The 144,179-nt window shown below is 41.7% G+C and overlaps 1 long non-coding RNA gene across 1 annotated transcript; it reads right to left on the bottom strand.

Annotated features, from left to right (window-relative positions):
* Positions 1–86,348: 86,348 nt before the first annotated feature.
* Positions 86,349–121,904, bottom strand: LOC123766630 (uncharacterized). The gene is made up of 3 exons (XR_011223458.1): positions 121,803–121,904; positions 86,808–86,937; positions 86,349–86,714 (listed from the first exon to the last, which is right to left on the bottom strand). It is a non-coding gene; the product is annotated as an uncharacterized lncRNA (long non-coding RNA).
* Between the last annotated feature and the right edge of the window lie 22,275 nt (positions 121,905–144,179).

The raw sequence follows: 144,179 nt of genomic DNA, 5'->3' as shown, positions 1-144,179 counted from the left end.
GAACATCCTCCCTGGTAACTGCTAAACTCGTCAACCTGTCCTCGTCCCCACCCACATAGACTTGTTCGGCTGAAGGCATATTGTTAAGTTCCTCTTTAGTAAATACAGATACAAAATATTTATTAAAAATACTACTCATCTCTTCATCACTATCTGTTATTTGACCTGTCTCAGTTTTTAATGGACCTATCCTTTCCCTAGTCTTAGTACGATATAACTGAAAAAACCCTTTAGGATTTGTCTTTGCTTGCCCTGCTATGCGAACTTCATAGTTTCTTTTTGCTTTCCTTATCTCTTTTTTAACATTTCTAACCAGTTGTACGAATTCCTGTTCTAAAGTGACCTCCCCATTTTTAATCCTTTTGTACCAAGCTCTCTTTTTACCTATAAGGTTCTTCAAATTCATCTTCTAATCCAGCTTAATATAGCACCCCCAATACCATGAGACTCTATCTTTTTAATCAGTCTTTCATGTGGCACTGTATCAAAAGCTTTGCTAAAGTCAAGGTACACAACATCGCAATCCTTACCACTATCAACTGCCTCAACAATGCTAGAATAAAAAGATAACAAATTTGTTAAACATGAACGGCCATTTATAAAACCATGTTGCGACTCAATTATTAATTTATGTTTTTCAAGATGAAGACGAATTTTATTTGCTATTATAGATTCCAGTAACTTTCCCACAATAGACGTTAGGCTAATTGGTCGATAGTTAGACGCAGACGCAAGTGATCTATCTCCTTTCTTAAAAACTGGTATCACATTAGCAACTTTCCAAAACTCTGGCACTCTGCCTGACTTTATTGATTTATTAAATATGGTTGACAGTGGGTCACAAAGCTCCTCTTTGCATTCTTTAAGCACCCTGGCAAACACTTCATCCGGCCCTGGGGATTTGTTTGGTTTGAGTTTTACTATTTGTTTAAGAACATCCTCCCTGGTAACTGCTAAACTCGTCAACCTGTCCTCGTCCCCACCCACATAGACTTGTTCGGCTGAAGGCATATTGTTAAGTTCCTCTTTAGTAAATACAGATACAAAATATTTATTAAAAATACTACTCATCTCTTCATCACTATCTGTTATTTGACCTGTCTCAGTTTTTAATGGACCTATCCTTTCCCTAGTCTTAGTACGATATAACTGAAAAAACCCTTTAGGATTTGTCTTTGCTTGCCCTGCTATGCGAACTTCATAGTTTCTTTTTGCTTTCCTTATCTCTTTTTTAACATTTCTAACCAGTTGTACGAATTCCTGTTCTAAAGTGACCTCCCCATTTTTAATCCTTTTGTACCAAGCTCTCTTTTTACCTATAAGGTTCTTCAAATTCATCTTCTAATCCAGCTTAATATAGCACCCCCAATACCATGAGACTCTATCTTTTTAATCAGTCTTTCATGTGGCACTGTATCAAAAGCTTTGCTAAAGTCAAGGTACACAACATCGCAATCCTTACCACTATCAACTGCCTCAACAATGCTAGAATAAAAAGATAACAAATTTGTTAAACATGAACGGCCATTTATAAAACCATGTTGCGACTCAATTATTAATTTATGTTTTTCAAGATGAAGACGAATTTTATTTGCTATTATAGATTCCAGTAACTTTCCCACAATAGACGTTAGGCTAATTGGTCGATAGTTAGACGCAGACGCAAGTGATCTATCTCCTTTCTTAAAAACTGGTATCACATTAGCAACTTTCCAAAACTCTGGCACTCTGCCTGACTTTATTGATTTATTAAATATGGTTGACAGTGGGTCACAAAGCTCCTCTTTGCATTCTTTAAGCACCCTGGCAAACACTTCATCCGGCCCTGGGGATTTGTTTGGTTTGAGTTTTACTATTTGTTTAAGAACATCCTCCCTGGTAACTGCTAAACTCGTCAACCTGTCCTCGTCCCCACCCACATAGACTTGTTCGGCTGAAGGCATATTGTTAAGTTCCTCTTTAGTAAATACATATACAAAATATTTATTAAAAATACTACTCATCTCTTCATCACTATCTGTTATTTGACCTGACTCAGTTTTTAATGGACCTATCCTTTCCCTTGTCTTAGTACGATATAACTAAGAACATAAGAACAAAGGCAACTGCAGAAGGCCTATTGGCCCATACGAGGCAGCTCCTATTTATAACCACCCAATCCCACTCATATACTTGTCCAACCCGCGCTTGAAACAATCGAGGGACCCCACCTCCAGCACGTTACGCGGTAATTGGTTCCACAAATCAACAACCCTGTTACTGAACCAGTATTTACCCAAGTCTTTCCTAAATCTAAACTTATCCAATTTATACCCATTGTTTCGTGTTCTGTCTTGTGTTGATACTTTTGATACCCTATTAATATCCCCTTTGTTATGTCCATTCACCCACTTGTAAACCTCTATCATGTCACCCCTAACTCTTCTAACCTAACTAACAGGAAAAACCCTTTAGGATTTGTCTTTGCTTGCCCTGCTATGCGAACTTCATAGTTTCTTTTTGCTTTCCTTATCTCTTTTTTAACATTTCTAACCAGTTGTACGAATTCCTGTTCTAAAGTGACCTCCCCATTTTTAATCCTTTTCTACCAAGCTCTCTTTTTACCTATAAGGTTCTTCAAATTCTTTGTTATCCACTTTGGGTCATTAGTATTCGATCTATTCAATTTGTATGGTATACTACGTTCCTGTGCTTTGTTTAGAATATTCTTAAATAAGTTATATATTGAATCCACATCGAAATCCCCATTTACGTCACCTATCGCTGGGTTCATGTCTCGCTCCAAGACCGGCCCCCCACCCCATACCCAAGACTTTCCAATCAATTTGACCAAAAAAATTTCTTAGGCTATTAAAATCAGCTTTTCGAAAATCTGGCACTTTAACAGAATTTTCTCCTGCAGGTCTATTCTATTCTATGCTAAATCTGATTTCTTTGTGATCACTGTTCCCTAGCTCACTCCCTATTTCGATGTTATTAATTTGTGTTTCCCTGTTAGTTAACACTAAATCTAAAAGATTATTTTCCCGTGTTGGTTCCTTAATGTGTTGCGTAAGAAAGCAATCGTCAATTAATTCTAGAAAATCTTCTGCTTCACTATTCCCTGTTTTGTTCAACCAGTTTATTCCACTAAAATTAAAGTCACCTATGAAGTAAATACTGTTAGATCTAGATGCCCTAGATATTTCATCCCATAGATGCTTTGCTTCCATTCTGTCTAAATTTGGTGGCCTATATATAACTCCTATTATAATATTATTTGCTTTTTCGTATAATTCTATCCAAATAATTTCTGTGTGAGTGGCTCAGTTTTGATTCTCTCTTTGAGACTACATTTCAAATTGTCCCTAACATATATGGCTACTCCCCCTCATCGTCTAATATATCTATCTGTGTGAAATAGTTTAAATCCATTTATTTGATATTCAGCTAATAGTTCTCTATTTTCTACATTCATCCACGTTTCGGTAAGTGCAATAATATCTATTTTTTCTGTGCAGACAAGAGCATTTAATTCGTTAATTTTATTTCTTAGACTTCTACTGTTAGTGTAATATACCCTAAGTGAATTGTTATTTTGAGGCCCTTCTCTTTCCCTGATCATTTTGCCAATTCCTTTCTCCCACAAACACATACTTTTATTACCTCCTTCTTCCAAATCAATTCCCATACCTCTATCTACTAACAGTTTAAACCCAAACAAACACCTCTAACCACTTCTTCCAACGAGTTCGCAACAGCAACAACCCCAGCTCTCGATAGATGCACCCCATCACGAGCATACATTTCATTTCTTCCATAGAAGTGTTCCCAGTTGTCTATGAAAGATATTGCATTTGATTTGCAATATCTTTCCAGCCGGCAATTGACACCAAGTGCCCTTGACATCCATTCATTTCCCACTCCCTTTCTTGGAAGAATGTCACATATGATCGGGATTCCTCCCTTGCTCCTAACTAATTCAATGGCTGTCCTGAATCTCAGTATTAGTTCCTCACTTCTAACTCGTCCAACATCATTACCTCCTGCACTAATACAAATAATGGGTTTGTTTCCATTTCCCGTCATAATATCATTCATGTTTCCAACAATATCACCAATTCCAGCTCCCGGATAGCAAACCCTTAATCTGTTTCCCCTATCTCTGGCACAAAACGTTCTGTCTAAATACCTTACCTGGGAATCTCCCACAACCAAAATTCGCTTCGATTCTCCCTTTTCCTTTCGAGCAGTTTGAGGGACCTGCGCTTCAATGCTCCTCGTTACTTTGTCTTTGCCACCTTGTTGAACAACAGGTTCAACACAGCACTCGTTCTCTAATACGTCAAATGCGTTAAAAGTCCTTAGGTGTAGGCTATTAGTTGTCGGTTTTGCCAAGGTCTTCTTAAGACCCCTGTCTTTCACAACTTGCCAAGACGAGGTCTTCTTATTATTGGTCCCGTCAGTCCTTCTTAATGAGGTCCCGTCAACAGTGGCCTCCTCCTTCGTTTCCTCCCGAAGTCGCAGCCGTCGTACCTCCTCCCGCAGGGAATCCATCTCTGCTCTCAAAGCTCCAACCAGACTCACCAAATCTTTCACTAATCCTTCCCAGTCAGTCATGGATGTCATGGATTATCAGTCATGGATTAGTCATGGATGACTAATTTTAGTGGAATAAACTGGTTTAACTGAACCAGTTTATAACATATAGAATGCCGAAGCGGTAGATTTTTAGAATTAGTTTTCGATTGCTTCCTTAAATAACACATAAAGGAACCAATACAGGGAAATAATATTTTAGACTTAGGTCCAGTCATTAGTCCAATTAAGAACATAAGAACAAAGGTAACTGCAGAAGGCCTATTGGCCCATACGAGGCAGCTCCAATCTATAACCACCCAATCCCACTCATATACTTGTCCAACCCGCGCTTTTGTCCAATTTGACAATAAATTTTGATCGTTTTGTAGCAATAAGATCTATGATGATCAAACAACACATCAGAAAGTCAAGAAACAACGAGGGCTTGATCCGTGTGAACCTCTAACATGCCGTGTCTACCATTATCAAGACGTCGTCGTTTGCACTTCCTGATTTGTGGTTTTGTCATTATATCTTCATCCACGTTATTGTGACTCATCGTCTGCAAGACGATCTAGTTTTGTTTCTTCTTCTTTATATATTTACTGATATTTTTGTTCATATTCTTTTATCACAGAGCAGTGTAGTGAACTTCCTCCGATATATGAGAAGGCGACGGTTCACAGGGGCTGCACCTCATCTCTGTCCGCCCTACATATACCCGTGACCAGTTTTGTCGGCATTACGGGCTCACCATAGCCCGTGCTACATGGACACTTCGTCCTGAGTAGCTAAATCTTTAACAACAATATTTTGTCGGCTGGCATGTCATCTACGTCCTCACACCTGTAATATATACGAAAGAGAGCTCCCCTAATATTAGATTCGAACCAGCACTAGAACAGTTCTCATCTCGACTCTTCTGAAAGCTCATTCACTTTTCGCTTGAACTCTGCCTACACAATAGCGGACCTTGCTGCTACAGGTTACAAGATCGCCAATTCCCATTATTTTTTGTTGGGGGCGCGCCGTGGTAATGTTCATAGAGTTCCTGTCTTGTATTCTTGATTCGTAAGTTCGAGCCCTCCGCAAACTATCACAAACTGTATTCAACGTCTAGTGTTCATATCACGCTCCAAAACCTGCACCTCCGTACCCAATAGCGAAAGGGTCGCTATTGAAGTTTGAGGCTTGGCACACCCCAGTTGCGTCCTCTGATTACCCACCCATTCAGAATGCACAAAAAGCATATTCCTAAGGATATAAAGCAAGCTAAAGAGTTTTTGTGCAAACTCCATTCAACACCAGTCTCTCTTTCTGGAATGAACAGTGTTTCTTCCAGCGACTTCACTCGCGATACTTATGCCCTAGACATCAAGATAATGAAGAGGATTGAGGCTAAGTACTCCCCAGTCGACGCCCAGCGTATTCTGGTTGGCCGCGCGCTCAGGATATTCGGGAAGCAAGTCGTTCAGGACGAGAAGCGAACTAACCAGTACTTGCTCCGAAAAAGGAATGAGATAGGGGCTCACCTCGGGAGTATGGCGCCTCCACCCCATTTAACACCTCCTTCCCGCTCCATCTACTCCCATTAAAAAAAAGTTGTTTCATTTTCATTACGGTGTACCGAAAAATAACAAGCTCTGGTTCATACGCCTGTAAGCAGCTTCCACCGACAGTCTGGTTGGTTGCGACTGGGTGTGGTAAACGGTCCAATCAACTTGGAAATATGAAGAAACACAGACTTCACGTGAGCTCTGTGTGCAAGATTAAAATATTGTAAAATGTAATGAAGCACATTGTTGTGCACCAGATGATATATTGATCTTTTTAATTTTTATCTAATAAAGTTAATTTTATCCAAAAAGGAAATATAATTTGTCTACCCACACAATTGATCTATTTTTGTATTATTTTAAATTTATATTTTGACTATTAACTACGGATCATAGTAGTTTTTGTGACTATTGGGTTTATTACCTTCCAGCAGCACTTGTAACCAAGTCTGTGTCATAAACTTGAAAAACAAATCAAAACATAAGTCGCGACATGTTGTTTTCATGGGCTGTTTTTGATAAGGAGTTCGAAAGTCTTCTTGGTTTTGTAGAATATTATCAGGTTTATGTTTTGGTTAGGAGTAATGGTTTTTACTGTGCACTGTGCATGTTGATTTGTAATATAATTTTATTGGAGGTATTGTGGTTTCTGTTCTAGGTTCAGGATTATACCAACGGTCGAAGTGTCTTCTTATAGCAGCGTTTATTTCCGCGTTGCTATATCCGTTGTTCACCAATACCTGAGTTACTCTTTCAAACTCTCTACTCACGTTGCTCCATTCGGAGCAGTGGGTAAGCGCTCGACGAATATAACGGCAATATACAGTTGATTTTTGTCTGCTACTGAAGACTCTGTCTTCGATGGTTCCCATATAAAAATTAGCAAATAAAACTAAGAGGGAGCCCATTGCTACTCCGTCTATTTGTAAATACATGATGAAAGGGGCTTCCTTTGTACATGCTTCGAGAAGACTTTTCAAGTGTGGCTCAGGTATGTCTAATTTGGGGGTGCTCTCGTCTCTGTATACTCTGTCCAGTATCATTCCTATGGTTGTGTCGACTGGGACGTTGGTAAATAGGGATTCGACGTCCAGGGAAGCAATGACAGCCACGTTATGTTGTCACGTTATGTCCAGACCAAGTGAGATGGCCCGGAAAGCGGAATTGGAGATCCTGTTGGACGACATATTCGACCGCGAGACACAAAGGTCACCACCAAGGACACCTATTATATTATAATATTATAAATATATTAAATTTTTATTATAAACTATTATATAAACTATAAACTGTTATAAACTATAAATATTATAAATTATTATAAACAATATTATAAATATTAAATATATAAATATATACATATAATTCTATAAAGAGTTAAAAGGACTGACATCAATAAGTGATCCATACAGTGAACCTCAAATACAATACAATACATCAGACAATGGAGAGGTGTGGCGAGTGTTCGGGAGTGGAGTACTGGGAAAACGTAATGCAGGCGTCCAGTGCTGCATCTGTAACATAAGATTTCACCTGGGCTGTTCAGAATTAGCTCCAGGATGCACAAAAAGGCAAGGAATTTACTGGGTTTGCAAAGATGACAGATTAATGTTAGAGAACATAACTAAACTGATGAAAAACATTCCCGAGTCACAGAGATTATCATTCACAGACAAGCTACCAGTGATATATGCGGACTGGGAAAAGACAACATTGTATGACGTTGTATCTATTCCAAAACTCAGGAATAGATAGTTTAGAGAACCGCAGCAGTAGTGTGGAGGAGACTATTGTGGTACAAAATAACAGCAATATTGCAGAGCCAGATAATATAAACGATGAAGGCAACAGTGAAACAGAGTGCATAGATGAAGGAATTGGGACGAAAAACGGAGATGGCTCCAATAAAGAGGTAGACAAGACAGTCACAGATATAAATACCTTGAAAAACGCAAAACCAGAACACATTTGCAAATTCTACGCTAAAGGAATATGCAAATATGGAAAATTAGGAGCAAAATGTCATTTTCTGCATCCTGGAAAATGCAGGAACATGTTGGCGAGGGGTACATGCCGTTTTGGAACAGGGTGTAGATACTTCCACCCTAAATTATGTCAATTTTCAATTAGGGACAAAAAATGCTACAATCTTCAGTGTCCGGAATTCCACGTGAGAGGTACAGAGCGTTATAGACGGGAAGATCAATATGACACTACTGGAAATTTTTTAGAGGAAGGCAGAAACAGAGTAGTAAATATAAGAGAGGAACAGTCAGATGGAACCACTACAGGATTACAGAGGGGAACGGAGATACCCACAAGACTGGAATTCAAATTATCAACAAGCACACAGGTACTACACCAGACAACACCCGTCTTACTACCAAAACTGGACGAATCACTTCCAAAACGACACACCCTGGACGCAAACACAGTGGCCTCCTTACCAGAGCCTCAGATATTAACACCAAGTAAGGCTTCCAGCACTACCACTAACACGATAACATCATTTATATTTGCCAACATCCAGGGTATATGTATATGTACACGCAAATTCAACAAAGTTCACTTTATAGATGGTCTCCTTCATGAGGCAAATGCAGTGTTTGCAGCCCTAACAGAAACCCACACAAAGGACTACCATGATGGTGAAATATGGATCTCAGAGTACAATCTTTTCAGATGTGATAGGAAACACCGGCTTCAGGGTGGGGTCAGCCTCTACATCAAAGACACACTCATCTGTACTGAGCTGCTAAACACCTCAAATGATATGGTGGAAGTGCTGATAATCAAAATAGAGATTTTAAATGTAGTTATTGTCCTTGTATATAAGTCACCGGAGGCAAACCCTCAGCAGTTTAAAGACCAACTAATGAAAATAGAACATTGATTGGAAAACCTCACAAATCCAGCTCCGAACATCATCCTGCTTGGGGACTTCAACCTACGGCACCTGAAATGGAAGCACCTGGCTAATACAGTAATATCAGAAAGAATACCAGGAAGTAGCCTAAATGAACAGGCACATGCAAATGACCTGCTACGGATGTGCGACAGGTTTGCCTTATACCAGCAAATAGTAGAACCAACTAGGAAGAAGAACACGCTGGACCTCATTTTCACTAATAATGATGAATTGATCAGGAACATAATGATTACAAATACCTGTTACTCAGATCACAACTTAATTGAAGTTATGACAACCATAGGGAGTAGACCTTCAAAACCAGTTCAGATTCCCGGTGGAGGAGATTTCAGCAAATTCAACTTCAATAATAAACAGATAAACTGGGAGCAAATAAACCAGGACTTCACATAAACTGGGAAGAACAGCTAGAAAATGAAAACCTGAACCAGTGCCTGGAAAAAATAAGCTCAGTAGCACTAGAAATATGTTCAAACCGCATACCATACATATAAGAAAAAAGAGGAAGAGATGCAGATTGGAACAGGAACGTCGTTACCTATATAGGCGAAGAAAATGAATCGCGGAACAACTTGAGAGTCACACCCTATCTCAAGAACGGCAAACAAGGTTAGGTAGAGAAATAGAAACAATTGAACGGAAGCTACAAGAATCATACAAAACCCAGGAGAGGCAAAGAGAGCAAAAGGCCATCAGTGAAATAGAGAGAAATCCGAAATATTTTTTCTCCTATGCAAAATCAAGATAAAAAAACACATCTAGTATCGGACACTGGAAAAGTTCTGACAAAAGCATCGATAGTACGCACACATACCGATAAATCTTTGAACGTCCTTTTTAGACTTTAGCACTGGATACTCCAGAATGGCACCGATTTTATCTTGCCGAGGTAACACTTTTCCTTGGCCCACTTCATAACCACTGTGCCTCAGTGGCACTGAGGCATGTCACTGTGCCTTGGCCAAAATGACACTTTGCATTTAAGGTAAGATTTGCCTTTTTCAAGATTGCGAACAACTGGCGTAACCTAGCTATGGTCAGCCCAATTACTGTCAAAGAGCATGATATCATCTAAATACGCCCGACAATTTAGCACCTTAGCAAGCAAAGAGTTCATTAGCCTCTGGAACGTGGCAGGGGCATTACGCAAGCCGAACGGTAACACTTGATACTCAAAAACACCATCGGGTGTCACGAATGCAGTTAGTTGTTTAGCACGTTCAGTGAGTGGGATTTGATAATACCCCCTCGAGAGGTCGAATCTCGAGACGTACTTGGCATTTCCCAGCTCGTCGATGCAGTCCTCGAGGGGGGGGCAGCGGATAGGCATCCACAATGGTCACCTTGCTGAGCTGCCGATAGTTAGTGCATAATCGCCAGGAGCCGTCTGGTTTGGGGACCAAAAGGCAGGGCGAGCACCAAGAGCCCTGGCTCGGCCGGATGAGGCCGTGCTGGAGCAAGAAGTCGACCTTCTTCCGTACGATGGCCTTCTTTTCTGGACTCATCCGATAGGGTTGAAGGCGAATGGGAGTGTAGTCCGTCAACTCGACATCATGGCAAATGGCATCAGTCTGGGTCGGGACCTCCCCGAACAGACTGGAGAATTCATCAACCAACGACAGCACCTCTTCACGTTGGGCCATCTGCAAATGGGACAGTCCCTCCTCCACAGCATTCACAGAACTAGAATTATTGAGAATGAGATTAGTTGGGTCCCCAGAACAATCATCCCCTCCCTCACTGGAAATGGAAACACTGGTTAGTGCAATGGGCCTGGGGCCCTGGAACTTCTTCAGCCGATTTACATGTACGAGCATTACCTGGTTACGTTTGTCAGAGTGCCTCACTTTGTACGTGAGGTCCCCAGTCTTTTCTGTCACAATGTAGGGGCCTTCGTACTTGTGGGACATAGTATTCCCTAGTCGAGGCTTTAATACCAGGACAGGGTCGCCAGGCTGAAATACCCGCAACTTAGATTTAGCATCGTTACGTTCTTTCATCTTTTCTTGGGCCTTCCCAAGATATTTTAGTGCCGCCACCTTGCAGTCCTTGAGTCTCTGGTGGTGTTGCGCAAAGAAAGCCGAACCTTCGGTTAACGTTACGTTCCCTAACAGATTGTTCTGTAACATTTGCAAGGGTCCACGAACTTTATGGCCAAAGACTAACTCAAAAGGAGAACAACCCAGTGAACTTTGTAATCCCTCTCTAGCCGCAAACAAAACATATGGTAAATTCTCATCCCAGAAGGTGTGGGAACTCTCGCACGATGTCTTCAACATCTGCTTCAGAGTTAGATGGGAACGTTCAATTACCCCCCTGACTCTGTGGATGGTATGGGCTGGAAACCTTATGAGTTATTCCATGTTCCTTACAAAATTGCTCAAAAATATCAGACTTAAAGTTAGTACCATTGTCAGTTTGCACGACCCGAGGTAGTCCAAAAGTGGAAAAAAATTGCAACATACGAGCAACAACAGTTTTTGCTCGGATGTTCGTTACAGCAAAAGCCTTGGTGTAACGGGTAGTGATACACATCATCGTGATTAGGTAAATATTACCAGACTTAGTTCTAGGTAATGGTCCAACACAGTCCATTACCACATGAGAAAATGGTTCCTCTGGCACGACAATAGGCCTTAGAGGAGCTGTAGGTGCAGTCTGGTTTGGTTTCCCAACCAGTTGACAAACAATACACGCATTACAAAATTTTGCCACGTCGCTTTTCAGCTTGGGCCAGAAAAAATACTTTAAAATTTTGTGATACGTAATATTAATACCTTGATGTCCCCCCATTGGATCATCATGAGCAGCTGCCAAAACTCTTTCTCTATAGCAGGTCGACAACATAACCTGGTGGACTACCTCCCACTCATTTGACAAGGGAGCACTCTGTGGTCTCCATTTTCTCATCAAAATCCGATCATTGTAGTAGTACCCAGTTGCTGCGTCTACAATTTCCTCCATAGAGACGGCTGTCTCATGACAATCTGCAAGAGTGGGGTCAGCTTTCTGTAACTCACTCAAGGCGGCATCTAGGCCTTGGTCAGATGCTATTGGCCGAGGCTCAACAGTGTTCTCCTCCACCTCCCCACTACTCTCGGTAGATGGCGGTGGCAGGCGCTCCACAATGTCCTCGGCCACGAAGATGTCCACGTCATCGAGTCGAGCCATGAATGTGTCCGCGAGGTCCACTTGGTTTTCACCACTCGGAAAGTTCCTTGTGTCCTCGGGATTTACCACCTTGGCAAGCACAGGGCTGCCCTTACATTTAAGTCCCATAGACCTAGTCACAACGCACGCAGGGTACACAACATTATCCTCTGCGGCGGGTGGATCCAGGTAAACCTTAGGGGTAGGCAACATAATTGGCAGACTGGAGTCCCCTACCTTATCCCCTGCTAAATCATTACCAACTATTACATGAACATTAGGGAAAGGTAGGTATGAAGTGACTCCAACTGTACAAACACCCTTGTGGAAATCAGATTCCAGGGTAACTTTATGGAGGGGTACTGCTCGAGTATCACTAGTGACACCCTCGACCAGTACCACCTCTCCAGTGTCGAGAGTGTTGGCATCTTGCAACGCACTCTCTAAAATTAAAGTCTGGATGGCACCGGTGTCATCATGCCAAGATCACCACGTCCTTCCAGGAAGAACCCTCAGACAAAAGTAGTCTCCCTTTCGATAAGAACGGGGTAAGCAAGTCCAACCACTGTGGGTTAGAGGTCTTACTCCCTAACCCTTCCGAAGGCCTCAAGCCCTGTGTCACAACTAGAGCATTGGGTCTTTTTTCCGGGTACAGTTGCCAACAACGGCTAATAGTGTGGTTTGGACGTTTACAGTGACCACAAAAATGTCGGGGAGAAAAGACATTACTAACAGAATTACCCTTCGGTTCACCCTTAGGTACCGTGGGGCTAGACACTTTAACAGGGTTAGTTATGTCTGAAACAGAAGGTGCATTAGTTAAAGGGTTAGAAAGAGCTGGTCTGGACTGGCTGTGGGTATAATTTTGTTACTCTGTAGTGTATAATTATTTTTATTGGGCCTTTTGCCCGTCAATTGGTAGTTTTCTGTCAACTTGGCCAAATCCCCTATTTTAGAATTTACCTCTACCCTTCCCCTTATATACTGAGCTACAATGTCTGGCATACTATCTATAAACTGTTCTATTAACATACTATTCTTGAGTGCCACGTATGTTTCGGCTTTAGCCGAGCGAATCCATTTATCAAATAATCTAATTTGATCATTAGCAAATTCAGTGAGCGGTTGGTTGTAGGTAGGCCTAAGGTTGCGATAAGCTTGGAGGTGAGCTTCAGGAGTAATTTCATATGCCCGCAAAATTTGTTCCCTGACTTTATCATATTCAAAACACTCTTCATCAGGCATATTTATAAAAATATCTTGGGCCTTACCCCTAAGTCTTCCCTGTAGGATTTTCACCCACTCTTCCTTTGGCCAGGTCATGGACATGGCCAATCTCTGAAAATGATTGAAAAACTCGGAAAATTCAGGCAAATTATGCTTTTTCTCATAATGCCTGGGGTTTGAATCCCCGGCAGGTGGAGGTCCAGTGGCATTCGCTCTAATTCTAGCCTCCTCGGTTTTGAGTCTTTGCTTCTCAAATTTTATTTTTGCTAACTCTAGAGCTAATTCGCTATCCCTATGAGCTGCACTTTCTGCTTGGCTAGGCTGGCATAAAGGTGTATCACTTGCCAATAGTTCTTGATCAATACAATGTTGTAATATTTCATTCACCAAAGTCCACTTTTTATCTGCGTCATTTAATTCTAGGTCAAATTCCTTGCCTAACAATACTAAATTAGACTTGGTAAGTTTCTTTATCTCTACCACTGAAGGCTCCCTTGCCAGTCTCTGCATTTCAGATGACATTGCTAATAATTTTAGCTCCCAGCCAAAGAAAAAATTAAAAAATAAAAATTGGAAAAAAAAAAAAATTGCACGGCCCCTAACACAAGGCCACACTAACCTTAATCGTGAAGGGATTCAGCTGGGTGTCCAGTCAGTGCAAGAATGTCCTTTGCTAGATGAGCTGGACCCTAGGCTAGCACACAACCGTTCTGCGGAAAACAAAAAATTTTAGTTTTGGCACTCAAGAATCTAATTTTTTACGATTATAAAGTTCCTCCCGGACTGGCCAACCACTTGTTATAATATAAATGGTGGGCTTGCTATGGGGGACTAGTGCTATTCAGGGGTAAGGTCAGTTAGAATAAAGATGTATCTATTTGGGGAGATCAGTAAGGCCCGGCCCCGATGGAAACTAGAAGTAGTGCTGACTACTTGGCCACACAACAAGGTCAGTCTAGGGAATGATCAAGATCTCCTACACAGGAAGAACGATACTCTTATAACTCATGTACTTATTTATTAACCCCTTAACAGCCCCACTATATTCATTCGCACCAATAACAATAATAATAATACTTTACCACACTACCTTACGTTAAAAACCTTGGTCCACATAGGCAGGATACAAGGTTTTACACTGAACACAAGCTTGGGTAAAGCTCTACTATTGTATAACTTGAAGTTAGAGTCAGCTTAGGGTAGGGGACCACGTGGTTCCAATGGGACCCCCTTTAGAATAACTTGTAATATAAACCCTAAAAACACCTACTACACACAAAATATACTACTCTACACATAGAACATGGGTATGCCAGATATTGCATAATAACTCAGTTGGTACTTATTTTGAGCAAGACACAGAAATAAGGAAACGAAGAGGAAGGATAGGACGTTCCTTTCACCACAGCCAGCAACCAGCCAAGATGGAGTCTCTCTCTCCTTCCCCCCAGCTGGCTGCTGCCGGCAGACTGCTCAACTAATCGTACTGCAGCCCTATACCAAGTTTACTCAGGTTTACTTTACAAATGATTAGAGTATTAGTAAACATAGTTGGTGCCTATGTTATTATTTAATAATCAACCCCCAGCTCAGTCTTTAAATGCTCTTTGAGAAACAAGAATAGTCTTACATCTGGCAGAGAAGATACAAACAAAGACACATCGAGTTGCGATTTACTACTCTAATGTAGCTTATTTAGTTAAATTTTGACCTCTTGTTTTCACTGAAGAATCCAGGGTCGTAACAACATACCAGAAAACATTCTAAGGAAACTACTCCAAGCTTGTACTAAAGAGGCACCCTTCTTGAGCCCGGATGGGCACATGAACGTAAGAACATAAGAACATAAGAACAAAGGTAACTGCAGAAGGCCTATTGGCCCATACGAGGCAGCTCCTATTCTATAACCACCCAATCCCACTCATATACTTGTCCAACCCGTGCTTGAAACAATCGAGGGACCCCACCTCCACAATGTTACGCGGCAATTGGTTCCACAAATCAACAACCCTGTTACTGAACCAGTATTTACCCAAGTCTTTCCTAAATCTAAACTTATCCAATTTATATCCATTGTATAAGCAAGTAGATGGGGTTGGCGTGGGTTCTCTCCTAGGTGTCCTGTTTGCGAACTTCTACATGGGTACCATCGAACAAAAGGTCTTAGTCGACATGAACTTGAAACCAAGTTACTGCAGGTATTTTGACAACATTTTTACACAGGTACCTGATGTCAGACATCTGCAGGAGCTGAAGGAGGCCGCTGTTGACTAGGACCTGCCTTTCCTTACAGAGTTCTTCATCGACTTGCTTCCATCCTGAGCTGTGGCTGAGAGCACGGTCGACATAAGCATTAATGACACTCCTCTTGTACCTGTCTGGGCAGTCACTGTTGGCATTGAGACACATTCCTATGTTTGTTTCCTTAGTGTAGACTGCAGTGTGAAAACCTCCCCTCCTTTCCATGACTGTTACATCTAGAAAGGGCAGCTTCCCATCCTTCTCCATCTCGTAAGTGAAACGCAACTCAGAATTCTGCTTAAATGCCTCTTTCAGCTCCTGCAGATGTCTGACATCAGGTACTTGTGTAAAAATGTCGTCAACATACCTGCAGTATATGGCCAGTTTCAAGTTCATGTCGACTAAGACCTTTTGTTCGATGGTACCCATGTAGAAGTTCGCAAACAGGACACCTAGGGGAGACCCCATGGCGACCCAATCTACTTGCTTATACATGTGCCCATCCGGGCTCAAGAAGGGTGCCTCTTTAGTACAAGCTTGGAGTAATTTCCTTAGAATGTTTTCTGGTATGTTTTACACTGTCAAGAGGAGTACAGGCCGGATCACGATACACTCTGTCCGCTATCATCCCGATTGTTTCATCCACAGGTACATTGGTAAAAAGTGATTATACGTCCAACGAGGCTCTTATCCCTGTGGCCCTTGTTCCCCGCAGTAAGTCAACAAATTCCTTTGGAGACTTCAGGCTGAAGGTGCAAGGGACATAAGGAGTCAGCAAGCCGTTGAGTCCCTTCGCCAGTCTGTACGCGGGTGTGGGTATCTGGCTGATGATTGGCCGAAGTGGGTTTCCAGGCTTATGTGTCTATTAGACAATTTTACAGGAACTTCTTTTCTATAGCTCATAAAACGGAGGAAAGGGTCCTGAAAGATATTGTTAAAAGAAACGTTATCCCTACAGACAAAAATCAGAAGATACAATTGACGATCTACTATAAAACCAAGAAAACGGCCAACCTACTCATGAGAAACTCTCCAGACACAAAGCAGAACGCTTTAAAAGAGACCAATGTCGTCTATGCCTTCAAATGCCCACTTGGGGACTGTAAGCCACAAAGAATTCAGTATATAGGCAAGACAACAACATCTCTTTCCAGGCGATTAACGATGCATAAGCAACAGGGCTCCATTAAGGAACATATAGCCTCTTCCCACAACCAAACCATCACCAGAGAAATCTTAGCAAAAACACAGAAATTATCGATAGATACAGCGATAGCAGGCGGCTCGACGTCTGCGAGGCACTACACATCAAGAAGTAAACACCAGCAATCAACAGCCAATTAATGCACAACTATATTCTAACCACTTCAAGACTCCACACCAATATAGAAGCATCAAGAAATATGGGCCAATAGGCCCTTTGCAGTTACTTCCATTCTTCCCTTTAACTTACAAAATATTATACCCATTGTTTCGTGTTCTGTCTTGTGTTGAAAGTTTGTTTTCACCTCATCCGAAACTGTTGTATGTATATGGCCGGTGTATATGGTGAGATGTAGCATATCACCTCACCCAAATGCAGGTATAACATCGAAGCTGTTTAAACTATATATATATTATATATATATATATTATATATATATATATATATATATATATATATATATATATATATATATATATATATATATATATATATATATATATATATATATATATATATATATATATATTAGTATATTTTGGTAGCAGTCTTTCCTGTAGACATATATTATTAAATATGACCGAAAAAGTAAGATTAATAATTCTAACACGAATTTTCTCAATCTTTCGTACATTTCTTTTCACTGTTGGAGGTAAATCAAAAATCAATTCTCCAAAATTCATTTTTATTTCTAGTCTGACGCGACACGAGCGCGTTTCGTAAAACTTATTACATTTTCAAAGACTTTAGTTTACAAGTACACAACTGAATAGAACTTACGCATCTCCGATTTTATATCTACATTTGAGTGAGGTGGATGGGGTGAGGTGGCATTAATAGGGAATTAATTTTATCAACACAAGACAGAACAAGAGGTGGCATTAATAGGGTATTAATTTCATCAACACAAGACAGAAAAAGAGGTGGCATTAATAGGGTACTAATTTCATCAACACAAGACAGAACACGAAACAATGGGTATTGAATAGAAGTGTTTGTAGAAAGCCTATTGGTCCATATTTTTTGATGCTTCTATTTTGGAGCGGAGTCTTGAGGTGGGTAGAATATAGTTGTGCAATAATTGGCTGTTGATTGCTGGTGTTGACTTCTTGATGTGTAGTGCCTCGCAAACGTCAAGCCGCCTGCTATCGCTGTATCTATCGATGATTTCTGTGTTGTTTACTAGGATTTCTCTGGCGATGGTTTGGTTGTGGGAAGAGATTATATGTTCCTTAATGGAGCCCTGTTGCTTATGCATCGTTAAACGCCTAGAAAGAGATGTTGTTGTCTTGCCTATATACTGGGTTTTTTGGAGCTTACAGTCCCCAAGTGGGCATTTGAAGGCATAGACGACGTTAGTCTCTTTTAAAGCGTTCTGTTTTGTGTCTGGAGAGTTTCTCATGAGTAGGCTGGCCGTTTTTCTGGTTTTATAGTAAATCGTCAGTTGTATCCTCTGATTTTTGTCTGTAGGGATAACGTTTCTATTAACAATATCTTTCAGGACCCTTTCCTCCGTTTTATGAGCTGTGGAAAAGAAGTTCCTGTAAAATAGTCTAATAGGGGGTATAGGTGTTGTGTTAGCTGTCTCTTCAGAGGTTGCATGGCTTTTCACTTTCCTTCTTATGATGTCTTCCACGAACCATTGGAGTAGCCGTTGTTAACAAGCCTGGAAACCCACTTCGGCCAATCATTAGCCAGATACCCACACCCACGTACAGACTGGCGAAGCGACTCAACGGCCTGCTGACTCCTTATGTACCTTGCGCCTTCAGCCTGAAGTCTCCAAAGGAATTTGTTGACTTACTGCGGGGCACACGGGCCACAGGGATAAGAGCCTCGTTGGACGTAGAATCGCTGTTTACCAACGTACCTGTGGACGAGACAATCGGAATGATAGCCGACAGAGTGTATCGTGATCCAGCCTGTACTCCTCTTGACATACCAGAAAATATTCTGAGGAAACTACTCCAAGCTTGTACTAAAGAGGCACCCTTCTTGAGCCCGGATGGGCACATGTATAAGCAAGTAGATGGGGTCGCCATGGGTTCTCCCCTAGGTGTTCTGTTTGCAAACTTCTACATGGGTACCATCGAGCAAAAAGTCTTAGTCGACATGAACTTGAAACCGGCCATATACTGCAGGTATGTTGACGACATTTTTACACAGGTACCTGATGTCAGACATCTGCAGGAGCTGAAGGAGGCATTTGAGCAGAGTTCCGTGCTGTGTTTCACTTACGAGATGGAAAAGGATGGGAAGCTGCCCTTTCTAGATGTAACAGTCATGGAAAAGGGCGGAGGTTTCCACACTGCAGTCTACACTAAGGAAACAAACATAGGAATGTGCCTAAATGCCAACAGCGACTGCCCAGACAGGTACAAGAGGAGTGTTGTTAACGCATATGTCGACCGTGCTCTCAGCCACAGCTCAGAATGGAAGCAAGTCGACGAAGAACTCTGTAGGGTAAGGCAGGTCCTAGTCAATAACGGCTTCTCCAATGGTTTCGTCGAAGACATCATAAGAAGGAAAGTGAAAAGCCATGCAACCTCTGAAGAGACAACTAACACAACACCTATACCCCCTATTAGACTATTTTACAGGAACTTCTTTTCCACAGCTCATAAAACGGAGGAAAGGGTCCTGAAAGATATTGTTAATAGAAACGTTATCCCTACAGACAAAAATCAGAGGATACAACTGACGATTTACTATAAAACCAGAAAAACGGCCAGCCTACTCATGAGAAACTCTCCAGACACAAAACAGAACGCTTTAAAAGAGACTAACGTCGTCTATGCCTTCAAATGCCCACTTGGGGACTGTAAGCTCCAAAAAACCCAGTATATAGGCAAGACAACAACATCTCTTTCTAGGCGTTTAACGATGCATAAGCAACAGGGCTCCATTAAGGAACATATAATCTCTTCCCACAACCAAACCATCGCCAGAGAAATCCTAGTAAACAACACAGAAATCATCGATAGATACAGCGATAGCAGGCGGCTTGACGTTTGCGAGGCACTACACATCAAGAAGTCAACACCAGCAATCAACAGCCAATTATTGCACAACTATATTCTACCCACCTCAAGACTCCGCTCCAATATAGAAGCATCAAGAAATATGGACCAATAGGCTTTCTACAAACACTTCTATTCAATATCCATTGTTTCGTGTTCTGTCTTGTGTTGATGAAATTAATACCCTATTAATACCCTTGTTCTGTCTTGTGTTGATGAAATTAATACCCTATTAATACCACATTTTGTTCTGTCTTGTGTTAATGCCACATCACCCCTTCCACCTCACTCAAATGTAGATATAAAATCGGAGATACGTAAGTTCTATTTAGTTGTGTATTTGTGAACTAAAGTCTTTGAAAATGTAATAAGTTTTACGAAACGCGCCCGTGTCGCGTCAGACTAGAAATAAAAATGAATTTTGGAGAATTGATTTTTAATTTACCTCCAACAGTGAAGCGTAATGTACGAAAGATTGAGAAAATTCGTGTTAGAATTATTAATCTTACTTTTTCGGTCATATTTAATAATATATGTCTACAGGAAAGACTGCTACCAAAATATACTAATATATATATATATATATATATATATATATATATATATATATATATATATATATATATATATATATATATATATATATATATATATATATATATATATATATATATATATATGCAATTGACGATCACAAAACACTGATCATTTTATGCGGAAAATCCACAGAGAAATATGAAATGAGGTGAACGTTTCGGCTTTGTTAAAGCCGAAACGTTCGGCTTTAAAGTTCGTCAGTCTGGTGTTGACAAAGGCTTTAACAAAGCCGAAACGTTCACCTCATTTCATATTTCTCTGTGGATTTTCCGCATATATATATATATATATATATATATATATATATATATATACACACACACACATATATGATATGGAATAATACATTCCTTAGATAATAATAATATTAATATGAGTGATGTTTTCCACAATAATGGGGTAACAAGAAAATCTAGCATAAGCCACAGGGTAAGTTAGGTTACAAGGGGCAGAACCACTTCTGCGGATAGGTGGAAAGGGAACAATGAAGGTGAATAATAATACTGCAAAAAAAAGGAAGGTAAAATATATATGCATGGTAAACTACCGCCTATCACCGATGAGTAACTAAAAATGTGGAATTCCAACATAGCAGTTGAATGAGATATAATATAATTACTAATAGTACTGCAGTCGAATGAGCGGAATTTCCATTCAACATAAACTGCAGTTACTGAAGGGGGGTTTAGGTTGGTTTTGGAAAAGTTGTTCAATGTCAACCCATTTTTTTTGACTAGTTGAATATGAAAAGGGCTGCAATTGTCCCAAGTTTCAGTACTGCAGCGTAAATAGAAAGGGATAGTTTTTTTTGTTTTTTTTTCCAACTACTTTTAAACATTTTCAAGTCTGAATAAATAAACACACGTTTCAGATATAATTATATGTTGATAGATAATATCCAAAACATCTTTAGTTTTCCTAATACAAATTTTCAAAGTTCCACCCAAAAATTATGCAAATATGTCAAGTTTATTGCTATTATAAAATCAATAAATGGACTTAGATAAAAAAGCTATCAACAACGTTTAGAGACATGCACTCTGCATATCCTGTGTAAGTTTCATGTAAATTGAATAAAAAATGAAAAAGTTATTTGAACGTTTATGTTAATTGACAAAAAAGCAAGCAAATAATAAAGTCTAAGGTTCTAAAATCTGTGGCTGAGATTGACATCAACCAGTTTTCTCCAAAATTGGCACCCTTATAGATAGGCTTACGTGCAGTCAGGTGTATAAGTTTCATGCAAATCGTCCGATAAAAAAACAAAAACAAAATTTTGTTGAAAAAAAAAATCCATTTTTTTACCTTAAATATTTTTCCAATTAAACTAATTATAATATTTGTTTAATATATGCTATTGTGATAGCAAAGAGATGAAATCTCTGAAATCATAGCTATGATTTCAGTTGACACTTTTGTTTGATAATGGTTTTTGACCATTTTGGAATAATTTTGACACCTTTTGGGAGCCGGTCGGCCGAGCGGACAGCACGCTGGACTTGTGATCCTGTGGTCCCGGGTTCGATCCCGGGCGCCGGCGCGAAACAATGGGCAGAGCTTCTTTCACCCTATGCCCCTGTTACCTAGCAGTAAAAATAGGTACCTAGGTGTTAGTCAGCTGTCACCTGCTGCTTCCTAGGGGTGGAGGCCTGGTCGAGGACCGGGCCGCGAGGACACTAAAGCCCCGAAATCATCTCAAGATAACCTCAAGATACTTCAATATTTTTTTCTCTCTTCCTATTTATGCTACGATGCTGAAACTTGGACCAGATGAAACACTTTTCATATACAACTTGTCAAAAAAGTTTGATTGAAATCGAACGAGTTTTCATTTATTGCATATTTGGACAAATTGGAACCTAATGCCCCCTGAAGGCACATTCACAGGTGGGGGGAGTGATACTGCAGATAATAAAAAAGAGGATAATAGATTCAGAGCTAAGCCTTTACTAAGTGACTAGAAGGAGTGCAGGAAAGAGAAGCGTTAATACCATGAGAAGTAATTTATCAGATTTTTTTTAAGAACTGATTAGAGTTTAAATAATAACATTGCATATGCATATAGGATATGCATATGCATACTCCTTTACATAGGAGGCTAGTGTTTCCCTAGAAGAGCAATACATGGTAAATAAGATTGCAACAAGAGCTAGATACCATTCAACGTATAAAATTGCATAACAATACTTTAAAAAGAAATTCCAATCGCCAAAAACAAAGATAATGAATAAATAAATAATATGTATCTAAGATAACATGTAGCGCACAATTCATAACATCGATGAATCGAATAATAAAGAAAAGGTATCAAGAAAATTTCCATAAAGTAGGGCATTAATAGCATCAATGATAACTGGAAGCAATTTCATGGAAGAAGTTCACTAATAAATTGTAAATTTTTTGCAAGAAACAGTTCCAATAATAAGGCTGTAGTAAATTTATGAGGACTGAAAGAAGCGCCCTTGTAATCTGGTCCTAATAATTCTGGTAAAATGAAATTGCCGTCTGTGGAGAAGGGAGTAACCTTAAAAATGCTGGATATTAATACTGCAGTGTCGGTAAAAATCAAGTAATATTAGACAAAACAGATAACAATGCTGCAGCTAATAAAATGGCAACAAGAATTCTTCATGATATGTAACATGTAGAGTAACATTACTGGAGCTGAATGAGTTGAAATAATGAAATGTAGAAACTTTCTCCAGTGAGAAGAGGGAAATGAAATTGCAGGAAACTGGGGGAATGAGATGTAACAAAATGTATATAATATACCTCAGCTAACTGTGAGGGAAATCGACCAGCAGATTCACTGCAGGTCGTGTAAATACTGCAGATACACGAGGTAAAATAGGATCCAGAAAAAAACGTCTGCAATTAAATAGGTGGTTAATAATGTGCATAGTAAATATACTGCAGATAATTTGAGGAAAGGATAAATTCTGGATAAAACTTCAGTGAGATGAAGGGTAATAATTTGTCTTAGCTGCTTGTGTTGTTGGAACTGGACATGAGAGGGCTGGCACTGGCGAGCGCCTCCATGCCGTCCGGCTTCACTGTCGTACCGGGATCATCTGTGTTTATCGCGGCTGTCGAAGCAGATGAGGCCATCGAAGCACCGTGCAGACGAGGACGTCTTGTTTAAACCAGTGGCTCTCCGAACACCAGGCGGATGTTGTGCATCTTGAAAGACGCAGCTTTTCCGGGCTTCAGAGGGCAGACGAGTACGTCTGGATAAACCAGAGGTCTGTGAAACCGCGGTTTTTCTGGGCTTCACTGGGCAGACGAGTACATCTGGTTTAATTCTACGGCTCTCCAGGCTACACGGGCAGGTCCCTGGAATACGATCTCCGCCGCGAAGAATCGTTGTTACAACCAAGTACACATTTTACTGTTGCGTTAAACAGAGGCTACAGTTAAGGATTTGCGCCCAGTAAATCCTCCCCGGCCAGGATACGAACCCATGACAAAGCGCTCGCGGAACGCCAGGCGAGTGTCTTATCACTACACCACGGAGACTGTGAAGCACGGAGATGTGAAGCATCAGGAAAGATGCAGCTCTTCAGGGCTATACTGGGCAAACAAGTGCGTCTGGATAAACCAGCGATGTGTGAAACCACAGCTATTTCGGTCTACGCCAAGCAGACGTTTGGATAAGCCAGCAGTCTGTGATGCCGCAGCTCTTCCGGGCTACACTGGGAAGATGAGGGATGTCTGGATAAGCCAGCGGTCTGAGAAGCTGTATCTCTCCTGAGCAAACGTCACTCCAGCCAGCGGTAAAACAGAATGAATATAGTGAAATAATATTAAATTTAATAAGCATTAAAATGTGACCCTCACGGATGAGTGGCCCCATTGAGGCTGCAACAAAGTCACATGGGCAGAGAGGAGGGTGGGGGGGGTGGGGTTGCAGCGGGGGCGACCTCGCCTCTGAGCACGTCCTGGTTGGTGGGACAAGGCTCGCCAACCAGAGTGGGTTAGGTGTTGGTAGGATTGATGGGAGGTGGGATGGGTTAGCAGTAGGTTGTATTTGTGGAGGCAGTAAAGATTCAGGTGTGGGTTGGAAGGGTGGGGGCGGGAGTGGGTGATGTGTGGGAAGGATGGATGGGGGGTGGTAAAATGAAAGTAAAGGTAAAGGGTGAAGTGTATGTAGGATGGGTGGGGGTGGGTTGGGGCAGGAAAGGGTGAGGTGTAGGTAGGATGGGTGGGGGTGGGTGAGGTTGAGGTGTGGGTTAGATGGGTGAGGCGTGAGTGAGTAATGTGTAGATAGCGCAGGGTGGGTGAGGTTATACCCCCAGAATGGGGGTATAACCTCAGTTATACCCCCATTCTGAGGGTATATATATACTGAGATTAAATAACCTCAGAATGGGACACACACTAGTGAACATTCTGCATCTACATCCGCGACCATGATAATGTTATTTAAACAAGACTAAATCCAGTGCACTAAAAAAATACCCCAGAATGGGTGGGGGTACTAAAGGGTTAAGTGTAGGTAGGATGAGTGAGGGCTTGATAGGATGGGTACGGGCTGGAATGGGTTGGGGTGTAGGTAGGATGGGTGGGAGTAGGGGTGGGTGAGGTGTTTTTACTATTGATGGGGGTGGGAGAGGTTGAGGTGAAGGATAGGTGGGTAGGGGCGGGGGTTGATGAGGTGTATGTTGGATGGGTTTGTCATGAGTAGATACGATTGGTGGGGCAGGATTGGGTTAGATGTAGGTAAGATGGGTGGGTGACGTTTAGGTAGGAAGAATGGGGGTGGGGGTGAGTGAGGTGCAGGTTGGATGGGTGGGGGGGCGGAAGTGGGCGACGTTTAGGTAGGATGGGTGGGGGCGGGAGTGAGTGAAGTGTAGGAAGAATGGGGGGAATGGGTGAAGTGTAGGTAGGATTGGGGTGAGGTGAAAATAGGATGGGTGAGGGGTAGGCAGGATTGGTAGGGGTGTGAGTGGGTGAGGTGTAGGTAGGTAGGATGAGTGGGGGTGTGAGTGGGTGAGGTGTAGGTAGGTAGGATGGGTGGGGTGTGAGTGGGTGAGGTGTAGGTAGGATAAAATAAAGGTGACCTTAAAAGAAATGTGACACACCAGCAGCTCATATATCAAGTTGCAGCCCGCTCCTGTACCAGGTAAGTGTATTACGGGCTCACCATAGCCCGTGCTACTTGGAACTTTTGGTTCCTAGATGCTGAATCTTAAACAACAACCAGTAGCTTATACTAATAACCAAGCTTACTGAAGCCTGAATAGTGGGTGCTCAACATTGCAAACAGAGTTATATGCCCTGAAGGAGGCCATAAATTATACAATTGAGAATAATTTACATGATGGCATCATTCATACCGACACTAAATCTTCGTTCCAGGCATTGTTATACAGCCAGCACAGTGATAATATAAACCTCATCACAAAAATCCTACACATAGGAAAAGAAGCACACAATGTAGGGCTGTCAATCACCATATATTGGATACCAAGTCACATTGGCATAGATGGTAATGAAAAGTCAGACTCACTAGAAAAAACTGCCACTGCATTACCTGTTTTACAGGTTCAAATACCTCCTAGCTTTTCACAGAATAATGAGCAAATTTAGAAGAAAATACTCCCAGCTATCACAGAAGCCACAGAGCCAAAGGAGCAGAAGGAAGATCCACTACTATATGGTAAGAAGAAGCCACTAGGTACTACTCTTTCAAGCCTGCCAAAAAGATATCCAGAGACATTGCAGTAGTCATACAGAGACTCAAACTTGGTTACAAGTGCTGCTGGGAGATAATAAACCCAATAGTTAAAGAGTGTCATATCTGTGGAACAGATGCAGAGGCGCCACTATTGCACTACTTCGTGGAATGTGAAGCCTTGCGCTTCAAACTCAACATTAATCCAACGACAGCAGCTGCATTAGATTCAAATTCCACAGCGACTACAATAATTAGAAAAGAAGTTGAAGAATGGGACACACCAGTGAACATTCTGCATCTACATCCGCGACCATGATAATGTTATTTAAACAAGACTAAAACCAGTGCACTAAAACAAAAACGAAAAAAGAAACAGGGGAAAAGGAGCAAACCCCACCTTCAATTAAAACTTTAACCCAAATATGGGTTAAAGGGTATGGGTAACAATGTTATCGCAAGTAACCGAACTCAATTATGGGCTCACTATAGCTCGTGCTACATGGACATTTCGTTTTACAGGAACCTCTTTTCCATTACTTATAAAACGGAGGAAAGAGTTCTGAAAGATATTATTGATAGGAACATTATCCCCACAGACACCATTCAGAAGATACAACTAACAATTTACCACAAAAGCAAAAATTTTAGCATTTAAAAAAAAATTGCATTTTAAACGCAGTACAATCACCTTCTGTGGTTGATTGTTCAATATATTACTGAACTATATATTTAACAGATCTCTATCTCAGTTCATGGAGGACAGAAGATGTATAAATGGCGGATAACATTGTAAATGTGTGACCACGTCTGTGGTAGAAAATAGTAAATGACATTTATTATTGTCACGACACAAATGACGTTTTAAAATATCATTTCTTCGTTTTAATCACGATTTTTATTACGTTTTGAATATTTTTTTGAGAATTCGTAAAAAAGAAAATATTGAACATGAGTGTGGAAACGTTTCTGAAAACCTTTGTTAATGTTACTATATAATGTTTAAAAATGTAATGGTAACAGAAACATAGAGAGAGAGAGTGAGAAATATAGACAGAAACAAAAACATAGAAAGACACAGAGGCAGACAGAGAGAGAGAGAGAGAGAGAGAGAGAGAGAGAGAGAGAGAGAGAGAGAGAGAGAGAGAGAGAGAGAGAGAAAGATATCCTCAGCTCTTGCCCCACCCTTTATACATCCTAGCCCCACCCTTTATACATCCTAGCCCCACCCTCTCTTCCAAGCTCCCCTAACCCACATCTGAGCTTCCCACATCACGGCCCATCACCTCCACTCCTTCGCCCTCCAGCCCCAATTACCATTCCAACCCCCAGTCCCAACTAACAGCCCAACACCCAGTCGCAACATCTAGCCGCAACCCCCAGCCCTGAACAACAGCCCAAGATTCAGCCCCAACCCCAACCAACAGCCCAACCCCCCAGCCCCAACCCCCCATCCCCAACCAACAGCCCAACACCCAGTCCCAACCCTCAGCCCCAACCAACAGCCCAACCCCCAGCCCCAACCAACAGCCCAACCCCCAGCCCCAACCAACAACCCAACCCCCAACCAACAACCCAAACCCCAGCCCAACCCCCAGCCCCAACCAACAGCCCAACACCCAGTCCCAACCCACAGCCCAACCCCGAGCCTCACATCGCAGCCCCCAAACCTTTCCTCACCACAAAGTTTACAAATTAAATTGCGAAGATTGTGTAGGGAGGCTTGGGACCTTTACAACGGTGACGGCGCCCATCATTACCACCCAACACTGCACCAACTTCTTACTAAGAGTGACACAACCTGCTCTTATCACAGTACAAAGAAACTAAGTGTGAAAAAGTGCCAGTATTCTCACTATGATTTAAACCTTTTTCAGCAACAAATATATTTTTATGTTGGTTCCGAGAAATCGATACTAGCTGGAGTGAGCTGACGTTCCCAGCCACGACCCATAACAAACTTCGTTACTACTTATAAAAAATTTAGATATATTTAAGCAACACAAATTGTGCAAATTTTAACTTTATTATTTAATAAATTTCTTTGTGATATGAAAACTAAGCCAGTTGTCGTTCACATGATAAAATAAACTAGTCCATCATCTCATCTTCTGGTGTGTGGTTTAGTCTACAAACTATTCCAAATTAAATACAAATATAAATAGTAAAAATAGTTATAATATTAATGTTTATTTTGATAATACTAAACATATATATAACAAATAACAAATAAATCTAAGCAATAATTAAAACAAATATGTAAATTATATTTAGAATGTTTACAATATTATTTATTAACTCTAAATAAAAGCAATAAATTTTATACATCAAATAATTGTAATTATTTGTTAAAATTATATTAACGCACTTAATACGCAGTTGTCATCATGTATTAAAAGTGAGGCCAGAGTACCAATATGTCTACAACAAATTAAAGCCAGCTGTTAAGTGGCTCTCTTTATGATCACCTGCTGATGGGTGTGGCTCCCTTAATGATCACCTGCTGATGGGTGTGGCTCCCTTAATGATCACCTGCTGATGGGTGTGGCTCCCTTAATGATCACCTGCTGATGGGTGTGGCTCTCTTTATGATCACCTGCTGATGGGTGTGGCTCCCTTAATGATCACCTGCTGATGGGTGTGGCTCCCTTAATGATCACCTGCTGATGGGTGTGGCTCCCTTAATGATCACCTGCTGATGGGTGTGGCTCCCTTAATGATCACCTGCTGATGGGTGTGGCTCCCTTAATGATCACCTGCTGATGGGTGTGGCTCCCTTAATGATCACCTGCTGATGGGTGTGGCTCCCTTAATGATCACCTGCTGATGGGTGTGGCTCCCTTAATGATCACCTGCTGATGGGTGTGGCTCCCTTAATGATCACCTGCTGATGGGTGTGGCTCCCTTAATGATCACCTGCTGATGGGTGTGGCTCCCTTAATGATCACCTGCTGATGGGTGTGGCTCCCTTTATATTGGTGTTCAATTTGAAGTGTGTTAAATTCATTTTGGTATTCAAGTTGAAGTGTGTTAAATGCATTTTGGTATTAAAGTTGAAGTGTATTAAATGCATTTTGGTATTGAAGTTGAAGTGTGTTTATTGCTATTACGGCCTGCTTTAGCCAGTAACCGGGTTCTTTCTTTGAGCCTCTTCTTGTATGATCCCACCCCTAGTTATCAATGGTAAGTTGTCAAGAATTGGCGCTAGCAAGTAATTGCGCAAGCAATAAAGGGGAGTATACAAGATGCTATAACACCCTCACCAATATATTATCTATTAAAGAATAACTACACTTATGTACACATTGTCTCTTTCACACAGGACACTTAATATATCTGCAGTGTTCTTCAAATCCCGGTGAGTCCACTATCATCAAGTACACGTCGTCCACGCTCAATGGTAATCACTGGCGAGTTCACCTTACTCAACATGGGCCAGTCCACACACCCTATCCAAATGAAATTCTTATACCTCTTATTTGCTCTAAAGAAACACTGGCAGAGGGCTTCAGAAACACGCTGACAGGGGTCACAAATAATAACTTCCAGGGGTCTCTAACACCCTGGCAGAAGTCTCTAGCAAGACACTAGCAGCACTTCTCAGCAGACGGCCACTACTGTCGTCTAGTAACTCTTCATGGGCCAAATAAAGGGTACGTCGGTCCACACAATATCACTGCTCAAGTACAATAGCTAACACACCGTCTACTACCGACGACGGCCACTTGTCCTGTCATAGGAACAAGTCAGGGGTTCGGGACTGCCCGAGCTAAACTGCCTTCCACAGCGCAATGGACTTTCCACGTCTGATCTGTGGGCATAAAAATCATTAGTCCAACTGAAAGTATACAAGGAGAACATAGGATGTCAATGTTTTACCAGGAAACTGTGAAATGTAACCATATGCATAATTTAGATGGCATTGATATCGTTACTTCACTCACCAGAGGTCATCATCATCGACCTTACCTCCTAATTGAGGCTCGAGCCTTTTACAGATGCCACCCTTTCCCGAACAGATGGCATTGTCTTCATCTTAATGAGTTGGAGTGAAGATCCCTAGATAGCATTGATATCATCACAAATCACTCCATAGAGAGTGTTGATATTGTCTCAATTGCATTTTGGTATTCAAGTTGATGTGTGTTTTTTTCATTTTGGCATTCATCTTGTAGTGTTTTTACTAAATTTCGGTATTCAAATTTAAGTGTGCTTGTTGCATTTTCATATTGAAGCTGATTTTTTGTTACTACATTTTGGTAATCAGGTATTATTCTGTTTACTTCATTTTGGTATTCAAGTTGAAGTGTGTTTACTGCATCTTAGCATTCAAGTTGAAGTGTGTTTACTGCATCTTAGCATTCAAGTTGAAGTGTGTTTACTGCATCTTAGCATTCAAGTTGAAGTGTGTTTACTGCATTTTGGTATTTCAGAAGAAGTATTTTTACTGCATTCTGGTCTTTTAGAAGTAGTGTGTGTACTATATTTTGGTATTCAGCTTATAGTGTGTTTACTGCGTCTTGGATTTCAAGTTAAAGTGTGTTAACTGCATTTTGAAATTTTTGTTGAGGTGTTTTTATTGCATTTTGGTTTTCAAATTAAAAAGTGTTTACTGCATTTGGTATTCATGCTGAAGTGTGTCAATTGCATTTTGGTATTAAAGTTCAAGTGTGTTTACTATATTTTGGTATTCATATTGAAATGTGTTTACTGCATATGGAAGTGAAGCAGAAATGTGTTACTGCATTTTGGCAATCAATTTTAAGTGTGTTTACTGAGTTTACTGTATTTTTGTATATGAAGCAGAAATGTGTTTACTGCATTCTGCTGTTCATGCTGAAATGTTTTTACTGAATTTTGGATTTCAAGTTAAAATGTGTTTATTGCATTTTGGTGTTATAGTTGAAATGTATTTTCTGCATTTAGATACTGAAACATATATGTATTTTCTGTATTTAGATACTGAAACATATATGTATTTTCTGCATTTGTGTATTCAAATAGAAGTGTGTTTACTGTATTTTAGTATTCAAGTTGAAGCGCGTTTATTGCATTTTGTTATTCAAGTTGAAGTGTGTTTACTGCATCTTGATATTCTAGCAAAAGTGTGTTTACTACATTTATGTATTCAAGTTCAAGTGTGTTTACTGCATCTTGGTGAACAGGCATAAGTGTGTTTACTGCCGTTTGGTATAAAAAATTTAGTGTATTTACTGCATTATAGTATTCATGTAAGGGTATGTTTATTGAATTTTTGTATTCAAGTTGAAGTGTTTTTGTGCATTTTGATATTGAAACAGAAATGTCTTTTGAGCGTTTAGGTATTCAAGTTAAAGTGTGTTTATTGCATTTTGTTATTCAATTTGAAGTGTGTTTTCTGGGTTTAGGTGTTCAGTTTAAAGTGAATTAATGACATTTTTGTATTCAAGTTGAAGTGTGTTTACTGCATCATAGTATTTAAGTTGAAGTGAGTTTATTGCATTTTGGCGATCAAGTTGAAGTGGGATTACTTTATCTTGGTATCCAAGCAGAAGATTATTAACTGCATTTTGGTATTTAAGTTGAAGTGTGTTTAGTGTATTTTGGTATTGAAGCAGAAATGTGTTTGCTGAACAAATCCACAAGTTCCGTGATGAGGGCTCGAATCTATGTCCGAGACGATCCCAGACGCTGTCTTAATCGACTGAGCTACGACATGGACAAAAATTGCAATCGGGAAACAATCCTGACCTACTGCGGGTCCTGCAGCATAAACATGGGTTTCACGCAATTCCCCCAATCACACGAGCTCTCCAATAGGCTGTTCTACCTTTTCGCCCTTACTTCATTACACACAGTAATCACTTTCTGCGATTTGATGCATCACGCTATAGTGATTTCTGTGTGTAATGGGTTTACTGCTCAGTGGTGTTCAAGTAAAAGAGTCTTTACTTCGTATAGGTGTTGACGCAGAAATATGTTTTCTGAGTTTTGGTATTAAGAAAGAAATGTGTTTACTGCATTTCAGTATTCAAATTGAAGTGTGTTTACTGCATTTGGTATTCATGTCGAAGTGTGGTAAATGCATTTTGGTAATCAGTTCAAGTGTGTTTTCTGCATATTGGTATTGAAGCAGAAATGTGTTACTGCATTTTAGTTTTAAAGTTGAAGTGCATTTAATGAAATTTAACATTGAAGCATAAATGAGTATACTGAACTTTGGAATTCAAGTTGAAGTGTGTTGTCTGCATTTGCTTACCGAAGCGGATTTTTTGATACTTCATTTTGGAAATCAAGTAGAAGTGTGTTTGCTGCATTTTGGTATTCATGTTGATGTACGTTTACTGCGTTTTGATATTTATGTTGAAGGGTGCGTATTGGATTTTGGTATTCAATTTAAAGTGTGTTTATCGCCTTTTAGTATTCAAGTTGAAGAGTATTTACTGCCTTTTGGTATTCGAAATGTGTTTACTACTTTTTGGTATTCAAGTTGAAATGTGTTAACTGAATTTTGGTATAGAAACAAAAATGTCTTTACTGTATTTTGGTATTTAAGTTGAAAAGTTTTTATTGCATTTTGATATTCAAGTTGATGTGTGTTAACTGAGGTTTAGTATTCAAGGTAAAGGGTGTTAATGGCAATTTTGTACACAAAAATAACGGTGTTTACTGTATTTTGGTATTCGGGTTTAAATGTGTTTATTGCACCTTAGTATCCAAGTTAATGTGTGTTTACTGCCTTTTTGGTATTCAATTTGAAGTGTGTTTATTGCATTTTGGAATCGAAATACGAATGTTTTTGCTGCATTTTTGTATTCAAGTAAAAGTGCGATAACTGCATTTTGGTTTTTGAATTGAAGTGTTTTAATGCAATTTTATTATTCAATTTGAAGTGTTTTAATGCAATTTTATTATTCAATTTGAAGTTTGTTTACTGCTCATCAGCATTCAAGTTTAAGTGTGTTTACTGCATTTTGGTATTCAAGTTAAAGAGTGCTTATTGCATCTTGGTAAATGCAGTAAACACATTTCTGTTACAATAACAAAATGCAGTACACTTATTTATGCTTTAATACCAAAATGCATTAGTATAAACATATAATATAAAATAAACACTCTTCAACTTAAGTTGAAAGTTGAAGGATGCACTCTTCAACTTAAGTTGAAAGTTGAAGAGTGTTTATTACATTTTGGAGGTCAAGTTGAAGTGGGTTTAATGCATCTAGGTATTGAAGCAGAAGTTTGTTTACTGCATTTTAGTGTTGAATTTGAAGTGGTTTTAATGCATTTTGGTATTGAAGCAGAAATGTGTTTACTGCATTTTGTTATTGTAACAGAAATGTGTTTACTGCATTTTGTTATTGTAACAGAAATGTGTTTACTGCATTTTGTTATTGTTGCAAAAATATGTTTACTGCATTTTGTTATTGTTGCAAAAATATGTTTACTGCATTTTGTTATTGTTGCAAAAATATGTTTACTGCATTTTGGTGTTCAAGTTAAGTAATGTTTACTGTATTTAAGTGTTGGAGCAGAAATATGTTTTCTGCATTTTGGAATTATTGTAAAAGTGCATTTACTGCATTTTTATTCACGATGTTGAAATGTTGTAATTACATTTTGGTATTGAAGTTCAAAGTGTTTACTGCATTTTGGGATTCATATTGAAGTGAGTTCACTGCTTATTGGCATTGAAGCAGTAATGTGTTAATGCATTATGGTTTTAAAGTTGGAGTGTTTTTTTCAGCATTTTCGTATTGAAGAGGATTTTTTGTTACTGCATTTTTTAAATCAAGTAGAAGTGTGTTTACTAAATTTTGTTATTCAAGTTGATGTTCGTTTTCTGCCTTTTGGAATTCAAGTTAAAGTGTGTTTATTGCATTTTGGTATTAAAGGTGAAGTGTATTTACATGACACTCTATAGATTTGTTGAACAGTAGTGCTATGGGTGGGGCAAGGGCATGGGAGGCTCTCTTGTACACAATGGACGGAATTGCACTGGTTTTCCTTGCCTTGATTCATTTTATGTTCAAGTTGAAGTGAGTTTACTGGAGTATTCTGAGTAACTTAGGAATTCAAGTTCAAGAGTGTTTACTGCGTCTTGAAATTTAGGCAGAAGTGTGTTTCCTGCCTTTTGGTATTAAATTTTAAGTGTATTTATTGCATTTTGGTATTCAAGTAAAGGAGTGTTTATTCCATTTTGGTATTCAAGTTAAAGTGTGTTTATTGCATTTTGGTATTAAAACAGCAATTTCTTTATTGCGTTTAGGTATTCAAGTTAAAGTGTTTGTATTGCATTGTGGTATTCAATTTGAAGTGTGTTTACTGGGTTTAGGTATTCAATTTAAAGTGAATTAATGGCATTTTTCTATTCTTGTTGAAGTGTGTTTGCTGCAGCATAGTATTCAACATGAAGTGTGCATGAAGTGAAGTTGTGAAATGAAGTGAAGTTGCATTTTGACGATCAAGGTGAAGTGGGTTTACTTCATCTTGGTATCCAAACAGAAGATTGTTTACAACATTATGGTATTTAAGTTGAAGTGTGTTTAGTGTTTCTGGTATTGAAGCAGAAATGTTTTTACTGTTTTAGTAAGTCTCTGTTTTACTGAGTCTCAACTTAAGGCCTTAAGCCTTAAAAGTCAAATTCAGACTGCTGAATTGAAGACAGAGGTAGTTGTAAGGCGTAAATTACCAAGGGAAACTTTAGACAAATTGTGTACTTTGTACAATAAAGCCTCTCTGACCATGAACGAGATCACAGAAGGTTTACGCTCCTTAGTCGAAAGACAAAGAGCCAATCAAGATGAAAAAACTGTTTCACACTCCTCTGCTAACCCTCATCTTAAACCACAATGTACTGCAACTACTGCAGTAAAACCAAATTCCAACAAATCCCCTCCTAAATGGAAATCTGGAAATGTAGGTACATACACAGTGAACCCATCATCCTCAGTAGTGAGTGCAACTCCTACCACTTCTCCTACAATGAAGAAGTGTTTATTCTGCAATAATGAACGTCTTACTTACAAGTGTAGTACTTACCCAGACCGTAATTCCCGAACACATCGTTTGCAAGAATTACACCGATGCACAAAGTACATTGGTCCTCATGACCCTAGTAACTGTACTGTCTCCTTACATATGTGCAACAAGTGAACAAAGGTAAAGACCATTACTCTTTGTGTGGTATTGATCAATCAAGATCAACTAATCCTCATAAGAATTCTACAAAATTTACATCTGTACAGCACTGCAAGGTGCATCAAGACATAAGTGTACTTGCAACAGTCATGTAACACAACAACATTACCTACGGCTCAATTAAAATTAATCACCAAGGGATCTAGGATTTCCACTTGTGGTCTTTTTGACCAAGGTTCGCAGAAAATCTTTATTTTTCAACAGTTAGTTGATCAGTTGAAACTGAAGCCTACTACACGAGTGATTTTTAAATATTTCTGGATTACTAACCAACAGTGGACCTTGTGACTATCAAGTTGTTAAAGTCTTAGTACGTTTAGGAGGCTGCATCAGCCCAATGCAAGCCATAGTTGTTGACAAGATCCCCTCTGATTTACATGTTACAGGTCTTGGTCAAACAGTCAAATTTCTTAAACGCAGCGGTATTAGGCTAGCGGATCATAAAATAAATGCAGACTGTCTCAACGACGTAGGTATTCTTATTGGAGCTGACTACTACTATAAATTTATTACCGGATGCACCAGACAACGAGGTGTAAACTAGTTGTTGTCAGCTGGGGGGGGGGGGGGAGGGGGTAAACTACTCACAGGACCGGTGTTGATCCAACCAAAATCTAAATCTATTAGTAATCAACAAATTAATTCAATAGTGGCGTGATTAGGCCTAGAGCAGTCACTACTACATGTTAGAGACGAAAGGATGATGAGTCTAATCCCCCATGTATACAAATTATTGGATTTGGACACCTTGGGCATAGTCCCTGATCAACCCAGTCCAGATGACACATAGATGTATCAACAATATCTTGATACTGTTATTTTTCAAGATAATCAGTCCTGGGTGAGACTCCCATAGAAGCTGAACCACCCACAACTTCCAGTAAATTATTTCATGGCCTCAACCCAATTAAATTCACAATTAACTAGGCTACGGAAGTAACCAGATAAATTACAACTGTATCATGATTTGATCCAGCAGCAGCTTATTAATAAGTTTATAGAAGTTGTTGAATAAGACAACCATAAATCAGGCCATTACTTGGCACATTATATTGTCATGATAGATTCAGTTACAACACCAATTAGGATTATTTTCAACTGCAATGACGAATTAAAGGCAGACAGTGTGGCATTAAATGATTGTCTACAAACTGGTCCTAGTCTAACTCAAAGACTACAAGATGTCTTATTACGATTTCGTTCTGGCATTTTCGCCTATACGGCTGATATCAGTAAAGCCTCTTTAAGAGTAGGCTTGCAAGAGACGGATCGTACTTAACTAAATTTCTCTGGGTGAAAGATCCACAGGATCCCAATAGCGACGTCATTACTTATAGGTTTGCCTCAGTACTGTTCGGAGCGACATCTTCAGCATTCTTACTCCAGGCTACTCTGGATACACATCTCAAGAAGTGCAGGCAATGAGTCACAATAACGTGGCTGAAGTATGTTGACCAATCCACACACTAGGAAATGAAGGGACGACGACGTTTCGGTCCGTCCTGGACCATTCTCAAGACAATCGACTTGAGAATAGTCCAGGACGGACTGAAACGTCGTCGTCCCTTCATTTTCTAGTGTGTGGATTGGTCCACATATCTCAAGAAATCTAATAGCTCTTACAAGGCTGAGATTAGCAACAATCTGTACGTCGAAAATTTTCAAGGAACCACTAATTATGAAATTAAACTTGGGAAGTTTACCATGAGGCTAACTGTGAACTGTTAGGAGCCAATATGCCCTTACAGTCGTGGGCCTCAAATAACAAACAACTGAATCGGATAATCGAGGAAAAATTTCCTGATATAAGGTTCTTCACAAATTGAAAGTCTTAGGCATGGAGTAGAATACGTCAACGGACGAATTAAATATCAAGACAGTGGAAATCAACAATTCACCCCTATGAGAAAACTACTTTCCTATGTCAGCAAGCTATTTGACCCTTTAGGCCTACTGAATCCTATTCTAATAAAAGGCAAACTCTTCATGTAGGAGTGCTGGCAAAATAATATGGGGTGGGTTGAACTGTTGCCGGAGGAACTCTAAGAAAAATGGCAACAGCTAATTCCAGATTAGAGCAAACTTAGTATTCTACAGTTTCCTCGCAATTCCTTATGGCTGAATTTACCCACAAATTTACATGTGTTCTGCGATGCTTCAGGCAAAGCGTATGGCTCAGTAGCCTATCTAGTTAATACTCAACAATCATTTTTGCTTACATCTAAGGCAAGGGTAGCTCCGATTAAGAGGAGGTCATTACCCAAATGGAATTAACTGCCTTATTAGTAGGTGTAAGACTGGCTCATTGCCTGATCAAAACACTCAGTGATATTCACTTTGGTGAAGTAGTAGTGTTGTTGTTGTTGAGTTAGGGGCGACGACGATCGTGGGATCGGATGCGCCCCGGCGTACCCGTGAAGGGTGAAACACAAAGCCAGGAAAGGCGAAATGCCAAGCCAAAACGCGAAACGAGTGACGCCAAGCACTAGAAACTAATATGCCACACGGCAAAGAAACGCACAAAGGGAGAGGCAGAAGCACATAATATAACAGGGCAAACAAACAGCCAGAAGGGCACACAGCATGTCATAGAGCAAATACACAGGAAATCAGAACACATACTTGCCCAGGAACCTGGCCCGCTGGAACCGTACATTGAACGCCTCCCAGAACACCCATCCTTGCAATGTTCGTTCGCCTCCCAGCATACCGCCCCGAGGAGAGGGTGTTCACCCGCACGCTGACAACAGTACCAAACCTCCCGAAGTAACGCCGGAGGAGGTCATCAGGGAACTCCAGGGGCGCACCATGGACACTGACATAAGTCAGGGCACCACTGCGGTCCGAAATCGCCACAGAGCCGGCATCATCTGGCAACGACAACGTACGCCCCCCATACCGATGGAGGAAGTCCCGGTACTCCTCCTCCCTCACGAACTTAATAACAACCTGGTGGCCCGTAACTAGCTCCACGCCGTAAACAGCTTCCACTGGGATATGAAGCATGTCACACATCACCATCTCGATGGTCGGATAACCAGCCTTACAAGTGAACTCAAGGCCCACGGAGTTCACACGCATAACAGGAGGAAGATGGCCCCCCATGTCAGAACCGCCACGTCAACGCAGCAAGGCAGGCAACAAAACTGGGAGGGCAGAGACGCCCACACCACTTGGCGACCAAAACAGCAAACAACCCCAACAGCCACGGAGGGTCGGTAAACGTCCTCACTCCACGGCTGCTAGCAGTCGACTCGTCGAAGTTTTTTTTTTTTTTTTTTTTTTTTTTTTATTTTTATAAAAGAATACACAATGTATAAAACAGACACCCACCGAAAGAACAAGTTAAGAACATACACAGGACAATATAACAAAGGAAGTAAACCACGGATACACTAAACATACCCAACAAAAACCAAGAAATAAAACACATGACATAAGGCACAAAAAAAAAAGAGAACCCAGAAACGGGGACAGTATGTACCACAAAAAACAGAACATGACATAAATAGCACACAATAGAAATAACATAAAACATAGGCACATCCACACAACCTTAAGTACAGAAATACAAAAGGAGAACGCACATACAAGCCCAGCCCAACAACCCAAACACAGGTGCATAAAAGTACAGAACAACAGGCCTCCGAAACCCCTAAGAGGCAAAATTACAAAACTACATTAAACAAAAAACATGGAAATACAGAACATTGAAAGTCAAACAGAAATAACTGAGCACAATTCTTGTTTCTTACTCCGTTTCCTCATGCATAATTAAAAAGACATAATACAAAGGCAGAACACAAAACACAAATCAAGAAAGAACAGATAAATAATACATAAATAGCCCAAGGCAAAGTACATGGCACATAAAAAGAGAAATAACAATCAGTAATGGCAAAAAAAACTCATAACACAGGAACAGTAGTACATGAAAAGGGGGGGGGGGGACAAAACATAACCCGGGCACCCCAACCCCCACACAGAAAATCACAAAAGACAGAAGAGGCACGCTCCAAAGACATAGGAGCATATAAGCATACATACCATAAAGAACAAAAATGCACAAACTATAAAACCCATACAAGGCAAACAAAAAGGCCCACGCAGGAGCCAGGGAAAACATAAAAACCACACCCACACACAAGCACACCCAAACGAACACACCCACGGGAGCAACCACAACAGAAACAAAACAACCACACACACACACACACACACCATCCAACAGGCCCAACTGGACCCCAAGATCATTTAAACCACGAACATGCAAAGACGCACAGACAACAGAGGGCGCCATCGGGAGAACCTCAGGACACCCCCAACCCAACGCGTCCCCCAGGGGACACAACCGCACCCGCAGCGGGAGCCACATCCACACCACCAGGCTCAACCCCCTGCCGCACCCTGGAAGACGACCGGCCAGGAACCGCCTTCAAAATCACAGGGGAGACACCATGCGAAGAGGGCGCCCCAGGCGTCGAGGACACAATCCACAGTTTTTCCCCTGCCTCCGCCGCCCCGAGCCCGACACCACGCTCAATGCCCCGCTCATCCCCAGAACCCGCCTCCGAAGGGGGAGGAGGAACCACTGGAGAAGCGGAGGGAGGAGCACCAGCCAAAGGCACACCACCCGAAGCCTCGATCCTCTTCCCAGGGGGGCCCCTGCTGTGCGACCGATCCCTCGGAGCGCGCTTTCGTCGAGGAACAGAAGAGCCCAATGCAACCACAGGAGGCACAGCACAAGCGACAGCAGGCGGCTGCGCCACGGCACCAGCATCAGGAACACCGCTAGGCTGGCCGTCAGGAGACACGGTAACAACACCGCCCCTGGCCTCGGGAAGCACACTGGCCACTGCACACGGGTCGCCCGCCGGCACCACACCACACACGTCGGATTTCAAGGAGACACTTGGGTCGCGATGTACCTCCGCCGCCACCAGCAGAGGCGCACCCGAAGCAGGAGCCGCGAGAGCATCAGAGTCAACAGACAGAGCAGAGGACCCAGCAGCAGACGGAGAGGTAGGGACAGCTGGGGACGACGCCTCCAGAGGCACACCCACAGAGCCCGGGCCCACTGGGGGCGCCCCAGCCTCCGGCAGAAGTGGAAAATCATCCGCATGGAAAACTGATGGGTCCTCCGGGCGAGGGGCACGGCAAGCTGCAGCGAAATGGCCTACCTCACCACACCGGAAACAGGAGCGAGTCTGCCCCTGGTAGAACACACGCACATAAAACCCACACACAGCCACCCGAGAGGGAATAGCCCCAGAGAGCCGCATGCGCAAAGTACGGGCACCCATACGGAGCCCCTTCAGGCGCCCACTAAGCAGACAGGCATGACGCTGCCCCACCACCTCACCATACCGACGGAACGCGGCGGACAGCTCCTCCTCAGGAAACTGCACCGGCGCACCATGAACGCTCACATACGTCAGGGGGCCCCACGGATCGGAGACCTCCACCGTCACAGCAGAACCTGGAAGTACATGCGTCCGTGTACCCCATCGACGCACAAACAGCTGATACACCTGCGCCGAGGAGAACGTCACCGCCACCCGGGTAGGGGAAAGTTTCTCAACACCGTAGAGATCTTGGTACTCCACACGCATGACGTCCATAAGGGCAACCTCCACCAAGGGCCAGTCAACGGGGGCCGAGAAATCAAGTCGGGCGGTGTCGACCCGGCGAACACGGCCACCACTAGTCGACGCCATGACACCCGCCAGGCCCCGGCCAATGGCCGCACCACACCGTCAACAAGACGACCACCACGCAGCAGTTACAGGTCAACACTGACAGCCCGGGCCGAACGTCAGCGCCCTCCGGTAGCAGAGCGGCGACCTCTCCTCGAAGTAGTAGTGTGGTCAGACAATTAGCCAGTATTACAGTGGGTAAAAAACAACAACAACAAAACTCCCTACGTCAGCAACAGTCAGAGAAATTCGAGAACTGTCTGCTGGTTACAAAATGAGACATGTCCCCACCAAGGACAATCCAGCTGACTACTTATCCAGAGGTTTAACTTTAAAACAATTAGTTAAAACCGAGATGTGGTTTACTGGACCCCAATGGCTAGTCAGTGGTCAGTGCCCCCAACAAAAGTCACAGGTCATTGTGACCAATATCACTACTCCTGTTGAAGATACAGAACCCCCTCGAACCTTAGCTATTAATCCTCATGATTATTCCAATTTAGATAAATTTCTAAGAGTAACCGAAATTGTATTTTACTTTTTCGACATGATAGGAATCAAACATAGATTTTCCAGTCTTATCATATATTGGATCAAACGAGCTCAACAAGAGACTTATGGGAGTGAATATGATCATCTTCCAGATAAGCTAAGTAAGTCTCTGGGCATTTAGTATGATGAAAATAATTATAATATACTAAGGTGTGGAGGACGTCTGCTTCATGCAGAGATTGAGATGGAAACAAAAAATCCTATACATTTACCACGTCACCACATCATAACTAAACTTATAGTTTTACATCACCATCAATATGGCACTTTACATGGTGGAGTGTTAGACACTCTCGCTGATCTCAGACAGAAATTCTGGCTTCCCCAAGGTTGCCAAACTGTCAAATCACTTATTAAATCATGTGTAGTTTGCAGGAGGTATGATGCTCGAGTGTGTCCTTATCCAGGACCTCGACCCCTACCTAAGGAGCGAGTTGTCCATCTTCGTCCTTTAGAGACCACAGGTGTTGACTACACGGGAGCTATAATTTTAACAGGCACTCCAGATAAAATTCCGGTGAAAACGTATATTTGCCTCTTCACGTGTGCTACCACACGAGGCGTACACTTGGAGGTAACTTCTGACATAAGTGCAGAAGCCTTTCTCCAAGCCTTTCGCAGGTTTGTTGCACGCAGATCTTGCCCAAAATTAATGATTTCAGACAATGGATCTAACTTCGTAGCAGGAGAAGCCTGCTTACGAGAAATATGGAACCATCCAGAAGTACACTCTGTGCTCAAACAGGGAGAGTGCCACTGGAAATTCATTCCTCCACGAGCCCTATAGCAAGGCGGTTTTTATGAACGAATGGTGGGAACTGTCAAGAAATGCCTAAGCAAATGCTTAAATGCCTTTTGCCTTACACCGGCAGAAATTTAATCTTTGTATCCTGCAGAAATTTTATATCTTTATAATTTAGTTATAATTATGTTCTTAAGTATTACTCTCTGATAGCAGAGTATCTAGAGGTTTCATGTGGGTTTTAGTTAGTAACTTGTAGACACCATGCCATGCATGCTCCAGCAACGCCAGTCGCTTGGGTGGAGCTGGCTGGCATGGACATGTTGTGAGATAAGTCTGTGGTACTTGTTTATTGTTTAGTAACAGCTAATTTTCTGGTTAGACCATTATGTGCATACCCATCTATCCATTTAAAGTTTAAATTAGTGATTAGTGCTTACATAATGATATTGTGTTATTGCATTTTGGTGCATTAATACTTCTGGCTGCCTGTATTTTCATTTATATGTTTGTATGTTCTTTGTTACCCTTACTTTAAGTATATTGCTTTGTTGAGTAAACAGTTGAATTATTTACCATAGACACTTTTAGTAGGCAAGGCCGTATTATTATATATTTTTTACAACTGCAAAAGCAGAGGAACCATACCCAGAGGTCAAGGGTCATAACACGTGTTTATTGCATTTTGGTATTCCAGTTAAAGTGTTTTTATTGAATTTTGGTATTGAAGCAAAAATATGTTTACTGCATTTAGGTATTCAAGTTATAACGATTTTATTGCATTTTGGTGTTCAAATTGAAGTGTGTTTACTTCATCATTGTTTTTAATGTGACGTATGTTTAATACACTTTTGTATTCCTAAAGAAGTGTGTTTACTGCATTTTGGGTTTCAAGATTTATTCTTTTTACTGCATTTTTTTTTATCCAAGTTGAAGTGTGTTTACTGCTTCTTGGATTTCAACCAGAAGTGTGTTTACTGCGTTTTGGCATTCAAGGACAAGTTTGTTTACTGCATTTTGTTATTCAAGTTGAATTGTTTGTACTGCATTTTTCTTTTAAAGTTAAAGTGTGTTTTCTGCATTTTGGTATTCATGTTGAAGTGTGTTTACTGAATTTCGGTATTCAAATTGAAGCGTTTTTGTTGCATTTTGGTATTGAATCTTATTTTTTTTACTGCTGTTTGATAATCAAGTAATATTGTTTTTAATGCATTTTGATAATCAAGTAATATTGTTTTTAATGCATTTTGATAATCAAGTAATATTGTTTTTACTGCATTTTGGTATTCTAGTTGAAGTGTCTTTACTGCATCTCAGTATTCAAGCAGAAGTGTGTTTACTGCATTTTGTTATTTAATTGAAATGTGTCTGCTGCATCTTGGTATTCAAGAAGAAATTTTGTTTACTCTATTTTGGTATTCAAGTTGATGTGTGTTTACTAGGGTTTGGTGTTCAAGCTAATGTGTGTTTATTGCATTATAGTATTCAAGGTTAAGTGTGTTTCCTGGATCTTTGTGTTCAAGTTAAAGTATGTTTACTGGGTTTTGGTATTAAAATAGAACTGTGTTTACTGCATTCTGGATTTCTAGAAGTAATGTGTTTACTACATTTTGGTATTCAAGCTGAAGTGTCTTTACTGCATCTTGGATTTCAAGCAGAAGTGTGTTTGTTGCATTTTCTTTTTAAGTTGAAGTATGTTAATTACATCTTGGTATTCAAGTTGAAGTGAGTTTACTGCATTTTGGAATTGTAGTTACAGTGTATTTACTGCATCTCAGTATTCAAGTTTGAAGTGTGTTTACTGCATATTGGTATTGAAGCAGATATATGTTACTTCATTTGGGTATTCACGTTGAAGAGTGTTAACTGTATTTTGGTATTGAAGCAGAAATTTGTTTACTGAACTTTGGAATTCAAGTTGACGTATGTTTACTGCATTTTCTTATTAAAGCAGAATTTTTGTTTACTGCATTTTGGAAATTAAGTAATACTGTGTTTACTTTATTTTACCATTCAAGTTAAAGGGTGTTTATTGCATTTTGGTTTTCAAGTAGAAGTGTGTTACTGCATTTTTTAAATCAAGTTGAAGTGTGTTTATTGCATTTTGGTATTGAAGTTGTAGTGTGGTTTACTGCCTTTTGATAATCAAACTGAAGTATGTTTACTGCATTTTTGAATAGAAGCAAAAATGTCTTTATTGCATTTTGGTATTCAAGTTGAAGTGGGGTTTACCGAATTTTGGTATTTAAGTTTAAATTTATTTACTGCATTTTAGTATTTGAAACATAAAAATATCTAAGGTGCTGCCATCTGTAGCTGAGGTGGACAGGTTGATATCAACCAATTTCCTCCAATACTGGCACCGTTACAGATGGGTTTATGTGCAGTCAGGTGTATAAGTTTCATATAAATCGTCCGATAAACAAATAAGAAAAAAAAAGTTAAAAAAATCACCTTTTTTTGTTTAACTAAATTTTTCTTGGATAAAACTAATTATTTGTTTTATTATTATAATATGCTATTGTGATAACTGAGAGTCATAGACATGATTTCAGTTGACACTTGTGTTTGATGTTAATTTTTTAACATTTTGGAAAATTGTTGACACTTAATTAAATAATTTTTTCTCCATTCCTATTTATGCTGCGATGCTGAGACTCGGACGAGATGAAACCCTTTTCATATACAACTAGACGAAAAAGTTTGATTGAAATCGAACTAGTTTTCATTTATTGCATATTTTTGGCATACAGTATATGGAAATTATGCCCCTCGGAAGCGTGTTTATTGCATTTTGGTATTCAAGTTGAAGTGTGTTTACTGCATTTTGGTATTCAAGTAAAGTTGTGTTTATTGCATTTTGGTATTCATATTGAAGTGTATTTACTGCGTTTAGTTATTTAATTTAAGGGGCCGTCTGGTTATTATAATGAAAGTTGTTCAATGTCAACCAATATTATTTTTCTAGTTGTATATGAAAAGTGCTTAAATTGTCCCAAGTTTCAGTACTGCAGCGTAAATAGAAAGGGAGTTTTTTTTTTTTTTTTGAACGTTTTTTACACATTTTCAAGTCCACACTTCAGAACACACGTGTCAGATAAAATTATTCTGTGACACTTTTCTGACACATTAGCATATAATAAAGGATTTGGGGATTTAGAATTTCCAAAACATCTTTAGTTTTCCTAATACAAATGTTCAAAGTTCCCCAAAATTTTTTTGCAAATATGGCATGTTTATTGCTATTATAAAATCAATAAATGAACTTAGAGAAAAATGAAAGCCCCCCAATGTAGAGACATGCCCTCCACATATACTGTGTAAGTTTCATGTAAATTGAATAAAAAAGGAATCAGTTTTGTAAACGTTTGTGTCAATTGAAAAAAAAACAGAAATGAATAAAGTCTAAGGTTCTAAAATCTGTGGCTGGGGTTGACATCAACCAATTTTCTCCAAAATTGGCATCCTTACAGATAGGCTTACGTACAGTCAGGTGTGTAAGTTTGATGCAAATCTCCCCAAAAAAAATGAAACAAAAAAATATTTAAAAAAAAAAAAAAAGAAAAAAAATCCTTTTTTTTTTTTTTTTCCTTAAAATTTTTTCCAATTAAACTAATTATAATATTTGTTTAATATATGCTATTGTGATAGCAAAGAGTCGTAGTTATGATTTCAGTTGACACTTTTGATTGATAATCGATTTTAACCATTTTTGCATAATTTTCACAACTACTTCAATATTTTTTTTCTCCCTTCCTATTTATGCTACAATGCTGAAACTTGGACCAGATGAACCACTTTTCATATAGAACTTGCCAAAAAAGTTTGATTGAAATCGAATGAGTTTTCATTTTTGCATTTTTGGACCCAGATGCCAACAAGACGTCCCCTTAAAGTGTGTCCATGGCATTTTTGTATACAAGTTGGAGTGAGTTTATTGTATCTGCACTCAGGATCCTGACAGCTGAGTGGACTGCACTTCGGATTCGTTGTCGTGGGGCTCCGGGTTCGATCCTCGGTGGAATCGGAAACAAATAAGCAGAATTTCTTTCACCCTGATGCACCTGTTACCTAGCAGTAAATAGGTACCTGGGAGTTAGACAGCTGATACGGGCTGCTCCTGGAGGTGTGTAACAAAAATGTGGCCTGGTTGAGGACCGGGCCGTGGGGACGCTAGTAGTGGAAAGAATGCCTATGTAAAGCCGTTTTGCTTTTTTCCCGGCTTTGCATAGGTGTAGGGGTGTTTTAATTTTTTCGTATCATTTATCTTCCTCTCCGTTCGATCATTAATAATTATCTAAAAGGGGGGATTAAATGGCTCCCTCCAGACCCCTGCCATTTCGCTCAAGGGGATTAAAATGCCGCCTTCCATCTGTGCTGTTTTTCGTTACCTCCGCGAGTGATTGCTCGTCCCTACCATTTCGCTTAAGGGGGATTAGAGGGTCGCCTCCAATCTGGGCTGTTTTTCGTTGCATCGGCGATCTGCACATGTGCATTCATCTTTCCTCATTAAGTACGTTCTCTCTGATAGCTTATTCTGCCCCCCCCCCCTACCCACATCAAGCCCGTTTTCCTTAAACCCATTTCCATACTTTTTCCCATTTTCAGAGTTCATTTTCTAGCAAAAATTGCATATTGAACATAAGAAATTAAATTGCAGAAGGCTTTTGTAGGATCTCCCATTTACTTCAAATCAATGTTAACCAAAACATCAACTGGAACTATTGGAAGAATTGTAAGTAGGTCAATTCCCTATTTAATTAATACCCTATTTTCCATCTCCATTTATACACTTCAGTCATGTCACTCCTTCAATATTCATATGGTCCTATTTTCTCACCTTACTTATACAAACCTTTATGTTTATAGTGTCTGACAAAAGATCGTTTATTGAGCATAGAAATGAATGAAATCCACTACCTCCCATTCGTATTATATAGGGGGGGGGGGGAGGGGCCAACACATAGCATGAACTAACATGTATCTCACTTATGTCAGCGTTAAATAACACAGCATCGCACAAAGAAACTCTACTGAACCCCCACAGTTGAAGTCTCCAACGACATGTAAATATTTGTTATTATATAATTTAAAAAAATAAACAAGCTATAACATCGCTCAGACATTTTCTTTTATTCCTCCCACACTGCCAATCCCGTGTATGTCACATTAATGCTCAAAAACTTGCACCCTACACCTCGCTGTAATATATATATACGCATCTATACCCAATCAAAAATACTCATTCAATGTACATATATAAATGAATGAGATTGGATGGATATAAATAGGAGCTGCCTCGTATAGGGAACAATAGGCCTTCTGCAGTTACTTTCATTCTTATTTTTCTTATGATCTCAAAAGACATGACATCAGCTTCAAGGCATATTATTCCAACAATAGGATCCGATGCTTTATCGGCCCATGACGTCACAAGCGGTTCGAGTGAGTGATTAGTTCAACCTCTCATTAACATAGTGTGAAAAAATCTCTTAGCAATTAAAATTTTCGTGGTAGGTGTCGTCCCAGGATGTGCGATGATGTCTGGTATTCACTCATATCTTTGCTTATTGTATCATTGCCAATATTGTTTTATTAAATTCATCAACCTACCGAGCCAGCATGCCCTAACCTAACTGATAACAATCAAACAACCAAAAGCACAATTGTTTCTACAGCAATAGGTTACATTGCTTTAGCGGCGCATGATGTCACAAGCGGTTCCAGTGAGGAATTAGTTTAACCTCTCATTAACACAGAGGTGTCAGAATCTTACACCAGCCTAACCTTATCATCCAGCCTAACATCACCATGGGTTTAAGAATATACAATTTATTAATTTATTTAATATTTATTCCTAATATAAGTTTACATTCTAGTTTTATATCCAAATATGCAATGTGAGAAAGCACAATATTCAAGATGTTAATCTCGGTATCGCACAGCTCTTCACTGCAAGGCGATATCCTGCAGTTTCTCTAGCATTTTAAATCAGGGGGAATCCTACAAAGCAACAGCATTTATTTATCATTGTAGATGAATTATACACTATATTCCACAGGTGGGTATCATACATCTAGCAACTCAGCATTCTGATACCTGTATGCATATGCTAGTCATCTACACTGCAATCATTCATTATGCAGTGTTAAGTGCAAAACCTAAATAGCTGGCCAAATGTCATACCACAGTTAAGCAGAATCGTACGTCTGGCAGCACGGCTGGTAAGCTGTCCTAGCAACCATCACCAGTCAACAGGTAAGTTTTTTGCAATAAGCCGAAGCGGGAAAAATTGTATCTGTGCCGTGTAAAGTATGAAGAATGCCAAATTTCATCTACGGCAAACTCGCGTCCTGAGTGTGTTAGTTTCTGTTCACAGAGTGTAGATAAACCTCGTGGATATTATGACGAGATCTGCACCATCTGTTCTAAAGTGTTTTGAGCCAGCCGTGAATATTATTATTATTATTATTACCTGTATAATTTGCTTCACAGTGATAGCAGCCATTTTTTGTTCACATGTATTATATAGTAAATAGTTCATTTCCATTAATAACTGTGGTAATTGATGTTGATAATCGAATAAATTATAATAATTTTCCATTATTTAAAAACCAGATTATTATCTGCAGGATATATTCCCGAAGCATGTCCATTTTACTTGAATTTGGAGGAGGAAGAGGATAACAAATCCAGTCTTGCCAGTTCTGGTGCAGAGGCTTTAGAAGCTTTTCCACCTCAAATCATTCAATATGAACGTGTCTCATATTTTTTCCATTAGTTTCCCTTTTTTTATCAGTTGCAGTATTATAAATATAACGTTAACATTAGCTATTAATAGTAATAATAATTAATATATATTTCTAATTTTTTTTGGCTCACCAGCTCAGCAGATAGTGGAGGAGGAGGAATATCCTCGTGGAGGTGGAGGTGGCGAAGATCCTAGAACTAGCCAAGCTGGCTTGCCAACACCAAATGATAATGACAACAGGGAAAATCCAAATTGTAAGTTGCATCCCTAGTATTTATTATCATATATCAATAATGGCATTATTTATATACTTCCTATATTTAATTTAATTATTCATTGAAATCATTATTCTTTTACTTATAGGTTCGCAACAGGAGGACGATGAAGACTCCGTGCATTTGGTTTGGGAGCCTGATTCCAATGCAGAAGCTAGTTAGCCTATTGCCAATTCTCCACCGCCTCAGCAACAGCAGGTTGATGCTATACATAAGAACATAAGAACAAAGGCAAATGCAGAAGGCCTATTGGCCCATACGAGGCAGCTCCTATTTATAACCACCCAATCCCACTCATATACTTGTCCAACCCGCGCTTGAAACAATCGAGGGACCCCACCTCCAGCACGTTACGCGGTAATTGGTTCCACAAATCAACAACCCTGTTACTGAACCAGTATTTATCCAAGTCTTTCCTAAATCTAAACTTATCCAATTTATACCCATTGTTTCGTGTTCTGTCTTGTGTTGATACTTTTAATACCCTATTAATATCCTATTTGTTATGTCCATTCACCCACTTGTAAACCTCTATCATGTCACCCCTAACTCTTCGCCTTTCCAGTGAATGCAACTTAAGCTTTGTTAATCTTTCTTCATATGAAAGATTTCTAATTTGGGGAATTAACTTAGTCATCCTACGCTGGACACGTTCAAGTGAATTTATATCCATTCTATAATATGGCGACCAAAACTAAACTGCATAATCTAAATGGGGCCTAACTAGAGCAAGATATAGCTTGAGAACCACACCAGGTGTCTTGTTACTAACGCTGCGATTAATAAATCCAAGTGTCCGATTTGCCTTATTACGAACATTTATGCATTGATCCTTTTGTTTTAAATTCTTACTAATCATAACTCCCAGATCCCTTTCGCAATCCAACTTCGCAATCTCAACACCATCTAGCTCGTATCTTGTAACTCTATTATCATTACCTAACCTCAGAACTTAACATTTATCAGCATTAAACTGCATCTGCCAATCCTTTGACCATTTCAAAACCCTATCTAGATCAACTTGAAGTGATAGTGAGTCCTCCTCCGAATTAATTTCCCTACCGATTTTCGTATCATCGGCAAATTTGAAAACTCTTGCTACTCAAACCTGAATCTAAATCATTTATATATATTATAAACAACAGAGGGCCCAGGACAGAGCCTTGAGGCACTCCACTTACAACATTTTCCCACTCTGACTTGATTCCATTTATACTAACTGTTTCCTTTGGTATAGCCATGCCCTAATCCAGCTTAATATAGCACCCCCAATACCATGAGGCTCTATCTTTTTAATCAATCTTTCATGTGGCACCGTATCAAAAGCTTTGCTAAAGTCAAGGTACATAACATCACAATCCTTACCACTATCAACTGCCTCAACTATGCTAGAATAAAAAGATAAAAAATTTGTTAAACATGAACGGCCATTTATAAAACCATGATGCGACTCAATTATTAATTTATGTTTTTCAAGATGAAGACGAATTTTATTTGCTATTATAGATTCGAGTAACTTTCCCACAATAGACGTTAGGCTAATTGGTCGATAGTTAGACGCAAGTGATCTATCTCCTTTCTTAAAAACTGGTATCACATTAGCAACTTTCCAAAACTCTGGCACTCTGCCTGACTCTATTGATTTATTGAATATGGTTGACAGTGGGTCACAAAGCTCCTCTTTGCATTCTTTAAGCACCCTGGCAAACACTTCATCCGGCCCTGGGGATTTGTTTGGTTTGAGTTTTACTATTTGTTTAAGAACATCCTCCCTGGTAACTGCTAAACTCGTCAACCTGTCCTCGTCCCCACCCACATAGACTTGTTCGACTGATGGCATATTGTTAAGTTCCTCTTAACAATATGCCATCAGTCGAACAAGTCTATGTGGGTGGGGACGAGGACAGGTTGACGAGTTTAGCAGTTACCAGGGAGGATGTTCTTAAACAAATAGTAAAACTCAAACCAAACAAATCCCCAGGGCCGGATGAAGTGTTTGCCAGGGTGCTTAAAGAATGAGTAGTCTTTAAGTAGTAGTAGTCATCTTTGAAGAGATGAGTAGTATTTTTAATAAATATTTTGTATCTGTATTTACTAAAGTTCCTCTTTAGTAAATACAGATACAAAATATTTATTAAAAATACTACTCATCTCTTCATCACTATCTGTTATTTGACCTGTCTCAGTTTTTAATGGACCTATCCTTTCCCTAGTCTTAGTACGATAAAACTGAAAAAAACCTTTAGGATTTGTCTTTGCTTGCCCTGCTATGCGAACTTCATAGTTTCTTTTTGCTTTCCTTATCTCTTTTTTTAACATTTCTTACCAGTTGTACGAATTCCTGTTCTAAAGTGACCTCCCCATTTTTAATCCTTTTGTACCAAGCTCTCTTTTTACCTATAAGGTTCTTCAAATTCTTTGTTATCCACTTTGGGTCATTAGTATTCGATCTATTCAATTTGTATGGTATACTACGTTCCTGTGCTTTGTTTAGAATATTCTTAAATAAGTTATATATTGAATCCACATCGAAATCCCCATTTAAGTCACCTATCGCTGGGTTCATGTCTCGCTCCAAGACCGGCCCACACCCCATACCCAAGACTTTCCAATCAATTTGACCCAAAAAATTTCTTAGGCTATTAAAATCAGCTTTTCGAAAATCTGGAACTTTAACAGAATTTTCTCCTACAGGTCTATTCCATTCTATGCTAAATCTGATTTCTTTGTGATCACTGTTCCCTAGCTCACCCCCTATTTCGATGTCATTAATTTGTGTTTCCCTGTTAGTTAACACTAAATCTAAAATATTAGTTTCCCGTGTTGGTTGCTTAATGTGTTGCGTAAGAAAGCAATCGTCAAATGATTCTAGAAAATCTTCTGCTTCACTATTCCCTGTTTTGTTCAACCAGTTTATTCCACTAAAATTAAAGTCACCCATGACATAAATACTGTTAGATCTAGATTCTCTAGATATTTCATCCCATAGATGCTTTGCTTCGATTCTGTCTAAATTTGGTGGCCTATATATAACTCCTATTATAATATTATTAGCTTTTTCGTTTAATTCTATCCAAATAGTTTCTGTGTGTGGCTCAGTTTTGATTCCCTCTTTTAGACTACATTTCAAATTGTCCCTAACATATATGGCTACTCCCCCTCCTCGTCTAATATATCTATCTGTGTGAAATAGTTTAAATCCATTTATTTGATATTCAGCTAATAGTTCTCTATTTTCTACATTCATCCACGTTTCGGTAAGTGCAATAATATCTATTTTTTCTGTGCAGACAAGAGCATTTAATTCGTTAATTTTATTTCTTAGACTTCTACTGTTAGTGTAATATACCCTAAGTGAAATGTTATTTTGAGGCCCTTCTCTTTCCCTGATCATTTTGCCAATTCCTTTCTCCTCCAAACACATACTTTTATAATCTCCTTCCTCCAAATCAATTCCCATACCTCTATCTACTAACAGTTTAAACCCAAACGAACACCTCTAACCACTTCTTCCAACGAGTTCGCAACAGCAGCAACCCCAGCCCTTGATAGATGCACCCCATCACGAGCATACATTTCATTTCTTCCATGGAAGTGTTCCCAGTTGTCTATGAAAGATATTGCATTTGATTTGCAATATCTTTCCAGCCGGCAATTGACACCAATTGTCCTCGACGTCCATTCATTTCCCACTCCCTTTCTTGGAAGAATGCCACATATGATCGGGACCCGCCAAACACACACCGAAACTATGACGTTGGTACAACGTTCGAACAAGTTTTACCACCTCCTAACCAGTTATAACAACCAATCTAGCAAGTTGTAACAACGTTCTAATACGTCATAAACACGTTAAGCCAAGATGTAACAACTTTATTTCAAGTTGTAACAAGCGGAAAATAGAGACAGTTTCGGTTTGTGTTTCCAGGGGATTCCTCCCTTGCTCCTAACAAATGTCCTGAATCTCTGTATTAGTTCCTCACTCCTAACTCGCCCAACATCATTACCCCCTGCACTAATACAAATAATAGGTTTGTTTCCATTTCCCGTCATAATATCATTCATGTTTCCAACAATATCACCAATTCCAGCTCCCGGATAGCAAACCCTTAATCTGTTCCCCCTATCTCTGGCACAAAACGTTCTGTCTAAATACCTCACCTGGGAATCTCCCACAACCAAAATTCCCATCAGCCCCATCTACAGCTCCAGCTATACCCCATCAGCCTGAAGTTCTAGAAGTTATCAATAACTTTAATGGGTAGTACATACGTCATTCGTACAGGATCCTAGAGGCCCAAGGAGATACCGCCCATTATATAAATAGGTATTGAGATTACTTTATACAACATTTGGAATCGATGTTTGACGCCGTTCACCCCAATTTCCCTCCTGCCCAACTGATTTATCCAGATTTTTCTTTTAATTTACAATGGATTAATGAAGAAAATGAAGCTGATTTTGGGAAAGACTTACCCATAAGGGCCGAGCAACGCACAGTATTTAGACACGAGGCAGGTGTGGTAGTGGATCAATGGATCCACTAATAATGTATAATAATTATTGGGGATACTACTTACAATTTGGACTTTCCCTATTGTCCTTATCTTCTGGTGTTGGTAAGCGAGCTTGGCTAGTTCTAGGCTCTTCGCCATCTCCTCCTCCACGAGGATATTCCTCCTCTTCCACTATCTGCTAAGCTGGTAAGCCAAAAATATTAAAAAAAATATAGTAATTATTTTAGTATGAATAGCTAATGTTAACGTTATATTTATAATACTGCAACTGGTAAAAAAGGGAAACTAATGGAAAAAAAATAAGAGACACGTTCATATTGAATGCTTTGAGGTGGAGAAGCTTCTAAAGCCTCTGCACCAGAACTGTCAAAAGACTGGGTGTTGTTATCCTCCTCCCCCTCCAAATTCAAGCAAAATGGACATTCTTCAGGAATATATCCTGCAGATAATAATTTTGTTTTAAAAAATAATGGAAAATAATTATAATTTATTCGATTATCAACATCAATTACAACAGTTATTAATTGCAAATGAACTATTTACTATATAATACATGTGAACAAAAAATGGCTACTATCACTGTGGAGCAAATTATACAGGTAATAATAATAATTATAATAATTATAATAATTATAATTATTATAATTATTATAATTATTATAATAATTATAATAATTATTATAATTATTATAATAATTATTATAATAATTATAATAATTATTATAATAATTATAATAATTATTATAATAATTATAATAATTATAAGTATCCCCAATAATAATTATTATCTTCACAGAGTGAAGATAAACCTCGTTGATATTATGACGAGATCTGCACCATCTGTTCTAGTGTTTTGAGACAGCCGTGAATATTATTATTATTATTATTATTATTATAATAATTATTATAATAATAATAATAATTATTATAATAATTATAATAATAATTATTATTATTATTATTATAATTATTATAATAATTATAATAATAATTATAATAATAATAATAATAATTATTATAATAATTATAATAATTATTATAATAATTATAATAATTATTATAATAATTATAATAATTATTATAATAATTATAATAATTATTATAATAATAATAATAATAATATTCACGGCTGTCTCAAAACACTAGAACAGATGGTGCAGATCTCGTCATAATATCAACGAGGTTTATCTTCACTCTGTGAACAGAAAAGAACACTCTCAGGACGCGAGTTTGCCGTAGATGAAATGTGGCATTCCTCGCACTTTACACGGTACAGTTGCCATTTCTGGTGGATATGTCCAGGAGCGGTACTGGCTTCTTGCGCTGGCTGCGAGGACTAGAGCTGAACTGACCTGATTGATTGATGATTGATAAAGATTAAGCCACCCAAAAGGTAGCACGGGCATGAATAGCCTGTAAGTGGAGGCCTTTTAGAGCCATTACCCAGTATCAATAGCTGATATTGATTGTGGATGGATGGGATCTTCATGGTCGCTTACAGTTTATGGCTCGCAGGAGGCATAGTCGCCAGGTTGCAGTTTAATGTGCAAAGCGACGCTTTATATCTAAACAGAGCAACATCGGTAGTTTGGTGCCATCAGGATCGTCGTCCTTTTCGAGGAATTGCATTTGTCCGTCTGGGAATTTGCGGTGAAATTCTGGGTCGGGGTATTCTTTTTTTAGTATTGTGAGATCAATGTAAGCGTTCATGGTGTGGGCGTGGACATACATGGGGTGCGGGTATTTGTTCTGGCTGATTATCTTGTTACATCTAAGGGCCAATTTTTGTCTGGTGTGTAGGTTGCCATTGAACTCGCTTGGCGGAATGAACAGCACATGACAAGTACTTTTGTATTCATTGTCGTCTTCGTCGTCGGTCGCAAGGCCGTTCTCGTCGACGTCGGTGGCGGCTCTGGAGAGCCTCTTGGTGTTGGTTGTGGGAGTTTTGGGTGGTCCGTTGTCGTCTTTGGATGTGGTGTCTTCGTTGGCAGGGATAGCCAGGGTGGGTGGCGTCCCTCCTACCGGACTGGTTGTGGGGCCTGTTGCGGGGTCGGACACCGGGCCGGCCGCAGGTGAAGCTGGGAGAAGGTCGCCTGGTACCGTCATCGTCGGAAATCCATTTGCGATGAGCAGCTTGTTGAAGGTGTGGACGTATAAGTTGACATCGTTGCCTGCCAATTTGTCGGCGAGGTGTAGAAGTACCGGTAAGAGGGTGTTGTTGGTAACTGCAGGCTTGGGACGTGGTTGTGAGGGCTGCGGAGGTGAACTGGAAGGTGATGGACCAAGCAGTAATGAGGTAGCAGCAGTTTCCCCAGTGTTCTCGGACAAGGCCGGGAAAGTGGACGTAGGTGTGTTGGCTAGCTGAGTTGAGGTGGTGCTTGCCATCATCTTTTTTATTTCCTCCTGCCGGTGGAGGCAGTCAGGTGAAACTGTGGTGTGCGGGCCATTGCAGAGTAGGCAGCGTCGGTGGAAGGATGTGCTGGCTGCATAGTGATGCTCCTGGACGCAGATACTGCATTTCTGCACTTGCTCGGTGCACTTACTGGTGTAGTGGAAGTACCGGTAGCACTTAAAGCACTGGTGGAGCTCCATGTATCGTTCCTTGGTCATGTGGATAGGTGGAATCGTAGTTTCGTCGTACTTAAGGTGGTGTTCTTTGGCGTGGGTCGCTGCGATGAACGTGCTGAAGGTCATTTTCAGTGTGGATCTGTGGGTTTTGTTGGAGTTGGTGCTGATCTTGGACACTACCGCGATCAGCGTCGGGTTCAGGGAATTGATGCTGGCGAGGATGTCATCGTCGCTGCGGTCGAAGATCCATGCGCTGATGTGTCTGGCAAACACAGTCCTGTCCGCCAGGTAGCGTCGTGGAAGATTTGAGGGTGAGGCCGGCTTCTAGCAGGGTGGTCGTGGTGGAGGCGGCGAATAGCTTCTCCAGGTCATTGTCGTTGGAGAAGAGAAGGTGAACACCTTCTCTGGTCTCCAGGATGTCAGCTGGTGAAACATTTCCGATGGTAAAGACCCTTTCTAAGATCTCAGCCGTGGTGAGAATGAGGTCCTATCGGAGGCGAACCTTGACTCTGTGCAACATGGTGCAGGAACCATAGATGCTTCGGTCTGTGCGTCTTTGTCGCAACTCAGTTTTCAGCTGAGTTGTGAGGTGACTGTGTCTGTGTGCTGTTGAGAACTGACCTATTGACTGAGGATGGATAGTAGGGGAGCTTACCTGCCGTGCTGCCAAACGTACGATTCTGCTTGATCGTTGTATGACCTTCGGGCAGTCATTGAGGAAATGAGAGGTTAAATTAATCCCTCACTGGAACCGCTTGTAACGTCATGCACCGCTAAATCAACTTATCCTATTGTTTTAGAAACAATTGTATTTTTTGTTTGATTGTTTTAGGTTAGGTTAGGGAAGGATCGCTCGATAGGGTCGATGACTTTAATAAAAAAATGTTGGCAATGATACAATAAGCAAATATATGAGTGGATACAAGACATCATCGCACAGCCTGAGACGACGCCTTCCACGAAAAGTTGAGTTGCTGAGATATTTTTTCACACTGTTAATGAGAGGTTGAACTAATCCCTCACTGAAACCGTTTGTGATGTCATGGGCCGATAAAGCAACATATCCTATTGGTGAAATAATATATCTTGGAGTTGATGTCATGTCTATTGCGATCATAAGAACATAAGAATGAAAGTAATTGCAGAAGGCCTATTGTTCACATACGAGGCAGCTCCTATTTATATCCACCCAGTCTCATTCATACATATGTACACTGAATAAGTATTTTCATTGGGAATAGATGGATATATATGTTACACTGAAGTGTGGGGTGCATGTTGTAGAGCGTTAATGAGACATACACGGGATTGGCAGTTTGAGGAATAAATGAAAATATCTGAGCAATGTTATACCTTGTTTTTTTAAATTATATAATAAATATTTGCATGTCGTTGGAGACTTCAACTGTGGGGGTTCAGTAGTGTTTCTTTGTGCGATTCTGTGTTATTTAACGCTGACATAAGTGAGATACATGTTAGTTTATGCTCTGTGTTGCTGAACTTTGGAACTCAAGTTAAAATGTGGTTTATTGCATTTTGATATTCAAGTTCAAGCGTGTTTATTGCATTTCCGTATTCAAGTTGAAGAGTGTTTACAGTATTTTGATGTTCAAGTTGAAGTGAGTTTACTGCATCTTGGTATTCAAGCAGAAGTGTGTATTCTGCATTTTGGTATTCATGTTGAAGAGTGTTTACTGCATCTTGGTATTTAGGCAGAAATGTGTTTACTTCATTTTGGTATTCAATTTTAAGTGAGTTTACTGCACTTTGGTATTCAAGTAAAGGTGTATCTATTGCATTTTGGTATTCAAATTATAGTGTTTCTGTATTGATATTGAAACAGAATTTCTTTACGGGATTTGGGTATTCAAATTAAAGTTTTTTTTAGTTTTGGTATTCAAGTTGAAGTGTGTTTTCTATAACATTGTATTCAAGTAGAAGTGTGTTTACTGAATTTTGTTTTTCAAGTTGAAGAGTTTTCATTGCGTTTTATTATTCAAGGTAAAGTGTGTTTATTGCATTTTCATATTCAAGTTGAAGTGCGTTTATTGAAATTTTGGAACTCAAGTTGAAGTGAGTTTACTGCATTTTGGTATTTACGTTTACGAATTTTTACTGCACTTTGGTATTGAAGCAGAAATGTGTATACTACATTTTCTTGTTCAAGTTGAAATGCGTTTACTGCATTTTGGTATTCAAGTTGAAATGTGTTTACTACATTTTATTGTTGAAACAATTTTTTTTACTGCGTTTTCGTTTTCAAGTTGAAGTGCTTACTGTATTTTGGTATTCAAATTGAAGAGTGCTTTTTAAATTTTTTATATAAGTTGAAGTGTGTTTACTGCATTTTGTTATTCAAGTAAATGTGTGTTTTCTACCTTTTGGTATTCATGTTGAAGTGTGTGTTCATTGCACTTTGATTCTTAATTTGAAGTGTGTTTGCTACATCTTGATACTCAAGTTGCTGTGCGTTTATTGCATCTTGGAATTTAATCAGAAATGTGTTTAGTGCATTTTGGTATTCAAGTTTAAGTGTGTTTATTGCATTTTGGGTTAAACTTGAAGTGAGTTTACTGCGTTTTGATGTTTATGCAAATGTGTGTTGACATCATTTTGGTATTGAAGCAGAAATATGTTTTCTGTGTTTTGGTATTCAAGTTATAATGTGTTTATTGCATTTTGGAATTCAAGTCGAAGTGAGTTTACTGCATCTCTTTATTTAAACAGAAGTCTGTTAACTGCGTTTTGGTAATCAATTTCAAATGCTTTTATCGCGTTTTTGTATTGAAGTAAGAGTGTGTTTTTTCATTTTGTTATTCAAGTTGAAATGTGTTTACTGCATTCTGGTATTCACGTTGAAGTGTTTAATGCCTTTTCAGTACTGAAGCATAAATGTGTTTACTGAAATTTGGAATTCTAGTTGAAGTATGTTCACTGCATTTTCGAACTGAAGCGTAATTTTTTGTTTACTGCATTTTGAAAATCACTAGTAGTGTGTTTACTGCATTTTAGTATTCAAGAAAAGGTGTGTTAATTATATTTTGGTACTCAAGAAAAGGTGTGTTAATTGGATATAGGTATTCAAACTGAAGGGTGTGAGAGATTTTTCCTACGCTTACCTTCCTTAGGAGGTGGACCTCAAACAGAAAAAATTGCGCAAGTAGCACAGCTTATACTTTAGGCTAGAGATCATAGGAAGGCGGCAGCAACCATAGGAATACACTGAGGGTGAAATCTCTATCCACTAGGCTCCTTTTATTTTATGTAATTTGATGTGTGGAACTATGAATTGGGTTTCGAATTCCCAGAATCAGGCCTTCATTAAAAAGATCACATTACTAGATAAGCGTACAAAGCAGAACATGAGTGGAACAAAAATAATTGAAGAGTTGACATCAAAGACCGCTTTTTTTAACAATAACAAGTTTATTAACAAACAGACTAAACTGCTACAACATCGAGTTTACGTTACGTTAATGTCCATCCAGTGGCACTTTAACAACAGCTACTTAACAACCCTATAGAAACAACTCCTGTCCAATGCCGCGAGGCTGAATACTGAACCAACCGAACCACAGGTATGCCCACTGACTACGCAATATTGCAAGCAAATAATTAAACAAGAATAAGTTTACACAACAGTGAATGTTACGTTATGTTAATGTCCATTCAGTGGCACATTGTAGAACAGCTATTCAATAGCCCAGCGAGAAATAACAATAGTCTCCTTCTTATTGTTACTTCAGGCTGAATAAATGAACTAACTGAACAATGATGTAGCCACTGACGACATAAGAATGCAATAAAGAAACCCCTGCAGCATCCTGCAATGCAGTAACTATTGCAAACAACATCAAGGCAGGTTCTAAGACAAGTCTCCAATAACCTCCATTCAGTTACATTAACACTCTTTGCGACTCCCTGCAATGAAGTTTCAAAGGTAAACAAAGTTAGGCAAGGTGGGACCCAGAGACACTTCTCCGGTACTCCCCAAGTTACTTTTAACAGCAGTCAGCAACAAAGTACTCTACGTTAATCACGAACACTTGTCTCCTACAACCAAGTCAAACTGATAAACAATAACTCGTTATCTCTTAATTTTTTTTTCTCTTTTATTTATAAAACACATAAATACAATATAAAAACAGTTACCAAAGCACCAGTACACAGTGAGTTAGATAGCACACACATTTTATTTTTTTTTTATTTTTCATGCGAACATGCGAATAAATACAATAAAATAATAAACCAATAACAAACAATCAGACAACAAAAAAACACAAAAGCACAAAGCAAATTAATACAAAGTAACACAAATACACTAAATACCGGCCTGAAGGGCCGACAACAAAAACACAACAATGAGCATAAACACAATGAAACACAACAACACCGGACAGAAGGGTAACGGAAATATAATAAATACAACAAAAAAAAACAACACCGGCCTGAATTGCGCACAATAGGTACACCACATTGCAACAAACCACAGGTCACAGCAAGCACACAGACTACTCAAATTGTTCATACTTATCCGGCCACTCCGCCGCCGGGAATCGAACACAATACGCCTCCCACAGTAACATGACGTCATCCGGAACAGGTTCATTATTAACAGTACGAGGATCAGGCATTAACTCCGGCACACCCACAACAAAACACCGAACCCGCTATACCCAGATGGAAGAAGGGCACCACGGAACAGGATGCACGCGGTCAACAATATCAAACCGCAAAGGATGCTGAGCATCATGCGCCACTCCGGAGGCCAAGACGAGAGGGAGGGGCTCCTTCCCACGAAGCTGGGCAATGGGCAGCGCACTGGGAGCCTCCTCGGCCGCCTCACAGGGCCCCGCGTCAACCACCGGACGTTGCATCTGCAGGGACCCCCCACGCTTGGCATCCTTCTTCAGTACCAGCTTGATGCCTCGGCGCGCACCAGAACTCTCACCATCCACGTCTGTAGGAGCGACCACCCCCCACTGCAGAGAACCTTCTGCAGGAGAAAGAACAGGAGGTAAATCATACGTACAACTATTGTCAACAGCAGACACATGGACGTCAGCCACCACCAGCGTCGTAGAGCGCGAAGCACCCGGACCCGCCACATCATCGCCCGAAGCGCCGAAGTCCTCCATATCAGCCCAAGCAGTTGAAGAACGCCTGGAACGCTTGGTCACCGGCCGCACATCCTCACTGCCGGAGGCGGACCCAGAACCACGGGCCTCACAAACCGTGCGAACCGACGCCCGTCGCAGTACGGCAGCAGCCTCAACCACAGGGGGAACCGGGCCGCACACTACAGGATGCTCCGCAGGCCCCCCAGCACCCAGCACAGCCGTAACACCTGGCGAGGGCTCAGGGCCAGGCGCAGCAGCAGGAGACGAGGAAGATGTAGACGACTCGCAGAGACCATCCGGAAGACCCTCGGGAGCAACTAGCACAGCAAATTGACCAGCGACAGGAGCCACCGGAACACCCGGAGGAGGGACAACAACCACCGGGGGCACGTCGGGTGACGCAGGGGGGGCCGCATCAGCAGCGAACGGGACCTGCCCCTCATCATCTCCGGAATCCATGCCCTGAGGGAGCAGCGGGAAATCCTCTTCTCGGAACAAGTTAACAGGTGCAGCAGGGGCCTCAGAGCACCCGGCAGCTTGATGCCCTAACTGGCCACAACAGAAACAGGTACGGGGCTGCCGGGCATAATACACCCGAACGTAGTAACCCAGCAGCCGGACAGAAGATGGGATATCCGACCGCAGGCGCATACCTAAGGTTCGGATGTTCGTCCGTTTCCCAGCATACTTCCCCAATGAAAGCGAGTTCACCCGCACACTGATGACAGCACCATACCTCCCAAAGAAGCGCCGGAGAAGGTCTTCAGGGAGCTCCAGGGGCGCACCGTGCACACTGACATAAGTCAGGGCACCACTGCGGTCCGAGACCACAACAGAGCCGGCGCCATTCGGCAACTGCAACGAACGCCCTTCGTACCGATGGAGGAAGTCCCGATACTCCTCCTCCCTCACGAACTTGACAATCACCCGGTGGGCCGTAACAAGCTCAAGTCCGTAGACAGCCTCCACCGGGACACGAAGCATGTCGCACATCACCAACTCAACAGCTGGATAACCAGCCTTACACCAGAACTCCAGTCCCACGGAATTCACACGTAGAACAGGAGAAATCGGAAGGCCCCCCATGTCAGAACTGCCATAGCACACACATGACTCATAATAAAATTGAAACCACCAACACAAAACAGGTGATTAAACAACCCGTCCCTCAGCACAGAAGGAAAATTACAGTACTGACGAATAAAGGCGTACGACGGGGAACATAAATGAACACAACACAAGGGGAAAGCATATATCCATCCACTTAACCATGTACAAAACCCATAAAACACTTGAAAACATTAGTAGCATTTTACCCAATGAAAACATTTCCCAAAACGCCCCACTAAACATCACACAAAAGCCATACAGACCAAAACGTCGGACACATAATACAAAACAAAGACTAATTACAAAAAACGCATAAACAGAAAGAAAAGCAATATACAAAAATGAAAATAATAAATTAACAATGTAATACAGCGTAAACGAATACAAAGCAAATTATTCAGTTTTAAAGCACACAGTTCAGTTACAACACGCAACAGCCAATATACATATATATATATATATATATATATATATATATATATATATATATATATATATATATATATATAAGGCATTAAAACTAAATACATGGAAAAAAATTCTTTCATTTGTTTATCCTTATTTCTGCCTTTAATACACTATATTAATAATGATATAAATTACAAAATAGCCAAAGAATGTAAACTTTCCAATTAATTAATCAGTACAAAAATTATCCTATTGGCACAATGACACGTTAATGTTTTATTTAAAAATATTGACGAGCAATATGACTAAAAACTAATATTTATATATATATATATATATATATATATATATATATATATAGTTTGTGAGGGTACCACCTCTGGTGCCAATGTGGGGACCCATAGCCTCGGAGAAGAAAATAAAAAGTATTCAGAGGAAACCCAAGCAAATACAGAGCTATCTCACACCGCCAAAACCTAGGACATGAATAGTATAAAGGTAACAGAAGAAATGCATAAATGATAAGGTACCCACTCAAGGAAAACGGAACACATGTTATGTCAAAGGCCACATATGTACTATGGCAGGGCATAATAAAAAGGACCCAAGAATCCAAAATGAAACACACATACATTACACTGCGAACCCGGAGAAAGCATTAATAAAACCAGTTAATAAAACTAGTTAACTATATAACGAAGTCCCCTAAACCGGAAACAATGTAACAGGGGGGGGGGGGCACAGCACCCCGTAAAATACACATGTACACATTAGTACCTGTACCACCCATAAACTGGGAAAACAGGGAAGCACATCATAGGGACAGGCCATGTAAGGAATCCAGGAAACCATACCTCAAACAAACTCACACACACCCCAACTGTCCCAAATCATAGCACCACAAACATCCGTATGGTACCCCAGTCACAATACCATCATATTGCTATGCAGTGACACACACAGTGCCGTCACACAAACCCATCACAAGAGGAAAGGAAGACACACGGACAACAGGTCATGTCGTTCGCAATCCCAGCACACACACACACTCGCACAAATGGAGATAAATCCCACAGCTAAACAATACACATGACAACATGCCAACAACCAACGTCAAAACAAAACGGGACCCAGAACACTAACAGCCTCCACCGGAAGAATATAGTACAAACGTGCAAACACCCAAACACCCAAGGAGGAAAAAAAAACAGAGGCTCAACGAAACCAGAACGACCCACACAAAGCAGGAAAAACCAAAATTGATAACCCAGCAACGTCCCTGAAGCCCAGGAAAACCCAAGACACATGGCAACCGACCTACGGAGCCCAGAGTCAAGCAAACCCACAAAGCGAAAACAAACTACAATCCCAGTACCCCATAAAAAACCACGTCATATACTACCCATAACGCACGTATCTGTAAAATGGTCCCCCAACCCTTCCCCAAGCAACCAACGTAATTCCCATTTCGAGTAACGTAACCGACCTTCCAAAAACCCCAACATTCTATCCACTGTATACCTCTTCCGCCTCCCAACCCACACACAATAAAGATATTCCGATAGAACCAAAAGCACAGTATTGCGGACCCTCCTACAAGGAGCCTGAACATCATCAATAAACGTATAGGGGAAATACGGTATACTGACCCGCAAAAACGCACAAGCGTCCCAGTCAACCAATCCACCAACCTCGCCCGGCCTGGGCAAAAATAAAACACATGAAACGCAGTCTCCAGCCCTCCACAAAGGTCACACCCAGCACTATCCTTAATCCCCAACCTCAGCAGCCGCTCGTTAGTTGCAAGTAACTCATGTAAATACCGGTACAGGAATTCCCTGTGCGACGGAGCTAGAAACTTCAAATGGGGCGATTGCCACACCACCATCCAATCAAAAAGAAGAAACGAGTCTTCCACAGCAGGGGCGACAAAAGGACGCATTTAGGTATATGCGTTTGTGTTTACTGCATTTAGGTATATAAATTTAACTGTGTTTACTGTATTTTGGTACTCAAGAAAATGTGTGTTATTGGATTTGGGTACTCAAGAAAAGGTGTGTTAATTGGATTTTGGTATTCAAGCTGAAGGGTGTTTACTGCATTTCGGTACTGAAACTAAAATGTAATGTGTTTATTTAATTTAGGCATTCTAATTATAGTGTGTTTAAATGCATTTTGGTATACCACATGAAGTGTGATTACTAAGTTTAGGTATTCATGTTAAAGTGTGTTTATGGCAATACGGCATTCAAGTTGAAGTTTGATTACTGCATCTTTGTATTTAAGTTGAAGTGTGTTTGCTGAGTTTTGGTATTCCAGTAAAAGTGTTCTTACCGCATTTTTGTTTTCAAGAAGACTTTTCTTTCATGCCTTTTGGTATTCATTTGAAGTGTGTTTACTCTTTCTTAGATTTCTACCAGCAGTGTGCTTACTGTAATTTGGTATTCAAATAAAGGAGTGTTTACTGCATTTTGTTATTCAAGTTGAAAAGTTTTTATCCAATATGATCTTAAAGTTTAAGTGTGTTTACTGCATTTTGGTATACAAATTTCCAGTGATAACAACATATTGGTATACAGATTTCCAGTGATTACAACATTTTGGTATACAAATTTCCAGTGATTACAACATTTTGGTATACAAATTTCCAGTGATTGCAACATTTTGGTATACAAATTTCCAGTGATTACAACATTTTGGTATTTAAGTTGATGTGTGTTTTCTACAAGTTAATATGCAAGCAGAAGAGTTTAAATATTTTTTATATTAAAGTTGGAGTGATTTTATTGTTTTGTATTATTCAAGGTGAATTGGGTTTATTCCATTTTTTATTCAAGTTGAACTGTATTTATGCATTTTGGTATTCAAGTTGAAGTGTGTTTAAAAAAATTTAATTTTCAAGTTGAAATGTGTTGACAAAATTTTGGTATTTCAGTTTATGTATTTTTACTCAACTTTAGTATTTAAACAGAAATGGTAATACTTCATTTTGATTTTGAAGTTGAAATGTGTTTAGTGCATATTGGTATTCAAGTTGAAAAGAGTTTACTGCATCTTGGTATTGAAGTTGACGTGTGTTTACTGCATGCTGGTATTCAAATTGAAGTGTGTTTACTGCATCTTTGTACTGGAGTTGACGTGTGTTTAACACATTTTGGTATTCAATTTTTTGTGAGTTTATTACATATTTTGATGCAGTTGAAATGTGTTTTCTTCATTTTGATATTCAAGTTGAAGTGTGTTTGCTGTATTTTGGTTTTCAAGATGATGCGTGTTTACTACATTTGGGTATTCCAGTTGACGTGTTTTTTGCATTTTGGAATTCACATTGAAGTGGAATTACTGTATTTTGATGATCAATTTGAAGTGAGTATAATATATCATGACATTCAAGCAGAAATTTGTATACTGTATTTTGGAATTCATGTTGAAGTGTGTTTATTGCGTCTTGAGAAATAGGTTGAAATATGTTTACTGCATTTTAGTATTTAATTTGAAGTGTATTTACTGCATTTAATTATACAAGTAAAGATGTTATTATTGCATTTTTGGTATTCAAGTTGAAGTGTATTTTCTTCATTTTCGTATGCAAGTTGAATTGTGTTTATTGCATTTTGGTATTCAAGTTGAAGTGTGTTTACTGTTTTCTGGTATTCAAGTTGAAGTGTGTTTACTGCACTTTGGTATTGAAGCAGAAATGTGTTAAATGCCTTTTGATGTTCAATTTGAAATGTGTTTACAGTATTTTGGTATTAAAGTTTAATTGTGTTTACTGCTTATTTATTATTGAAGTTGAAATGTGTTTACTGCATTTTGGTAGTGAAACAGGAATATTTTTACTGAATTTTGGTATTCAAGTAAAAGTGTATTTTCAGTATATTGGTATTCCATTTGAATCGTTTTTATTGCGTTTTGGTATTTTATATGAAGTTTGTTTACTGCATTTTGGTACTTAGGAGAAGTGTATTTAGTGTATTTTGATGTTCACGTTGAAGAGAGTTTACTGCATCTTTTATATACAGCTGAAGTTAGTATACTGCTGCCATGTATTAAAGCAGAAGTTAGTGTACTAATTTTGCTATTCAAGTTGAATTGTGTTTACTGCATCCTTGTATTTAGGCAGCAATGTGTTTACTGTATTTTGGTATTCAAATTTAATTGTGTTTTCTGTATTTTGGTATTCAAGAAAAGGTGGTTATTGGATTTGGGTACTCAAGAGAAGGTGTGTTAATTGGATTTTGGTATTCAAGCAGAAGGGTGTTTACTGCATTCTGGTACTAAGACCAAAATGTGTTTATTGCATTAAGGCATTCAAATTATAATGTGGCTAAATGCATTTTGGTATTCAATATGAAGTGTGATTACTACGATTAATTATTCACGTTAAACTGTGTTTATGGCAATATGGTTTCAAGTAAAAGTTTGATTACTGCATCGTTGTATTTAAGTTGAAGTGTGTTTGCTGAGTTTTGATATTCCAGTAAAAGTGTTCTTTCCGCATTTTTGTTTTCAAGAATTGTGTTTACAGCATTTTGTTATTCAAGTTGAGGAGTTTTTATGCAATATAATTTTAAAGTTTAAGTGTGATTACTGCATTTTGTATACAAATTACGAGTGATTACTACATATTGGTATTTAAGTTGAAGTGTGTTTTTCTACAACTTAATATTCAAGCAGAAGTGTGTTTAAATAAGTTTGATATTAAAGTTGAAGTGATTTTATTGTTTTGTATTATTCATGTTGAATTGTTGTTTATTGCATTTTTTATTCATATTGAACTATATGCATTTTGTTACTCAAGTTGAAGTGTGTTTTCAAAATTTTGGTATATAAGTTTATGTATTTTTACTCGACTTTATTATTGAAACAGAAATGTGAATATTTCATTTTGGTTTTGAAGTTGAAATGTGTTTACTGCATTTTTCTTGAGTACCAAAATCCAATAACACACCTTTTCTTGAATACCAAATTACAGTAAACGCAATTAAATTTGAATACCCAAATGCAGTAAACACACTTCTGCCTAAATACCAGGGTGCAGTAAGCACACTTCAACATGAATACCAAAATGCAGTATACTAACTTCTGCTTTATTAAAAAGATGCAGTAAACTCAATTCAGCGTGAACATAAAATACAGTAAATACACTTCAACGTTAATATCAAAATGCAGAAAATACACTTCTGTTAAGTCCCAAAATGCAGTAAACACACTTCATATAGAATACCAAAATGTTGAAAACAAACTTCAACTTGAATTCAAAATTATAATAAACACACTTCTATATGAATACCAAAATTCAGTAAAAATATTTATGTTTCAATACCAAAATTCAGTAAACACATTTCAACTTAAATAAAAAAAAGCCGTAAACAAACTTGAACTTGAATACCAGACCCCCTCCCCGCTCAGCTCGTTGTCGCCGTGTGGGGGCTTAGTGGGCGGCTGCCGGAGTGTGATGCTCCTTGGGACAGTCCTCTGTCCTTTTCTAGCCTCGTGCTCCTGCTGCCGTCCTCTCCAATTCTGCTGGGCACCTTTTCCTTTTCCTTCTGTTTCGTTTTTCTCCCCCCTCTTCTCCTATCTGCTTGCCGTTTCCTGCCGACCTTTTGCTTGTTCTGGTTCTTCCCTTGAACTTCTTCTATTTTGACGCCCGGGTGCTTGAGGAGGCATACTCTTGCACCCGTAGAACTGTAGTACCCGACGTCGAGAGCGAGGGGAACCTTTTATTGTCAATCCCCCTTTCGTCACTGAACCCGATCTCGACGGACTGTCGGTTTCTCAAGGTGGCGTTTGTGGGGCGTATACTCACGACGCACCCCTAGGAGGCCCCGGCAAGATCGGCGATAGCTTCTTGTTGGGTGTCCTGCCTCTAATTGTGGCTCCATGGTGGGTGTGGGGGCACATTCGTGAATGAATTCTTCTTTTCGTAATGATGATAACCCCTGTTTCGGATGCTTCTGGTGTACCTTCTCAGGCTCGTGGGGTGGGCGACCAAGCCCCCGAGTCAGTCAATGTTGGAAGACCGGGCTCTGTAGCCTCCGCTGCATTGGGCCCCGACCTGGCTCCTCCTTTGGCTTCTCTGACTCCTTTCCCTGGCTCCCCTCCCTCCTCTGTGGTTGGGTCGAGCCCCAAGCCCCCAGTGGTGACTACCTCGTCCCCTGGCGCGGCTCCTTCTCTAGTTGTAACTACTGCGAATTTTAACCCCTCTCTCTCTGGGGGTTCTCACCGCCGTCTTCGTCACGGCCGCCCTCGCTCCATTCCTTCCCGTTCTGATACCTATCAAGCCTTGTTTGGTCCGGCTTCGTGGGCCAAATATTTTGATCTCCCTTTGATTTTGATCTTTCTCTCCCCCCCCCAGCTGTTGCTGGGGCTTCTAATTCTTCTGCTCTTTTGATTCGTGCTGATGTTCCCTTTGTGCCTTTACTTTTTCCTTCGCCTCTCCATTGTTCTGCTGCTCGTATCTTTGTGGGGAAATGGAACACTGTTTGTTCCATTTATCACCCCCCGTGTGTCACGCTTTCTCTTCCTGATTTGAAACACCTCCTAGACTCCTTGCCGGAGCCTGTGCTCCTGCTGGGTGACTTCAATTGTCGTCATTCTCTTTGGGGTGACGTTCTGACGAATACCCGGGGTCGCCTTCTTGAGCCGTTTCTCCTCTCTTCTTCCCTGTCTCTTCTGAATTCTGGTGAGCCCACTCATTTGGACTCTCGGACTCGCACCCTTTCTTGTCTTGATCTTTCTCTCTGCTCTTCTTCTCTTTACTTAGATTTCACGTGGCAGGTTCTTGATGACCTGCATGGAAGTGATCATTTCCCCATCCTTGTTTCCTTTTTCCCTTTTCGCCCTTCCCTCTCTTTCCCTAGGTGGCAGTTTGCTAAGGCGGACTGGACCCTATTTACCCTCAGTGCTGCTCTCTCTGACCTCTCCCTTCTGCCTCTCTCTCTCGCGCTCTCCTCCTTTTTCGTGACACTGTCTTCAACGCTGCCCTCCGCTCTATCCCTCGCTCTTCCTCTCGGGGTCCACGAAAGTGCGTTCCCTGGTGGAATGCGGACTGTGCTCGGGCTGTCCGATGTAAGCGTGCAGCCTGGAAGAGGCACCGCCGTAGGCAGACGACCGATTCTTTTCTTTTCTTTCGGAAAGCGAGTGCGGTGGCCCGTAGGGCCATCCGTACGGCTAAACGTGAATGTTGGGCATCTTATGTCTCAACAATTACGTCCGAAACTCCTGTCCCAGATCTGGAAGCGTATCCGCAAGATAGCGGGTAAATTCGTTCCCGATGTTTCACCGGTCCTTCACCTCCATGATACTCTTGTGGCGGACCCGTTGCAGGTCGCTTCCATACTGGGTTCCCACTTTTCTTCTGTTAGTTCTGGTCTTCATCTTCCTCAATCTTTTCTTCTTCGTAAACCTGTCCTTGATTCTCGTCCTTTAGATTTCTGCACTCGTCTTCACCTACCCTATAATGATCCCTTCTCTCTCTCTGAACTTCGTTCTGCCCTGGCCCTCTGCGGTTCTACGGCGGCGGGCTCCGATGGTATTCATTATGAGATGCTTCGCCATCTCCCTCCGTGCACGTCTCAGTATTTACTGAGTCTGTATAATCGGATCTGGGAGTCGTCGTCAGTCCCTGAGGACTGGCTCGATGCCGTTGTCCTCCCTGTTCGCAAACCGGGGTCTCTGGGTACTTCCCCTAAGAACTTTCGCCCTATTGTTCTCACAAGTTGTGTCTGCAAACTCTTTGAACGTATGGTTAACGTTCGTCTGATGTGGTTCCTGGAACACCATCACCTCAACTCCCCTTCTCAATTTGGTTTCCGCAAGTGCCGCAGCACGACAGATGTCCTGGTGAACTTGGAGGTCTATATTCGTACTGCTTTTGCTGCGAAGACCTCCGTTGTTGCCGTCCTTTTTGACCTGGAAAAGGCTTACGACACCACTTGGAGATATCATATTCTATCTCAACTTCATTCTTTTGGCCTTCGTGGTCATCTCCCTCTCTTTCTCCGCAGCTTCCTCTCCCGTCGTTCCTTTCGGGTGCGCCTTGGTACCGCGCTCTCTGCCTCTTTTCAGCAATACGAAGGTGTGCCCCAGGGTAGTGTTCTGAGCACTACTCTTTTTCTGGTTGCCCTCAATGGTCTTCTTTCTTCTCTTCCTTCTGGTGTCTTCTCCGCTCTCCATGTCGATGATCTTACCCTTTGCTGTAAGGGTGATGATTCGCCTCTCCTTCAGCGCCGGCTTCAACTTGCAATTGATGCCGTGTCGTCTTCGGCCACCGATCATGGCTTCAAGTTCTCTACTTCTAAGACTTGTGCCATGACTTTTACGCGGAAACGGGTTGTTCTTCGTCCCTCTTTGTCACTTTATGGTCATCCCCTTGAATACAAAGATTCCGCAAAGCTTTTGGGGTTATTCCTTGACACTCGTTTGTCTTGGTCTCCCCATATCTCTTACCTCCGTGTTGAGTGCTCTAAGGCCCTTACCCTCCTTCGGGTCTTGTCCCATACTTCTTGGGGAGCAGATAGGCGCACTCTCCTTGCTTTACATTCCTCTCGTGTCCTGTCTAAGCTCGATTATGGTTGCCCTGCTTACTCGTCTGCTTCTCCTTCTACTCTTCGCCGTCTTGATGCTTTGCACCATACTGGGTTGCGCCTCAGTTCTGGTGCCTTTCGTTCGACTCCCGTCCTTAGCTTGTATGTTGACACTGGCTTCCTGTCTCTCCAGGACCGCCGTGATCGCTATTGTCTTCACTATCTTGCGCGGTCCTTACAACATCCTTCCTCTCGCCTCTGTCGTGCTTTAACTTTTACCCCTCCTGCGGTTCCTGTTCCTCTTCACCACCTCCCTCTTTCTGTCCGGTTATCTCGCCTCCAGGATTCTCTTTCCGTTCGTATTTCTAATGTTTCTCCTCGTGTTGTTCCTTCTTTGCCCCCGTGGACAGTCCCTCTTCCGCGGTTTTGTACTTCCTTGACCCGTATCACTAAAGCTTTTACCCCTCCTACGGTTCTAAAATGCCTTTTCCTTGAGCACTTTTCTTCTCACTCCCGCTCCGTTTCTGTCTTCACCGATGGGTCTAAGTCGGCGGACGGTGTTGGCTACTCTGTTGTTTTTCCTGATCGCACTTATATGTGTCGCTTACCTCCGGAGACTAGTATCTTTACAGCGGAACTTTATGCTATTCTCTATGCTCTTCGTCTCCTGCTTTCTCGTCATCAGTCCTCCTTTGTAGTTGTTGTTGACTCTTGTAGTGCCCTCATGGCACTCGGGTCCTTTAATCCGGTTCATCCAGTAGTTGTCGAGATCCAGCATTGGCTGTTTCTTGTTCACAGTAAATTTAAGTCGGTTGAGTTTTGTTGGGTTCCCAGCCATATTGGTGTGTCTTTAAATGAGCGTGCGGATGCTGCCGTCAAGGAAGCTGTCCGCTCTTGTCCCATCTCTCGTAAAGGCATTCCGTATTCCGACTTTTACCCGGTTATCCATTCCTCAGTCCTTACCCGTTGGCAGGCTTCTTGGTTGTCTGTTACTAGTAACAAGCTACGTACTCTTAAATGTTGTGTTTCCTCGTGGCCGTCCTCCTTCCACCGTAACCGGCGGTGGGAAACAGCTCTGGCGAGGTTGCGTATTGGCCATACTCGCTTAACCCATGGTCACTTGATGGAGCGCCGCCCTGCTCCTTATTGTCCTAGTTGCATTGTCCCTCTTTCGGTCGTGCATGTCCTTCTTGAATGTCCTGACTTCCAGGACGAGCGTGTGTCTTGCTTTCCGACCGCCCCTCGCGGTCACCTGTCCCTCAATAGAATTCTTGGTGACTCAGATACTTTTGATATCGTTCGCCTTGTGCGTTTTTGTACTCGTATTAGCATCCTTGGTGATATTTAGCGCCCTCTGATTATTTTGCGCATTTGATGGTGCTACATAGCCTTCCCGGTTTGGTGCCTTCTTTTGATAATTACTTACTTATTTGAATACCAGAAGGCAGTAAACACACTTCAACTTGAATACCAAAATGCAATAATCACATCTTTACTTGAATACCAAAAATGCAGTATATACACTTAAAATTTAATACTAAAATGCTGTAAACACATTTCAACTCAATACCAAAGTGCAAAAAACACACGTCAACTGGAATACCAAAATACAGTAAAGACGCATCATCTTGAAAACCAAAATATAACAAACACACTTCAATTTGAACATCAAAATGCAGAAAAAATATTTCAACTAGAACAAAACATGTAATAAACTAAAAAAAAATTAATACTAAAATGCGTTAAACACATTTCAACTTGAATACCAACATTCAGTTAACACACGCCAATTTCAATACCAAGATGCAGTATACACACTTCAGCTTGAATACCAAAATGCAGTAAACACATTTCAACTTCAAAATCAAAATGAAGTATTAACAATACTGTTTCAATACTATAGTTGAGTTAAAATACATAAACTGAAATACCAAAATTTTGCAAACACATTTCAACTTGAATACTAAAATTTTGAAAACACACTTCAACCTGAATAAAAAATGCAATAAACACAATTCACCTTGAATAATACAAAACAATAAAATCACTCCAACTTTAATATCAAAATTATTTAAACACTTTTGCTTGAATACTAAGTTGCAGAAACCTCACTTCAACTTAAATACCAAAATGTAGTAATCATTGGTAATTTGCATACCAAAATGTAGTAATCACTGGTAATTTGCATACCAAAATTTAGTAATCACTGGTAATTTGCATACCAAAATGTTGTAAACACACTTAAACTTTAAAATTACTTTGCATAAAAACTCTTCAACTTGAATAACAAAATCCAGTAAACACTCTAATATATGAATACCAAAATACAGTAAACACACTGCTGGTTGAAATCTAAGAAGCAGTAAACACACTTCAAATGAATACCAAAATGCAGTAAACATAAATCTTCTTGAAAACAAAATTGCGGTAAGCACACTTTTACTGGAAATACCAAAATTCAGCAAACACACTTCAACTTAAATGCAAAGATGCAGTAATCACGCTTCAACTTGAATACCATATTGTCATAAACACACTTTAACGTGAATAACTAAACGTAGTAATCACACTTTAAATTGTATACCAAAATTCAATAAACACACTGAAATTGGAAGGCCTAAATGCAATAAACACATATCTGTTTCAGTAACAAAATGAAGTAAACACCCTTTAGCTTGAATACCAAAATGCAGTAAACATACTTCAGCTTGAATACCAAAATCCAGAATACCAGTATACCCACTTTAACGTATTAAGTTGAAATGTGTTAGCTGCATTTTGGCAGTGAAACAATAATATTTTTACTGAATTCTGGCATTCAAGTAGAAGTGTGTTTACTATATTTTGGTATTCAATCTTAAGTGTGTTTTACGAAATTTTGGTATTCCATTTGAATCGTGTTTATTGCATTTTGGTATTCTATATGAAGTGTGTTTACTGCATTTTGGGACTTAGCAGAAGTGTGTTTTCTGCGTTTTGGTATTTATGTTGAAGTGTATTTACTGTATTTTGATCTTCACGTTGAATTGAGTTTACTGCATCTTTTTAATAAAGCAGAAGTTAGTATACTGTATTTTGATATTCATGTTGAAGTGTGCTTACTGTATCCTGGTATTTAGGCAGAAATGTGTTTACTGCCTTTAGGTATTCAAATTTAATTGTGTTTACTGTATTTTGGTATTGAAGAAGAGGTGTGTTATTTTATTTTGGTACTCAAGAAAAAATGTGTTTAATGAATTTAGGCTTTCAAATTTTAGTGTGTTTATTGCAATTTGGTATACCATATGAAGTGTGATTACAACGTTTAGTTACTCACGTTAATCTGTGTTTATGGCAATATGGAAATCAAGTTGAAGTTTTATTACTGCATCTTACTTTACATTATTGTATTTAAGTTGAAGTGTATTTGCTGAGTTTTGGTATTCCAGTAAAAGTGTGCTTACCGCATTTTTGTTTTCAAGAAGAATTGTGTTTGCTGCATTTTGTTAATCAAGTTAAAGTGTGTTTACTGCTTCTTAGATTTCAACCAGATTTTTTTTTTACTGTACTTTGGTATTTAAATATAGGAGTGTTTACTGCATTTTGTTATTCAAGTTGAAGAGTTTTTATGCAATATAATTTTAAAGTTTAAGTTTGTTTACTGCATTTTGCTATCCAAATTACGAGGGATTACTACAATTTGGTAATTAAGTTGAAGTGTGTTTTCCACAACTTAGTATTCAAGCAGAAGTGTGCTTAAATAATTTTGATATTAAAGTTGAGGGGATTTTATTGCTTTGTATTATTCAAAATGAATTGTGTTTATTGCATTTTTTATTCAGGTTGAACTGTATTTATGCATTTTGGTATTCAAGTTGAAGTGTGTTTACAAAATTTTGGTATTTGAGTTTAAGTATTTTTACTCCGCTTTAGTATTGAAGCAGAAATGTGAATACTTCATTTTGATTTTGAAGTGAGAAATGTGTTTACTGCATCTTGGAATTGAGGGTTGTCGTGTGTTTACTGCATTTTGGTATCCAATTTTGTGTGTGTTTATTACATGTTTTGTTCAAGTGGAAATGTGTTTTCTGCATTTTGATATTCAAGATGAAGTGAGTTTGCTGTATTTTGGTTTTCAAGATACTGTGTGTTTACTGCTATTTGGTATTCAAGTTGAAGTGTGTTTACCGCATTTTGTTATTGAAGCAGAAATGCGTTTGCTGTATTTTGGTGTTCAAGTTGAAATGTGTTTACAACATTTTGGAATTCAAGGTTAAGTGTGTTTACTGCATTTTAGTGTTCAAGTTTATTTGTGTTTAGTGCATTTTGTTATTTAAGTTAAAGGGTGTTTATTGAATTTTGGTATTCATGGTGAAGTATTTTACTGCGTTTAGATCTTTAAGTTGAAGTGTGTTTATTGCATTTTGGTATTCAAGTTAAAGTGCCTTTTCCTCAACTTGGTATTTAAGCAAAAGTGTGGTTTCAGCATTTATGTATTCAAATTAAAGTGTGTTTACTGCGTTTTGGTATTCAAGTTGAAATGTTTTCACTGAATTTTGGAATCGAAGATGACGTTTTGAATTTTGTATTTAGAGATGAATTGTGTTTAATGCGTTTCGTATTAAATTTGAATAGATTTTCATGCATTTTGATATTGAAACAGAAATGTGTTTACTGCAGTTTGGTATTGAAGTTGAGATATGTTTAATGCAACTTGGAATTGGAGCAGAAATGTATTTTCTGTATTTTGTTACTGTATAGAAATATGTTTACTGCATTTTGTTACTGTATAGAAATGTGTTTACTGCATTTTAATATTTATGTATAAATGTGTTTACTGCATTTTGGCATTCAAGTTTAAGTTTGTTTACTGCATTTGTTTATTCAAGTTAAAATGCGTTTATTGCATTTTGTTGTTCAATTTAAGGGGTGTTTTTTGCATTTTGGTATTAAACTTCAAGTGTGTTATTGCATTTTGGTATTCAAGTAAAGATGTGTTTATTGCATTTTGGTATTCATGTTGATGTGTGGTTAGTGCGTTTTATTATTATTTAGGTTAAATGGGTGTTTATTGCATTTTGCTATTAATGGTGAAGTATATTTATTGTGTTTTGATCTTCACGTTGAAGTATGTTTTTGCATTTTGGTATTCAAGTTGAAGTGTGTTTACTGCATTTTGGTATTGAAGTAGAAATGTATTTACTGCATTTTGGTGTTCAAGCTAAAATGTGTTGGCAGCATTATGATATTCAAGTTGAATTGTGTTTACTGCATGTTGGAATTTAAGTTTAAATATGTTTACTGCATTTTGGTATTAAAAAATAAATTTTTTTACTGCCTTTTGGTATTCAATAAGAAGTGTGTTTGCTGTATTTTGGTATTCAATTTGAAGTGTGTTTACTACATTTTGGTATTCCCGTTTAGGAGTGTTTATTGCATTGTGGTATTCTAGTTGAAGTGTATTTACTGAATTTTGGTATTCAAGTACAAATGTATTTACTGTGTGACGATTATCTCTTTCTAGAGAGATTGAGCCTGCTCTTTCCTACTTCAAGTTACGTCCCCAAATACAAGTATAAGATGCTACATTAAAGATACGTCACCAGTAGCACAAAACGTTTTGACCAGGAGGCAAAACGTACCCAATTCCCCCCACTCCACACACTCTCCACACGCCGGCTCGTCATCAAACCAGCTAACTACCCTTCACCAGCCTTCCTGCCCCTGATTGGTGACTCGCCAGCCGCGCACCTGCACACCGCACCTCACCGCACCTCAGCGCCCTCTTCACGAGTCGACGTCTGAGCTTGACCAGCTATCAACTTCAGAATATTCCTTGTGCTCTTAGCGTTGACATCTCTCTCTGGCATACTAGCTCATTAGCTCGTATACGAAGGGAGGTTTCAGCCATAGCCGATATTCTCAGCACCATTTCAACATTATTTAATCTATTGTGTTTTTTGTATTTATCTTTGTCATTTTATTTCATTAGTCATTTGCCCGAGATTTGTCTTTATTTTCATTTATGTTTAAAGTAAATATATTAAAGTTTCACTGTTCATACTTTGTGTTTTACGTGTTCCTCCCTCTAACTTACAACAGGCAAGCAGTCTATATTTTTGTTTTAAGTGTGACCAGGCATTGACACCTGCCATTGGAGGACTGCCGAACATCAACACTTTCCCGTCACAACTGCATTTTGGTGTTCAAGCTGCAATGTGTTAACAGCATTTTGGTATGCAAGTTGAATTGTGTTTACTGCGTTTTGGTATTAAAAAATGTTTTTACCGCCTTTTGGTATTCAATAAGAAGTGTGTTTGCTGTATTATGGTATTCAAGTTGAAGTGTGTTTACTACATTTAGGTTTTCCCGTTTAAGAGTGATTATTACATTGTGGTAATCAAGTTGAAGTGTGTTCATTGCTTTCTGGTATTCAATTTGAAGTGTGTTTACTGCTTTTTTATATATATAAGTTTAAATGTGTTTACTGCATTTTGTAAGTGAAAGAAAACTAATAAAAAAAACTAAAAAAAGAATTTGACTGAAATTGGGTATTTAAGTAAAAGTGTGTTCACTATATTTTGGTATTAAAGTTGAAGTGTGTTTAAGGCATTTTGGTATTCCATTTGAAGCGTGTTTATTACATTTTGGTATTCAAGATCAAGTGTGTTTACTTCATTTTGGTATTTAAACAAAAGTGTGTTGTCTGCATTTTGGTATTCACGTTGAAATGTGTTTACTGTATTTTGATGTTCAAGGTAAAGTGAGTTTACTGCCTCTTGGCATTTCAGATGAAGGGACTATACTTCATTCTGGTATTCATGTTGAAGTGTTTACTGCATCCTGATATTTAGGCAGAAATATGTTTATTGCATTTGTTATTTTAATTTTAAGAGTGTTTACTGCATTTGGGTATTTAATTTCAAGTGTGTTTACTGCATTTTATTATTCAAGAAAAGGTTTGTTCATTGGATTTTGTTTTTCAAGTTGAAGTGTTTAGGAGTGTGTTTAGTGTGTTTACTGAATTTTGGCATTGAAACAAATGTTTATTGCTGTTACGGTATCAACACCGTTGCTGGGGTGTGGAGTGGCGATTTCAGCGCCATCTAGGGACCTGCACTCCAACTCCCAAGTTGGAGTGCAGGTAGAGTGCAAGTATTAGGTGAAACGCAGACAATGCCATCTTTTGGCGGTGGTGCTGCTTCGGTGAAAGGCTCCTGTGTCATACCTCAGTTAGGAGGTGAGGTCGATGATGATGCCCTCTGGTGGGTGGCATGACGATATCACCGGCTTCTAAGCTGTGCATGCAATTTCAATTTCAGTTCCCCGGTGGAAGAGTTTTATCCTAAGGCCACCCAGTGTACTGTCCGTCTAACTAATGACATTTATGTTCACATAGGTGACGTGATGTGGCGATTGCACTGAGGAGGACAGTTCACCTCGGGCAGTCCAGAACTCCTGACTTGTTTCCTGTGAAAAGACAATTAGCCGCCGTCGGTAATAAGCAGTGTGTTAGCTGTTGTACTTGTGCAGTGTTGTGTGGACCAACGTACCCGGGATTTGGCCAAGAGGAGTTTTGAGATGACAGTAGTGTTCGTCTGCGGAGAAGTGCTGCTAGTGTGTTGCTAGAGACTTCTGCCAGGGTGTTAGCTACCCCCTGAACGTGACTATTTGAGACCCCCCTGTCAGCTTGTTGCTGAAGCCTTCTTCCCGTGTGTTTCTGGAGACGGATGTTGGGTATTGGGACATCGTGACGATACGGTGTGTGGACTGGTTCATATGGAAGGTGAACTCGCCGGTGATTACCATTGAGCTCGGACGACGTATATGTGAAGATAGTGGACTCTCAGGGATTTGAAGAACACTGCAGCTATAATGAGTGTCCTGGGTGAATGTGATAGTGTACATAGGTGTTGTTATGCTTCAATATATAATATATTGGTGAAGGTGTAATTGAAGGTGATATTATATTGGTGATGGAGTAATTGTGTCTCGTTTAACTCGCTTTATTACTTGCACTGTTACTTGCTACAGGCAATTTTTGAGAACTTACCATTGACTTGAGATGAGATCGTAGAAGAAGAGGCTCTAAGACATATAATCTAGAAAGAACCCGGTAACTGGCTCAAGCAGGCTGTAACAAATTGCCTTTAGGTATACAAACTAAAGTGTGCTTATTGCATTTTGGTATTCAATTTGAAGTGTGGTTAATGTATTTAATCCCCCTCCCCGCTCAGCTCGTTGTCGCCGTGTGGGGGCTTCGTGGGCGGCTGCCGGAGTGTGATGCTCCTTGGGACAGTCCTCTGTCCTTTTCTAGCCTTGTGCTCCTGCTGCCGTCCTCTCCAATTCTGCTGGGCACCTTTTCCTTTTCCTTCTGTTTCGTTTTTCTCCCCCCTCTTCTCCTATCTGCTTGCCGTTTCCTGCCGACCTTTTGCTCGTTCTGGCCCCCGCTCAGCTCGTTGTCGCCGTGTGGGGGCTTCGTGGGCGGCTGCCGGAGTGTGATGCTCCTTGGGACAGTCCTCTGTCCTTTTCTAGCCTTGTGCTCCTGCTGCCGTCCTCTCCAATTCTGCTGGGCACCTTTTCCTTTTCCTTCTGTTTCGTTTTTCTCCCCCCTCTTTTCCTATCTGCTTCCCGTTTCCTGCCGACCTTTTGCTCGTTCTGGTTCTTCCCTTGGACTTCTTCTATTTTGACGCCCGGGTGCTTGAGGAGGCATACTCATGCACCCGTAGAACTGCAGTACCCGACGTCGAGAGCGAGGGGAACCTTTTATTGTCAATCCCCACTTCGTCACTGAACCCGATCTCGACGGACTGTCGGTTTCTTAAGGTGGCGGTTGTGGGGCGTATACTCACGACGCACCCCTAGGAGGCCCTGACAAGATCGGCGATAGCTTCTTGTTGGGTGTCCTGCCTCTAATTGTGGCTCCATGGTGGGTGTGGGGGCACATTCGTGAATGAAATCTCCTTTTCGTCAAGATGATAACCCCTGTTTCGGCTGCTTCTGGCTTACCTTCTCAGGCTCGTGGGGTGGGCAACCAAGCCCCCGAGTCGGTCCGTATTGGAAGACCGGGCTCTGTAGCCTCTGCTGCATTGGGCCCCGACCTTGCTCCTCCTTTGGCCTCTCTGCCTCCTTCCCCTGGCTCCCCTCCCTCCTCTGTGGTTGGGTCGAGCCCCAAGCCCCCAGTGGTGACTACCTCGTCCCCTGGCGCGGCTCCTTCTCTAGTTGTAACTACTGCGCCTTTTAACCCCTCTCTCTCTGGGGGTTCTCATCGCCGTCCTCGTCACGGCCGCCCTCGCTCGATTCCTTCCAGTTCTGCTACCTATCAAGCCTTGTTTGGTCCCGCTTCGTGGGCCAAATATTTTGATCTTCTCCCTCTTGATTCTGCGCCTCCTGACGATTTCTCCCTCCATCGGCATCTCATTGATTCCGTGGATGCCTCCATTACTTTCAACCCCACTCGTCTCGGTACATGTGTCGTTGCTGCTCCTTCTCTGGATGCTGCTTCCCGCTTGGCTGCCTTATCCTGCCTTGGCGAGACCCCCGTTCGGGTCTCGAAGAACGCTCAGTTGAATGCCAGTGTTGGCACTATTTTGCTCCCGCCCCATGTTGCGACCGGTGTTCGGGACCTGCGCGACTGCCACGACGATATTCGACATATCCTCGCTGCCCAGGGCCATTCTATTCTCCAGGTGGACACGTTTACTCGTCCCCCTCGTGGTAGTCGCCGTCAACCCCTCCGGGTTGTGAAGATTACCTTTGATGGTAGGACCCTTCCACCCTGTCATTCTTGCTGGTGCCAGGTGCTCTGTCCAGGAGTACATTCCTTCTCCTCGGCTCTGCAACAAGTGCTGGAGGTTTGGGCATGGTGCCCTCCGCTGCTCCGGGACTGTCTCTCTCTGTCCTTTGTGTGGTGGCGAAGGTCACTCTAAGTCGGAGTGCACTTCTCCCCAGGCTCGTTGCCTCAACTGCGGTGAGGCCCATCCTACCTTCTCCCGTGCGTGTGTCCATTACAAGCTTGAGGCAGCCGTCCTCAACCTGAAGCACCGGGAGCGTTTATCTTTTCCTGAGGCGAGGCGCCAGGTTCGCCGGCTCCCGCCTTATGCTAATATCTCTTATGATCGCGTGTTGCGCTCTTCCTCTCCTCGTCCTTCCCGCCATCCTCAGACTCTCAACCGTTTCCGGGCCTTGGACCCTGATGCGCCCACTGCCCCCTCCTCTGTTCCTTTGGGTTCTCTCCCGAAGGTTCCTCCTCCTGGTCCTCTGTCTGGGGTTCCCCTTCCTTCTACCCGGTCTGTCGTGTCTTCTGTGTCTTCTTCCTCGTCCCCCTCCGATCCTCCTTCCCATCCTCTTCCTCCATCTATCGGCTCTCCCCACCGCCTGTCGGTGCGGGCGGATGTCCATCGCTCTCCTACTGGCCGTCGTGTATGCTCTCGTTCGGCTTCTCCTGTTGAGACACTGGAATCCGTTGCCCGGTACGTAGTTGCTGGGACACCGGTCTCTTTAAGTCAGAAGCGTAAGCCTGGCTCCTCTCCTTCCTCTTCCCCGGCGGGTAAGAAGGCTTCGCTTTCTTCCTCAGCTCCTTCTGGCTCTGTTGCTCCTTCCCCTCCCGTTTCAGTGCTTGCGCCCCCTGTTCCTGCTATGGAGGTTTCTTTGGCCCCTGCTTCCCTTTCGGTTGCTGCTCTTGCTGGGGTGCGCTCCCCTCTTTCTACTCCCCCTCCTCCTGCTGCTGTCCTTGACTGCTCCTCTCCGTTGTCTCCTCCTCCTCCTCCTCCGGACCCCGCCCGCCCACCTCTGATCTGTTCTCCCGTTTCCTTCCCTCCGTCTTTGCTCAGTTTACCCATGCCCCCTAACCCTGACTTTGATGACCCTGATCCCGACCCTGATATTCTTTAACGTACTCTGTTGCTCTTTCGCCTTTGTTTCTTCCTTGTTCTCTGTTTTTGTCCTTTCTCTTCTCGTCGTTGTCCATTCTTCAATGGAACGTTCGAGGTTATTACGCCAATTTCCTCGAACTCCAACTTCTGATTTCGCGGTTTTCGCCCCTTTGTGTCTGTCTCCAGGAGCCAATGCTTGGTGCTCGTCCTGGTCGTTTTCGTGGCTATTCCTTTCTCTCCCCCCCCCCAGCCATTGCTGGGGCTTCTAATTCTTCTGCTCTCTTGATTCGGGCTGATGTTCCCTTTGTTCCTTTACTTTTTCCTTCGCCTCTCCATTGTTCTGCTGCTCGTATCTTTGTGGGGAAATGGTACACAGTTTGTTCCATTTATCTCCCCCCGAGTGTCCCGCTCTCTCTTCCTGATTTGAAACACCTCCTAGACTCCTTGCCGGAGCCTGTGCTCCTGCTGGGTGACTTCAATTGTCGTCATTCTCTTTGGGGTGACGTTCTGACGAATACCCGGGGTCGCCTCCTTGAGCCGTTTCTCCTCTCTTCTTCCCTGTCTCTTCTGAATTCTGGTGAGCCCACTCATTTGGACTCTCGGACTCGCACCCTTTCTTGTCTTGATCTTTCTCTCTGCTCTTCTTCTCTTTACTTAGATTTCACGTGGCAGGTTCTTGATGACCTCCATGGAAGTGATCATTTCCCCATCCTTGTTTCCTTTTTCTCTTTTCGCCCTTCCCTCTCTTTCCCTAGGTGGCAGTTTGCTAAGGCAGACTGGACCCTATTTACCCTCAGTGCTGCTCTCTCTGACCTCTCCCTTCTGCCTCTCTCTCGCGCTCTCCTCCTTTTTCATGACACTGTCTTCAATGCTGCCCTCCGCTCTATTCCTCGCTCTTCCTCTCGGGGTCCACGGAAGTGCGTTCCCTGGTGGAATGCGGACTGTGCTCGGGCTGTCCGCTGTAAGCGTGCAGCCTGGAAGAGGCACCGCCGTAGGCAGACGACCGATTCTTTTCTTTTCTTTCGGAAAGCGAGTGCGGTGGCCCGTAGGGCCATCCGTACGGCTAAACGTGAATGTTGGGCATCTTATGTCTCAACAATTACGTCCGAGACCCCTCTGGCCCAGATCTGGAAGCGTATCCGCAAGATAGCGGGTAAGTTCGTTCCCGATGTTTCACCGGTCCTTCACCTCCATGATACTCTTGTGGCGGACCCGTTGCAGGTCGCTTCTGAACTGGGTTCCCACTTTTCTTCTGTTAGCTCTGGTCTTCATCTTCCCCAATCTTTCCTTCTTCGTAAACCTGTCCTTGAGTCTCGTCCTTTAGATTTCTGCACTCATCTTCAGCTTCCCTATAATGATCCCTTCTCTCTCTCTGAACTTCGTTCTGCCCTGGCCCTCTGCGGTTCTACGGCGGCGGGCTCCGATGGTATTCATTATGAGATGCTTCGCCATCTCCCTCCGAGCACGTCTCAGTATTTACTGAGTCTGTATAATCGGATCTGGGAGTCGTCGTCAGTCCCTGAGGACTGGCTCGATGCCGTTGTCCTCCCTGTTCGCAAACCGGGGTCTCTGGGTACTTCCCCTAAGGACTTTCGCCCTATTGCTCTCACAAGTTGTGTCTGCAAACTCTTTGAACGTATGGTTAACGTTCGTCTGATGTGGTTCCTGGAACACCATCACCTCCTCTCCCCTTCTCAATTTGGTTTCCGCAAGTGCCGCAGCACGACAGATGTCCTGGTGAACTTGGAGGTCTATATTCGTACTGCTTTTGCTGCGAAGACCTCCGTTGTTGCCGTCCTTTTTGACCTGGAAAAGGCTTACGACACCACTTGGAGATATCATATTCTATCTCAACTTCATTCTTTTGGCCTTCGTGGTCATCTCCCTCTCTTTCTCCGCAGCTTCCTCTCCCGTCGTTCCTTTCGGGTGCGCCTTGGTACCGCTCTCTCTCCCTTTTTTCAGCAATACGAAGGTGTGCCCCAGGGTAGTGTTCTGAGCACTACTCTTTTTCTGGTTGCCCTCAATGGTCTTCTTTCCTCTCTTCCTTCTGGTGTCTTCTCCGCTCTCTATGTCGATGATCTTACCCTTTGTTGTCAGGGTGATGATTCGCCTCTCCTTCAACGCCGGCTTCAACTTGCGATTGATGCCGTGTCGTCTTGGGCCACAGATCATGGCTTCAAGTTCTCTACTTCTAAGACTTGTGCCATGACTTTTGCGCGGAAACGGGTTGTTCTTCGTCCCTCTTTGTCACTTTATGGTCATCCCCTTGAATACAAAGATTCCGCGAAGCTTTTGGGGTTATTCCTTGACACTCGTTTGTCTTGGTCTCCCCATATCTCTTACCTCCGTGTTGAGTGCTCTAAGGCCCTTACCCTCCTTCGGGTCTTGTCCCATACTTCTTGGGGGGCAGATAGGCGCACTCTCCTTGCTTTACATTCCTCTCTCGTCCTGTCTAAGCTCGATTATGGTTGCCCTGCTTACTCGTCTGCTTCTCCTTCTACTCTTCGCCGTCTTGATGCTTTGCACCATACTGGGTTGCGCCTCAGTTCTGGTGCCTTTCGTTCGACTCCCATCCTTAGCTTGTATGTTGACACTGGCTTCCTGTCTCTCCAGGACCGCCGTGATCGCTACTGTCTTCGCTATCTTGCGCGGTCCTTGCAACATCCTTCCTCTCGCCTCTGTCGTGCTTTAACTTTTACCCCTCCTGCGGTTCCTGTTCCTCTTCACCACCTCCCTCTTTCTGTCCGGTTATCTCGCCTACAGGATTCTCTCTCCATTCGTATTTCTGATGTTTCTCCTCGTGTTGTTCCTTCTTTGCCCCCGTGGAGGGTCCCTCTTCCGCGGTTTTGTACTTCCTTGACCCGTATCACTAAAGCTTTTACCCCTCCTACGGTTCTAAAATGCCTTTTCCTCGAGCACTTTTCTTCTCACTCCCGCTCCGTTTCTGTCTTCACCGATGGGTCTAAATCAGCGGACGGTGTTGGCTACTCTGTTGTTTTTCCTGATCGCACTTATATGTGTCGCTTGCCTCCGGAGACTAGCATCTTTACAGCGGAACTTTATGCTATTCTCTATGCTCTTCGTCTCCTGCTTTCTCGTTGTCAGTCTTCCTTTGTGGTTGTTGTTGACTCTCGTAGTGCCCTCATGGCTCTCGGGTCCTTTAATCCGGTTCATCCAGTAGTTGTCGAGATCCAGCATTGGCTGTTTCTCGTTCACAGTAAATTTAAGTCGGTTGAGTTTTGTTGGGTTCCCAGCCATATTGGTGTGTCTTTAAATGAGCGTGCGGATGCTGCCGCTAAGGAAGCTGTCCGCTCTTGTCCCATCTCTCGTAAAGGCATTCCGTATTCCGACTTTTACCCGGTTATCCATTCCTCAGTCCTTACCCGTTGGCAGGCTTCTTGGTTGTCTGTTACTGGTAACAAGCTACGTACTCTTAAATGTTGTGTTTCCTCGTGGCCGTCCTCCTTCCACCGAAACCGGCGGTGGGAAACAGCTCTGGCGAGGTTGCGTATTGGCCATACTCGCTTAACCCATGGTCACTTGATGGAGCGCCGCCCTGCTCCTTATTGTTCTAGTTGCATTGTCCCTCTTACGGTCGTGCATGTCCTTCTTGAATGTCCTGACTTCCAGGACGAGCGTGTGTCTTGCTTTCCGACCGCCCCTCGCGGTCACCTGTCCCTCGATAGAATTCTCGGTGACTCGGATACTTTTGATATCGTTCGCCTTATGCGTTTTTGTTCTCGTATTGGCATCCTTGGTGATATTTAGCGCCCTCTGATTATTTTGCGTATTTGATGGTGCTACATAGCCTTCCCGGTTTGGTGCCTTCTTTTGATAATTACTTACTTACTTACTCATCTTTAGCCACTTTTATTGACTTGGTATATATATATGAACAATTTGAATTTGTTGTTGAAGTTTTACAAATTAGTATAATCGATTTTATTTCAATCAATATTTGTCATACAGGCGAATTCCGAGAAAACGGATGACTATCGAAGACAGAAGCTTAAGTTCAACATTTTTAAGCCTCAGTTAATGTTTAATTAAGACATCATGGAATGTAATGAAACTTAATTTAGCATTAAGTAAATATATACATTTGCTAGCTGCGGAGCCACACTCTGCTTCTGTAACATGATAATCAACGCCATGTAGCGAAGGGTTCATCAGTGTATAATGTTGACGATCAGAAGTTCCAGGCACAGGACCTGCACACTGATGGTGTGACCAGCAATAAGGATGACAAACATTCCCTGAAATGAAAGTTTGGTCATTCAGTAGTTACTTATGCACACACTGATGTCACATTTCAGACTGCTAATAGAAACACGAAGCAACTTCATTACCCAGATATTTTTCAGTGAAAGGGGCTCTTCGACGGTGATTGTTGTAGGAGCATGATAACAAGCGGTGTAGTTGGTCTCCGCGGTCATTATCCAGTGCAGGAACAGTCCAGCTTCAGTCATCGCTTGTATCCTATTTACATGAAAACAGATTCAGTTGTTATTACAATAATATTCTTAGTATATTCATGTTCAGTTGTTATTACAATAATATTCTTAGTATATTCATGTGCAGTTGTTATTACAATAATATTCTTAGTATATTCATGTTTAGTTGTTATTACAATAATATTCTTAGTATATTCATGTTAATTACATTAAACTTTGCATTATATTCAGATATTATATATGCCTTCATATATATCTCTTATCTCTCATAAGGTATAACGATATACTTTAGAAGAACGGCAGAGATATGTAGTGAGGTTACACGGCTGCATCCACCCTGAAAGACACCTATAGGCCAGTGTTGATCAGCTAGGCGGTACGGACATCCATGACAATGTAGTAAAACCAGACAAGATCAGGAAACTGAAACATCGGTACACACATGTTTCCATATCATCTGAGGCCCATGGTTCCTTAGGCAAAGGTGCCATGAGCTTTCTCAATGAGTTAGGTTCTAGGCTTATTGACACTACCAGAGATCCAAGAGCTGCCAAGTTCTCATTTCATTACCTTGTTGTTGCGATTTATATGGAACCGCTTTCTGTGTCCTCAGTTCATGTGCAGAAGTGGAGTTGCTCCAAGAGATTAACAACCTTTAACGTGTCATTGTACTCACCAACTTTTAACTTTTAAAACTGCAAATAAAGTTTAATTTAAACCAAATATGGTGGCAGGAAAACATACAAACCTTAAGAAAATTAATGAACGGTCAGCAAATCCTAATGCCCCGCCCGGCATCAATGCATGGCATAATTTGCTACTGTTTGGCCACAGAGCAAAATGATCCCCATCCCTCATCAACGCAAACACCGCCTTGTTACGGCCCTCTCGGGTCGCAACTGGGTTCTTACTCTGATGTTGTTAGAGGAAGGGCATCCGGCCCCAAGCCAGTAGTGGCTTTCAAGGGATGTGATCCGTAACGCAAGTAAATTAAAAGGGGAAGGGAAATAAAGTCAAAAACTTAATATAATATAATGATCACCGTCACCAATAAATATATATAAACGATTACACGGGGGGGGGGGGGGGGTATAAACACTATAATACACTGTCGTCTTCTTCTAAAGACCCTGGATCCTCTCGGTGCCAAGCTCTCGGTGCTCTCGTGGCCTCACGACGAATCCTTCAAGAAGCTGAGTCTACCCCGGCCACAGGTCAGCCAAAACACTGTTCCACTGGGGGCACCGCCGTGGAGGCCGTCAACCACAAGTCCAGCAGATGGCTGGCAGGTTCCGAATCAGCAACGCTGGTTAGGCCACTCCACGAGCGATACTAGGGTAGCGTCCTAGTCAGGAGCCTCCTGTGATACCACAGATCACTCTCCTTTCCGCAATACCCCAGTGGTTAAGCGTCTCCACCAGCCAGTCCCGGGTATGACAATCCTTCAACTGCCGCTTCACAGGTAGGGTAACACCACAGTGTTCATCCGGGAGGCGACTCACAGCTGCTGCAGCAAAACACTTGGTGTCGAGACGGCTGCCTTGGGTAGACTGATTCAACTTCCCTTACAGCAGTCCCAGGTCGACTCTGTAAGCAGACACATCATCAGTAACAGGGACACACAAAAGCACCTCACTTACAGGCTCAGACCCAAACGCCCACCTATCCACTCCATAGATGGCATTGTTGTCTGAGCACCACCTCACCAGAGGTCAGCAACGGTTGTGTTGTGAGCTGAATAGGACTGGAAACTGGCCCTCGTGGCCAGTACACCTCGTCCTCACCAGGTGTCGTCGTCCATTTGGAGGGGGTTTCGGGAGCTGACCCACAGATGGCGCAGTCGTCACTGCTCCGTGGTCGGACGCTGGATTCGGGTCCGTAACACGCCTTGGCAGACCAAAGAGTTTCAATGACACTGTGGAACTAGGAACCCAAAAGACCCCAAAAATTTGAGAGGGCAACACAGGAGCAATTAGGTTATTTACCAGGTAAGACACACTCGCACCTAGAAATACTGCAACTGCTGACTCACTGGGAGAGAAGCCCCCTCCCAGAGTACCATGGATACCCATTTCTCGGGACACAAATATTTTAGACCTGGGACATCTACTCCTCCAAGAGTCAGAGGTATACAAAGCAATCATGTCATTTCCATCAGGCTCAGTAAGGGGACACACTGAAGCAAGAACCCGGCACCTCAAGGAAATGGCAAACCCAGTTCTTGGCGAATTTGCCGAGATATTACTTCCACAGGTCACGAAGTTTGTCAACTGCCTCTTTGGGTTGATCTCAGGTACAATTAAACCCTTCTTCCACGGAGAATTAATTTTTGCCCTTAAGAAAAAGGGTGGTGGAGTCAGATCCATTGTCGTGGGTAACACACTTCGGCGCCTCGTTGCCAGGGCAACTGTCAGACACATCCGTACGGAAGCTGCAACGATGCTTCGACCCCATCAAGTAGGCCTTGGTGTCCTCCATGACTGTGAAGCAGTAGCTCATGCAGCATGAGCCTATATTAATCACCGTCTGAACATAGGACAGCGCAAGGGACATAAGGAGTCAGCAAGCCGTTGAGTCGTTTCGCCAGCCTGTACGAGGGTGTGGGTATCTGGCTGATGATTGGCCGAAGTGGGTTTCCAGGCTTGTGTGTCTTGACATTTCCATACGCATATCCAGGTTTATATTCCCCAATGATCTTTGGCAGGTGGAGTCCGGATTTCTTGGCGTTCACAGTTTCGATCAATTTGTTGACCTTTGCTTTCAATTCGGCTGTAGTGTCCTTCGTTACCCTTTGGAATTTAGTTTGGTCAGAGAGTATGAGGTTCATTTTCGCCAGATATTCGTCTTTTTTAAGAATGACGTATAATGGCGACTTGTCACCTCTCCTGACAACTATCTCCTTGTTCTCACGAAGGCTCTTAGCTGCCGCTTTGAGCTCGGGGGATAGTATGGTGCTTCTGTAGTTGCCTCGATTCTTTCCTCCTTCTGTAATAAGTTCTGCTTAAGATAGACTCTGAAACTCACGAAAACTATTATATTACAGATAAACATGCTCTGGCAGCTATGAAGCTAAAGCTCGAACTTGCAAAGATCGAGCAGGAACAACAAAAAGAAGCCCTCCAACAACAAAAAGAAGCTCTCCAAAAAAGGGAATGCGAGGCGGCCCTAAGGAAAGAAGAACAAGAACGCGAGATGGCCCTAAAGAAGGAAGAGGCTGCCCTAAGGAAGGAAGAACAGGAACGCGAGGTGGCCCTCAAAGAACGTGAGGCTACCCTACTCCGTGAGCGGGAGAGGGAATGGCTTGAAACACAAAAACGTCACCTGGAGATGCAACGCGAGCATGATAAGAAGCAAGCTGATATGGCTCTAGCATGCAGTCAACAAGAACTCACGTTGGAAACTACACACCACACTCAGCGCCAACAAGCTACAGCTAGTCTTCCCGTAAGTTTCAATATCTCCCATGCAAGTAAGTTAATGCCACCATTCGTTGAGACAGAGATCGATGTATTTTTCACCACTTTTGAGACCCTAGTTAAAAAACTTAGCTGGCCTGCAGATCAATGGTCTACCCTTCTCAGAGTGCATCTCACAGGTAGAGCTACAGGTTATCTCACAGGTTACTCTCAGTACCTTAGCGTCTGAGAATGACTACCAGACCCTGAAGCAAGCAGTTTTGGACGCCTACCTTCTCTCCACCAAAAGCTATAGACGAAAATTCCGTGATTATCTAAAGGCAAGTACCACCACCTTTCTAGAATTTGCCAATACAAAGAAAAGATATTTCATGAAATGGCTGGAAGCAGCACATGTCTCTACATTTTCAGAACTCGTCAACCTCATTCTAGTTGAAGAATTCTTTAGACGTGTTCCCCCTTCCATCCGTTTATATTTAGCAGACAAAGAAGAAACCGACTACATCAGATGTGCAAAGTCGGCTGACACCTACAGCCTTATCCATCGGCTAACACCAAATCCACCTTCCAGTAAGAAGTCTTGGTATACTTATGATAAAGTGAGTACCGATCAAGCAAGCTCTCAATTGTATTGTAAGTATTGCAAACTCTATGGACATACCATGGATAAATGTGGAAAAGCTCAATACAAAGGCAATGAAACTCCTAAACCCAAACCGACTCCTCCTAAGTCCGGTAAGCCTGTGATGAATGTTGGTGTTCCTGTTAATGATCTTTCTCTCTTCAGCAAACACCTGTATCCTGGAACTGTCTCTGCCAACAGTACAGATTCGGAGGGATGTTTCAAATTGAAGATCTTGAGGGACACAGTGGCTCTTAGGTCAATAATATTGAAATCGGCTGTGCCAAACATCACCTACACCGGGAAAACCGTCCTTATCACTGACCTCACTGCTACCACTCCGTATCCATTCGCCAGAGTCAATCTGGATTGTCCTTTCGTGACCGGTGAAGTCCAAGTCGCCATCAGGGAAAAGCCTTTTCCCATGTCTGGAGTGCAACTTCTCCTGGGCAATGACTTGGCAGAAGATCTGCAACCTTCCAACCTGATCATCATGGACAAACCCCAGGAGTGTAACTCTGTAATGGACAATCCCATCTTTAAGTATGTTTCAGCAGAGGTCCAAGAAAGTGATGAAGTTTCTCCTCCGGTTTTAGTGACCACCCGTGCACAAGCTGCACGCCCGCAACCAGCTGACCCCACTGCAACCGCTGTCCCTCAAGACCCTCAGAACCTACCACCGAATCTTACTATGTTGGAGTTCCGCAACATTAACACCATTATTCTTCCAGGCTGAGACTCAACCTGACAGTATCCCTGGGTTCTTCCTAGAGAATCAGTTACTCTACCGCAGGTACAGATCCAGTAAGCTGAAGGAAGATGACGATTGGGCAAATGTCGAACAACTAGTGGTTCCCACCAGCCTACGGCCCAATATTCTACACCTGGCCCACGGAGCACTTTCTCACTATGGTTTTAACAAAACCTACCACGGAATCAGACAAGACTACTACTGGCCAGGTATGGTTAAAAACGTCAAAAGTTACGTGCAACAGTGTCATACATGTCAATTTTCAGGTAAACCTAACATCTCTATTCCCCAGGCTCTATTGACTCCTATCCAGGTGCCTTCAGAACCTTTCCACAGACTCATCATAGACTGTGTTGGTCCTTTACCCCAGTCCAGTTCTGGCAACGCCTATATACTAACTATCCTGTGTCCTACCACCAGATTCCCCATAGCAGTTCCAGTAAAGAACATTACGGCTGCTACTGTGGTGAAACAACTAATGAAGATCTTCACCCAGTATGGATTTCCAAGAGAGGTTCAAAGTGACTGTGGCACCAACTTCACCAGTGATCTCTTCAAGAAGACACTGGAAGAGTTCAACATCACACAGGTATTGTCCAGCCCCTATCATCCTCCTTCACAGGGTTCTCTTGAACGTAGTCATCAGACTATTAAAGCACTCCTAAAGAAATTTTGCAATGAAACCTTGAAGGACTGGGATAAACAACTTGACCTCATTATGTGCATTTTCAGAAGTCTCCCCAATGAGTCTCTAGGAGTATCTCCTTATGAGATGCTCTACGGACGTAAGTGCCATACTCCTCTCAAAGCTTTTAAAGACTCTCTACGTAATGCCACCTTCAGTGACCCTCAGAATATGCCCCAGTTTCTTCAAAACTTAAAACACATTCTAGAGAGAGTACGTAAATTTGCTAATGACAATCTATCGAAAGCTCAGGAGAGGATGAAGACTCATTTTGACCAAAGCAGCAAAATAAGGAAATTTAAACCAGGAGACTTCGTGTTAGCATATTTTCCTATCCCAGGTTCTCCATTGCAAAACAAGTTTTCAGGACCCTACCGCATCAAGGAGTGCAGAAACAACCACAACTACGTTCTTGAGACTCCAGATAGGCGGCGGAAGACCCAATTGTGCCACGTCAACCTCCTGAAACATTATCAAGGTACTCCCCCAACTATGTTTGTATCATTATCCACATTTAAAGGTCCATACCTCCACAGTGAGACCTTCCCTGCTTCTCCTCCCGAAAGCACTAACACTGAGTCAGTGCCTTCCAACTCAGAAATCCTAACTGATCTTCATCCCTATTTGCAGGACAGTAATAGTGCTCCTCTGATCAGAATCTTCAAGGAACATCAGAAGTTGTTCAGCAATGATCCACAGGAGTGTAATGTGGTTCAGCACGACATCCAGCTACTCCCTGACACCCGGCCGATTCGTCAGCCTTTCTACCGAATCAGCCCGAGCAAAAAGGGAAGTTATGCGTGCTGAAGTACAGTACCTCCTGGATCATGGGCTGGCCACCCCTTGTGAGTCCCCGTGGGCCTCACCCTGCATCTTGGTGCCGAAACCGCATGGTAAAGTGAGGCTGTGTACCGACTACAGGAAATTGAATCTTGTGACTGTCAAGGATGCTTACCCATTACCTAGAATAGATGACATCCTTGACGCCATTGGTAATGATCGGTATTTATCCAAACAAGACTTACTCAAGGGATACTACCAAGTGTGTTTGACAGAGCGAGCTAAGGAAATATCTGCCTTCACCACTCCTTTTAGCCTTTACAGATATGAACGCCTTCCATTTGGACTATGTAATGCCCCAGCCACCTTCAAGTGAGCTGTCAACCACGTCATCCATGGCTTAGATTACACCTACGCCTACTTGGATGATATCGTTGTGGCAACTAACACCTGGAACGAACATCTGCTCCAGCTGCAACGATTATTCGGCAAGCTCCTGACAGCCGGCCTCACCATCAACTTGGGCAAGTCCACCTTTGCTAAAGGTAAAGTGCATTATCTTGGTCATGTGATAGGGAGTGGCAGCCTAGCTCCGTTAAACATGCACACTTAAGCCATCCAGCTTTACCCACAGCCTACCACCAGGAAGCAGCTCCTGCGCTTCCTTAGTCTTGCCTTCTACTACCTTAGGTTTGTGAAGAATTTTAGTACGGTAGCGACACCATTGATCACTTTAACCAGCCCCAAGCAACGGTATCATTGGACCATTCAGCAAACCATTGCTTTTGAACAACTTAAATCCAAAAAAGTTAAGTTAGGTTAGGTTAGGTAGGTTAGGTAGTCGAAAAACAAATAATTCATGAAAACTTGGCTTATTTGGCAAATCTGGCCTTGCATAGTAGGCTGACAAGTGCGTTCTGGCTACTAGGTACGACATATATATATATATATATATATATATATATATATATATATATATATATATATATATATATATATATTAGTATATTTTGGTAGCAGTCTTTCCTGTAGACATATATTATTAAATATGACAGAAAAAGTAAGATTAATAATTCTAACACGAATTTTCTCAATCTTTCGTACATTACGCTTCACTGTTGGAGGTAAATCAAAAATCACTTCTCCAAAATTCATTTTTATTTCTAGTCTGACGCGACACGGGCGCGTTTCGTAAAACTTATTACATTTTCAAAGACTTCACAAATACACAACTGATTAGAACGTATCTCTGATTTTATATCTACATTTGAGTGAGGTGGGAAGGGTGATGTGGCATTAACACAAGACAGAACAGGAGGGGATATTAATAGGGTATTAAAAGTATCAACACAAGACAGAACAGAAACAATGGGTATTGAATAGAAGTGTTTGTAGAAAGCCTATTGGTCCATATTTCTTGATGCTTCTATATTGGAGCGGAGTCTTGAGGTGGGTAGAATATAGTTGTGCAATAATTGGCTGTTGATTGCTGGTGTTGACTTCTTGATGTGTAGTGCCTCGCAAACGTCAAGCCGCCTGCTATCGCTGTATCTATCGATGATTTCTGTGTTGTTTACTAGGATTTCTCTGGCGATGGTTTGGTTATGGGAAGAGATTATATGTTCCTTAATGGAGCCCTGTTGCTTATGCATCGTTAAACGCCTAGAAAGAGATGTTGTTGTCTTGCCTATATACTGGGTTTTTTGGAGCTTACAATCCCCAAGTGGGCATTTGAAGGCATAGACGACATTAGTCTCTTTTAAAGCGTTCTGTTTTGTGTCTGGAGAGTTTCTCATGAGTAGGCTGGCCGTTTTTCTGGTTTTATAGTAAATCGTCAGTTGTATCCTCTGATTTTTGTCTGTAGGGATAACGTTTCTATTAACAATATCTTTCAGGACCCTTTCCTCCGTTTTATGAGCTGTGGAAAAGAAGTTCCTGTAAAATAGTCTAATAGGGGGTATAGGTGTTGTGTTAGTTGTCTCTTCAGAGGTTGCATGGCTTTTCACTTTCCTTCTTATGATGTCTTCGATGAAACCATTGGAGAAGCCGTTATTGACTAGGACCTGCCTTACCCTACAGAGTTCTTCGTCGACTTGCTTCCATTCTGAGCTGTGGCTGAGAGCACGGTCGACGTATGCGTTAACAACACTCCTCTTGTACCTGTCAGGGCAGTCGCTGTTGGCATTTAGGCACATTCCTATGTTTGTTTCCTTAGTGTAGACTGCAGTGTGGAAACCTCCGCCCTTTTCCATGACTGTTACATCTAGAAAAGGCAGCTTCCCATCCTTTTCCGTCTCGTAAGTGAAACGCAGCACGGAACTCTGCTCAAATGCCTCCTTCAGCTTCTGCAGATGTCTGACATCAGGTACCTGTGTAAAAATGTCGTCAACATACCTGCAGTATATGGCCGGTTTCAAGTTCATGTCGACTAAGACTTTTTGCTCGATGGTACCCATGTAGAAGTTTGCAAACAGGACACCTAGGGGAGAACCCATGGCGACCCCATCTACTTGCTTATACATGTGCCCATCCGGGCTCAAGAAGGGTGCCTCTTTAGTACAAGCTTGGAGTAGTTTCCTCAGAATACTTTCTGGCATGTCAAGAGGAGTACAGGCTGGATCACGATACACTCTGTCGGCTATCATTCCGATTGTCTCGTCCACAGGTACGTTGGTAAACAGCGATTCTACGTCCAACGAGGCTCTTATCCCTGTGGCCCGTGTGCCCCGCAGTAAGTCCACAAATTCCTTTGGAGACTTCAGGCTGAAGGCGCAAGGAACATAAGGAGTCAGCAGGCCGTTGAGTCGCTTTGCCAGTCTGTACGTGGGTGTGGGTATCTGGCTAATGATTGGCCGAAGTGGGTTTCCAGGCTTGTGCGTCTTGACATTTCCATACGCATATCCAGGTTTATATTCCCCATAATATAAATATTATATTGGGGAATATAAACCTGGATATGCGTATGGAAATGTCAAGACGCACAAGCCTGGAAACCCACTTCGGCCAATCATTAGCCAGATACCCACACCCACGTACAGACTGGCAAAGCGACTCAACGGCCTGCTGACTCTCTAACCAGGTAACCCACTACGCCCTATAATCAGCCAAATACCAACCCCAACTTATCACCTGGCAAAGAAACTCAATGAACTCCTAACTCCATACACTCCAAGTAAGTTTAGTCTACAATCATCAGCAGATTTCCTAGAATTGATCAAATCTACCCAGCCCGATGGAATCATCGCTTCCCTGGACGTTGAATCCCTTTTTACCAACGTCCCAGTCGACACAACCATAGGAATGATACTGGACAGAGTATACAGAGACGAGAGCACCCCCAAATTAGAGATACCTGAGCCACACTTGAAAAGTCTTCTCGAAGCATGTACAAAGGAAGCCCCTTTCATCAGTCCACAAGGAGACATGTATTTACAAATAGACGGAGTAGCAATGGGCTCCCCCTTAGGAGTTTTATTTGCGAATTTTTATATGGGAACCATCGAAGATAGGGTCTTCAGTAGCAGACAAAAACCAACTGTATACTGCCGTTATGTAGATGACATATTCGTAATAGTAAAAGACTCAGATGAACTAATTGACCTAAAAAGACACCTAGAGAGAGAGTCAGTACTCCGATTTACACATGAAAATAGTGAAAATAACAGTCTGCCATTCTTGGATGTACTAATAACAAAAACAGGAACCTCTTTAAGCACCAACGTATATACCAAGCCCACCAACATAGGATTATGCCTGAACGGTAGAAGTGAGTGCCCCCAAAGATACAAAGCCAGTGTTCTCAATGCTTATATTCGTCGAGCGCTTACCCACTGCTCTGAATGGAGCAACGTGAGTAGAGAGTTTGAAAGAGTAACTCAGGTATTGGTGAACAACGGATATAGTAACGCGGAAATAAACGCTGCTATAAGAAGACACTTGGACCGTTGGTATAATTCAGAACCTAGAACAGAAACCACAACACCCCCAATAAAATTATATTACAAATCAACCATGCACAGTGAACATATAAAAGAGGAAAGAATAATGAAAGAAATAATCCGTAAAGGAGTAAAACTCCTAACCAAAACATAAACCTGATAATATTCTACAAAACCAAGAAGACTTCCGAACTCCTTATCAAAAACAGCCCGAAGCCGACGGAGAACCCTCTACAGCAGTCAAGCGTTATATACATGTACACTTGCCCCCACGAAGGATGTAACCTTCAATGTAAGTACATAGGTATGACGTCGACCAAGCTGACGAGGCGTTTGACATGCCATCTTCAATCTGGTGCCCCTAGGAATCACATGAGACAAGCCCATGACATTACTCTAACAAGAGAAATGTTGAACAAGAATACTTGCATAATAGACAAAACCCAAGATTCAAGAAGATTACAAATTCTTGAGGCAATTCACATAAGAATAGAGCGACCTACCATGAACACCCAAATCACGGAACTATTTACTCTACCCACCATGAGAGTAAGGACAAGACAAGAACATATCGATGCCAACACAGAAGACAATGTCCAACATAACAGGCCAATTACACTGGATTAATCTTTGTGTTTAGATAGGAGATGCCTCGTATGGGCCAATAAGCCTTCTGCAGCCCCTATGTTTATCCCTTATGTATCCCCCCATGTTTTCACCTTCATTGTATTATCACCTGACCTAATGCGGGCATAAAATCAACTAGTATTGTAAGATCTGTTCACTTGAGAATGAACCATGGAGGTTCGAAACGTCGTGCAAATTATACAAATAAGTGTAATACACTATTTTGAAAATCACTTCTTTTCTTCACCCTAAAAGTACGAAAATGAGTTTTGGAGAACTCCTATTTCAATTAAGCCCTGATGCTAAGAAAATAGTTAGAGGGATAGAAGCCCTAAACCAGAAAATAATAAATACAGAATATGCGGTCATATTCAATATATATATATATATATATATATATATATATATATATATATATATATATATATATATGTATATATATATATATATATATATGTATATATATATATGTATATACATATATATCGATATATATCTAGATATATATATACATATCTCGAGATATATATCTCGATATATATACATATATATCGAGCCTTTCCTCGTAGCTCATTCCTCTCAGCTCAGGTACAAGTCTGGTGGCATTCCGTTGAATCTTCTCTAGCTTTGTCTTGTGTTTAACTAGATATGAACTCCAGACAGGAGCTGCATATTCCAGGATTGGTCTGACATTAGTAGTATACAAGGTCCTGAACGATTACTTGCACAAGTTTTTAAAGGCATTTCTTATGTTGGCCAACCTAGCATATGCCGCTGATGATATCCTTTTGATGTCGGCCTCTGGAGACTGGTTCGGTGTGATATCAACCCCCAGATCTTTCTCTCTATTTAACTCTTGCAGGATTTCACCTCCCAGATGGTACCTTGTGCTCAGCCTTCTGCTCCCTTCGCCTAATTTCATTACTTTACACTTTCCTGAGTTGAACTTTAGCAGCCACATTCTAGACCATTCCTCCAGTTTGTCCAGGTCATCCTGTAGTCTCTGTCTATCTTCATCTGTCTTGATTCTTCTCATAATTTTTGCATCATCAGCAAACATTGAGAGGAATGAGTCTATACCCTCTGGAAGATCATTTACATATATTAGAAACAGAATGGGCCCAAGTACAGAGCCCTGTCGGATTCTGCTGGTGACATGTCGCCACTCTGATGTCTCTCCCCTCACAATTACTCGCTGTTTCCTGTTGCTTAGATACTCCTTTTTCCACTGGAGCACCTTACCTTTCACTGCTGCCTTTTGCTCCAGCTTTTGAAACCGTCTTTTATGGGGTACTGTGTAAAAGGCTTTCTGACAGTCCAAGAAAATGCAGTCTGCTCACCTTTCTCTTGCCTAATTTTTGTTGCTTGGTCATAGAATTCTATTAAACCTGTGAGGCACGATTTACCATCTCTGAACCCATGTTGGTAGTGTGTCACAACACTATTTCCCTCCAGATGCTCTACGATCCTTTTCCTCACGATCTTCTCCATCACCTTGCATGGTATACAAGTTAGGGAAACTGGCCCTTAGTTCAGTGCCTATTGGCTGTCACCCTCTTTTAATATTGGTAGTACATAAGCTGTCTTCCAACTTTCTGGTAGGTCTCCTGTTTCCAGTGACCTGTTATTCACCATAGAGAGTGACACACTTAGTGCCTCTGCATCTTCTTTTATTATCTATGGTGAGATTCTGTCAGGCCCAACAGCCTTTGTCACATTCAGCTCCAACGGATTCCTTTTGACCTTATCACTGGTATGTGTACTTACCTTATTTGTACTTGCGGGGGTTGAGCTCTGGCTCTTTGGTCCCGCCTCTCAACGGTCAATCAACTAATGCACAGATTCCTGAATCTACTGGGTTCTATCATATCTACACTTGAAGCTGTGTATGGAGTCAGCCTCCACCACATCACCTCCTAATGCATTCCATTTGTCTACTACTCTGACACTGAAAAAATTCTTTCTAACGTGTCTATGGCTCATTTGGGCACTCAGTTTCCACCTGTGTCCCTTAGTCCGTGTGCCCCTTGTGTTAAAAAGTCTGTCTTTATCTACCCTATCAATTCCTCTGAGAATCTTGTATGTGGTAATCATATCCCCTCTAACTCTTCTGTCTCCCAGTGAAGTGAGGTTTAATTTCCGTAGTCTCTCCTCGTAGCTCATACCCCTCAGTTCGGGTACTAGTCTGGTGGCAAACCTTTGAAACTTTTCCAGTTTAGTCTTTTGCTTGACTAGATATGGATTCCATGCTGGAGCCGCATACTCCAGGATTGGTCTGACATATGTGGTATATAATGTTCTGAAAGATTCCTTACACAAGTTTCTAAAGGCCGTTCTTATGTTAGCCAACCTGGCATATGCTGCTGATGTTATCCTCCTGATATGAGCTTCAGGGGACAGGTCTGGCGTGATATCAACCCCAGGTCTTTCTCTCTCTTTGATTCTAGAAGTATTTCATCTCCCAACATGTGTGTGTGTTTGTGTGTGTGTGTGTGTGTGTGTGTGTGTGTGTGTGTGTGTGTGTGTGTGTGTGTGTGTGTGTGTGTGTGTGTGTGTGTGTGTGTGTATGTGTGTGTGTGTGTACTCACCTAGTTGTGTTTGCGGGGGATGACCTCTGGCTCTTTGGTCCCGCCTCTAAACCGTCAATCAACAGGTGTACAGGTTCCTGAGCCTATTGGGCTCTATCATATCTACATTTGAAACTGTGTATGGAGTCAGCCTCCACCACATCACTTCCTAGTGCATTCCATTTACTATCTAATCTGACACTGAAAAAGTTCTTTCTAATGTCTCTGTGGCTCATTTGAGTGCTCAGCTTCCACCTGTGTCCCCTTGTTCGCTTCCCGGCAGTGTTGAATAGTTCATCCTTGTTTACCCAATCGATTCCCCTGAGGATTTTGTAGGTTGTGATCATGTCCCCCCTTACTCTTCTGTCTTCCAGTGTCGTAAGGTGCATTTCTCGCAGCCTTTCCTCATAACTCATACCTCCTAGTTCTGGGACTAGTCTAGTAGCATACCTTTGGCATTTTTCCAGCTTCGTCTTGTGCTTGACAAGGTACGGGCTCCATGCTGGGGCTGCATACTCCAGGATTGGTCTTACATATGTGGTGTACAAGATTCTGAATGATTCCTTGCACAGGTTCCTGAACGCCGTTCTGATGTTAGCCAGCCTCGCATATGCCGCAGACGTTATTCTCTTTATGTGGGCTTCAGGAGACAGGTTTGGTGTGATATCAACTCCTAGATCATTCTCTCTGTCTGTTTCATTAAGTACTTCATCTCCTATTCTGTATCCTGTGTCTGGCCTACTGTTTCCACTGCCTAGTTTCATTACTTTGTATTTACTCGGGTTGAACTTCAACAGCCATATGTTGGACCATTCACTCAGTCTATCTAGGTCATCTTGTAGCCTCCTACTATCATCCTCTGTTTCAATCCTTCTCATAATTTTTGCATCGTCGGCAAACATTGAGAGGAACGAATCTATACCCTCTGGGAGATCATTTACATATACCAGAAACAGTATAGGTCCAAGGACTGACCCCTGCGGGACTCCACTTGTAACGTCTCGCCAATCTGAGACCTCACCCCTCACACAGACTTGTCGTCTCCTGTTGCTTAGGTACTCCTCTATCCACCGGAGTACCTTCCCTTTCACTCCAGCTTGCATCTCCAACTTTCGCACTAGCCTCTTGTGTGGCACTGTATCAAAGGCTTTCTGACAATCCAAAAATATGCAGTCTGCCCACCCCTCTCTTTCTTGCCTTATTTGTGTTGCCTGGTCGTAGAATTCAAGTAACCCTGTGAGGCAGGACCTGCCATCCCTGAACTCATTTTGATGCTGTGTTACAAAGTTCCTTCGCTCCAGATGCTCCACTAGTTTTTTTCGCACAATCTTCTCCATCAGCTTGCATGGTATGCAGGTTTGGGACACTGGCCTGTAGTTCAGTGCCTCCTGTCTCTCCCCTTTCTTGTATATCGGAACTATGTTAGCAGCTTTCCAAATATCTGGCAGTTCCCCTGTTGCCAGTGATTTGTTATACACTATGGAGAGTGGTAGGCACAGTTCTTTTGCTCCTTCCTTTAGTATCCAAGGGGATATTCCATCTGGGCCTATAGCCTTTGTCACATCCAACTCTAGTAAACACTTCCTTACTTCCCCGCTGGTAATCTCAAACTCTTCCAGTGGTTCCTTGTTAGCTATTCCCTCACTTATCTCTGGAATTTCTCCTTCCTCTAAGGTGAAGACCTCCTGGAATTTCTTATTCAGTTCCTCACACACTTCCTTGTCATTTGTAGTGAATCCTTCCGCCCCTATCCTTAATTTCATAACCTGTTCCTTTACTATTTTTTTTTCTCCTAATGTGGCTATGCAACAATTTATGCTGAGTCTTTGCCTTGCTTGCGATGTCATTTTCGTATTGTCTTTCTGTCTCTCTTCTCATCCTGACATATTCATTCCTAGCATTCTGATATCTTTCTCTGCTCTCCAGTGTCCTGTTATTCCTATAATTTCTCCATGCCCTTTTACTTTGCTGCTTAGCTAGCCTACATCTCTGATTAAACCATTGGTTTCTCATCTTCATGTGTGTGTGTGTGTGTGTGTGTGTGTGTGTACTCACCTAGTTGTGTTTGCGGGGGTTGAGCTCTTGCTCTTTGGTCCCGCCTCTCAACCGTCAATCAACTGGTGTACAGATTTCTGAGCCTATTGGGCTATATCATATCTACAAATGAAACTGTGTATGGAGTCAGCCTCCACCACATCACTTACTAATGCATTCCATTTGTCAACCAATCTGACACTAAAAAAGTTCTTTCTAATATCTCTGTGGCTCATTCCTTGTGGCTGTTTCCACTTGTGTCCCCTTGTGCGTGTGCCCCTTGTGTTAAATAGCCTGTCTTTATCTACCCTATCAATTCCCTTCAGAATCTTGAATGTGGTGATCATGTCCCCCCTAACTCTTCTGTCTTCCAGCGAAGTGAGGTTTAATTCCCTTAGTCTCTCCTCGTAGCTCATACCTCTCAGCTCGGGTACTAGGCTAGTGGCAAACCTTTGAACCTTTTCCAGTTTAGTCTTACCCTTGACTAGATATGGACTCCATGCTGCGGCTGCATACTCCAGGATTGGCCTGACATATGTGGTATACAAAGTTCTGAATGATTCTTTACACAAGTTTCTGAATGCCGTTCGTATGTTGGCCAGCCTGGCATATGCCGCTGATGTTATTCGCTTGATATGTGCTGCAGGACACAGGTCTGGCGTGATATCAACCCCCAAGTCTTTTTCCTTCTCTGACTCCTGAAGAGTTTCCTCTCCCAGATGATACCTTGTATCTGGCCTCCTGCTCCCTACACCTATCTTCATTACATTACATTTGGTTGGGTTAAACTCTAACAACCATTTGTTCGACCGTTCCTTCAGCTTGTCTAGGTCTTCTTGAAGCCTCAAACAGTCCTCTTCTGTTTTAATCCTTCTCATAATTTTAGCATCGTCCGCAAACATTGAGAGAAATGAATCGATACCCTCCGGGAGATCATTTACATATATCAGAAACACGATAGGACCGAGTACAGAGCCCTGTGGGACTCCACTGGTGACTTCACGCCAATCGGAGGTCTCACCCCTCACGTAACTCTCTGCTTCCTATTGCTTAGGTACTCCCTTATCCACTGGAGCACCTTACCAGCTACACCTGCCTGTCTCTCCAGCTTATGTACCAGCCTCTTATGCGGTACTGTGTCAAAGGCTTTCCGACAATCCAAGAAAATGTAGTCCGCCCAGCCCTCTCTTTCTTGCTTAATCTTTGTCACCTGATCGTAGAATTCTATCAAGCCTGTAAGGCAAGATTTACTCTCCCTGAACCCATGTTGGCGATTTGTCACGAAGTCCCTTCTCTCCAGATGTGTTACCAGGTTTTTTCTCAAGATCTTCTCCATCACCTTGCATGGTATACAAGTCGAGGACACTGGCCTGTAGTTCAGTGCCTCTTGCCTGTCGCTCTTTTTGTATATTGGGACCACATTCGCCGTCTTCCATATTTCTGGTAGGTCTCCCGTCACCAGTGACTTACTATACACTATGGAGAGTGGCAAGCAAAGTGCCTCTGCACACTCTTTCAGTGTCCATGGTGAGATCCCGTCTGGACCAACAGCCTTTCTACCATCCAGATCCAGCAGGTGTCTCTTGACCTCCTCTCTCGTAATTTCGAACTCTTCCAAGGCCGCCTGGTTTACCTCCCTTTCTCCTAGCACAGTGACCTCACCTTGTTCTATTGTGAAGACCTTCTGGAACCTCTTGTTGAGTTCTTCACACACCTCTCTGTCATTCTCTGTATACCTGTCCTCGCCTGTTCTAAGTTTCAATACCTGTTCTTTCACTGTTGTTTTCCTTCTGATGTGACTGTGGAGTAGCTTTGGTTCGGTCTTGGCTTTGTTTGCTTTATCATTTTCAAAACTTTTCTCTGCTTCTCTTCTCACCCTGACGTACTCATTCCTGGTTCTCTGGTATCTCTCTCTGCTTTCTGGTGCTCTGTTATTCCGGAAGTTCCTCCACGCCCTTTTGTTCAATTTCTTCGCTTCCATACATGCCCTATTATACCATGGATTCTTCTGTTGCTTCTCGGATTTTTCCCTTTGGGCCGGGATGAACCTGTTTACTGCCTCCTGACACTTTTGGGTAACAGTCAATCATACCCTGTACAGACTTATCTCTGAGGTCTGTGTCCCAAGGTATTTCCCTTAGGAAACTTCTCATCTATTCATAATTCCCCTTTTGGTATGCCAGCCTTTTGATTCCTAGTTCTTTTTTGGGGGAGATAATTCCTAGCTCTACCAGGTACTCAAAGTTCAATACACTGTGGTCACTCATTCCCAAGGGCGCTTCCATCTTAACTTCCCTTATATCCCATTCATTTAGGGTAAATATCAAATCAAGCATTGCTGGTTCATCTTCTCCTCTCATTCTTGTTGGTTCTTTGATGTGCTGGCTTAGAAAGTTTCTTGTTGCCACGTCCAGCAGCTTAGCTCTCCATGTTTCTGGTCCTCCATGCGGGTCTCTGTTCTTCCAATCTATCTTCCCATGGTTGATGTCTCCCATAATTAGTAGTCCAGATTCATTCCTGCTAGCAACAGAAGCTGCTCTTTCTATTATGTTAATGGTGGCCATGTTGTTTCTATCATATTCCTGTCTGGGTCTTCTGTCATTTGGTGGTGGATTATATATGACTACGACTATAATTTTTTTCCCTCCATTTGTTACGGTACCTGCTATGTAGTCACTGAAACCTTCACAGCCCTGAATAACCATCTCCTCAAAATCCCAGCCTTTTCTTACGAGCAGAGCTACACCACCCCCACCTCTTCCTTCCCTCTCTTTCTTCATAACATAATAGTCCTGTGGGAACACTGCGTTTGTTGTCGTTTTCGTTAGCTTTGTTTCTGTGAGGGCTATTATGTCTGGGATTTCCTCTAGTACCCGTTCTCCAAGCTCATCTGTTTTATTTGTAATTCCATCTATGTTAGTGTACATTGCTTTGAGGCTCACTTTCTTCTGTCTCTTCTCAAATCGCCTCCTTGGTGAGTGTTCTGCTGATGGGGGAAGCTGTTCCATGGGTGTGAGGACCTGTGAGGTGGATAACAGGGTCTCAGAGGATACTGGGATGAGGGGCGGGGGATCCAGTGAAGGGGGAGGGACAGAGAGGGTATGGGGTGAAAGGGGAGGGAGGACAGGAAGGAAAATGGGAGGGGAGGGAGAACTCGGTGGGAGGAGGGGAGGGGTAGAAGGGTGGGGATTGGGTGTGAGGGGAGGGAGATTTGGCTGAACATTTGAGTGGGGGCAGGGAGGGTTTGGGGTAGGGGGGTTTTCTATGCAGAGGAGGGTGGCAGGGTTGTCCTCCCTTCTGGTGATACTGGGTAGCTGGTTGTAGGTTCCCCCCTTGCCTCTGGAGGTGTTGTGTTGAGAGCTGTGACTTCCTGGTTTTCCACTCTCGCCCTGTGCCTCTTCCTTGCTTCTGCTGCCATGGCTCTCTCCTCCCTTGTCATGTCTCTCTGGAGGAATACATTTTTGAATTTTCCCATGTTTTTCAAGGAGCTCTTCCTTAATAGGATCTTCTCCTATGTGCTCTCGTTTGCAAACACTATCTTTATCATTCGGTCTCGGTCTTTGTTGTACCAACCTAGCCTGAAAACCTTCTCAATGCTATGCTCAGCCCTTTCCATGTCTAGTGCCTTTAGTACTTCATTCACTGCTGCTTTGTCCTTGTCATTCCACTCTGTCCTATTAGAGCCTTCCTGCTCTTTAATACCCACAGCAACCACTGATCTGTTCCTTTCCAGCAGTTGGCTAGTGGAGCATGCCGCCTCCTGTTAGGTGGCTGCTTTCATGGCCACCTCCATCACTGCAGTCATTACTTCAGAGGTTTTTTTTATTATTTCTGCAAATGTTGCTTTTATTCTGGAATTCTCATCCAAAAACTATTACCACCTTCTCCCTGGATGGTTTTCTGAGTCTCAGCCACGATACCAGTCTCTTTGAGGGCTCTAATCTCCTCCTTTGCTGCTGTCAGCTCTCTTTTCAGGTTGCTTATTTCGTTCTTCATTTCCTGCATCATTTCTTGCATCTCACTCTTGATGTCCTCCAGAAACTGGGTGAACATTTCCTTCATTTCATCACTTTGACTTTTCCCTGTTCCCCTGGTACCTCTGGCTGTCATGGTTGCCCCTGTTCCTATAGTTGTGCTGTGTGTGTGTGTGTGTGTGTGTGTGTGTGTGTGTGTGTGTGTGTGTGTGTGTGTGTGTGTGTGTGTGTGTGTAATCACCTATTTGTGTCTGCAGGATCGAGCATTGACTCTTGGATTCCGCCTTTCAATCATCGGTTGTTTACAGCAATGACTATGGTCCTATTTCCCTATCATATCTAGTTTTAAAATTATGAATAGTATTTGCTCCTACAACCTGTTCCTTAAGTGCATTCTATTTTCCCACTACTCTCACACAAAAAGAAAACTTCCTAACATACCTGTGACTCGTCTGAGTTTCCAGCTTCCACCCATGTACCCTCGTTCTGTTACTATTCTGTGTGAACATTTCGTCTATGTCCAATCTGTCAATCCCCCTACGTATTTTATACGTTCCTATCATATCCCCCTTCTCCCTTCTTTCTAGTGTCGTAAAGCACAGTTCCCTCAGGCGCCCCTCATACCCAGTCCCTCGTAACTCTGGGACGAGTGTCGTTGCAAACCTCTGAACCTTTTCCAGTTCCCTTATATGCTTCTTCAGATGGAGACTCCATGATAAGGCGGCATACTTTAGGACTGGCCTCACGTAGGCAGTGTAAAGCACCCTAAATGCCTCCTTACTTAGGTTTCTGAATGATGTTCTAACTTTTGCCAGTGTAGAGTACGCTGCTGTCGTTATCCTATTTATAAGGACTTCAGGATATAGATTAGGTGTTAAGTTCACGCCCAGGTCTCTTTCTCGCATCGTCCCAGGTAGGCTGTTCCCCTTCATTGTGTACTGTCCCTTTGGTCTCCTATCTGCTAGCACCATTTCCATAACTTTATATTTGCTCGTGTTGAACTCCAGTAGCCATTTCTCTGACCATCTCTGCAACCAGTTCAGGTCCTCTTGGAGGATCCTGCATTCCTCATCTGTCACAACTCTTCTCATCAACTTTGCGTCATCCACAAACATCGACACATAGGACTCTACTCCTGTAAACATGTTAACATATGCTAGAAATAAAATTGGTCCCAGCACCGATCCTTGTGGTACTCCAGTTGTTACTGTTCGCTAGTCCAATTTCTCACCCCTTACCGTAACTCTTTGGCTCCTTCCTGCATGGCTTATCCATGCAAGGACCTTAACCCCCCCCCACCCCCGCCTGTGTGTGTGTGTGTGTGTACTCACCTAGTTGTGCTTGCGGGGGTTGAGCTCTGGCTCTTTGGTCCCGCCTCTCAACCGTCAATCAACAGGTGTACAGGTTCCTGAGCCTATTGGGCTCTATCATATCTACACTTGAAACTGTGTATGGAGTCAGCCTCCACCACATCACTTCCTAATGCATTCCATTTGTCAACCACTCTGACACTAAAAAAGTTCTTTCTAACATCTCTGTGGCTCATTTGGGCACTCAGTTTCCACCTGTGTTCCCTAGTGTGTGTGCCCCTTGTGTTAAATAGCCTGTCTTTATCAACCCTGTCGATTCCTTTGAGAATCTTGAATGTGGTGATCATGTCCCCCCCTAACTATTCTGTCTTCCAACGAAGTGAGGTTTAATTCCCGTAGTCTCTCCTCGTAGCTCATACCTCTCAGCTTGGGTACTAGTCTGGAGGCAAACCTTTGAACCTTTTCTAGTTTAGTCTTATGCTTGACTAGATATGGACTCCATGCTGGAGCCGCATACTCCAGGATTGGTCTGACATATGTGGTATATAATGTTCTGAAAGATTCCTTACACAAGTTTCTAAAGGCCGTTCTTATGTTAGCCAACCTGGCATATGCTGCTGATGTTATCCTCTTGATATGAGCTTCAGGGGACAGGTCTGGCGTGATATCAACCCCCAGGTCTTTCTCTCTCTCTCTGACTCTTGAAGTATTTCATTTTCCAAATGATACCTTGTATCTGGTCTCCTGCTTCCTACCCCTATCTTCATTACATTGCATTTGCTTGGATTAAACTCTAACAGCCATTTGTTCGACCATTCCTGAAGCTTCTCCAGGTCTTCTTGAAGCCTCAAGCTGTTCTCCTCTGTCTTAATCCTTCTCATAATTTTGGCGTCGTCAGCAAACATTGAGAGGAATGAGTCTATACACTCTGGGAGATCATTTACGTATATCAGAAACAGGATAGGTCCAAGTACAGAGCCCTGTGGGACTCCACTGGTGACTTCACGCCATTCTGAGGTCTCACCCCTCGCTGTAACTCTCTGCTTCCTATTGCTTAGGTACTCCCTTATCCACTGGAGCGCCCTACCAGTTACTCCTGCCTGTTTCTCCAGCTTATGCATCAACCTTTTGTTGGGTACTGTGTCAAAGGCTTTCCGACAGTCCAAAAAAATGCAGTCCGCCCATCCTTCTCTTTCTTGCTTAATCTTTGTCACCTGATTGTAGAATTCTATCAAGCCTGTAAGGCAAGATTTACCCTCCCTGAACGCATGTTGATGGGTTGTAACGAAGTCTCTTCTCTCCAGATGTGTTACTAGATATTTTCTCACAATCTTCTCCATCACCTTGCATGGTATATTAGATAAGGACACTAGCCTGTAGTTCAGTGCCTCTTGTCTGTCACCATTCTTGTATATTGGTACTACATTAGCAATCTTCCTTATTTCTGGTAGGTCTCCCATTTCCAGTGACCTACTATACACTATGGAGAGTGGCAAGCAAAGTGCTCCTGCACACTCTTTCAATACCCATGATGAGATTCTGTCCGGCCCAACAGCTTTTCTCACATCCAGCTCCAATAGGTGCTTCTTGATCTCATCTCTTGTAATTTCGAACCTATCCAAGGTCACCTGGTTTGCTGCCACCTCTCCTAGCGCCGTGACATCTCCCTGTTCTATTGTAAAGATCTCCTGGAACCTTTTGTTGAGTTCTTCACACACCTCTTTGACATTCTCTTTGTACCTGTCCTCGCCCACCCTAAGTTTCATCACCTGTGCCTTCACTGTTGTCTTCCTCCTGATGTGACTGTGCAGTAGCTTTGGTTTGGTCTTGGCTTTATTAGCTATATCATTTTCATACCTTTTCTCAGCTTCTCTTCTCACACTAACATACTCGTTCCTGGTTCTCTGGTATCTCTCTCTACTTTCTGGTGTTCTGTTATTACGGAAGTTCCTCCATGCTCTTTTGTTCAGCTCCTTTGCTTTCATACATTCCCTATTAAACCACAGATTCTTCCTTTCCTTCTCTGTTTTTTCCTGTCGGGCTGAGTCAAACCTGCTTACAGCCTCCTGACGTTGTTGGGTGACATAGTCCTTCATGTCTTGTACGGACTTGGTTCCAAGTTCTGTGTCCCAATGTATATCTCATAGGAATTTATTCATCTCCTCATTGTTTCTCTTTCGATACGCCAGCCCTTTGTTTCCCAGTTCTTTTTTGCGGGTGATAATTCCTAGCTCAACCAGGTACTCAAAGCTCAATACACTATGATCACTCATTCCCAAGGGGGCTTCCAACTTAACTTTCCTTATATCCGACTCATTTAGGGTAAATATCAGATCAAGCAAGGCTGGTTTATCCCCTCCTCTCATTCTTGTCGGTCCCTTGACGTGTTGACTTAGATAGTTTATTGTTGCCACATCCAGCAGCTTAGCTCTCCATGTGTCTGGGCCTCCATGTGGGTCTCTGTTCCCCCAATCTATCTTCCCATGGTTGAAGTCTCTCTCGATTAGTAGTCTGGATACGTTCCTGCTAGCCACAGAAGCTGCTCTCTCTATTATATTGAAGGTGGCCAAGTTGTTTCTATCATATTCCTGTCTGGGTCTTCTGTCATTCGGTGGGGGGTTATATATGACTACTACTATAATTTTCTGTCCTGTCCTACTATAATTTTCTGACTACATATCAGGCTATGGTGCCTGATATGTAGTCACTGAAACCATCACAGTTCTGAATTACCATCTCTTCGTAACTCCAACCTTTTCTTAGTAGCAAAGCTACACCACCTCCTCCTCTCCCTTCTCTCTCTTTCCTCACTACATAGTAACCCTGTGGAAACACTGCGTTTGTTATGATTTTCGTTAGCTTTGTTTCTGTGAGTGCTATTATGTCTGTTTTTTTTTCTAGTGCCCATTCTCCGAGTTCACCTGTTTTATTTGTAATCCCATCTATGTTAGTGTACATCGCCTTGTAGCTCACTTTCTTCTGTTCGTTTTCTTGTCCCTTTCTTGGCGAGCATTCTGCTGGTGTGGGAAGCTGTTCCGTGGGTGAGAAGATCTGTGAGGTGGTTTGCAGGGTCTCAGAGGATTTTGGGGTGGGGGGTGGGGGTGGAAGGGAAGAGGGACAGGTAGGGTGTGGGTTAAGGAGATAGGGGGGACATGGAGGATACGGGGTGAAGACGGGAGGAGGGATAGGGAGGGTATGGGATGAAGGGGGAGGGGGGACAGGGGGGAAAGGTGGGAGGGGGGACATGATGGGAATGGGGAGTAGTAGGGGGTAAGCACCACAGAACATTTTTATTTTCAGGCCAGAAATTCGTCTGTGGGAGCCATGGTTTTCAGGTCCAAAGGGAAAAAAATGTTCTGTAGCGCTTGGGGGGTTTCAGGCGAATTTGGGGAGTCACAGATTTGGGAAAAAATCCTCTGTGGGAGCCATGGTTTTCAGGTCCAAAATCCTCTGTGGGAGCCATGGTTTTCAGGTCCAAAATCCTCTGTGGGAGCCATGGTTTTCAGGTCCAAAATCCCGTGTGGGAGCCAGGGTTTTCAGGTTCCAAAATCCCATGTGGGAGCCAGGGTTTTCAGGTAAATTTTGTGTCTCGGATCTTAGAAGTTGTTCAAGTTCTTATGATGAAAATAATTTCCGAGACTTAGAAGTTTGTTAAAGGTCGTATGGGAGAAATTCAAATTCGTCTGTGGGAGCCATGGTTTTCAGGTCAAATTCGTCTGTGGGAGCCAGGGTTTTGAGGTCCAATATCCCGCGTATGGCTTCGGGTTTTCAGGTAAATTTTGTGTCACAGATTTTAGAATTTTGTTAAAGTTCTTATGACAAAAATAATGTCATACAAGTTTGTTAAAGTTCTTATGACAAAAATAATGTCATACAAGTTTGTTAAAGTTCTTATGATAAAAATAATTTCCGAGACTTAGAAGTTTATTAAAGGTCTTATCATGAAATAATGTCATACGAGTTTTGTTAAAAGTTCTTATTTGTTTCTTACTTAGAAACTTGTATATTACTATATATCTAATTCATTTCCCTGCCATCCCCCCTCCCTCACCTTTCCCTCCCCCTGCCTCTCCCGCTCGTACCTCACACCCCCTCCCTCCCCCCCTTACCTCACAATCTCTCGCGTCACCTTTATTTACCTTATGCCAGCCAGCCAGACACTGCATGCAGGTCACCTCTTATCTTATCTTGTCTTCTCCATAATATCTGGACCGTCCCTCTCTCTCTCTCTCTCTCTCACGTTCCCACCTTAGTTTTACTAATACATCTTCTTTAGTATCCAATCATTTTCTTCGAGATTTAAAACACAGCTATTTCAAACGTATTAAAATACAATAATTTGGTATCGAGCTCCAGCTCCTATCCCCGCCTTAGTCCCCTGTCGTATAATGAATACTAACAGTCCAATCCCTCTAAAATTTAAAAATAATCATATTTCAAACGTAGTTCAATACAGTAATTTAGTTACCGAGCTCCAGCTCTTGTCCTCCACCTTAGTTCCCTCGCACATCTTCGTTAACACCTATTCAAATTCCCCGAAATTTCTACCCTCTGTATTTCAGACATAGTTTAGTAAATGCAAACAGTTACCGAACTCTAGCTCTTATCCTCCGCCTTAGCTCTCTCTCGTATCTTCGTTAATATCTAATCAAATTCCCTGAAATTTCTACCCTCTGTATTTCAGACGTAGTTTAGTAAATCCAAACAATTATCAAACTCTAGCTCTTGTCCCCAGCTTAGTTCATTTGTACAAGATCGTTAGTAACAGACCAATTTTCCCCGAAATTTAAAGCAGACATACTTCAAAGTTAGTAAATAAGATCAAGTCAGTTACTGAGCTCTAGCTCTTGTCCCCCAGCTTAGTTCATTTGTACAAGATCGTTAGTAACAGATCAATTTTTCCCGAAATTTAAAGCAGACATACTTCAAAGTTAGTAAATAAGATCAAGTCAGTTACTGAGCTCCAGCTCTCGTCCCTTCCTTAGTTCTCTCTCGTATATTTGTAAATAACCCATCAATTCCCCTGAAATTTTTACCCTCTGTATTTCAGACCCCGTAAATAAGATCAAAACAGTTATCGAGCTCCAGCTCTCGTCCCCCAACTTAGTACTCTCTCGTATATTTGTAAATAACCCATCAATTTCCCTGAAATTTTTACCCTCTGTATTTCAGACCCCGTAAATAAGATCAAAACAGTTATCGAGCTCCAGCTCTCGTCCCCCAACTTAGTTCTCTCTCGTATATTTGTAACTAACCCATCAATTTCCCTGAAATTTTTACCCTCTGTATTTCAGACATAGTAAATATGATGTAAACATTTATAAAACTCTAGCTCTTGTCCTCTGTCATAGTTCACTCCTGTAAATTCATTACTATCAGTCCAAATCCCCCTGAGATTTAAACACCCAACTACATTTTCAGACATAGTAAATAAAAAAGCCAGTTCAGTTATCGAGTTCCAACTCATGTCCTTCACTTAGTTCAATGTTCATCAAATTATTTCAGATCAAGCCTCTCTCCAGTCTATCAAAGTAAACATCATTTCCTTTAATACCCTTTTTGTACTCATCTCTGTAATATTCACACTGTCATATAACACCGTACCTTCAATACCTTTTTGTTTACCCAAGTAAGCAATAATCACATGGTCAAAATCTCACCGTACACTTTCCCTCCCTTACCTTCTCATCCCCAACTTATCCAAACCTTCATTAATCCTACTGTATTTTCATATTTTCTCTATATTCAGCTGTGTTCTTCACATTTGTCCATGATATCTGTGTTCGCTCCATGTTCTACAAATGTTCACAGCAAGCTCAGTTCAAATTTTTTCACCTGTTTTTCTCATTTTTTTTCTGTTTTCTACCATTCTTCCCCGTATGTTCACTATGTTTTTGTTATGTTTTTCATGTACATCATATGTTCTCTGTATAACTTTTATACTCAATATTCATGTTCTCAATGTTCTTAGCTTGTTCTTCACATGTTCAGTGTTTATTCTTTGTATTCCCTATGTTCCTTATCATGTCTTCATATTCTCTATAAGTTCATATTCCCTGCATGTTCACTTTATTCATCAACTTTTTCTTACATGTTTTCTGTGTTCACCGTATGTTCACTGTGTTCATTCCCCTACTTAACCTCAATTTTTATGTTCTTTGTTTCTTTAAACCAATTTGTTTCTTCCATTCACTAACTAGTTCTTTGTCAAATAATATTATACTGCAATACAGTTCCCTCAACAATTTTAGTCACCCAGTTTTATTTGCAAAACTATGTCAAAGTAATTCTCGTAGTCAACTTAATAGTTATACCAACCAGTTCTTAAATAAATCTACACTTTATTCAGTTCCAAATTTACAAAGACAAACTTTTCTTGTAACTTCTTAACTAAAAATCTTTCGCCAAACAACTAAAACATAGTCAATTTCGTCATTTCTCAACTAAACTTATTATCCAATCAACCAAAAATAGTCAGGATTAATCTCATTCAACACCGTTCTTAACTAAAAACAACCTTTCTCTTAGCTAAAAATAGTCAGGATTAATCTCATTCAACACCGTTCTTAACTAAAACAACCTTTCTCTTAGCTAAAAATTGTCAAAGGAATCTTTCCAATACTGTTCATAACTAACTTTATCCATCGTCAAGTAATTGAAAATAGTCTCGTTCATCATTTCGTAACAGCCATTATGTTTTCGTCAAGTAAGAAAATATAGTCAAAGATATCTTTCATCGTCGTTCTTAACTGACATTTATACTTTGTAGAACAATAAAATAGTCACTGTCGTCATATTTTTTTCTTGTCTTTCCTCAACTAAAATGGTCAAATGTAACTTTTTCAACACTTTCGTAACTAAAATTATATGTCGCTAAGTAAGAAAAATAGTCAAATGTAACTTTTTCAGCACTTTCGTAAAAATTATATGTCGTTAAGTAAGAAAAATAGTCAAAGGTGCTCTCTGTAACACCAAAGTTACTCTTCGAGATAACAAAAGACACTCTCAAACACTCAAAAATTTACTCGCATCCTCAAAGTTATTCTCAGAGTCATCAAAAGTTAATCTCAGTCATCAAAATGCTATTCTCTCAGTAGCCTTTCGTTCATCAGAGAAACTTTCTAAGACATATTCGTTCATTAAAGTTAATCTCAGAGGCATAAAAGTTATTCTCAGAGCTAACGAAATTATTTTCGATGCCATCAAAAAGTATTTTCTCGTTCATCAAAGTTAATCTCAGAGTTATCAAAGGTAATCTCTAACTCACTTTTGTTCAACATATTAATTCTCTAAGTCCTCAAAGTTATTCTCTAAGACAACAAAGGTAATCTCTAAGACAACAAAGTCTTTCTCAGAGCTATCAAACTTGTTCTCAAAGTCATCAAAGTTATTCCAAGAGACGTCAAAGTTAATCTAAGATATCATCTTTCATCAAAGATATTCTCTCTAAGCCATCAATGTTCTTCTCTAAGACATAAAAGTTATTCTCTATGTCATCAAAAAGTTATTCTCTGAGCTAACAAAATACTACTCATGTTCTCAAAGACATTCTCAAAGTCATCAAAGTTATTCTAAGAGCTATCAAACTTGTTCTCAAAGTCATCAAAGTTATTAACAGGGTCATCAAAGTTATTCTCTAACTCACTTTTGTTCATTAAAGTTAATTTCTATGTTATAAAAGTTATTCTCAGAGACCTCTAAAGTTATTATGTAAGACATAAAAGTTATTCTCAGAGTCATCAAAGTTGTTCTCTAAGACATAAAAGTTATTCTCAGAGACATCTAAAGTTAATCTTGCTCATCAAAGTTGTTCTCTAAGTATCTTTTCGTTCATCAGAGAAGCTTTCTAAGACATCTTTGTTCATCAAAGTTGTTCTCTAAGACATCAATGTTGCTATCTAAGACATCAAAGAATTTCTCTAAATCATAAAAGTTAATCTTTAAGTCACCTTCGTTCATTAGAGAAACTTTCCGTTCCATATTCGTTGACCAAAGTTATTCTCAGTCATCAAAGTGATCTCTAATTCACCTTTGTTCTCCAAAAGTTGTTCTCTAAGACACCTTCGTTCATCAAAGAAACTCTCCTTCTTCCATCATGTTATTCTTTAAGACATCTTCAGTCATAAAATTTCTCTCCAAATGTAACTAGTTCAGCGTTTCATACCAAACCTGCACTTCTGTTAAAACATATTTTCTTAGTTGCTTTACCCTAAAACTGTTCTCTGAACTACACTGTTCAAACCTATGTAACCTATCCTCTCCACCCAATGTTACTTAGTTAACGTAACGTTCCTAAACCTAACTTTACCTATCCTAACTTAACTTACCTTACCTTTACCTATCTTACCTAACTTAACCTTCATAACCTAACTTTACCTATCTTACCTAACTTTACCTATCTTACCTAACTTAACCTTCATAACCTAACTTTACCTATCCTAACATAACCTACCTTACCTTAACTATCTTACCTAACTTTACCTATCCTAACATAACTTACCTTACCTATCATACCTAACTTACCTACATTTACCTAACTTACCTACATTACCTAACTTTACCTATCCTAACTTAACTTACCTAACTTATCCTGCTTAACCTAACTTACCTACATTTACCTAACTTAACCTGCTTAACCTAACTTTACCTATCCTAACTTAACTTACCTAACTTATCCTGCTTAACCTAACTTACATAACTTAACCTAACTTACCTAACTTAACCTAACTTACCTACATTTACCTAACTTAACCTGCTTAACCTAACTTTACCTATCCTAACTTACATAACTTACCTTACCTTAACTATCTTACCTAACTTTACCTATCCTAACATAACTTACCTTACCTATCATACCTAACTTACCTAACCTAACTTACCTACATTTACCTAACTTACCTACATTACCTAACTTTACCTATCCTAACTTAACTTACCGAACTTACCTACATTTACCTAACTTAACCTGCTTAACCTAACTTTACATATCTTACCTAACTTAACATTCATAACCTAACTTTACCTATCCTAACATAACTTACCTTACATTACCTATCTTACCTAACTTTACCTAACTTACATAACTTAACCTGCTTAACCTAACTTATATAACTTATCTTACCTATCCTAACCTAACCTAACTTGCTTTACCTAACTTATTCTCACATTCCCAAACTGATGTATCCTAACTTATCTAGTCTAGCCAGACATGATCTAACTTACATAATTATTCCTGCTTGTCTTTTGTGTTTCGTCAATCATTGTCTCATATTCATTTACTCATTTCAAGGGTTAATTTCTCAAATGGACATTTTTGCATTTCAAGTGTTATTTGTTTAAGATTGGGTGTTTAACCATTTCAAAGGATTTTTTGTTATATATGGGAATTTACTCGTTTCAAGGGCTAATTTCTCAAATGGTCATTTTTGCAGATCAAGGGTTATTTGTTAAAGTTCATCAAGTTGCTCATAAGTTGTATTTATTATGTTTGTTATCATATGTTCTTATTCCCCAACCCCTTAACCTAACCTCTTGTAATCTTAGTGTATTTAGTAGGTTCTATCATATGTTCTTATTCCCCAACCCTTTAACCTAACCTTTCAGATGTAGTTTATTGTGTTTTTTGACGTATTTGTTGAATATATTATCCTTTTCCTAACCTTTCAGATGTAGTTTTGTTTCTCCTTTTTGTATATTTATGAACTAAGCTGGGGGACAAGAGCTAGAGCTCAGTAACTGACTTGATCTTATTTACTAACTTTGAAGTATGTCTGCTTTAAATTTCGGGGAAAATTGGTCTGTTACTAACGATCTTGTACAAATGAACTAAGCTGGGGACAAGAGCTAGAGTTTGATAATTGTTTGGATTTACTAAACTACGTCTGAAATACAGAGGGTAGAAATTTCAGGGAATTTGATTAGATATTAACGAAGATACAAGAGAGAGCTAAGGCGGAGGATAAGAGCTAGAGTTCGGTAACTGTTTGCATTTACTAAACTATGTCTGAAATACAGAGGGTAGAAATTTCGGGGAATTTGAATAGGTATTAACGAAGATGTGCGAGGGAACTAAGGTGGAGGACAAGAGCTGGAGCTCGGTAACTAAATTACTGTATTGAACTACGTTTGAAATATGATTATTTTTAAATTTTAGAGGGATTGGACTGTTAGTATTCATTATACGACAGGTGACTAAGGCGGGGATAGGAGCTGGAGCTCGATACCAAATTATTGTATTTTAATACGTTTGAAATAGCTGTGTTTTAAATCTCGAAGAAAATGATTGGATACTAAAGAAGATGTATTAGTAAAACTAAGGTGGGAACGTGAGAGAGAGAGAGAGAGAGGGACGGTCCAGATATTATGGAGAAGATAAGATAAGATAAGAGGTGACCTGCACGCAGTGTCTGGCTGGCTGGCATAAGGTAAATAAAGGTGACGCGAGAGATTGTGAGGTAAGGGGGGAGGGAGGGGGTGTGAGGTACGAGCGGGAGAGGCAGGGGGAGGGAAAGGTGAGGGAGGGGGGATGGCAGGGAAATGAATTAGATATATAGTAATATACAAGTTTCTAAGTAAGAAACAAATAAGAACTTTTAACAAAACTCGTATGACATTATTTCATGATAAGACCTTTAATAAACTTCTAAGTCTCGGAAATTATTTTTATCATAAGAACTCTAACAAACTCGTATGACATTATTTTTATCATAAGAACTTTAACAAAATTCTAAAATCTGTGACACAAAATTTACCTGAAAACCCGAAGCCATACGCGGGATATTGGACCTCAAAACCCTGGCTCCCACAGACGAATTTGACCTGAAAAAAAATGGCTCCCACAGACGAATTTGAATTTCTCCCATACGACCTTTAACAAACTTCTAAGTCTCGGAAATTATTTTCATCATAAGAACTTTAACAACTTCTAAAATCCGAGACACAAAATTTACCTGAAAACCCTGGCTCCCACACGGGATTTTGGAACCTGAAAACCCTGGCTCCCACACGGGATTTTGGACCTGAAAACCATGGCTCCCACAGAGGATTTTGGACCTGAAAACCATGGCTCCCACAGAGGATTTTGGACCTGAAAACCATGGCTCCCACAGAGGATTTTTTCCCAAATCTGTGACTCCCCAAATTCGCCTGAAACCCCCCAAGCGCTACAGAACATTTTTTTCCCCCAGAAAAAAAAATGTTCTGTGGCGCTTACCCCCTACTACTATGGGGAAGGGGTGACAGGGTCAGAATTCGGTGGGGGGGGGGGGGGGGGAGGAAGGGTTGGGTGGGGGCAGGTAGGGTGAGGGGAAGGGAGGGTTTCTATGCAGGGGTGGTGGTGTTGCCCTCCCCTCTGGTGTTGCTGGGATGCTGGTTTTGGGTTCCCCTCTTGTCTCTGGGACTGTTGTGTTGGGGGCTGTGATTTCCTGGTTTGCTACTCTCTCCCTGCACTTCCTCCTTGCCTCTGCTGCCCTGGCTCTCTCCTCCTTCGTCCTGTCCCTCTGCAGGAATACTTTTTGTATCCCTCCACATGCTGCAGACGACTCTTCCTTTCGAGAATATCCTCCTTCGTGGTTTCGTTTGTAAACACCACCTTTACAAGTCGGTTTCTGTCCTTGTTGTACCAGCCCAACCTGAAAACCTTCTCAATGTTTTGTTCAGCCCCTTCCATCTGTAACCCATTCAGTAGCCCATGTACTGCCTCTCTATCCTTGCTATTCCATTCTTGCCTGTTGGATCCTTCCTGTTCTTTGATGCCTACAACTACCACAGATCTTTTTCTCTCCAGCACCTTGCTGCTTCCTGTGATGCAGCTGCTTGCATCGCTACCTCCCTCACTGTGACCATTGCTTCTGAGCTCTTTTTCAGTCTTTCTGCAAATGTTTTAGGTACAGAGGCATTTCTTTCCAATGTAACATTCCCACCATCCCTTTGTATGATAATCTGATGCTCGGTCTCTTTATTTTTCTCTGTGAGGGTTTTGATCTCCTCCCTTGCTGATGTCAGCTCACTTTGCAGATTGTTAATTGTAATCCACATTTCATGCATCTCTCTCCTGAATTCCTCCAGAACTTGGGTTAACATTTCCTTCGTTTGGTCACTCTGGCTGTTTCCTGTGTCCCTGTTGCGTCCTCCTGCCATTTTGCCCCTTGTCAAGAGAGAGAGAGAGCAAGAAAGAGCGAGAGAGAGAGCAAGAGATCAAGAGAAGAATCACACATGAGAAGTGTGATTGTGTGTGTGTGTGTGTGTGTGTGTGTGTGTGTGTGTGTGTGTGTGTGTGTGTGTGTGTGTGTGTGTGTGTGTGTGTGTTTGTGTGTGTGTGTGTTTACTAGTTGTGTTTTTGCGGGGGTTGAGCTTTGCTCTTTCGGCCCGCCTCTCAGCTGTCAATCAACTGTTTACTAACTATTTTTTTTTTCCCACACCACACACACACACACACGCCCCAGGACGCAGCCCGTGACAGCTGACTAACTCCCAGGTACCTATTTACTGCTAGGTAACAGGGGCACTTAGGGTGAAAGAAACTTTGCCCGTTTGTTTCTGCCTCGTGCGGGAATCGAACCCGCGCCACAGAATTACGAGTCCTGCGCGCTATCCACCAGGCTACGAGGCCCCCCCATGTGTGTGTGTGTGTGTGTGTGTGTCTGTGTGTCTGTGTGTCTGTGTGTATGTGTGTGTGTGTGTGTGTGTGTGTGTGTGTGTGTGTGTGCGTGCGTGTGTGTGTGTGTGTGTGTGTGTGTGTGTGTGTGTGTGTGTGTGTGTGTGTGTGTGTGTGTGTGTGTGTGTGTGTATGTGTGTGTGTGTGTGTGTGTGTGTGTGTGTGTGTGTGTGTGTGTGTGTGTGTGTGTGTGTGTGTGTGTGTGTGTGTACTCACCTATTTGTGCTTGTGGGGGTTGAGCTTTGGCTCTTTGGTCCCACCGTGTGTTGTGTGTGTATGTGTGTGAGTGTGTGTGTGTATGTGTGTGTGTGTGTGTATGTGTGTACTCACCTAATTGTACTCACCTAATTGTGCTTGTGGGGGGTTGAGCTTTGGCTCTTTGGTCCCGCCTCTAAACTGTCAATCAACTGGTGTACAGATTCCTGAGCCTACTGGGCTCTATCATATCTACATTCGAAACTGTGTATGGAGTCAGCCTCCACCACATCACTTCCTAGTGCATGCCATTTATTAACTACTCTGACACTGAAAAAAAATTCTAACGTCTCTGTGGCTCAACTGGGTACTGTGTTTCCACCTATGTCCCTTTGTTCGTGTCCCACCCGTGCTGAAGAGTTTGTCTTTGTCCAACCTGTCAATTCCCCTCAGAATTTTGTAGGTGGTTATCATGTTTCTCCTTACTCTTCTGTTTTCCAGGGATGTGAGGTTCAGTTCCTTTAGCCTTTCCTCGTAGCTCATTCCTCACAGTTCCAGGACGAGCTTGGTGGCATACCGCTGAATCTTCTCTAACTTTGTCTTGTGTTTAACTAGGTATGGACTCCAGGCTGGAGCTGCATACTCCAGGATTGGTCTTACATAAGTGGTATACAGGGTTCTGAAAGATTCCTTACACAAGTTTCTAAAGGCAGTTCTTATGTTGGCCAGTCTAGCATATGCCGATGATGATATTCTTTTGATGTGGGCCTCTGGGGCCTGGTTCGGTGTGATATCAACCCCCAAATCTTTCTCTCTATTTGACTCTTGCAGGATTTCACTTCCCAGATGATACCTTGTGTTCAGCCTCCTGCTCCCTGCGCCTAATTTCATTACCTTACACTTTCCTGAGTTGAACTTTAGCAACTATTTTCTTGACCATTCCTCCAGTTTATCCAGGTCATCCTGTAGTCTCTGTCAATCTTCATCCGTCTTGATTCTTCTCATAATTTTTGCATCATTGTATGTGTGAGTGTATGTGTATGTGTATGTGAATGAGTGTGAGTGTATAAATATTTATATATACATAAGCATAATTTGAATGGTCTGCAAGCACAAATATCACGATAACTCTAAGACCTCTCAGAGGTAATTTAACCCAGGATGCAAGGTGTCCTCCCACCAACCAACAGTAATGGTACCAGTGCAGTTGGTGGGGGAGACCCATGTCGTTCTGGGTTCGAATCCCCGAAGGAGTCAAAGAGGTAGTGTGATACTTTTTAAATATATATAGAAGTTGATGTACTATTAACTTTGATAATTCAAAATATATAGTAACCTTTTGCTGAGTGCTGATACCATTGGACTTCCCTTTTCACTTACTAATGCAAGCATCAGAGGTTGAAACTCCTCCCTTGACTGGTAGAAGGAACATGCTCCTATAAAAGAATAAGACGAGTTGCAATGGAGTTAATAACAATTGAAAAGCATATAATAAGTCATTTACAAATTTACTTTATCATATATATATATATATATATATATATATATATATATATATATATATATATATATATATATATATATATATATATATATGTATATATATATATATATATATATATATATATATATATATATATATATATATATATATATATATATATATATATATATATATATATATATATATATTATTAAATATGACCGAAAAAGTAAGATTAATAATTCTAACACGAATTTTCTCAATATTTCTTATGTTTCTTTTTACTGTCAATGGTAATTGAAAAATCAATTCCCCAAAATTCATTTCTAGTCTGACGTGACGCTTGAACGCGCTTCGTAATAACTTATTACATTTTCTAAGACTTTAGTTTACACACTCAACTGTAACCTGAAAACATTAAACAGAGTTTTAATTATGCTAACTCTAAACAGCTTATCCGTCTTATATACTCGCACGTCAGTGAGGTGATATGGTGCAACAGTTTTGGATGAGATGAACAAACTTTTAACAAACACAAGACAGAACATGAAACAATGGGGTATTAATTGGATGTGAATTATCCATTTGGAATTATTAATTGGAAAGACGAATATCTGGCAGAAATGAACCTCATACTCTCTGACCAAACTAAATTCCATAGGGTAACGAAGGACACTACAGCCGAATTGAAAACAAATTTGTCTGTAGTGTGTTAATAATCTAAATAATTTATTAATCTAATCTAAATAATAATTCTAACACGAATTCTAATTTCGTGTTAGAATTGTTAATCTTACTGTTTCGGTCATATTTTACAATATATATATATATATATATATATATATATATATATATATATATATATATATATAATATATATATATATATATTAGTATATTTTGGTAGCAGTCTTTTCTGTAGACATATATTATTAAATGTGACCGAAAAAGTAAGATTAATAATTCTAACACGAATTTTCTCTATCTTTCAAAAAAAAATTGACCTCATACATTATGAAATGGGTAGCTTTATCATTTCATAAGAAAAAAATTAGAGAAAATATATTAATTCAGGAAAACTTGGCTTATTAGGCAAATCGGGCCTTGCATAGTAGGCTGAGAAGTGCGTTCTGGCTACTAGGTACGACATATATATATATATATATATATATATATATATATATATGTCGTACCTAGTAGCCAGAACGCACTTCTCAGCCTACTATATATATATATATATATATATATATATATATATATATATATATATATATATATATATATATATATATATATATTTAACGTTAACGTTAAATATATATATATGTATATATTAAGCGTTAACAACACTCCTCATGTAAGAGGAGTGTCGTTAACGCTTATGTCGACCGTGCTCTCAGCCACAGCTCAGGATGGAAGTAAGTCGATGAAGAACTCTGTAGGGTAAGGCAGGTCATAGTCAACAACGGCTTCTCCAATGGTTTTGTCGAAGACATCATAAGAAGGAAGGTGAAACGCCATGCAACCTCTGAAGACACAACTAACACAGCACCTGTACCCCCTATTAGACTATTTTACAGGAACTTCTTTTCCACAGCTCATAAAACGGAGGAAAGTGTCCTGAAAGATATTGTTAATAGAAACGTTATCCCTACAGACAAAAATCAGAAGATACAATTGACGATTTACTATAAAACCAAGAAAACGGCCAACCTATTCATGAGAAACTCTCCAGACACAAAGCAGAACGCTTTAAAGAGACCATTGTCGTCTATGCCTTCAAATGCCCACTTGGAGACTATAAGCCTCAAAGAATTCAGTATATAGGCAAGACAACAATATATCTTTCCAGGCGATTAACTTAACGATGCATAAGCAACAAGGCTCCATTAAGGAACATAAAATCTCTTCCCACAACCAGACCATCACCAGAGAAGTCTTAACAAAAAACACAGAAATCATCGATAGATACAGTGATAGCAGGCGGCTTGATATCTGCAAGGCACTACACATTAAGAAGTCGACACCAGCAATCAACAGCCAATGAATGCACAACTATATTCTACCCATTTCAAGACTCTGCACCAATATAGAAGCATCAAGAAATATGGGCCAATAATCCTTTTGCAGTTACTTCCATTCTTCCCTTTAACTTACAAAATATTATACCCATTGTTTCGTGTTCTGTCTTGTGTTGAAAGTTTGTTTTCACCTCATCCAAAACTGTTGTAACATATCACCTCACCCAAATGCAGGTATAAAATCAGAGCTGTTTAAACTCTGATTTTCAGTCGCTGAGTGTAGCAGTACACAGCTACAGTCACTCCCTCAGTTACTCTTTTAGTACAGTGTAACCATGTCTCCCCAGGATATGACTTTCCTAACCATCCTTCTTGAATTATTAACGTCAGAAGGACACAGTGATCTAGTAGCAAGAGCAAGGAAAATTGCTGAAGACGACCCAACCCTAAACGAAGCACCGTGGCAACTTGTTGGCAACGGAAAGGCAAACAAACGAAGAAGAACCGAAGAAACGTCCAAAGAAACCAAACTAGAAGCCAACCAGAACTCAAGAGCAGCACCCAAATCAATGCCAAGGACCATATTCAAAACCAAAAAAACAGTGGATGGTCCCACTTATGCTTACATTGACGCAGTGGAAAAGAATAATCCAGGATCAGATCTTAGAGCCAAGCCCGACATTAGAGGTAGACATAACATATCCACAGCTAATCCGGATATAATCACAAACCTCAGGAACACAGAACACCTAGTGGAACTGAAACCAGAAGAAAAAATCACCAAAATGATAGTTCAAAATTTCCCGGTCGAAGTTCATGCAAACAGACTCCTAGAATGCCCAAATGTCCCAACGGCGGAAAGATGCAAGCACAACAATATCGAAACAAGACAGGTTCTTGTAACAATAAAAGGACCTCGCATCAACACTCTGAGTGTTGGGATCTATGGTCAATTCAGGCTAAGGCTGTACAACCCAGAACCCATGCGCTGTTACAGATGTCAGCGCTTCAGCCACCACAAAGATGGCTGCAGAGGCCCGGAACGATGTGGAGTATGTAGCGAGCTCCACAATACCGACATCTGCAAGAATCTGCACAAAGAAGGCAAACAAACGAACGCACAATGACCGAACTGCGGGGATACACATCACGCCTGGAACAAACGATGTCCAGAAAGGGTAAAAAGAATACTAGCTTTCGGATCAAGCCAGCAACCCAAAGTAACAACTTCGAGACCCCAATCGACCAGACCCTCGGTAAAAAGCCAGTGGTACACCCCTCGGCAAGTCCAAATAAATGAAGATCAGCAACAGTCTGGCGCGCCGGGCCTGGGCAAGGACGGGGCCTCCAACAACAGGAGGGGGCAGGGGGGCGCTGTTCCACTGGGAGACAGCAACAGAATGGGTCGGGGCGGCAGGGTGAACATGCCTGCCGTTGCCTCCGGGACCTCCCAGGCAGGAATGATGATCCCTGCATCATCGGGTGCCCCAGTGGCTGGATGTAGCAGGGGCACTTCGGCCCAACCAGGAGTCTCCTCACCCACCAAGAAGAAAGTCTCCACTCCAGCCAAGAAGACACAAACCGTCGGGAAAACCAGTACTGTAAAAACCATGGACTCAATGATTCCACTATAACGGGAAAATGGACAATCTCAAAATTATACAATAGAATATTCAAGGATTCAAAAGCAAAGCACAAACACTCAGAGCAGTGCTTCTCAAGGATAGCATTGATATTGTTCTACTCCAAGAAACACTCACCAGGACTGGCAGATTGATTAATATCCCAGGATATCAAGGGTTCCACTGCCCTATGGCACAAGGTGGCACCAGAGGCATTTCAATTCTAGTAAGAAATCATATCAATACCACGGCAATCACAGACCTGCCCAACTGTGGCGAGAACGTCGAAATTATGGGAGTTAAGCTCACTATGAGGAACTCAACGCTGTCCATTTTCAATGTATACAAGAGCCAGAGAGAACATCACATGGATCTCTCAGCAATCTTTGAAATAGCAGTCACTACACCTACTATCATCTCTGGTGACTTCAACGCTCATAGTGAATTACTTCTTGATTCACAAAGAACCGACGCCAACGGAAGACATATTGAACATCTTTTGGATGAAGTGCCAGAAATCAGTCTGCTTAATTCGACGGAACCATCCCACACTGGTCGGAAAAAGTTGGATCTCACGTTTGTTTCCACCAGTATTTATGAGTTGTGTCATTGGTCACTGGATCATGTTCTGACTAGTGACCACTTTGCTACAAAAACAGTTATTAATAAAGCACTACCTCCTAGACCTCCACCTCCCGAGCCCGGATGGGACTTTATCAAAGCAGATTGGACGAAGTTTCAGGAAGCTCTCGAAACTTGGCACCAAAACTACACTCCTCCTGACAACACCGAAGAAACAGAAAAAGATTTAGTAAATGCAATACATAGAGCAGCAAATCACGCCATCCCCAAGAGGAAAACAATTACCCAACAACACAAGGACCATTGGTATTACTGTGATAGGATCAAAGAGCTACATAACAGACTAAATCGTGCACGAAAGAATTTCAGAAGAGATAGACCCGAAGCTAATCTAGGACTTCTTAGAGCTGTCCGAGATCATGTGCACGAAGAAACAGCAAAAATCAGAGAAGAAAAATGGCTCGAGTGGTGTGCCAAGCTAAATCAGCATACGTCCTTGGGCGACATCTGGAGGCAGATCAACAAGGCCAAAGGAAAATCGCCTCCTGCTCCGCTGCACCATGTTCATCCAGAGCAAGAAGCAGAAAGGCTAGCAAATCTATTTGCTTCAAGAACCAGTTCCACTCAACTTCCTCAAGCAACTCTGACTCACCAACAAAGACTTCAAGCAGCAAGATGGAAAAAAATAGATGATGCTATACCCTTACCTGACGAACTAGACCAACCTTTCAATCGGAAAGAACTCAGAAGTGCTACAAAGAAAACTAAACATACAGCTCCAGGCGAGGACAAAATCACTTACAACATGCTAGCCAAGCTAGGAGAGAAGGGTGAAGAAGCCTTCTCGAATGTCATCAACAGAGTATGGGTGACAAGAACCCGACCACTCTCCTGGAACAGTGCAATTATAGTTCCCATTCCAAAACCTAAAGACCCAGGAAATCCATGACCCATCTCATTAACAAGCTGTCTGGCCAAAACTGCAGAAAGAATGGCCCTTAATCGAATTGAATGGAAAGCCAATCCACTACACCAAAATATGTTTGCTTACAGAAAAGGTGTTCGAACCACAGAATGTCTTACCTCCCTCCTGGATAAAATCAATGACAAACCTGGAATCTTTATTTTTCTAGACCTTGAAAAAGCCTTTGAGTTAGCCAGTTCTCCTGCTACACTGTGCTGCCTTGTGGATAAGGAAATCAAAGGACACGCTCTTGCTTTTGCCAAAGGAAGCCTGCTTTACCGAGAAGCTAAAGTCAAATTCCAAGGAAAAACATCGACCTCAAAGAGGCTGGAAAATGGAACTCCGCAGGGAGGAATACTAAGCCCCTTCCTCTTCAACTGTCTCAAGGAACAATTCATGAAGCTCAAGCTACCAAAAGCCAAACTTCTTATCTATGCAGACGACTTTGTGGTCATCACCAATGGCAAAGGTGCAAGGAACCATGCACAAAAATGCCTAGATATTATCAGCAAGGAAGCGGAACGCATAACAGTGAAAATAAACAGCAATAAAACAAAAGCAATAGCCGTTAAAATGAGAATTCTAGACATCAGACTGCCAATACAAGGACAAGAAATTGAGTGGGTTATCTCTTTTCTATACCTAGGAGTCATAATAGACAACCAGTTGAAATTCACTAAAGAAATTGAAAATCTTCGGCAACGCTGTAAAGCCAGAAACTCAGCTTTGCGCTCTCTGACCAGTCTTAGAGAGGGTGCATCTCTACCAGTACTCAAAATGTACTACGTTCAAGCAGTTAGGTCACTCATCGACTATGCTGCCCCTGCTCTTACATCCCTCAGTGATAACCAATGGGAGAAACTGGAAGTGTCTCAAAATGATGCTCTGAGAACAATGCTGGGAGCACCTACATGAACGCATAGAGAGAACCTTAGAATGGAAACAAATTTACCAGCATTAGAAAACAGGATGAAACAAAGGATAGCCACCATAATAGGAAAACTTACTGGAACAACCGCCAGGCTGTCAATCAAAGACAGCATACAGAGATCCTTTCAGAAAAACCTACAGTATGGAACAAGCTCATGGATGGATAATGTGGTCAAGATTTTAGAGAAAATGGACCTGAAATGGACCATTAAAAACAAAGGGGAAGATAGACCATATCAACACTTTCGACAGCCTCCCCCATGGGAAGAATCGAATCTAAAGATAATCATTGAAAGATTACCAGTTAAAAAATCAGCATGTATTTTTGTGCAGAGGCTCAAGGAAGTAATAGAGCAACAAATGGAAACTATCTCTAGACCCACAACGACTCACATCTTCACAGACGGATCAGTTGATCAAGAAAAAGGTTCTGCTGGGGCAGCAGTTTACACTACCAACCATGAAGCTTACTGGAGCATGAATAGTGGGTGCTCAACATTGCAAACAGAATTATATGCCCTGAAGGAGGCAATAAACTATACAATTGAGAATAATTTACATGATGTCATCATTCATACAGACTCTAAATCTTCGCTCTAGACATTGTTATCCAGTCAGCACAGAGATAATATACAACTCCTCACAGAAATTCAACATATAGGAAAAGATGCCCATAATCGAGGGCTGTCAATCACCCTAAATTGGATACCAAGTCACATTGGCATAGATGGTAATGAAAAGTCAGACTCCCTAGCGAAAACTGCCACTGCTCTACCTGTTGTACAGGTTCAAATACCTCCAAGTTTTTCACGGATAAAGGAGCAAATCAAAAAGAAAATATTCTCAACTATCAAAAGTCGCCACAGAGCCAAAGTAGCGGAAGGAAGATCCACTGCGATATGGTATGAACAAGCCACTGGTTACTCCTCTTTCAAGCCTGGCAAAAAGATATCCAGAGACATTGCAGTAGCCATACACAGACTCAAACTTGGTTACAAGTGCTGCTGGGAGGTAATGAACCCAATAGTTAAAGAGTGACATCTGTGAAACTGAAGCAGAGGCGCCACTATTGCACTACTTACTGGAATGTGAAGCTACTGAAGCCCTGCGCATCAAACTCAACATTAATCCAACGACAGCAGCTGCATTAGATGCACATTCCACCGCGACTACAATGATTAGAAAAGCTGTTGGGGAATGGGACTCATTAGTGAGCATTCTGCATCTACATCCGCCACCAAGATAATGTTAATAAAACAAGATTAAAACCAGTGCACTAAAACAGAAGCGATAAATAAGCAGGGAAAAAGGAGAAGTCCTCTCCTCCATTTTAAACTTAGACCCAAATATCACAGGAAAAAGGTTATCATGTATAACCAAACTCAATTACGGGCTCACCATAGCCCGTGCTACATGGACACTTCGTCCTGAGTAGCTATAGCTTTAACAACAACAACAACAAACTCTGTTTAGTGTTTGCAAGTTATAGTTGTGTGTGTGTAAACTAAAGTCTTTGTAAATGTAATAAGTTATTACGAAACGCGTTCAAGAGTCGTGTCAGACTAGAAATAAAAATGAATTTTGGAGAATTGATTTTTCAATTACCATCAGCAGTGAAAAGAAATATAAGAAATACTGAGAAAATTCGTGTTAGAACTATTAATCTTACTTTCTCGGTCATATTTAATAATATATGTCTACAGGAAAGACTGCTACAATATATATATATATATATATATATATATATATATATATATATATATATATATATATATATATATATATATATATATATATATATATATATATGTCGTACCTAGTAGCCAGAACGCACTTCTCAGCCTACTATGCAAGGCCCGATTTGCCTAATAAGCCAAGTTTTCCTTAATTAATATATTTTCTCTATTTTTTTTCTTATGACATAATAAAGCTACCCATTTCATTATGTATGAGGTCAATTTTTTTTTATTGGAGTTAAAATTAACGTAGATATATGACCGAACCTAACCAACCCTACCTAACCTAACCTAACCTATCTTTATAGGTTAGGTTAGGTTAGGTAGCCGAAAACGTTAGGTTAGGTTAGGTTAGGTAGGTTAGGTAGACGAAAAACCATTAATTCATGAAAACTTGGCTTATTAGGCAAATTGGGCCTTGCATAGTAGGCTGAGAAGTGCGTTCTCGCTACTAGGTACGACATATATATATATATATATATATATATATATATATATATATATATATATATATATATATATATATATATATATATATATATATATATGTCGTACCTAATAGCCAGAACGCACTTCTCAGCCTACTATTCAAGGCCCGATTTGCCTAATAAGCCAAGTTTTCATGAATTAATGTTTTTTCGTCTACCTAACCTACCTAACCTAACCTAACCTAGCTTTTTTTGGCTACCTAACCTAACCTTACCTATAAATATAGGTTAGGTTAGGTTAGGTAGGGTTGGTTAGGTTCGGTCATATATCTACGTTAATTTTAACTCCAATAAAAGGCCTGATTTGTGTAATAAGCCAAGTTTTCTTGAATTAATATCTTTTCTCAAATTTTTTTCTTTTGAAATGATAAAGCTACCCATTTCATTATGTATGACGTCATTTTTTTTTATTGGAGTTAAAATTAACGTAGATATATGACCGAACCTAACCAACCCTACCTAACCTAACCTAACCTATCTTTATAGGTTAGGTTAAGTTAGGTAGCCAAAAAAGTTAAGTTAGGTTAGGTTAGGTAGGTTAGGTAGTCGAAAAACAAATAATTCATGAAAACTTGGCTTATTTGGCAAATCTGGCCTTGCATAGTAGGCTGACAAGTGCGTTCTGGCTACTAGGTACGACATATATATATATATATATATATATATATATATATATATATATATATATATATATATATATATTAGTATATTTTGGTAGCAGTCTTTCCTGTAGACATATATTATTAAATATGACCGAAAAAGTAAGATTAATAATTCTAACACGAATTTTCTCAATCTTTCGTACATTACGCTTCACTTTTGGAGGTAAATCAAAAATCACTTCTCCAAAATTCATTTTTATTTCTAGTCTGACGCGACACGGGCGCGTTTCGTAAAACTTATTACATTTTCAAAGACTTCACAAATACACAACTGATTAGAACTTACGTCTCTCTGATATTATATCTACATTTGAGTGAGGTGGGAAGGATGATGTGGCATTAACACAAGACAGAACAGGGGATATTAATAGGGTATTAAAAGTATCAACACAAGACAGAACAGAAACAATGGGTTTTGAATAGAAGTGTTTGTAGAAAGCCTATTGGTCCATATTTCTTGATGCTTCTATATTGGAGCGGAGTCTTGAGGTGGGTAGAATATAGTTGTGCAATAATTGGCTGTTGATTGCTGGTGTTGACTTCTTGATGTGTAGTGCCTCGCAAACGTCAAGCCGCCTGCTATCGCTGTATCTATCGATGATTTCTGTGTTGTTTACTAGGATTTCTCTGGCGATGGTTTGGTTATGGGAAGAGATTATATGTTCCTTAATGGAGCCCTGTTGCTTATGCATCGTTAAACGCCTAGAAAGAGATGTTGTTGTCTTGCCTATATACTGGGTTTTTTGGAGCTTACAGTCCCCAAGTGGGCATTTGAAGGCATAGACGACGTTAGTCTCTTTTAAAGCTTTCTGTTTTGTGTCTGGAGAGTTTCTCATGAGTAGGCTGGCCGTTTTTCTGGTTTTATAGTAAATCGTCAGTTGTATCCTCTGATTTTTGTCTGTAGGGATAACGTTTCTATTAACAATATCTTTCAGGACCCTTTCCTCCGTTTTATGAGCTGTGGAAAAGAAGTTCCTGTAAAATAGTCTAATAGGGGGTATAGGTGTTGTGTTAGTTGTCTCTTCAGAGGTTGCATGGCTTTTCACTTTCCTTCTTATGATGTCTTCGATGAAACCATTGGAGAAGCCGTTATTGACTAGAACCTGCCTTACCCTACAGAGTTCTTCGTCGACTTGCTTCCATTCTGAGCTGTGGCTGAGAGCACGGTCGACGTATGCGTTAACAACACTCCTCTTGTACCTGTCGGGGCAGTCGCTGTTGGCATTTAGGCACATTCCTATGTTTGTTTCCTTAGTGTAGACAGCAGTGTGGAAACCTCCGCCCTTTTCCATGACTGTTACATCTAGAAAAGGCAGCTTCCCATCCTTTTCCGTCTCGTAAGTGAAACGCAGCACGGAACTCTGCTCAAATGCCTCCTTCAGCTCCTGCAGATGTCTGACATCAGGTACCTGTGTAAAAATGTCGTCAACATACCTGCAGTATATGGCCGGTTTCAAGTTCATGTCGACTAAGACTTTTTGCTCGATGGTACCCATGTAGAAGTTTGCAAACAGGACACCTAGGGGAGAACCCATGGCGACCCCATCTACTTGCTTATACATGTGCCCATCCGGGCTCAAGAAGGGTGCCTCTTTAGTACAAGCTTGGAGTAGTTTCCTCAGAATACTTTCTGGCATGTCAAGAGGAGTACAGGCTGGATCACGATACACTCTGTCGGCTATCATTCCGATTGTCTCGTCCACAGGTACGTTGGTAAACAGCGATTCTACGTCCAACGAGGCTCTTATCCCTGTGGCCCGTGTGCCCCGCAGTAAGTCCACAAATTCCTTTGGAGACTTCAGGCTGAAGGCGCAAGGAACATAAGGAGTCAGCAGGCCGTTGAGTCGCTTCGCCAGTCTGTACGTGGGTGTCGGTATCTGGAGACAATCGGAATGATAGCCGACAGAGTGTATCGTGATCCAGCCTGTACTCCTCTTGACATGCCAGAAAGTATTCTGAGGAAACTACTCCAAGCTTGTACTAAAGAGGCACCCTTCTTGAGCCCGGATGGGCACATGTATAAGCAAGTAGATGGGGTCGCCATGGGTTCTCCCCTAGGTGTCCTGTTTGCAAACTTCTACATGGGTACCATCGAGCAAAAAGTCTTAGTCGACATGAACTTGAAACCGGCCATATACTGCAGGTATGTTGACGACATTTTTACACAGGTACCTGATGTCAGACATCTGCAGGAGCTGAAGGAGGCATTTGAGCAGAGTTCCGTGCTGCGTTTCACTTACGAGACGGAAAAGGATGGGAAGCTGCCTTTTCTAGATGTAACAGTCATGGAAAAGGGCGGAGGTTTCCACACTGCTGTCTACACTAAGGAAACAAACATAGGAATGTGCCTAAATGCCAACAGCGACTGCCCCGACAGGTACAAGAGGAGTGTTGTTAACGCATACGTCGACCGTGCTCTCAGCCACAGCTCAGAATGGAAGCAAGTCGACGAAGAACTCCGTAGGGTAAGGCAGGTTCTAGTCAATAACGGCTTCTCCAATGGTTTCATCGAAGACATCATAAGAAGGAAAGTGAAACGCAATGCAACCTCTGAAGAGACAACTAACACAACACCTATACCCCCTATTAGACTATTTTACAGGAACTTCTTTTCCACAGCTCATAAAACGGAGGAAAGGGTCCTGAAAGATATTGTTAATAGAAACGTTATCCCTACAGACAAAAATCAGAGGATACAACTGACGATTTACTATAAAACCAGAAAAACGGCCAGCCTACTCATGAGAAACTCTCCAGACACAAAACAGAACGCTTTAAAAGAGACTAACGTCGTCTATGCCTTCAAATGCCCACTTGGGGACTGTAAGCTCCAAAAAACCCAGTATATAGGCAAGACAACAACATCTCTTTCTAGGCGTTTAACGATGCATAAGCAACAGGGCTCCATTAAGGAACATATAATCTCTTCCCATAACCAAACCATCGCCAGAGAAATCCTAGTAAACAACACAGAAATCATCGATAGATACAGCGATAGCAGGCGGCTTGACGTTTGCGAGGCACTACACATCAAGAAGTCAACACCAGCAATCAACAGCCAATTATTGCACAACTATATTCTACCCACCTCAAGACTCCGCTCCAATATAGAAGCATCAAGAATTATGGACCAATAGGCTTTCTACAAACACTTCTATTCAAAACCCATTGTTTCTGTTCTGTCTTGTGTTGATACTTTTAATACCCTATTAATATCCCCTGTTCTGTCTTGTGTTAATGCCACATCATCCTTCCCACCTCACTCAAATGTAGATATAATATCAGAGAGACGTAAGTTCTAATCAGTTGTGTATTTGTGAAGTCTTTGAAAATGTAATAAGTTTTACGAAACGCGCCCGTGTCGCGTCAGACTAGAAATAAAAATGAATTTTGGAGAAGTGATTTTTGATTTACCTCCAACAGTGAAGCGTAATGTACGAAAGATTGAGAAAATTCGTGTTAGAATTATTAATCTTACTTTTTCGGTCATATTTAATAATATATATATATATATATATATATATATATATATATATATATATATATATATATATATATATATATATATATATAAGTCGTACCTAGTAGCCAGAACGCACTTCTCGGCCTACTATGCAAGGCCTGATTTGCCTAATAGGCCAAGTTTTCCTGAATTATTATATTTTCTCTAATTTTTTTCTTATGAAATGATATAGCTACCCATTCCATTATGTATGAGGTCAATTTTTTTTATTGGAGTTAAAATTAACGTAGATATATGACCGAACCTAACCAACCCTACCTAACCTATCTTTATAGGTTAGGTTAGGTTAGGTAGCCGAAAAAGTTAGGTTAGGTTAGGTAGCCGAAAAAGTTAGGTTAGGTTAGGTTAGGTAGGTTAGGTTGTCGAAAAAAACATTAATTCATGAAAACTTGGCTTATTAGGCAAATCGGCCCTTGCATAGTAGGCTGAGAAGTGCGTTCTGGCTACTAGGTACGACATATATATATATATATATATATATATATATATATATATATATATATATATATATATATATATATATATATGTCGTACCTAGTAGCCAGAACGCACTTCTCAGCCTACTATGCAAGGCCAAATTTGCCTAATAAGCCAAGTTTTCCTGAATTAATATATTTTCTCTAATTTTTTTCTTATGAAATGATAAAGCTACCCATTTCATTATGTATGAGGTCAATTTTTTTTATTTTGAGTTAAAATTAACGCAGATATAGGATCGAACCTAACCAACCCTACCTAACCTAACCTAACCTATCTTTATACGTTAGGTTAGGTTAGGTAGCCGAAAAAGTTAGGTTAGGTTAGGTTAGGTAGGTTAGGTAGTCGAAAAATAATTAATTCATGAAAACTTGGCTTATTAGGCAAATCAGGCCTTGCATAGTAGGCCGAGAAGTGCGTTCTGGCTACTAGGTACGACATATATATATATATATATATATATATATATATATATATATATATATATATATATATATATATATATATATATGTCGTACCTAGTAGCCAGAACGCACTTTTTGGCCTACTATGCAAGGCCCAATTTGCCTAATAAGCCAAGTTTTTCGGAATTAATATATTTTCTCTAATTTTTTTCTTATGAAATAATAAAGCTACCCATTTCATTATGTATGAGGTCAATTTTTTTTTATTGGAGTTAAAAGTAACGTAGATATATGACCGAACCTAACCAACCCTACCTAACCTAACCTAACCTATCTTTATAGGTTAGGTTAGGTTAGGTAGCAGAAAAAGTTAGGTTAGGTTAGGTTAGGTAGGTTAGGTAGTCGAAAAACAATTAATTCATGAAAACTTGGCTTATTAGGCAAATCGGGCCTTGCATAGTAGGCTGAGAAGTGCGTTCTGGCTACTAGGTACGACATATATATATGTATATATATATATATATATATATATATATATATATATATATATATATATATATATATATATATATATATATATATATATATATATATATATTGTTACGGTGCCCTCTCCTATCTCTTTCGTTGGCCTGCTTTAAGAGTCATATCAGCTCTCCCTGCTGATTCTCTGAGGTTCAGGGAGTCTATTGACATATGTGGCGACCAGACCGGCTGCCAGTTAAAGGAAGAACGTTACATTATAAGTTGTAAATAAGGGGAAATTGGCGCCCTGATATAAAATGAAAGAGTATCCCCTACTGCAGATTTGACCTTTTGGAAGGGACACTAACCGATCGCGGATTGGCCGACTTAGGTCGCGGGCGACCAATCAGGGCCCGCCGTGACGTCACCGAGTGCCCCGGGCGGCGTCAACGTCAGAGTTGACCCGACCTTGGAAGCGACAGGACGCGCCTCGGTCTGCTCTCAAGGATTAGAGGATCTACAAGCCTTTCTTAGTGGATTAGTGCAGGCTATCGCAGCCCATCGGATATATTGGAGACCGCGCGCTTCTGGGAAGCAAAAAGGAAGCAAGTTTATTGAGCGGAAGAGGGCCAAACTTGGAAAATATTCGGCGACGACGCTGGGCGGCGACGCTGGACGTTAGGGGCCTGAAAAGGTGTGGCGGGCAAGCCTAGCTGTGACCGGGTCACATCCACTGAGGGTTTTGGAAGGACGACACCATGCCTAGGACAAGGAGCAACGCCTTGTGGAAGGGGCGAGTGTGCGAAAATAATGGTTAGCTCAGCGCCTATCGATGAACCAGGATTGGTGGTAGCTGAATCTCAGGGATTGGAACGGCGACAACGCGAAGGCTCCACGAAACTGAAGACCTGTGGAACGTCCTGGATCGTTGAAGATCGACTCAGGAAACGTGGGAACCTCACATCATCGAGGGACAGGCGTCGTGAGCCAGGAATGTAAGGTAGATCATTTTCCCTCCCATTACCCCTTGTGTGAGTAGGCTAGTTAGGCCACAATATTTACTTATGTATGTGGCAACAGGACTTTAATACTTTAGTAGTAGAATAGGCTGGAAGGCAGCTTATGTCCAGGACTGTCAGAGGGAACAGTGTGTATGGATGGCAGGACAGTGAAGAAGAGGCGCCGACGTGGTGAAGAGGCCCTTCTGTGAGAGAGTGTGGGACTCCTGTCTTTCTGCCCAGTTGAAGGAGTGTTGGAGGTCGTGGAAGAAGAGGCTGACGATCTTCAGACTGATTATCCTTATTTCCATATTCATGTATTACTTGTGATTGTATGTGTGTTCATGTAATTTGCGTCAGTAAATTCACACATTTTATCGTTGTGTTTAAGTGTGCCTCCATTTATAACATTTCTCTATGAGCATACATGAAGGTTATCATAGTACCACCTAGGGAACACAACGTTTTCTATAGAAGTTCTTATTGCCTGGAGAGTGGTAAAGACAGCACAGACTTACATAAAAGTGTACCCTTAGCTATCCGATCAGTATCAGTGCCTGAATGGTGGCAACTATTAACGTAGTGGCTATAGAGAGGCAAAGCCACACAGACCTTCCTGGGAGAGTACCCTGGGCCAACAGTCTAGTAGCAGATCTATGGGAGTAGCAACCTTCTGGCTACAAACAATATATAATACACCCACTGAACTGCATTGCTGGGGTGCAGATATAATAACCCAGCTGGCGACCTTGTTAAGAAGAAGATAGAGAAGACAGGCGGGAAAGGAGTTCCTGCAACCTTTTTGTCTGGCAGGCAAGATTCAGGGAGGTTATTGTTATAAGGTAAGCCTGAGTCTTCCTTCACTCCCCCACGGGTCTAGGCCGGAACTGTTAACAGCAGTTTCCCCGTGTTTGACTGAAGGGCTTCCAGGGTGAATCAGTGGCATCCCTTTTGTGGTGGAAGCAAAGACCTGCGGAGGTGGGCATTGATGGTCCTCTCCTGTGTGACCAAGGAGACTCCGGTGAATCCCGGAAGTCGGAGGGGCTGAGTTTTCGGCCTTTTGAGCCCCTAGCAGCCGAGTGCTAGCAGAGCCCCGGCCCACCCCCCACGTGACAGAGAACTGGCGACCTTGCCAGGATTCGAACCCCGGTAGCCAAGAACTGGGAACTTCGCCAGGAAGTGTGGATCAAGCTACAGTGTGGCCCAAATTTCAAAACAAGTGTTGCCAGGGTACTAATACAGTGTGGCCAGTGAATTCAGTGGTACTGTTACTCAACCAGCTAAGGGGCTGAAACGGGGAAATTAGTGCCTACTACCTTGTCTGTGCTGTCGTGTATGCTCGATGATATAGAGATTGCGGAGGACAAAGTAAAGAAATTTATTGACACAAGGGACGAGAGAATTTTGGAAGAGTGTACCAAGGCCCAGCTCCAACAAGTGGCAAACCACTTTGGGATCAGATTGAGGACGACTAAGGTAGCGGAGCGAAGGATAGAGATCATGGCACAGCTCACAGCTCGAGAGGAGGCGACGGGAGAGGAGCCATCTCAAAAGGGGCCGTCCCGAGGAGAGCCGTCGCAAGGTGAACCGTCCCGACTAGAGCCACCCCAAGCGCCTACCAGTGTGGAGAGGATTCACAGTCAACATGGGAGCAATGGAAGGTCCAGCTGTAGTAAGAGGAGCCTGCAACTGGAAATAATGAAGATGCAACTGGAAGCCCAGCTGCGACGAGAGGAAAGAGAAGCGCAAATGCAGCGAGAAGAACGTGCAGCTGAGCTGCAGCGAGGTGAGCGAGAAGCGCAAATGCAGCGAGAGGAACGTGCAGTTGAGCTGCAGCGAGGTGAGCGAGAAGCACGGCTGCAGCTGCAGCGAGAGGAACGTGCAGCTGAGCTGCAGCGAGAGGAGCGAGAAGCTCGGCTGCAGCGAGAAGAAGGAGAAAGACAACTGCGACTGGAGGAGATAAAGGCAAAGAAAGAAGTCGAATTGCGTTGCGTTGAACGTGGTCTGCCCTCACTACCTGCACGGCGGGATGACCTCAAGGTAAGGGAACGTGACTTACCTACGTTCGAACCACAAGAAGCTGAGGCGTTCTTCGAACACTTTGAACGGATAGCAACTCTGAAGGAGTGGCCGGAAGATGATTGGGCTGCTCTGGTTCAGGGCAGGTTGACTGGTGAGGCCCGGGAAGCTTATAACATGCTGGACCTAGAGGAGTGCACTAGTTACGACGCGATTAAGAATGCGGTGCTCCACTCATTCCGGCTGACTCCGGAGATGTACCGGAAGCGGTTCAGAGAGTGTACAAGAGCGTCGGGAAAGACTTACGCCGAGACCGCCAGGGATATGGAACGGAAATTCCTACGATGGTTGAAGGCGGAGGAAGCGGAGTCGGTGGATGATATCAAACGACTGATAGTGATGGAGAAGTTTATGTCAGTGCTCCATCCTGAGTTGCGAGTAAGGGTGAGAGAAGCAGGTATTAAGGACCTGAAGGCTGCAGCGTACCGAGCCGACATGCTGGAGGAGGCACTACATCTCAGGAGGGAGGGGCCGCCCAGACACTCGCCTTACCCCAGGTCGGGAGGGAACCTCAGGAGTTCAGGAGGAGCGAGGACGGGTGGGGACTCTCCCAAAAGTAGTGTGCCCGATGAAGTAACCCGGTTCAAGAGCTCAAGGGACGCGGGGAGGAAGCCCCAAGTTGTGAGCAGTGGACCTAGCTCTGGAGCAAGTGCTGCAGTCCCGGACACGACGACAGGGAGTCCAAGGAGGACCCAGGGGACGTCTGCAAGTGGTACTGCCAGGGGGACTGGCGAGTGGCCGCCCAGGGGAGGCAGCCGATGCTTCAACTGTGGTGTGAGAGGACATTATGCCCGCGAGTGTGAGGAGCACCAAAGGAATATAGGACTAATGTTGGAAGAGGAGAGAGTGTTTGTTCACACCCCATATTATAGTGGACCCAACGTGAATGGTTGGGAAATGAAGTTGGGTGAACATCCCTTCGTTTTCGGGGCCAACGTAAAGTTTGGAAAGTCAGACCCAGTATAGGTTGCCGTGCTTCGAGATACGGGTGCTGACATAAGTATGGTAACCAGAAGTATTCTCCCCAAGGAATTTAATGATTCACCTGTGGGAGTGGTGAGGATACGCAGTGTGGGGGAGGAATACAGGTTGCCACTTCACGAAGTACAGCTGATTGCCGACTGCGGAGTCGAGAAAGCTATAGTAGCTGTAGCCCCTAAATTACCCCTAGAGCATGTACAGATGGTGCTGGGTAATGACCTCGGAGGAGGCAGGATACAACCCGATTGGGCCAGGAGTGCCTATGTTGCAAGCAGCGGTAAAACCCTGCCAGGTGAGGTATCGGTCGTTCCAGATGGTAGTGAGGAAGCCAACTTCGCCAGGGGAAACGTCGCCAGAGACGACGACAACGAGGGCGAGAGTGCAGAGAGATCGTCGGAGGTTGTGGAAAACCCCGACGGGGACCTCCGACTAAGCCTGATGATGCGTGTGGAGGAGTGGCGAGGAGCAGCTGTACAAACGCCTGGGGCGGTGAAGATGCTGCAGACCGCACTCCCTCCACACAGAAACGTGAATAAAGTAAGCTCAGTGGATGAGCGAACGGCAGTGAGGGGCAGAGTGGAGGAGCCACGACGCAATGCGCCCTATGCCAGCCAGATGAATAGTGGTAGGTGCAAGATAAACCACCGTGGTGAGGTGAGCCACAGGGAGGTGGATGAGCCCAACCACGAACCGAAGAAGACGTCTGCAGGGAAGAGAATCTCATGGAGGAATGAAGATGTTCATTGGGAACGAAAGAGCGAATGGTATAGGAAAGGCAATACGAAGAAAGCAGGGAATAGGTACACCCAGGGTAGGCGCCAGCCTAACCAGAGGGGCATTGGGCCATCGCAAAAGCCTAGTGTGGAAGAGAGGAAGCTGCTGGATGGAGTATAGGTTACAAGTGCCACTGTGAGGAGACAACGCACCTATGGGAGAAGAGGAACCGAGAAGAGAGAAGATTGGCGAAGAGATCATGAGAGGAAACGTGGAGTACCTGTAGGACGCAGTGGAAGTGCAAGACTATCTCGGAGTGCACGACGTGGTGGAGGCGCTGCATGCACTGAATCTTACAGTGGTAACGAGCCGTGGGAGTACACTCGTGGCCACGGAGAGAGGATTTCTTATGGGTGTTCAGGGAACACCCATCACACCCGGTCCTATGCGAGGTGGAGATATAATGAGGCAAGTGACTGGCAAGGTGGTACGAGCCACGTCACCAACTGGAGGAGTGACACTTCAGGAACGGAGGGAGCAAGAGTATAGGTTGCCCTCTTGAGTGCTGCTCTTCCGATATGACTCTTATTTTAAGGGGAGGGGTATGTTACGGTGCCCTCTCCTATCTCTTTCGTTGGCCTGCTTTAAGAGTCATATCAGCTCTCCCTACTGATTCTCTGAGGTTCAGGGAGTCTATTGACATAAGTGGCGACCAGACCGGCTGCCAGTTAAAGGAAGAACATTACATTATAAGTTGTAAATAAGGGGAAATTGTCGCCCTGATATAAAATGAAAGAGTATCCCCTACTGCAGATATGACCTTTTGGAAGGGACACTAGCCGATCGCGGATTGGCCGACTTAGGTCGCGGGCGACCAATCAGGGCCCGCCGTGACGTCACCGAGTGCCCCGGGCGGCGCCAACGTCAGAGTTGACCCGACCTTGGAAGCGACAGGACGCGCCTCGGTCTGCTCTCAAGGATTAGAGGCTCTACAAGCCTTTCTTAGTGGATTAGTGCAGGCTATCGCAGCCCATCGGATATATTGGAGACCCCGCGCTTCTGGGAAGCAAAAAGGAAGCAAGTTTATTGAGCGGAAGAGGGCCAAACTTGGAAAATATTCGGCGACGACGCTGGGCGGCGACGCTGGACGTTGGGGGCCTGAAAAGGTGTGGCGGGCAAGCCTAGCTGTGACCGGGTCACATCCACTGAGGGTTTTGGAAGGACGACACCGTGCCTAGGACAAGGAGCAACGCCTTGTGGAAGGGGCGAGTGTGGGGAAAATAGTGCTTAGCTCAGCGCCTATCGATGAACCAGGATTGGGGCAGCTGAATCTCAGGGATTGGAACGGCAACGACGCGAAGGCTCCACGACACCTGAAGACCTGTGGAACGTCCTGGATCGTCGAAGATCGACTCAGGAAGCGTGGGAACCTCACATCATCGAGGGACAGGCGTCGTGAGCCAGGAATGTAAGGTAGATCATTTTCCCTCCCATTACCCCTTGTGTGAGTAGGCTAGTTAGGCCACAATATTTACTTATGTATGTGGCAACAGGACTTTAATACTTTAGTCGTAGAATAGCCTACAAGGCAGCTTGTGTCCAGGACTGTCAGAGGAGACAGTGTGTATGGATGGCAGGACAGTGAAGAAGAGGCGCCGACGTGGTGAAGAGGCCCTTATGTGAGAGAGTGTGGGACTCCTGTCTTTCTGCCCAGTTGAAGGAGTGTTGGAGGTCGTGGAAGAAGAGGCTGACGATCTTCAGACTGATTATCCTTATTTCCATATTCATGTATTACTTGTGATTGTATGTGTGTTCATGTAATTTGCATTAGTAAATTCACACATTTTATCATTGTGTTTAAGTGTGCCTCCATTTATAACATTTCTCTATGAGCATACACGAAGCTTATCATAGTACCACCTAGGGAACACAACGTTCTCTATAGAAGCTCTTATTGCCTGGAGAGTGGTAAAGACAGCACAGACTTACATAAAAGTGTACCCTTAGCCATCCGATCAGTATCAGTGCCTGAATGGTGGCAACTATTAACGTAGTGGCTATAGAGAGGCAAAGCCACACAGACCTTCCTGGGAGAGTACCCTGGGCCAACAGTCTAGTAGCAGATCTATGGGAGTAGCAACCTTCTGGCTACAAGCAATATATAATACACCCACTGAACTGCATTGCTGGGGTGCAGATATAATAACCCAGCTGGCGACCTTGTTAAGAAGATAGAGAAGACAGGCGGGAAAGGAGTTCCTGCAACCTTTTTGTCTGGCAGGCAAGATTCAGGGAGGTTATTGTTATAAGGTAAGCCTGAGTCTTCCTTCACTCTCCCACAGGTCTAGGCCGGAACTGTTAACAGCAGTTTCCCCGTGTTTGACTGAAGGGCTTCCAGGGTGAATCAGTGGCACCCCTTTTGTGGTGGAAGCAAAGACCTGCGGAGGTGGGCATTGTTGGTCCTCTCCTGTGTGACCAAGGAGACTCCGGTGAATCCCGGGAGTCGGAGGGGCTGAGTTTTCGGCCTTTTGAGCCCGTAGCAGCCGAGTGCTAGCAGAGCCCCGGCCCACCCCCCACGTGACAATATATATATATATATATATATATATATATATATATATATATATATATATATATATATATATATATATATATATATATATATATATATATATATATATATCCTCTTCAGTGGGGTCTGACAACCTGGTGAAGGAAATCCTACCTGAGCACCTAGTTCAACAGGCAGGAGTGCATGATCCCAGCTTCACAGACTGCACAACCAAATGGGTCTCTCTCGCAGGACCAGCACCCCAACCACCGGCTTCTGAAGCCCATAAGCAATCCAGCTGGGATCGCCCCATTGCCGGCCAAGAAGCTGCAACTTTGCTAGAAGCTGCGACGACACCACATGACACTGCCCGACTTAGAGCTGTAGCAGCTCCCCATGCAGGTGACTTCCTATTAGCAACCCCAATGTCAGCAACCGGCACCCGTCTCACACCGCAGGCCCTCCGAATTGCCGTGGCTCTCCGCCTAGCTGCTCCAATCCACACTGAATACAGGTGTATTTGCGGCGAGGCAGAGGCCGACAGATATGGACGGCATGGCCTTCTTTGCCAAAGGACGGGAGGATGGCATGCAAGACACGGCGAGGTTAATGACATTATTAAAAGAAGCCTTACCACAGCCGGTTGTCCAGCAGAGAGAGAGCCCCGTTACCTAATGTCCCGCAACTCTGATGAGCCTGTCGGTCGCCCAGACGGAATTACGGTGAACCCCTGGAAGAATGGTAGACAGTTGGTGTGGGACTACACTTGCGTTTCAACTTTAGCTAATACCTATGTTGACTTCAGTGCTACACAAGCAGGAGGAGCTGCCAATCACCGGGAAGCGGCCAAGTCACGTAAATACAGAGACCTTGAGCACCACTACAATTTTGTCCCCATTGCCTCAGAGACACTTGGTTCCTGGGGTAAAAGTGCTGTTAGCTTTTTGAAGGAGTTGGGGTCTAAGCTAATCGAAACAACTAGAGACCCTTGAGCTGCCAGTTTTCTTTTTCAGCGCCTTAGTGTGGCAATCCAG

The sequence above is a fragment of the Procambarus clarkii genome, chromosome 62 (assembly GCF_040958095.1).
Source record: "Procambarus clarkii isolate CNS0578487 chromosome 62, FALCON_Pclarkii_2.0, whole genome shotgun sequence".
Classification (NCBI taxonomy): Eukaryota; Metazoa; Arthropoda; class Malacostraca; order Decapoda; family Cambaridae; genus Procambarus; species Procambarus clarkii.
The sequence above is the reverse complement of the archived record's forward strand: the minus strand, read 5'-3'. Positions and strand labels throughout refer to the sequence as shown.